Consider the following 141,076-nt stretch of genomic DNA (forward strand, 5'->3'; position numbering starts at 1 on the left):
AGAAGGATGTTCCAGTGTAAGCTGGAAGGTAATCAGAAAGTGATCAGAAATGATGAGGTTAAGAGGAAGGACACTCAGCTGGCTGATCTCTATACCATGGGTTAGAACAAGGTCCAGGGTGTGCTTATGACAGTGAGTGGGTTCATTCACACTTTGGGTGAAACCAACATCATCTAATAAAGCTGCAAAAGCCTTTCCTAGGCAGTCACTGGGGTCATCAACATGAATATTAAAATCCCCTATTATAGTTTGATCAGAATCTAAGACAATAGTCGATAGGAAGTCGGAAAACTCAGTTAAAAATTCTGAATATGGGCCGGGGGGGCGATAAATAATTATGAATAAAACAGCTTTTCCAGTCTTCCTGTTTGGGTGATTTATAGACAATATGATGTTTTCAAATGAATTATAATGTCATGCTGAGGCATGAAACCAGAGTGACCCAAACGCTGAAACCCGGAAGGAGACTCAGACCAAGAGGAAGGTTTAGGAGGTTTAATTTGGCAGAATGTGAGTAGTGGCGTTTTTCCCAGGGTGAGGAGAGTCGGCTGGCTGGAGGAGTCTTGCAGGGCGGGTCCAGAAGCAAAGCATGAGAGACCAGAGGATCGCGATCAGGTGAGAACCAGAGCTGGATTTTCCTGAGGCAGAGCGAGAGGAACAATTAGTGACATGGAGCATGACAAAATTCAGGAGCGTGACTAGGCCAGACTAAGCACCATTGGAGGAACAACGAACTGGCGTTGACTGAAGATCCAAGGGATCCTTATGAAGGCTGAGGCAGTAATGAGGTGAGTGAGTACAGCTGGTCGCATCCAAGGCAGAGAAGGCGGGGGAGGGGGAGAGTAACTGACAGGCCACCATGACATATAAGCATTTTTAACTTTAGGGCTGAGAAGTAAGCTAGACTGTGATATTACTGCCAAACCACCTCCTTTCCCTGAAATCCTGGATTTCTGATAGTTAGCATAAGTGGGGGGGGGGGTTGCTTCATTCAATCTAACATAGTCATCCTGATGGAGCCAAGTTTCTGTTAAGGCTAAAAGACTAAGGTTTTTATCAGTAATTAACTCGTTGACTAAGAGGGACTTGGAGGAAATGGATCAGATGTTTAATAAACCGCATTTAATTACATCATAATTCTGCTTGTGAGAACTGCTGTCTGTCACTGTAAGGTTTCTATGACGCGCTCCTTTCATTTGTCTTTCAGCACATAAGCTAAAGCTAGGACCTGCTTGACTTTCCCTGCATGGGTTTTGCACCGGCACTAACCCTAAGGGAGGCTCAGAGGAGCGTTTTCCACTGCTGCTCTGCGCCCGGGTCTCGTCTCTGGATTGTCAGGTTAACAGACTAAGGCTAGCAGAAATGTTTCTAGAAAGAAGAGCGGCACCGTCCCGGGTGGGATGGACGCCGTCTCTCCGCATGAGACCGGGCTTCCCCCAAAACGCGCTCCACTTATCCACAAAACCAACGCCGTTTTCTGGGCACCATCTAGAAAGCCAGCGGTTAAATGATGAAAAGCGGCTGTACATTTCATCATTGACTAAGTTCGGCAGGGGACCAGAGAAAATTACAATGTCGGACATCGTCTTAGCCAGTTTACACACCGAAGTTACGTTTAACTTAACCACCTCTGACTGTCTCCGTCGGGCATCATTACCGCCTGCGTGAATCACGACTCGACGGAACCTGGACTTATTCTGAGCTAACATCCTAAGGTTCCCCTCGATGTCACCAACTCTGGCCCCCGGATAACACCTGACTGTAGCCGCTGGGAGCTCCACGTTTCTAACTTCAGAAGAGCCTATAACCAGAGTTGAGTGTTCAGCGGGTGTGTCGCCGAGGGGGGAGAACCTATTACTAACGTGGAGTCTCGGGTGCTCTAAGTTTTTGCGTTTAGCACTATGTTTCCTCCCAACCGGTACAAACCCCTGACTGTCTCCCGGCTGTTGGGAAGGCGCTGGGGTGCTAGCTAAGTTAGCCCTGGTAGCGCGGCCCGCGATTCGAGTAACGACCTGGCTAGCCGGCTTAGCTTCCACTGTGCGGAGCCGCGCTTCTAACTGCTCCAGCCTGGCCTCCAAGTCTAACACAAGACTACACTTAACACACCTACCGCTATCTTCACTAAAGGAGGCAGGATCATCACTAAACATATGGCACATGGGGCAGGAGAAAGGGGGAAAGGCGGAAGGAGTGGTGGCCATGCTAGGTTCTAAGCTAAGGCTAGCGGTGTTTAGGTAAAGAGAAGTGGTTTATTTAGCAAAATGAGAAAGTGAACAGCAAGTGGTTTAACAGTAGTGTATTCGCTACCAAAAGGTGCTAGATGTGAATATTAACCCAGATAACCCTTAGAGTAAGCAATAGTAGTCAGGCTAATGCCAAACAAGAGGACAGCAGTCAAAGACGACTAGTACTGGGAAAGGCTCACCCGGAAATGACGTCACAGGAGCACAGGAGCATCAACACCTCTTAAACTGACCTCAGACACCACCTGAGCCGGGGGTGTCTGTATCCCTGTGGGGTGGGTTCTGGTCCTTGCCCCTGAGCGCTGGGCTCCGCCAAATTTCCAACTGTGGCCGAGCCTGGTCGGGCCATGTTTACAACACCCCATGTGGGCCCCCCTTTTCCCCGGGGTGCTACCCTCCTGGGCGGGGGCGGCTGGCCCCTGCCTTGCTCCTTCCTGAACCAACCGTGGGCCTGGTGGGTGGCTGCCTGAAGTGCGGAGCGGGTCTCCCTTGGGGGTCCTGGCTCGTACCTGCGGTTGGGGCAGGGGGGTTCCCGGAACTGTTGGGTGGTGATGGGGTGCCCGTCTGGGGCTGTGGGCACCCTTCTTGGGTGGGGCCCTGCGTTGGGCCCTCCCGGCGCGGCGGGGGGGCTGCTCTCCTGGTTGGGCTGGGGCGGCACTCTCTTTCCCCCCGTGCCTCCCTGCTCTCTGGCTCTGGGGGCCTCGCGGCGGTCCTGCTGGCCCTGGCCTGGGTGGCGGATTTGGTCGCCCGGGGGGCGGTTGTTCTCTGCCTGCTGCCATGTGGCGTTGGGGGGTTCCGGCTGCCGCTGCGGCGGGGGTCTTGGTGTGGGGATGGCTGGGCACTCTCCCTCCTTTTCACATTCCACCATCCATTTTAAAAAAAACATAAACACTCACCTGAGCACAGGTGTTAGCTCACCTTTGCACTAATAGTTTGCATGATTGAATGAAATATTTCACACTCTTCTTCTTTCTCTTTCGGCTTTTCCCATCAGGGGTCGCCACAGCGAATCATCCTTTTCCACCTCACTCTATCATGGACATCTTCTACCCTAACATTAGCCAACTTCATGTCCTCTGTTAAGACATCCATGTATCTCCTCTTTGGCCGTCCTCTTGCCCTCCTGCCAGGCAGCTCCATCTCCAACATCCTTCTACCAATATATCCACTATCCCTCCTCTGAACATGTCCAAACCATCTCAGTCTGGCTTCTCTGACTTTGTCGCTAACACAGGCAACATGAGCCGTCCCTCTGATGTACTCGTTCCTTATCCTGTCTAACCTGGTCACTCCTAAGGAGAACCTCAACATCTTCATCTCCGCTACCTCCATCTCAGCCTCTTGTCTCTGTCTCACTGCTACCGTCTCTAACCCATAGAGCAGAGCTGGTCTCACCACTGTCTTGTACACCTTTCCTTTGAGTCTTGCTGACACTCTTCTGTCACACAACACTCCTGACACTTTCCTCCACCCGCTCCAACCTGCCTGCACTCGCCTCTTCACCTCTTTTCCACACTCCCCATCACACTGAACTGTTGACCCCAAGTACTTAAACTCCTGGACCTTCTTCACCTCAGCCCCCTGTAACCTAACGCTTCTACCTTGATCCCTCTCGTTCAGACACATGTATTCTGTCTTACTACGACTGACCTTCATGCCTCTTCTTTCCAGAGCAAACCTCCACCTCTCTAGCTGTAGAATGAAATATTTCACACTAGTTGGTTTAAAGGCATAAGTATGCGTTTTGTGTACATGTTGACATGTGGACATTTGTGCAGCTAGCAGGTCTGTTGATAACATTTTAGTGTGTGTGTGGACAGGCCCCGTCCTTTCTGTACTACATTTGAACCGTACCGTAATGATAAACATCCAGCAACCTGTTGCTTTATGCTGCTTCATGGTCTTACCCCCCCCCCCCCCCCCTCCTATGATCACTCTCCTATCCCCCCCTCTCTAATATCCCTCTCTCTCTCCTTTCCTTTTCCGTCCAGTCCAACACCAAAGATTTTCAAATATGATTGAAAATAAAGTTTGGCCTCAATTCCAAAAGGGGTTTATTCAGACATACCTTTGGTTTGTCTGAAGATTAATAACCCCTCTTGTTAAAGTAAAATATGTCCAACACAAGAGGCCCTCAGCTCTCATCTGTCTGCCCAGCTGTTGGACAGGACAAGTTTTAAAAAAAAAAAAAAAAAAAAATCTATTAAGTAGGTGTAACTTTGGTGCTGTTGTTAGATCGGCACTGCAAGGGATTGTGGGATACCATTCCGTTTCCCTGTCTGGATGGATTTGGGTTTAAGTGTGGGTTTTTGATAAAATGCGTTTAGTTGTTTAGCTGTTTTATTGTGATCATCATTACTGTGAGGTGTAAATGTTGGTTGCCAAGGGGCGGGGCCTGTTCACACACTCTGTTGTTATAAAGATACCTGTTGGCTCTTAAAATGTTCATATACAATGTCAACATGTAGTCAACACAACTACAGTAACACACAATGTGCGCCTGCTGGCCTCACAATGTGCGCCTGCTTGCCTCACAATGTGCGCCTGCTGGCCTCCACACTGGTCCTTCACCACCGGCTCCACACATTTCCACAACATCTGATGACTGGTCGACTCATGAAGACTACCTGAAGCAGTGAGCTTTGAGGGAGGGGCCATGGTGTGAAGGGATACTGGCTGCAGAAGGAGCAGCAGTTTCAGCCACAAATTCTTTTCTGTTTTTCCAGATATTAACACAGAAGACTTTTGATTGAACAAAGGCTTCTTCCAAACAGACAGTCCAACATGTTGTAACGCTTCTCAGATTATGGGACTAGGCGCAATATTCAGAGTTCGTCTCAGGGAGCCCAAGGTGTGTAAATGAAAACACAAGACAGCGATGAAAGTAAAATGCAATCGATTGTATTAACAGAAAATAAGACATTTAAACAATACAAAAAACAAAAGTAACTTGGATATGGGTCTGAGTCCTATTAAGTTGTTTCCAAAAGTCTATTAGTGATGATGATGTAGTTGAGTTTTGCTGCAGCTGAGGAGTTGTTATTGAAGGTGGAAGTATCAGGATCTCAGATTTGGGTAGCTCGCCATCAAGTTGCAGATCAAAGAATACACAAAAAAAAACCTGACCTAGAAAGGGTCAGAAAAAACAGAAATCAAGACTTGAACAAAAGCAAACCAGTCATTTCACTGTGTGTACTGAAATAGATCAGATTAAGCATCATCATTGTAGAAAACAAAAAACAATATTCTTATCAAAAAGAAACAGCTGTTTCATGTTGAATTCAAATTGTGTGTACTAGGGTTGTGCCGATGTGATGTGTGACTGACATCCCGATGGAGAGACACCATTGTGATGCCACGCCCCCGCCACGCTGCAAGTCGACACCATTAGACGCGGTTACACGTGCAAAATATCTTTATAAGGATTATTGGTCGGATTAGAATCCAACCGTGTAGATGGGCCCAGAAAAACTTTCAGATTATAAAAAACGTTCACACTCTCGGTCGGAGTAAATCATTCGCACATGCGCAGTAGTGTTTTTAAAAACCGGAAGAGAAACGTAGTTCCGCCGAGCGGCTACATACATAGACACGTCAGCTTGGTATTATACAAGATGATCTCCTAAACGTGCTTTTATTAATGTTACGGTTATTATGAAGCGCCTGTTCGCTCATCATTTTAATCCGTGTGGTCACTGCTTTTTCTGTTGAAAAACGGAGCCGGAAGCCAGGATTAGCAGTATGCTAACACGTGCCAACAACATTAGCATGAACATAAATCCATGCGTGAAACGCTGCAATCTGCATCTTGGCTGAACGTAAATATGCGGGAATAACATCAGCCTTTATTTAGTCGGGACACGACTGGAAACACAAATGTTTGAACGGTTTCTAAGGACTGAGCGGCCTTTCTGCTTTGAAGCTTACACACTGCGTTAGCTAGCGCTCCGAGCTCTGCCTCGACACACACTTTTACCGGGAGACTCGCTTCTCCTAAATTCCGGTTGCTCGTTCACGTAGAGCTGCGGGACGGATCACAGTCCTAAGTCTCCCACACGTAACAAAGCATCCTTACTTCCCCTAAAACACAAAACTAAGTCCGTCTGCTCTGCTAGAGACACGGTCACTCGCTCCACCGGTCTAATCAAACGCAGGATCGGACCACTTCTTTTCCATTTTGTTCATTTGATTTTTTTTTAAAGTCACTTCCCTTAGTTTAGACTGGATCATCGCGGATGAGTCATTATTTGGGAAATAAAATAAACAAAGTAATAAAGTAAAATAATGAATAATATTTATATAATAACAAAAGATATCCCCCCCGACGATATCGTCCATCCTGATAGTTGACAGCAAACATCCTCAACTGCCAATTTAGGGGACATCGCCCAACCCTAGTGTGTACACAAGTCAAACAATTCAATGTCAAGGTTCAAGGTAAGTGGATAAAAGTTTTAAATCAAAAATGTACACTGAAGTTACAAATTAACTTTATCCCATTATTAATCAAAGAAGAATTATAAACTAATTAAACATTGAAATTTCAAATGTTGCGCAACATGGATTTTCAATCCATCATCTAATTCAAAGACAGTGGCCATTTTGGCATCATGGAAATAAAAGTAACTAAAACAGTTCAAAGTGTTCAATTAACACCAAAGAAAGCGATTTCAACAAAAATGCTTTGGCTTTAATAAAGCTTTTTCTAATTGTTTTCGGTGTCGCAACCGCAAAGACTCACCGATGAGCAGGTCTCTTTGGGGTTAGAGAAATGGAAGCGTTGAGGTTTCCAAATATGATCGTATCAAGACATGTATCAGGCGTCCTGGTGTGGCCACAGCAACAGCTGAGAGCAGGAAGCAGGAAGTAGCAAGCAGGAAGTGCACCCACTGACCTGGAACTTATATACACATTGACCCTTTCACAATAAGGGCGGGGCCAGGTGTCCCCACTTAGTCTGATGGCTAGGGGTTACACTGTACAGATGATGATTTCATGAATACATTTAGTCAACATTTGTAAGGATCAATACATTTACTGAGTCACTGAGAAAACATAAAGTTGGCGCCTTAGACTGAACACAGACGTCTACATGTAAATGTAAGTAATACATTTTGGTTGTAGCGTGACTTTTCTAAGTTAGAAAACTGATGTTATGTATTTCTGAGCGCTGGCAGCTGTGCGTTAACATAGATGACCAGCGACTATTGATGATGTCATCAAGTGGGAGTAAAATCTTTGAAAATCCTTTTTTTTTAATAACTCTCCGTTTGGAGGGCTTAATGTTGGGGGATTAGCACACCTTTAACACGTCTCCGGTTCACCTGAGTCATTTTTGATGTGGATGTTACCTGCCAGCAGTTGAGCTGATGCCGTCACAGGTGTGACTCAGGTAAACTCCTTTACTGGTCTTTCGAGCATCTCTAGTAGGCTGGTTTATTGGAACAACATGATTCAATGCCAAGTGCTCAACAAAGAAAAGAAGTAAAAAAACAGAAACACAAATTAAAACCAAAACAGTTAAATCCATCCAGCCATCTTCTATTCAATTCAATTTTATTTGGCCATGTGCTTCTGCACCATCTGTCTCCACACAGCCTATCCCAGCTACCTGAAATGTTCATCAGCAGGTCCAAACGGTCCCAAAATCCATTTCTTTAAATATGGTGACGATAAATGCATATTTTCAATTCATAAACTTCCCTAAGTCCTCCACCAACACACCTGTCAATCACTGCTGGGATAAAACACGGGGACTTCAGTGAATCCAGGGTTCCACCACATGAAGGTTCCATGATGGCAAGATTGATCTTTTCTCCTTTTTTATTTCCTTTACTTTGCTTCTGACGTTGAGTAGGAGGTAGGGTCAACTCCACAGCTGCAGGGGGCAGTATAGAGAGCGTGGGTCCTGCCCTAGCAGGTGGGTGGAGGTAGAAAGAAGTCTTAAGTTAGCTGACAGCGTGCAGTCATGGCGAGCTCCTGAAGTCAAGCATTTCAATGCTGGATGACGGTTTGTTTCATTTAATTCTGATATTTGAGGAAACGGTATTCAGCAAGTAAAAGAGCTAAACGGCACAATATTTGCAAAAGTTTCAAATAACAGTATTATCTTAACATAGATTTTGATATCTATTAATCCTGTTCCGTTTACTTTGTGGTTATCAAGCTCTCACCTGTTCTTGGTGGGAAGTAAAAGTCCTCCGATGTCTCCTGAACCTGGTCGAGTTAGGCCGACAATGAATGTTCGCTCACTGTGGAGTTCATTAAAGACAAACTGAGGGTGTTTCTCCGTCTAACCCCGAGAGGCTGAGAAACTTTCAGTTTGCTGCTTCAGCAGTTTATTCACCGCCGGAGAGATCAGCTAACAGCAGCTAATCAATAAGAAGAGGTGATGAAGAGGAGGATACATGAAGGAAGAACTCAGTCCAGTTTGGCCAGACTTCCAGGCTCCAGCAGGACTCCAGAGCTGTGAATACTTCATAACCAGAATGTAAACACAGCTTTCAGATCTAAGGACTGCAGGAGAAATTCCAACCATACCTTTGCATCCAGTCATTCGTGTGGCTGCGCAGCCGCTGCAGGCGTGTCTGCTGTGGGTAACGGTTTAATGTCCGCACAGTTGTTCACCGATCTGACATCAAACCTCAGCTTTTGTTCAGTTGCAGCAGGAGCAGAAGTGAATCACTGAAGGCTACTGGGATGTTCAAGTTGCCTGGCAACAGCTGAGCAGCTGATGTGACCTTCAGGTAGGACAGGTGACCTCTGATGGACAACATCCCCCTCCAGTACATGCAGACCTGCAGGAAGGGTGATCCCTAGTCTTCCTGCTCCGAGGTGGTTTCTGTGAGGAAGAAGTTCTGCTGATGAAGAGCCACAAGATGTGGGAAGATGTGGAGATGTTATTGTTGAATCTGAAAGTGGTTCTGCTATTTGAACCTTAGCCCAGTGCTTCCACACACCTTTCAATCTCTGAGTCATGTCACCAAGGAGATACTTTCTTCTGAATACTTACCAGCTGCAGCTTATAGTGCCACTGATGGGTTCATGAGTGAACTCCAAAGACTTTCAAAAATAGCTGCCAAGTGTTCTCCCTACCATGACAAAGGTGGATAAAGGTGGAAAGATTTCATGTAATCCATGGACACCAGTGAAGATCACAAATCATTGAAGAAAAAAGGTTCAGAGCACTGTCTAGTGGGTCTAGATTAGAGGTAAGATCTTAAGACCGAGCCCGAGTCAGAACCCGACCCGACCTGGCACTAAATGACAATCATTACGTTCGGGTCGGGTCGGGCCGGTCTTCTCTCTCGCTGACTTTTTTAATAAATATATTTTAATGGCTGCAAAGAAGCTCCTTATGCGGGCAGTTGTCAAACAGCCCCCTCTATCCCCCCAGTCACCAGCCCACCGTTGATTGACAGACACTGTGGTCCACCAACTGGCAGAAAGAGGGGGGCGCCGGCCACCCGCAGCTCTGCGCACTTGTCGTGAATGTAATGTAGCCGGTTCCTCCACAAGAGCGAAGACAATAGAAAGTTTCAAGCCCTTTTATTTTTATATTGCCATACAAAAGCAGCGGCACTGCAACCAAAAGATGATGACATACAATAATGTGATATACACAAATATATTTAAAGAAACAGGTGAAACATTAAACACAATAAATATATGAATGTGAAAACAAACACATACCATAAACAGCAACCCCACGACACACCGCAAAACCGGAAACGGCCAAGTGTTACATCCCACACACACACCTGTTCTCCTTATATACTGTATCACGCCCCCGAACCAAATCCCCATTGGTCACAATTATGCCCCCCCAAGAAAAGATCAGTGCCCCACTGATTTGCCATCAGATGGTAACACCGACCTGGGCAAACGAAAAGGGTTAAAGTTTTTTATTGGGCGCCGCTCGAGTGGCAGCCTGTTGCGGCAGCTCCCGGTTACGCTGTAACCTTTTAGCTATTCATCTATTCTTATCTATTCTTTATCTATTTTTCCGAGTGTACGATTGTGTTTTGCACCATGAAGACCAAACTCATAGAGTTTGCTCTGTTCCTTTTTATTTTTTCCACACTTTTCGATCTCACGTCTGGGAACTCCGCTCGTAACCACGGTGACGGTCAATTCAATTCAATTCAATTTTATTTGTATAGCCCAAAATCACAACAACAGTCGTCTCGATGGGCTTCGAAGTGAAACATGAACTCAAAAGGATCACGAATACAAAGAGTTCAATAGAAAAATACTAAAATGAACTAACAAACTGACTAAGCTATACTGGCATCCCTGCCCTTAGACCCCCCTTCGCGGTAAGGAAAAACTCCCAAAATTGTTTACACCAGAGATCAGCTGTTAGCATTCTGCGACACGCCGATGCTACATCGAGAAAGGCCTGATGTTCCTCGAGAGTTAAGACGGAGAAGACGGGGAACACGAGCTGGAGCTCTGTGTCGGGCTAAAAGGAGACGGTACCGACCCACCGTGCCGTCCATCGTCATGGGGGATTGCTCCCTAACAAGATGGATGAGCTAACCGCTCTTACCCGGCATCAGAGGGAATTCCGGCGAGCTAGCATCATGGTGTTTACGGAGACTTGGCTAACAACGCTAACACCGGACTCGGTGGTGACTGTGGACGGATTTCAGCTGATGCGAGCAGACAGGACAAAGGAGAGCGGTAAGAGAAAGGGAGGAGGACTGGCAGTATTTGTGAACAACAGATGGTGTAAATCCACTCACATCACTGTTAAGGAGCAGATCTGCAGCAAGGACATTGAACTGCTAGCCATTAGCATGAGGCCATTCTACCTGCTGAGGGAGTTTTCACATGTCATTGTGATTGCTACGTACATCCCCCCCTCTGCTAATGGCGATGAAGCGTGTGATGTCCTGCACTCTGTGGTGAATAGACTTCTAACCCAGAGTCCTAATGCCCTTCTCCTCATCTCTGGAGATTTCAACCATGCCCCTCCATCATCCACACTACCAACACTCACCCAATACGTCTCATGTCCCACCAGAGACAACAGAACATTGGACTTACTGTATGCCAACTCCAAGGAGGCATACACTTCAACTGCTCTGCACCCCCTGGGAAGATCTGACCACAACCTGGTTCATCTCCTGCCTGTGTACAAACCCTGTGTATGCAGGCAACCAGCTGTCTACCGCACTGTGAGGACATGGACTGATGAGACTGATGAGGCTCTGAAGGACTGTTTTGAAACTACAGTGTGGGAGGAACTGTGTGGTCCACATGGGGAGGACATTGACTGTCTAACAGATTGTATAACGGACTACATCAACTTCTGCGTGGAGAACACCGTACCCACCAGGAAAGTACGCTGCTTCTCCAACAATAAACCATGGATTACTCCTGAGATAAAGGCTCTCCTGAAGGAGAAGAAGAGGGCCTTTAAATCAGGCAACAAAGAGGAGCTGAGGGCTGTTCAGAAGGAGCTGAGACGCAACATCAGACAGGGAAAAACGAGCTACAAGAGGAAGTTGGAGGAGAAGCTGCAGCAAAACAACGTCAGCGGGGTGTGGCGAGGCCTGAGGACTATCACTGGATACAATGAGCCCGGCACTCAGGCTGAGGGGGACCAGACGTGGGTCAACGACCTGAATCTGTTTTTCAATAGATTCGACCAGTTGCCCACCCTGTCTCCATCCCTTCTGCATTCAACGACCCCTACCCCTTTTGTGCCTCATCCTGACACCTCTGACGACTCAGCCCGCAGCCCCCTCCCCTCACCAACCCCCACACTGCCACTCACAAAAGCCCAGGTGAGAAAGCAGCTCAGCAGAACACAGGCTAGGAAAGCGTCGGGCCCAGATGGCATCAGCCCCAGGCTCCTCAGGACGTGTACAGATGAACTATGCAGCGTTATGCTGTACATGTTCAGTCTGAGCCTGAAGCTGGGGAAGGTGCCACAGCTGTGGAAGACATCCTGCGTGGTCCCGGTTCCAAAGACATCCCGGCCGACTGACTTCAAGGACTACAGACCGGTGGCGCTGACCTCTCATCTGATGAAGACGATGGAGAGGCTGGTGCTCACACATCTTCGTCCCATGGTCAGCCAGTCGATGGACCCGCTGCAGTTCGCCTACCAGCCCGGTACCGGAGTTGAGGATGCTGTCATCTTCCTCCTGGACAGAGCTCTGTCACACCTGGACCAGACTGGGAGCTCTGTGAGAGTCATGTTTTTCGACTTCTCCAGCGCTTTCAACACCATTCAACAGCTGCTGCTGAGGGACAAGTTGGTGCACATGGGCGTGGACCAGCATCTGTCTGCATGGATGCTGGACTACCTCTCAAACTGACTGCAGTATGTAAGGTCTCGCCACTGTGAGTCAGATATGATCGTCTGTAACACAGGAGCACCGCAGGGAACAGTTCTGGCTCCGCAGACTTCATGTCCAGCTCAGCATCTGGTCATCTGCAGAAGTTCTCGGATGACTCTGCCGTTGTCGGACTAATCATGGATGACGATGACAGAGAGTATAGAGAACTGATTCAGAACTTTGTGGACTGTTGCCAGTGGAACTACCTCCAGATTAATGCAGGGAAAACCAAGGAGCTGGTGGTAGACTTTCGCAGGCACACTCACTCTACAATAGCACCGGTGAACATCCAAGGAAGGGACATAGAGAGAGTGGATTCATACAAGTACTTGGGTGTTCACCTCAACAATAAACTGGACTGGTCACACAATACAGAAGCACTGTACAAAAAAGGACAGAGCAGACTTTATCTGCAGAGGAGACTGAGGTCTTTTGGAGTGCAGGGATCAAGACTTTTTATGACTCTGTAGTGGCATCAGCCATCTTTTATGGATTGGTCTGCTGGTGTAGCAGCATCTTGGCTGCAGAAAGGAAGCGGCTGGAGAAGCTTGTGAAGAAGGCCAGCTCCGTTCTGGGGCTGCCTTTGGACTCAATGCAGGAGGTGGGAGAGAGGAGGATGGTAGCTAAGCTATCATCCATGATGGAGAACGACGCCCACCCCATGTATGAGTCCGTGTCCTCTCTGTGCAGCTCCTTCAGCGTCAGACTGATACATCCTAAGTGTCTGAAGGAGCGACACCGCAGGTTGTTTCTACCTGCTGCCGTTAGACTGTACAACCTTAACTGCTCCCAGTGAACCACGTTAACCAAAATCATCGGCTCTGTCATATTTCTTTTATCCTGTGCAATAACCGATATATGGTCATCCTGTGCAATTTTTTTTTTGGAAATGTATGTGTATATTGTGTATATATGTGAGTATATTGACTCCATAGTTTGTTTCTTTTATATATTGCTCTCTCTCTGCCCTGTACTGCTGCCGCAAAAAGGAAATTTCTCCATCGTGGGACGAATAAAGGAATATCTTATCTTATCTTATCTTATCTTAGAGTGTAACCCTGCAGTGGAACAAGTCGTCCGGCGAGGCCCAACAGGCCCAGACACTATGAGTGCCAACTGTGTGTCATCTGCTCCCCCTTCAACCCCACATGCTGAGGGAAGCACTGTGGGAACTGGCACACAAGTTGCGGAAGTGTCAAGAGAAGTAGCTGAAGCCTCACCCCCACCCCTACAAGAACCAGGCCCCTGAACCTCAAGACTGGACCCAGTGATAGGCACAAGGACACCAATCACTGAGTCATCAGCCTCCCCATTGGCATCTAACTCACCATCCATCTCTGCCACCGGGGGCACTCTCACAGCCCCACTCTGTACAGTGGGACCACACAGCCGTAGCTCATTACGGTGTACGTTGCGGATTTGCCCAGAGGAGTCAACAGGCGCAACCGAGTACACAGGCGAATCCCCACCCAGACGCTCCAACACTTTATGGGGAACAGGAAGCCACACATCCTGAATTTTATGCCTTCCGGGAAACCGCCTGTTTCTTACGTACACCAGTTAGCCCGGCAGCAGGGATGCATCACCCCCTACATGGCCTGCATAAGCGCGACAAGCTTCGGCCGCTTGGTCCAGATTCTGGCCCGCCTGCTGATAAGCCCAACGCAGTCGCTCCTGATTTTCCACCACCCAAGCATGCTCGTCACCCTCAAAGTTTTCCCTATCCTGACCCAGCCAAATATTGAAAGGCCTAATGGGGGCCCTCCCAAACATCAGGAAATATGGTGAGTAACCTGTGCTATGGTGTTCGGTGGTGTTATACACATACACCAGCTCAGGAAGGTATTCAACCCATCGTCTCTTCTGATGTGGATGCAGTGTTCTCAACAGGTCATGTAGGGTCCTGTTAAAGCGCTCACACTGGCCCGTTTCCCTGAGCATGATAGGGGGTCGTTCGACTTTTCCTGATCCCGTATACTTTACATAAACCCTGCACCACATCTGCTTCGAAACACCTACCCTGGTCAGAGTGTATCCTAGAGGGGACACCATAGGGCTGGATCCAGTGCTTTACCAGGGCCTTAACAACAGTTACTGCACGCTGATCATGGGTTGGTACTGCAACAGTAAACTTGGAGAAGACATCAGTCATGATTAGGACATTCTCACGCCGGTCTGATGAGGGCTCCAACACTGTGAAGTCCATAGCCACAACCTCCAATGGCCTGTAAGCCAGCAAATGTCCTTGAGGTGCAACTACCTGCGGGTGAGGGTTCTTAGAAACAATGCACCGCTCACAAGTCTTGCAAAAAGCCTTCACGTCTCTGTATATCCCAGGCCAGTAAGCCCGACAACGGACCAGCTTGAAGGTTCGCTCTACTCGCTGATGCCCAGCTGCGGTGTGCATCTGATTGAGTATCTCATCCTTCAAAATGGCTGGCAGTATTATCTGCCTGATCTGCCCTTCACGCTGTCCCCAAGACTGCCGATACAGCACCCCATCCACCTCAACAATCCGCTTCCATTGTCTTAACAGCTCTACTGCCCTGGGACATAATTGACGCCTCTCTGTCCGGCTTGGCCCCACACCCCGATCCCAAAACCTCCTAAAGGTAGAGATCAGACCATCACCAGACTGCAATTTCACCAGGGACTTAATGTCCAAAGTGGGAAAACTGGTAGTGGAACTAGTGTTAGGCACACCGACTGAACCTGTATGTACCTCCTGTTGCCCCACATACTGCCGAGAAAGAGCATCGGCACCTGTGTTCTGCCTGCCAGGCCGGTAGGAGATCTGAAAATCAAACCGGGCCAGCTCAGAAACCCATCGTCGCTCCACGGCACTGAGACCCATCTATTTTGTTCAGGTATCCCCGATGTGGAGCAGCAAGAAGTCAAGGATAAACTTAAGACAGGGGAACTGAAAAGGCAAATCATGCACCGCGGCTGCAGAATTTCTCCGCGTAATGAAGCGAGTGCGCATCAAGATCTCTCTTTGTCTGGCCTCTTATTCTGTGTTCCAGTGTTATTCCGTTGTGCAAATGCATTTATCATGTAGGGAGGAACCTATGCACAGCGCTTCCGGCGGAACTCTATGGCACAACAGCGAGCTTGACTACGCACGCGGCTGCAGCGACCACTCTCTGTTCCAAAGAAAATAACTTTAATGATCATAAAAATATGTTGATTATTTTACCTTTAAGAAATCTGGCGTTTTTTTTCTGCCAAAAATACTATGGGATAAATGGAAATTTCGGGTTTGTTTCGGGCTCGGGCCTGCAAATCAAGTTAATTGGTCGGGTTTGGACCGGGTTCGGCTTTAATGCCTGCGGGCCTGCGTCGGGTCGGGCTGGATTTTTTAGGCCCGATCTTACCTCTAGTCTAGATGACCCCACTCCCAATGTTCAAGTGCCTACGATAGCGAAAGGGTTAAACCTTTGACATCCTGGTGAGTCATACTGTCGAGAAGAACAAGACTAACACGGTACCGATATGCACAACGGGACAGGAAAAGTCGGCTTTATTGTTGTGGGAGGCAGCGGAGGGTGAGCGAACGTGTGTTGTTGTGGTGTTTGTGTGTGTTTGAATGTGTGCTAAAACCGGTGTCCCTGACCTTACGCGATGCAAGTGGTTGGTGGTGGTGTGTGTGTGTGTGTGGGGGGGGGGGGGGGGGGGGGTGAGTTGGGGGAAGCACATACACAGCAGGAAAGGTTCAACGTGTCAAAATCACAAACAACTCAGTTTTGCTGCCGCTGCCTAAACACACACTAGCATGCATGTTTTACCGGTTAATGTGCCCACACCCTAAAACCCAGCGCGCTGTTTGTATGTGTCCAAAAATGTAAAATCACCCGTAACTGAGACTGCGCCCTATAACCCAGTCCGCCCTATGGTCCTGAAAATACGGTACTCGAAAACGGTGAACCGTTAAATGATCTTACTATTGGTTACCCACCACTGAGGAAACGTTGCAGAGTAACCAAAGAACAGTACTTCCATGTAAAAGAACCTTTTGGAGAAAGATGGACTCAGTCTCGTCAGGCAGCTTTTGTAACAGCTCCTGTACTAGCATTTGCTAATCCAAAGTTGCCCTATGTATTGCATACTGACACCAGTTCAACAGGGCTGGGGGCAGCCCTCTATCCAGAACAGGAAGGGGAGTTGCGTGTTGCTGTATTTGCTAGCCGTAGGTTGTCAAGACGTAAAGCTCGTTATCCTTGAGTTTCTTGCCCTCAAGTGGGCTGTGACTGAAAGGTTTTGCGACAACCTTTATGGAAGCTTTTTCACTGTGGTTACTGACAGTGACATCCTAACTACTGCAACGTTAAATGCAACAAGCTACCGTTGGTGGTCGGCATTCTCGACTTGGTCTTCTTCTACTGGTCTTCTATTGGCAATGATTCAAAAACGGCATACAACATCACAGAGTCTGTTTTGACTGCTGGTGACCGTGTGCTGGTAAAAAATGTCAAAATCAGACGAAAGTTCAAAATAGCCGACAAATGGGAACCTGTCGTGAATACAGTTGCACACCAAGAGGGAGATTTTCCTGTCTACGCAGTCAAACCGGAAAACAGTGAGGGTCAACTCAGAACACTCCATAGAGATCTCTTGTTGACGTGTGGTTCTCTACCATCCATTCAAGACAAACATCCCAATGTTTCTGTAAAGGTCAGACATCCACACAAACACGTCAAAATCCGGATGCTGTCTTAAGTGAGCCGGAAAGCAATGCAGATGATGATGATCTAGAGTATTTTTATCCCAAACCAGTTCCTCATGTCATCAAATCTGTTGATAAGTAGAATGTTGTGTTGGACCAAATGATCCGACACTTTCATCAAACAAACAGCCTTGTACAGGCAATAAGACAGAGTCACTTCTCCTGAGAAACCAGCAGAACCTGATGAAGAAAGTGCATCTCCAGAAGAGACTGATTTGCCTGAAAGCACAGATGTTCTGCGGAATCTTGTGATAGAATCTTTTCAGATGTGACACAGGAACAACAAGCACAAGACACTGAGGAAAGTGTATTGCTGCTGGAGGTAGATAATAAACCTACAGACTTGGAAAAGACAAGTGATGAGATTGTCTGTAAGTCTGATTCTATCCAGAATGAGGAGACTCTTGGTTAAACTGTGGATGACAGCAACACAAATGAAACGGAAGAACAGTTTTCAGTGAGAAGATCCTCATTCTGAGATCCTTCTCATCCTTTCAGACTCTGGGATGAGTTATTTCTAATTCTAGTGCTTATTAAACACCCGAACCTCAGGTTGTTCAGCCAAATTTTCTTATAGACAGAGACGTGTAAACCGTTTTGGCAGGAGAGTGTAACCCAGGTTACTAGAAGTTGTTAGAGACCACGCCTGGACTATACTGTTGCGTGAGGACGCCATGTGACATCATCACCTGTGGAACTTCCATTATCCTCACAAATTCTTTAGGATGCAATTACCACATGAACAGCAATAGCACGTTCCATTTTCAATGAGCCTCAAGGGAACTGCACCTGTGCCCACCCTCTGTATGGTGTTTCACAGACCTGGACGCCCCACAAACCAGCAGAACCCGTACAGGTCTGTCCCCGTACAACCGTCTTCACTGACCCTTGAAGAAGACTGATCTGATCCACCAACAAGACTTGTTGATGTTGGAGTTTTAGAAAGAACCAGGAGGGTTTGAAGTGATAACACCACAAAAGGTGAAATAAACTTTCTGCAGTTTTATTTGAAGCAGTGAGATGAAGTGAAATAAACGCTTTTTACATCTACTAGCACTCTCGTAAAGAAAAGGACAGCAGTCTCAGAGTTAGCAGATCAAATATTTGCGTCACATTTCTCCTCCTCCTCTTCTTCTTCATCTTCACCGTCGCTGTCCTCCAGCAGGCGGGACTGAAGAGCCAGCCGCTGTGCCACAGCTGTCACCATGGCGGCGCCCTTTCCACTGCCGTCCTCAGAGATCAGGAAAGTTACATCACATTTGGGAGCCAGGAGGCGCACGGCGGCCTGGAGCTCATCGCTGAAGCTGTGGGGGGAGAATTTGGAGGTTTAAGGAAGTGAACCCTCAGCACCTTTATTGGGGGTGGGGGGTGGGGTCACCTCCTCATCTGCACAATCTTCTTTTTGGGAGGAAGACTGACTTTTCTGTTCCTACTGTCATTTTATTATACTGTATTTATCCCACAAGGGGAAATTTGTTCTCCACATTTGACCCCTCCCCTGGGGGGGCGGTGAGCTGCAGCTGAACCGCACTCGGGAGGAAGTAGCGTTAAGGGACTTGCCCAAGGGCCCTCACTGTGTGAAGTTAATTGCTTGTTAACCCTAACCCTGACTAGACTCAGAAATAATCAAGCTCCACCCTTTAAATTGCGCTGTCCATTATTTTGAGCACCGCTGGAGTGGGCGGAGCTAACTCTAGTTGATAGAGTCAGTCCACTTCAGGTTACATGGTGGTCATGGATGGCCCAGCTGACCGGAGCGACTCATCTTTCCTCTGGAAGAAACCATCTCAGATTTTTCAATTCCTCTTAGAGAGACGCAATCTGAGGATTAAATCCTGCCTGGGGTTTAAACTCTGAGCTTTTGGTTAGAGTTTAAACCCCAAAGCAGACCATTTGGAACACAAATCCTCAAATCGGTTCCTTCTCAATGAGACGGTTCAAAGAAAGCCTCTTCATAGACTGGAACCCTCCATCAGTGCGTTCAGGTGTTGACGGGACGGAGACGTCCTTGATGGGAACCGTCCAGCAGAGAACGATGTTTAACTCCACCTAACCAGTGGGACACGTCCTCACAGCATCAAGATTCAGTGGACTCTCCTTACCTGGAGATGTGGCTGCCAGAACACTGGCTGTAACAGAGAATTCTAGAGACCACATCCAGTCAACTGAACCGGTTTGAACTGTTTGAACAGACCTGGACCTTAACAGACCTGGACCGGGACAGACCTGAACCTGAACAAACCTGGACATGAACAAACCTGGACCTGAACAAACCTGGACCAGAACAGACCTGGACCTGAAAAAAACCTGGACCTGAACAAACCTGAACCTGAACAGACCTGGACCTGGACAGACCCTAAGGGACTTCAAGTCTTTTCCTTGAAGACCCCAAACTGTCTCTACATTTCCGCTTCTTCTCTACCTGTGCTTCAATAACGTTGCAGTTTAATATGTACACGTAAATCAGCTTACCAAATTTATATGGTGCAAATTACATACGTGTAAATTCTCTAAAACCCATAGAAAAAGAGCGACAACAACTGCCTATCACTATGTTCTTCTCCTGAACAAACACAGCTGCACCGCGGGCTTCAGAAGAAAACACTGCAGAGCGGAGTGTGAATGTTAAGGACAACTCCAACTTCCCTTCCTCCTTCAATGTGGCTGCAGCGTCGCCGTCATCTACCCCCCCCCCCTCCCCCCCTGTTGGTCTCCCTAACCATCCAGGCGCGGCGCTGGTTCATCTCAAACACGTCTATCTTTGCATTTTCACATGTATTTTCAGTGTGTCTTAGACTAAAGTCAGCTGTCACGCATGTAGGTGTGGGACATTTATTCGGTGCATTTATACGCCGCTGCGCCTAACCGTAACCATAACCATAACCATAACCATAACCCTCCTGCGGGTCCGTGCGGCCCAGAGAAAAGTTCAGCACTGACTGCATGGATTTCGAAAATTACGAGCGGATAAATACATTCTAAGAAGGAAAGTAGGGAACTCCTTAATGTGGTCCGGGGGGGGGGGGTCAGGTTTCCTGCCTTAAATGTTCCCCTGCTTTCAAGCCCGGTCAATGTCACGCCACCAAGAGTCATTTACCCCACTGGTTGGTCAGCTCCACGCACGAAAAAAAAAATGAAAAAGTGTCATTCACAGACTGGCGGGCCGCATTCACATTAAACTTTCACATGAAGGCGGGGGCCGCGAGTTTGAGACCCCTGCCCTAAAGGCTCCGCGTGTCTGCGGCTTTCACGTCTTTTCATGCTACGTCTATGGCGGTAACTCGTTTCCTGATGGCCTTTGGGTCTAACAGCCTCCTTTACGTTTCTGAATGTGTCGACTTCCCGCTCTTACTTTGGATGCTTCCTGTAGACTGTCCCGTCCACCCCCACGGTGGTCTTCAGGTGGTCCAGCCCCCGGTTGATGCGGATGCGGTTGACGATGGTTGCCAGAGCTGCGGCACAGAGCCGAGCGGAGCGCGACGAAACGGTGTCACAAACCAGACGAGCAACACAGGCGTCCACCAGATCCCAGTCCAGGTCCAGCTTGGTCAGAATCTTCTTTGCGTTTTCCAGTCCAGAATCGGGTCTGGACAGCACACAGGGGCAGAAACAACGGGAGCCAATGAGGGACCACGTCAGAGCTCAGCAGAGCTGCACGGAGACCAAAACACTCACTCCTCGATCTCAGAGATGAACCTGGTCTCAAAGCTTCCAGGGGTCAACAGCGCCTCCGAAGGGCAACCTCTGAACAACAGCTTCTCCTCAGTCAGCTTCAGCAGAACCAGACGAACGATTTCCCCCAAATACATGCCGCTGATCATCTTCTCAAACCTGGAGGAACACAGACGTGGAACAGAGTGAATCTCCTTCCAGCATCGCCTCCGCGTCTTTCAGATGATCTGTCCGGTGCGTGTGAACTGTCTGAACTGGTTTCTTGGACCAAATCCGTGTCGTGGATGTTCATGAGGATCAGCATTGAATTCAGAGTCAGAGCATCTCGTCCAGTGGACCTGGATCGTGTTCTACGTTCCAGCAGAAGCACTGAGCAGTTTTTGTTTCTACTCAAACCCCTGACATGATCATCCAGAACCCGTGAGTTCACTTTGGCCCTCCATGCTTCCTGCGGGCGAACTATGTGCCCTGTACAGGTCTGACCATGTCCTACTGCACACAGGTGGGACTGAAGCTTCACTGAACGACCTGGACTAGAAAAACCATTGGGTTTTGTCCGTCAAACATCTCAGGGTAACCCGTCCCGAGTGGAGGAACACGGACAGTTTGTGGGTTTGTGCCGTACGTGTGGACGCCGGGGTTGATGGACGTCTTATCCACCTCCTCATCAAACTCCGTCAGGACGTCTTTGAGGCAGCCGTCGTCCCCGAAGCCCCCCCACTCCGTGTTGATGCACATCCGCCCGTCCTCGCCTTCCACCCGCTTCACGTTCTTCATCTCCTCCATGTAGCAGGCGTTGGTTCCGGTCCCTGCAGACAAACATTCCAGCGTCAGTCTTTATTTTTCATTTCTTTTGGGGGAAATCGTCTCATTTTTTCTAAATTCTCCGTGAGTTCCTGTTCTGATGTCTGCTGTATGTGACCTGTTCCTGTCTGGGATTGGAGAACATCCTGGAGCTCCACAGGGTTCTGGACCCAGAGCTGTGACCTTCATCTGCATCCTCAGAAAACTAGCTTTGGAGGTTTTCCAGCCCTAAACTCCGCCTCCGTCTGGAAGGAAAGTCCAGCTTTGGAGAAGTTTCGACGTTTCTCAAACTTTAACGCTACAAAACTTTCAGTTCTGATCCGTCAGCTGCTCTATGTTTTGTGGGGTTTGGTTCCGTTACCGATGATCATGCCGATCTCACAGCTCTGGTCCCGGTAACCGCAGCTCATCATGGTACCGACTGTATCGTTCACCATGGCAACCGAGCTGATGTCGTAGTCCTGCAGAGACCACAGCACAACTGTCACACGGAGAGACGAGGTTCTGGCACCACGGACCGGCTCAGAACTCACCCCCCTCCTGTGGATGGCCTCTTTCAGTAAGTTGACCACATCCTCCCCCTCTACCCCGGAGCAGTTGAAGCCTTTGGTCCAGCGGATCAGGATGCTCTGCGCACAAAGACTCGACATCAACAGAGACGTGGAGGCTGTGGGAAGACGTTTCTGCCGCTGCAGGACGAGGACGGACCTTATCGATTTCCTTCTGCTCGCAGGGGAAGGAGAAGGTGAACCCGAGAGGGAGGGTCTGACCCCGCAGCTTCTGGGAGTCCAGGAACTCAGCCAGACAGGCAGCGATGTGGTCGAACAGCTGAGTCCACAGATCCACAGGACAAAGAATCAGGGCTTGAACCTGCAGGGACCTGAACTTCTGACAGTTACTGACATCTAAAGGTCAACAGTGCATGTGGAGACAGACGCTGAAAGCAGCAAACTGCTGAGGTTCACTGGTTCTGAGGTTCTGTTCAGAGGAACGGCAGTGTTTTTAGCCGTCACGTGTCTGGCACCTTTTCTCCGGTTCCCAGCATGATGTCCTGCGGAATCGCACAAATCTGACTGTCCATCTTTAGGACTCTCTGCTCCTCCTCCAGCACACGGACGTGAAGAACTCGGAAGTTTGTTCCACCCAGATCCAAAGCCAGGAAGTCTCCTTTCTCTGTGGGAGAAAGAAGCTCAACTGAATCAGAACCTGTTCTGTTTGACCTTACAGACACCCGTTCTACATCAAAGTTCCTCGAAAGCCTTTGTGTCGCAGAGTAGCAGACATTCGTGTTCTCAGGAACATGCTTAACCCTTGTTCTATGTTAGATGACCCCACCCTTCCATTGAGGTGTTCTCCCTACCATGACAAAGGTGGATAAAGGTGGAAAGATTTCATGTAATCCATGGACACCAGTGAAGATCACAAATCATTGAAGAAAAAAGGTTCAGAGCACTGTCTAGTGGGTCTAGATGACCCAACTCCCAATGTTAAAGTGCCTAGGATAGAACAAGGGTTACAGGTCCGGTCCTGGTCTGATCCAGGTCTGGTTTCCTCTGATGGTCCTCCTGGTTCTGCAGGTGTGAACGTTCACCTGAACTTATATTTGGACCTAACAGGAGAACTCTGAGGGTCTCTGTTCTCTTGCAGGTGAACCCTGGTTCAAAGGAAGGAGAACAAAGAGAGGAGGAGCTGTAAGCTCTGTGTGTTTGAAGGAGAACCAAACATCCACATTGTGAATCTGAAGGAGCAGGAACCCTGAAGTAGTTTGGCAATGCATGTGGGGTAATGGAGGAGCAGCGAGGAGCTGCAGGAGCTCCTTCTCTTTTACTGTCCTGATCAGAGCTGGTTTCGGACAATAGCGCCCCCAAACGAACAGCTGCTGGAACTGCAGGATTCTCCTGGAGCCTCACCTGGGGGCAGGTGACCCTTTAGTTGAGGAGTGGATCTGGATCCTCACCTGTGCCATCCGGCGTGGCCCGGACAAACGTGGGCAGCATTTTGACGGAGGCCCGGTGGTGCGAGTGCTTCCCCAGACCTCGGATCATGTCCTTCCTCAGCCGAGCAGAAACGTCCTGAAGCTTCTCCAACGAGAGGCGGAAAGGCTCCAGATGTTTCTGCACCTGCAGGGTGAGAGACAATTCAGAACCAAATGGACCCTGGTTGACCTGGAGGCACAGACGGAACCACCAGGCTGCCAGCATTTTCCTACTGAACCAGTAGGTGGCAGCACTGCATTGTGAGAATTTTTCAAGAAGGAAGAAAAAAATACTGAACGAGATGTAAAAACATCAAAACAGAAACGGTTTGATTCATGTCAGCGTTTTCAAGTGTCCTTATTCTAAACCCGTTCATTTCCTTCTGTGGAGAACCACAAATGACCCAATCTGGTGTTTAGGGGCCTCATTTCTAAAGGTTGCGTACGCACAAAAGAAGGCGTACGCCACTCTCTACGCAATAATTGAGATTTATAAAAAGCAAACTTGAGGGGAAAATGTGCGGTCCTTCACGCAAGCAATATGTTCTGCAATATTGGCATGTTGTGCAATTCATCCTCATAAATAATATAGTTAACAGAACGAAATAATGTACAAAACTGATATTCTCGTTAATGTGTCCGTCTGGAGGAGCAGATATAGGTGCAGACAGACAGATGGATAGATAGAGAGAGATGCATTAATTGTCCACTGGGGAAAGTTGTTTACATAGTAAAACATTTCTTCATAAGCTACAGAATTATGGTATTCATGCATATGCCTTTAGTTTGTTTTATTTTTGATAAAACAATGTATGGCGTATGTCTCAACCATTCAGAAAGCAACAAGAAATTACATTTGCGCTGATCAATTTCCCATTTCCACGTGGATTATTACCGACATCTGTAGCTTGTCAGATGTAATTAAATGGATGGAAATAAAATGCCCCATCACAATGCGTAATGACGCACAATGGCTGATCTTAGAAGATGTGGCAAATGGAAGAATTTGGAGTGAACACATCTTTAGACAGCAAGAAGACTTGCTGGCAAACGAGGACGAATGGCTTAGGAGCCGGTTCCCACTTCCTCCAGCCGTCCTGTTGGACCTCTACGGGCTTTTGGGCCCGGCGTTACAGAGGAGCACTCGGAGGAACCACTCCACTTAAAAGGGATTCCCCAATAATTGCCGCCAGTCTCTCATCAAGAGGGGTCCCCTCCGGTGTCGTCCGGGTGGAGGAAGGGTTCAGGTGAGACCAAAGGAAAGGTGTAGCAGACTGTGGAGAGAGCAGCCAGAGACGGACAGGAGGCAGAGATGGAGATGCTGAGGTTGTCTCTAAAACCAGGATGGATCAGGAATGAGTCCATCAGAGGATCAGATCAGATCTGGAGATCCATGCAGGGAAGCAGAAGGAGACGTTTGAGAGGAGGAACAGTGATGGTGAAAGGATGCTGAGGGGGGAGCTACAGGAAAGAGGAGGAGCAAAGATGTTCATGGATATAGAGAAGGAGGCTGCAGAAGAGAAGGTTAGATGGGGGTGGAGCTTGCTGTGGCGCCCCCTGAAGGAAACAGCTGGAAGACAAGGAAGAAGGTCAATTTGTTTTATTTAGAAATAACTTTGAAATTTACTCTAAAAGCTGCAAAAAAACACAAAATGACAAAGTACAAACAGTAAATAATAAAAATAAAGAGTAATAATATTTTCTCTCTTCACAAACATGCAAACGGTTCTGGAGCAGAAAGATGGTCGTGAAAGTTCTGCTGCAGGTCCAGTGATGAAGGGAACCCCCCCCAGCAGAACAATTAGCCACGTGAGATACCACGCCAGGCTGGGGGGGGGGGGGGGTTATGGTTAAAAGCTGCAGTTGAGGATCAGAAAACGCCACGCATGATGATCAGAATGGAAGACGGTGGTTTTGTTGTTTTTGTCGTGTCAGAAGATCCGAAAAAACAGAATTTGACCTCAAGCTGCACCTAAAACACAAAAGACGTCCTCATTATGAAGCAAAAAGGGATTTACTTTCTGTCTCCGCTTCTGATTCATGAAAACATTCCAGACATGAAAGATGTAATCCCATCATGCAGGAAAACCCCAGCAGATTATAAATGGGATTATTTACATGAACTAGTGAAAAATCTTCTTTCTTCTCCAGTGGGATCATTGACTGTATGATAGAACTGGACTGAGCTGTTGTGACGTCGCCCACAGAAAACGCCTTTCCTCCGGCTCCGGCCAAACCAAATCACCGTTGTTCTGCAATATGGACGTCGCCATGTTGGAGCCAGACGACAGTGATTGGTCCGAGTTGGTCTGAGTCGACGTTTCTACGGTAACTGCTGTCGCCAAGCAGGAGTGAGCGTTTTAATAGTCCACACCCCTTCATTGAAATAATCTGTCAATCAAATGTTTGAAGTGGAGCCAGCGGGCACCAGATGCTTCTATTGAGGCGTCTGATTGGTCAGTTTTGAACTTGAATAACTTGCAATAAAGAAAAAATATCAGAGGATTGTCAGGAAGATGTCAAAAAAAGTATCAGATCCAGAACGGTTCTTCTGACCAACAGAACCACTGAGGAACAGCTGTTTATTTCTCTGTAGACGTCTGTGGGACTTTGGCTTCTTGGAGCAACTTCCTGTTTGGAACGCCAGGGGGGAGGAGTCACAATCAGAGGGTAGGATCCATGATACGTCCTGATGCGGGTCTGACTGGACCTTAAGGTCTGTAGTTGTCTGGGGGGGGGTCTGGTACCAGTCTGACACCGTCGTCCCGTCGTGATGCTTTCAAGTGGAGACGGTTCAGAACCATGAGTCCCAGATCCCAGAACTTCAGCCTGAAGGAGCTCAAAGTTCCAGCTGAGGGCACCAGCAGAGGATTGTGGGTATTTTTCTTGGCAGCTGTGGTTTCTTTCCCCAGCGTCACACATGTCTGTTTCACCACACCTGTCTGACATACCTGAGGCAGGTTGGGACAGTTCTGGGGGCAGGTCCGGGTCTGCCAGGAGCCTTCAGGATGAGGAGACAGTTTGGATGAAGGGTTTGGGATTTGGATCAGGTCTCTGAGTCAGCAGTAGTTTTCCAGCCAGCATGTCTGGGCACGTCTGCCGCCACGGCGTGATGGCTCATGGGGGCGGAGCCACCAGAGCTGAACTTTCTGCTTCCTTTCTCAACATGTATGTTTGGTTTCAATCAAACTCCTGAACAAGTGAAGACTGACGCTGAAAGAGACGCAGACTCCATGTCCATCCAGAGGACCTCCTTCAAACAGCCAGAGCTCCACAGATCTGTCCCTGTGTTCATCTAGATCCTAGGACTGGATTCAGACCGGACACATTTGGTCCACTCAAAGTGAATCAGAGTTTATTTCCCCCGATAATCTGGAACAGTTTCAGTCTGAACACACCCTAAGCGGTTCCTGGTCCCAGACCACCTCCAAAGACGGGTCAGAGACCGGGACCAGGAACCGCTCTCTGACCCGTCTTTGGAGGTGGTCCCGGTTTGTTTCCAATTGGACCGAGCTTCGGTTCCCTCTGAGATTGATCAGTCTGAAAACAATCCATCCCAGGAGTGGAACGACTGGACCGAACCAGCCACCGTAGCTGGGCATTATGGGATGTGAACAGAGTAGAAAGGAAGCAACCAAGACGACGAGTCACAACGTGATCCACATCACTTCTCACTGTTTTCCTGACCATCTACACATCATGAACACGGATCAGCGTTCCTTCTGAGCCGCCGTCTCCTCGGTAACCGGCGTGCAGCACGACTCCACCAAAGTGAAAAGTGTTGGACCTGACGTTGATCCAGAAGCGCTCAGTGAAATATAAAGTTTGAATCTGTGAATTATGCCAACAAGGACTGCAAACGCAGGACTTCCATTATTTCTGGCTGTTATTATTATTATTTCTCCTGACCAATGAGTGAAGAGGCCTTCAGTCACATGGTTTGGTTTACAAGCTTTGGTTTGAAATGGAAAAGTCCGCGTGACGGCGGTCTGAATACAGACCAAACGGGTGGTTCAGGACTTGATCTGGACCTACGGACATTTCCAGTCTCAATACACTCGAAGACTTTGAAAAAACGGAAATAAAATCCAGAAAACGGCACTTCCTGCCTTCAAACTGAACGACAGAATCCTCACAGCAACAGTAAGAGAACGAGAAGTATGATTCATAATGTTGCATTCTGGGAATGAAAGTTGTAGGACGTCCATGTTTCAAATGTTACCGCCTGGATTCATGATGATTCTGCTGCAGCACATGCTGACATGAAGAGCCTCCAGTTTAGGAAAAAGTCAACACGCTTGTGTGGACGATTGTGTTGACATGAAAATGTCAGCCACAGACAAGTTATCTATCAGTACTTTAGTAGAAAACTTGACTGAATTTTATTTTTGTTCGAAGGACAAAAAACTGTTTCTGCTGCTGTTTTTTGGCTTTGATCCCCCCCCCCCCCCCCCCCCCCCTCCCTCCCTCCTTCTGTTTACATCTTGGAGCTAAAATGTTTCATGAAGTCTTTTCAGCTTAAAAACCTGAATCTTCTGCTGCGGCTTTTTGTTCCTCACCAAAGAAGTCTTGAAATCCTCAGAGATCCGGGATCTGGAGGGAGGAAGCGTGTGCACGGTCTCATGGATTTGAAATCTGACGCACAAACATCCTCAAAGGAGGTGCTGCAAACGCGTCCAAAGCTCTGAGTCACACAAGCAGTGCTGGACTTTGATTTGACCTCAAAAGTTCTGGAGAATTCCGGCAGACACCCAGAAACTTGAAGAAGTTCCAGGCTAACGGAAAGACGCAGAGCGACACAGGAAGCAAAAGATCTGAAATATCCAGAACCAGCAGAACCAGAGCAGAGAGTCCGGCTTCCTCAGAGCTGAAGGTTTTCATTAGAACAGTCAGATCTGTGCGTCTGACTGTGACCACGTTCAGGAGCTGAGAAGATCCGATTCCTTCACATCTCCATTCCAGACCGGTCCAGAATCTGCCTTCATCGTCACGTCTGCTCTGCAGTCCTCCTCATCACCTGATCACCTGATCCGGGGGGGTCAGACTCATTTTCACTGAGGGCCACATCAGCATGGTTGTCCTCAAAGGGCCAGATGTAACTTATACATGTAACTAAATGTAATGAAAAATAAATGTAACTACTCCTTAATGTTAAATACCTCATTATTTATTTATTCTAACTTTTTAAAGAGACAATTCCAGTTGCATAGAAAACATCTGTTTGCTTGTTATTCTAGCATAAATCCTTCTACATTAGATTCTGTCAGGTTAGGTTATGTGGACAGAGTTTAAGTCCTGATGTATAGCTGACTAATCCAACATTTAAGTCCAATTCCCCCTAGAGATGAATAAATACACACCAGATTTTATTTTAAGAAATTTAAGACTTTTATCCTCTGGCGGGCCACATACAATGACATGGGGGGCCACATTTGGCCCCCGGGCCTTGAGCTTGACACATGTGGCCTAATCAATTGATCACCTGTCCCCCCTGCTTCTGCAGGAAATATTTTTGAAATCCTGCTCTGCTGGTCTAAACCTGTTTGGACCCGGCCCCGCCCTGGAATTGCCCCTGCCTGTCCTTTCTCTTGCCAGTCTTCACAGAAACCCTGGATCTGGACTGGGTCTGGGATCTGTTCCTCAGACTTCCTCACAAGAGAGTCCCTCCTCTGGCCCTGTTTGCCCCCCCTGGCCTGTTCAGGGGCGCTCAGGTGAACAGGTGATCATGGGAACTGCCCCCGTGTGGAGGATCTGGTCCTGTGCCTGCATGGTCGTCTGTCTGGGCTGTGCTGCATTTTGGGATTCCGCTTTTCCTGACATGACCAACCAGGAAAACCAGATTCAGAGAAACCTGACAGCACATTCCTGAGCGGCTCATCAGGTGAACCCCGCACACCTGAGCTCAGGAACAGGTGCAGCAGCTCTCACCTCTCCAGGTTTGTGATTGGATGTTCCAGTACCTTGCTGAGCATGTCCGGAGGGATGCCGTCCAGGTGCAGGGTCGCCGTGTCGCCGCTCATCTTGACCTTTTGGTGGACGTCTGTTCTGGTGCTTTGACCTGAGGAGTGAAAAGGAGACTTCAGGTTCCTGTTCAGCAGCCTGCCCCTCCCCCACCAGGAGGAGGGAATCAAGGAGCTGCAGAGAACGCAGGTCGAACAGGTTGGAATGAAGAACAGCTACTTTCATTCAGAACCACAACCAGAAACTGGAACCCAGCAGAACCCAACCTCAGCTCAGCAGGCCTCTGGCCTGAACCGCCTCTGTGGTTCTTCAGGATCCATCTCTTTCTTACACTGTCACAGCTGATCCAGGAGGGCTCCAGAACCAAGTCTAGTCTGTTCCGGAGAGAATGGCATCTTCAGCAAAGAAGTCTGGAGCTGTGCAGCTGAAGTCTGGATTCTAGAGATCCAGGAAAAAGTTTCTGAAAATATTAAAGCGGGGGTTGGGGGCTCCAAACAGATCCCAGACACTAGTCTGGACCCGACAGGGCAGAATCTGGGCTTGGCTCACCAGGACTGGAGTCCTGGGATTGGATGGTCTCAGGGTTGCATCAGAGACTAAACTCTCCACGGTTTCATAATCTTTTACCCAATTCTGATGCTGAAAGTCTAAACATCACTTCTGCTTTGTCTCTGTGGCTGCAGAAGGTCACGGGCTGCAGGGAGAAAAGCAGAACCTCCACCGAGATCGGACTCCAACCTTCCTCTGCTTTGGTTGAAATGGTTTCAGAGAAGCACTGATGATGATGATGATGATGATGATGTCACTCATGGAGCCAGAACCCTGTAACCCTTGTTCTATCCTATGACCCCCCCCCCCTTCCATTGACGTGTTCTCTCTACCATGACAAAGGTGGATAAAGGTGGAAAGATTTCATGTAATCCATGGACACCAGTGAAGATCACAAATCATTGAAGAAAAAAGGTTCAGAGCACTGTCTAGTGGGTCTAGATGACCCAACTCCCAACGTTAAAGTGCCTAGGATGGAACAAGGGGTTAAGGTTTTTCAGACAGGAACTCTCACTTCCTCTGCGGTTTTCAGAGAACGTTCCCCGAGGTTTTCAAAAAGTTCCAGTGTGGACCCATGGAGAAGGTTTTGGAGGACATTTGGTTCCAGTTGTTCCTCTGAGCCTCTTTGCCAGAAGAAGCTGTGAAGCGTCTGAAGCAGAGCCGCAGTTCAGCTGAACCAGTCAGACCGGGTTCTGGTTCAGCTCGGCTCATTTTCTCTGGAGCTTCTGCGTCTGAGTGTAAAGGCTGCAATAGGTTCCTCTCTGGTTCCCGAACTGGATGATGATGATGATGGTGGCAGAGTAAAAGTCCTTTCACGTCACACCTCAAGGCGCAACTCCAAACTTTTTTCCTTCAAACTTCTTCCAGGAGACAGAGATCCATTAAGAACTGCTGAGGATGAAGAGGAGCCGCTGCTCCTCTTCATCCTCAGCAGATGACCTGAAACTAGTTTCTGCTTCACAGACTTGCGGAGGAACTCACCTTTGCTCGGGCGCGCACCTTCCCTGATGAATGCGCGCGGCGTGGAGGATCGGGAAGTGTCGACTCCCCGCTGATGTCGCAACGGTAGGCGCGCAGGGAGGCGGGGACGCGCAGCTCTGACGGCGGAACCGCTGGTTGCACATAAGAAGGCTCGAGGAGGAGGAAGAAGAGGATGAAGACGGCGCGGCTCGTGCGTAAATGCGCGTCACCGCAGCCTCCTTAATCTCCATAAACAGTGTCAGATAAGTGAGGAAGGCGTGAGGATCACAGATGAAACTTGGATTATCACAGATTACGGAGACAGTGTTACCCTTGTGTTATTTTAGATGACCCCCCCCCTTCCATTGACGTGTTCTCCCTACCATGACAAAGGTGGATAAAGGTGGAAAGATTTCATGTAATCCATGGACACCAGTGAAGAGCACAAATCATTGAAGAAAAAAGGTTCAGAGCACTGTCTAGTGGGTCTAGATGACCCACCTCCCAATGTTAAAGTGCCTAGGATAGAACAAGGGATAATAATAACAATGATAATAATAATGCATTTTATTTATATGGCGCCTTTCTAGACACCTAAGGTCACCTTACAGATACAAAACAATTAAAAACAATTAAAAGAAAGAAACATTAGTTCAAAAAAAATAAAAACGATAGAATGATAAATTAATTAGGGTGGATATTGTAGCGATCTGGGGTTTAGCCCCGCCTTCAGCCCCTAAGACTCATGGGAAGTGGGGAATCATGGGTGAAAACCATGAGTGAGAGGGCTGGAAGCAGAAGTAAAAATCCATGCTGTTTGGCTGTCTGTGTGTGATCAATTACATGGGCATTGATGCAGAAAAGGTGACTTTGTTTCTCTTCCTGTGTCCTCCTCTCTGAGACTGTCCGGGTCGTGTGGTGGGCGGAGCACAGACAGTTCTTCAGTGAAGCATCTTAAATAGCAATGGGGCCATACTAATGTTCCAGTTGGGTCATTACAATATGCTTGTATGAAAAGGTGGGTTTTCAGATTTTTAGCTAACTGTGGGAGTGAGATCATGTTCCATAGACCTGAAGGAAGGAAGTTCCAGAGCTGGGGGGCAAAGCAGCTGAATGAAAAACTGGAAAAATATTCTGTTTTGGTCTTGGAAAGTAATGTTACTTCCTTGAGTTTCTGCAGATAAACCCAAATCCTCCAGGAGCTCCACCCCCAGCATGAACTGTTCCAGTGGTGTGGGGGGGGGACACAGGTCACAACCTGACCACTGTCTTTATTCGGACTTTCAGTTCAACTTAAAGTGACCGAGTCAGTTCACCAGGTAACCACTAGGGGCGCCATGACAAAGAAACCAGACTGTGGATGAAAACCTACGTGTCCTCACCTGTTAGACTCAAGGAAATGATTGACAGCAGCAGCCACACACGCCAAAGGGGGCGTGGCCTTTAGTGGCAGGGATAACCTGAGGGTGGGAGCCTGAAGTGGGAGGGGCTGTTTTCTTCACCTATCTGGTCTCAGACCGCATCTGAGCAGAAGAAAGCTGATTGGATCCACACCACCACGTTGCCATGGAAACCGCATGTAGACCCAGGTGTGTGGAGCGGGCCTTTGAACCCGCCTTCCTACAGAACACGATGAGTCATGCAGACGTGGGCGACTCGGTTTCAGAGCTCTGCGGGTCAGAACTGGCAAATTCTGTTAGTGGAAGGCAAAAAGTTCTAGCTTTGCTGAACGTTCCCTCATGTCAGTGTTCTAGGTTGCCATGGTAACACCATCATAAAGTTTTTAGCCTGGTTCTGGGCATTTTACTCGGATCTTCTGACACCCCAGATGTCTGGGTCCATCCAAGACGACCAGAGGAACCGTTCTGGATCTGTGCTTGGTGATCCTCTTTTTCTGTAGTTCAAGTTCTAAACGGACCAATCAGACGCCTCAGTAAAAGTAGGTGGAGCCTGCTGGCCCACCACGTTCAACGTTTGACAGCTTTCATGTAGCCCACTTTAAAGTGGTGGGGGCGTGGCCTTCCAACAACCTCACTCCTGATTGGAGAGTGGTTGCTATAGAAAGGTAGCACCAATCACTGCTTAGTAACGACGTCCGGCTCCAACATGGCGGCGTCTGTTGCATGAAAAACTAGCGACTGAAGTGACAGTTTAGCTGGATGGCAAAGAACCGTCCAGTAAATGGATAAAATAGAAAGCTGATCTGGTTCTACTTTTTCTATTGCTGTGGGTTTATTGTGCTTTTACTGAAGCCGCTCCTCTGAGTTTATTCAGTGATTCTGTTGCTAAGACAACAGGAGGATCCAGGGTGACGGACGTCTCTGGAAACAGGGGGCGGGGCCAGCTTCGCCAAAGACGGACGGTTCCGCACCGGGAAAAACGTCACAGAAGCTCCCAATCCACAAATCTGTGCTGCGTTCACTTGCAGTGGGATAATGGAGCTTCAGGTTCAGTCAGAACCCGGATTCCAAGCTCTCAGCCTGAACGTCAGCCTCGACCAGCAGGGGGCGCTCATTCGTTTGTTCTGCTGCGTCGGACCTCGGGTCTGTGTTCTGGATCCTTTGGACCAATCAGCTGCAGTGCAGGACACGGACCTCCCCAAGGGTTGCAGAACCTCCCTGAGAGACCTCCATATGAGGAGAACCCGCTGAAGGGATGGACAGAGGGGCTGATGGGTATTTTTAAACTTCTAAGGTCCTGTGGTAAAACCATCTTCAGATACCGAATCAAATGCATTCAGTCTGTGAAGATCAAAGTCTTTTATTTTATAAGAAAATAAAGAAACCTTCAAATTAAATTTGCTTAAGTTTGTGTTTTAATCAGTTTTGTGCGAAAAGTTTCCTCCAGGATCAGAAACTGAAGACCAGGTCCAGCTGGAGATAAAGACCTCTAAGCAACTGGAGCTGAGGGGAGGGATCTGAAGAAGACGAGGCAGAACATTCAGTTTCTGTTTGACGATGACAGCGGGGTTTGAACCTGTTCTCCATTCAGACCTGAGGATCCAGAGGGAAAGCTACAACTGTCATCTCCTCCTCTGGCTGGGCTTCTTGGCCCGATTCTGCTTCTTGAAGTCGACTAGGCAGTCCGTGACCTCAGAGATGGGAGTCAAGGTTCTGATGGGGGAGTCAGTGACCCGGGAGGCGTCGGGGTCGTCGTTGCGCAGGTCGATGACATCACTGAAAGATGAAAGCAAAGACATGAAGCTTCAAAGCAGGATCAAAGAGCTCCGGGTCTTTCTGACAGTGTCCCCATCTCCAGATGCAGACGGTTCTGAAGAAGTTCTACTGGACTGGAACCTTTGGACTCGGTGAAGATCAAACTTTGAACCTGAAAGTTCTGCACAGAGCTACAGGAAACCGCTTCCTTCCAAACAGAAAAAGCTCTTACTCGGGCTGGACTTTGGACCCGGATGCTTGGAGATCTGTGGAAACACAAAGAGACCGGCTGAGAACATGAGGTCCAGCTACACGGATCCTCATTTCCGCGGCAGAGGCGTGGCGAGGAAACAAACGGCGAGGAGCCCCCCTTCCTCTGACTCCAGACGAAGGAGAACAAGGTCAGAGAGGCTCTGTTGTCGGGACAACGATAAGAACGTCAGACACGGCATAATGACCTCCTCATCAAAACAGACTCCCATCAGGAGGGCGGCGGCGCTTTGGCCCCCGCAGCGCCACTTCATGTATGTCATCATGACACGTCTGTCAGATCAGACGAGCGTCTCTGGATTCAAGATCAAATGCAAACAAAGGGCAGAACCCAGAACCTTTGGACCATCTACCAGTTAGAGAGCTGACGTTCAGCCGCTCCCCGTCATACAGAGACTTCTTCTGAAAACCTTTGGAGGTTCTGTAGATGAGCCGTGGGAAATTCACCATTGGACTTTGGGGAACCAGGTTCTGACGTTCTCCATGTGTTTGCTGAACCGGATCAGCAGCCAGAGCTCTCTTTCCTCTAATTGGTGTAAAATCAGTTTTTCATCTTTTTCATTTTCTGTTCTTCTGACAAAAAATTTTTTGTTTGTCTATGAATAAAACGACCTGCAGCTAACGTGCAGGAACAGGTTCTATGCTGGACGGCAGACCACTCCACCACGCTGTACTGACTGAGAGCGACCACAAGAGGTCACTACAGAGGCAGCAGTTAAACCTCCACCCCGTGGGTCATTTGACAGAACTGTTAGAACTCGCTTTATTTTCCGGATGTCGTCAGTAAAAGTTTGAGGCTGGACTTCCTCCAGCTCAAAGTTTGCTCCTCTGACCACATGGAAGCATCACAGCTTCATGAGCTTCACAGACTCTCTGTCACATCCCTGCTGGCACAGTGAGGACGAAGGAACCTTCAAAATAAAAGCCTCACCTGCGCTCCTGCTCTCGGTGTCCTGCAGCGCCGACAGCAGGTTCCCCTTCTGAGGGTTTGGAGAGGAAGAGTTAAAGATGGAAGCTGCAACCGCAGGAGCAGAAAAGAGCAGAAGACGGGGCGAGGCGGCTCACAGCTGCAAGCTTGGACCTCCGGCGCCGGATGCAGAGCTCCGTGTGGTGGCTGTACTCTCTGAGAGGAATGGCGCTCTGGCAGATGAAGCACTTCTCTAAAATCCTGAGGATCAAAGTGGGTCAGAGGTGTTCTTCTCTAGAACTTACTGGTTCTCCTGACTTTACAGTTCTACAGGGAGGTCCTGTAAAGCAGGGCTGGGGAGCTGCTGGAGGTTTTTCAGAGTCAGAGCAGCTGACTCTGAGGTCCTCCTCTGGAACACCTCTGACCCCTCCAAAGGTCAAAACCTTGGTAAAGCTCACATGACTTCTGCTGACCTGCAGGCGTCTGACGGCTGGCTGCTCTCTGCTGCCTCTGCTCTCCTCGCTCTTTGCCGTCGAGGCTTCGGGGACTCTGTGGAGGAGAATCACAGCTGGAGAAAACAGCAGCATCCGGGTTCTTCAGGGGTTCTGCTCAGGAGGAGGAGCTGCAGCGCTGGCCCAAAAACCCAGCAAGGAGCAGAGACTCAGAACCCTGAGGAATCCTCATCTCCTGCGTTTGACCTTCATCACACGGACCAGCAGCGGTCTGAGTCCATCCAGAACCTCAGAATCTGGAGTCCAGACCGCCTGACAGACTCTGGACTCTGTCAAACACCCCAAGGCGAAGGTGATGAAGGAGAACTTCATCCCCCAGCCAGAAAACAGCCCCCTACCCACCTCCACCATGCCCAGGGTCCAGACCCCACCCACCGAGAGACCAGCATCCCACCTCCACCCAAGGATCCTGAGGCTCTGTCGGCGTCCTGGACCTCCAAACCCTCATCATGCACTAATCTGTCCCGGTTAGTCCTGGGGGGACTTCTGTCCCAGCCATCCTCCGCCGTTACCTTGGAAACCTGAGAGGCTCGTCCCATCATCCGCCACCCCCCCGTTGCAGAATGCAGCGTGCATCTCAATGTCGCCGGCAGGGAAGGACAGCTGACAGATGGGGCAGTCCACCGAGGTGGGGGGGCTGCCGGGGACCACAGCTGCCTCTGAAGTGGGATCTCCTGCTTCTGTCACCTCCACCCCCCCAGGAGATGCAGGACCTCGGTCCACAGTTTGTGCTGAGCCTGAAAACGACAAACATCTCCTTCCAGGGTGGGGGTCTCATCTGCAGTCAACATGGGGGGGTTGTGTCTGGTTACCGTCACTATGATCATCCTGCAGGATCACCTGGACCTCCGGCGGCTCAGGGCATCCAGGAAAAGGCTGCAGGACAAAGGTTTTTGTTTGAAAAGCTTCAACAGTTCTGTGGTTCTACTGTAAATGACCAGAGGAACCAGAGAACTTTAGGTTCTGCTGCAGATGACCTGAGGAACCAGAGAACTTTAGGTTCTGCTGCAGATGACCAGAGGAACCAGAGAACTTTAGGTTCTGCTGCTGATGACCAGAGGAACCAGAGAACTTTAGGTTCTGCAGGTTCTGCTGCAGATGATCAGAGGAACCAGATAACTTTAGGTTCTGCTGCAGATGACCTGAGGAACCAGATAACTTTAGGTTCTGCTGCAGATGACCAGAGGAACCAGAGAACTTTAGGTTCTGCTGCAGATGACCTGAGGAACCAGAGAACTTTAGGTTCTGCTGCAGATGACCAGAGGAACCAGAGAACTTTAGGTTCTGCAGGTTTTGCTGCAGATGACCAGAGGAACCAGAACACTTTAGGTTCTGTAGGTTCTGGTGCAGATGACCAGAGGAACCAGAGAACTTTAGGTTCTGCTGCAGATGACCAGAGGAACCAGAACACTTTAGGTTCTGTAGGTTCTGCTGCAGATGACCAGAGGAACCAGAACACTTTAGGTTCTGTAGGTTCTGCTGCAGATGACCAGAGGAACCAGAGAACTTTAGGTTCTGCTGCAGATGACCAGAAGAACCAGAGAAATTTACGTTCTGCAGGTTCTGCTGCAGATGATCAGAGGAACCAGAGAACTTTAGGTTCTGCAGGTTCTGCTGCAGATGACCAGAGGAACCAGATAACTTTAGGTTCTGCAGGTTCTGCCGCTGATGATCAGAGGAACAAAAGAACTTTAGGTTCTGCTGCAGATGACCAGAGGAACCAGAGAACTTTAGGTTCTGCAGGTTCTGCCGCTGATAACCAGAGGAACCAGAGAACTTTAGGTTCTGTAGGTTCTGCTGCAGATGACCAGAGGAACCAGAGAAATTTAGGTTCTGCAGGTTCTGCTGCAGATGACCAGAAGAACCAGGGAACTTTAGGTTCTGCAGGTTCTGCTGCTGATGACCAGAGGAACCAGAAAACTTTAGGTTCTGCTGCAGATGACCAGAAGAACCAGAGAAATTTACGTTCTGCAGGTTCTGCTGCAGATGATCAGAGGAACCAGAGAACTTTAGGTTCTGCAGGTTCTGCTGCAGATGACCAGAGGAACCAGAACACTTTAGGTTCTGTAGGTTCTGCTGCAGATGACCAGAGGAACCAGAAAACTTTAGGTTCTGCTGCAGATGACCAGAAGAACCAGAGAAATTTACGTTATGCAGGTTCTGCTGCAGATGATCAGAGGAACCAGAGAACTTTAGGTTCTGCAGGTTCTGCTGCAGATGACCAGAGGAACCAGATAACTTTAGGTTCTGCAGGTTCTGCCGCTGATGATCAGAGGAACAAAAGAACTTTAGGTTCTGCTGCAGATGACCAGAGGAACCAGAGAACTTTAGTTTCTGCAGGTTCTGCTGCAGATGATCAGAGGAACCAAAGAACTTTAGGTTCTGCAGGTTCTGCCGCTGATAAACAGAGGAACCAGAGAACTTTAGGTTCTGCAGGTTCTGCTGCAGATGACCAGAGGAACCAGAGAAATTTAGGTTCTGCAGGTTCTGCTGCAGATGACCAGAAGAACCAGGGAACTTTAGGTTCTGCAGGTTCTGCTGCAGATGATCAGAAGAACCAGAGAACTTTAGGTTCTGCAGGTTCTGCTGCAGATGATCAGAGGAACCAGAGAACTTTAGTTTCTGCAAGTTCTGCTGCAGATGATCAGAGGAACCAGAGAACTTTAGGTTCTGCAGGTTCTGCTGCAGATGATCAGAGGAACCAAATAACTTTAAGATCTGCTGCAGATGACCAGAGGAACCAGAGAACTTTAGGTTCTGCAGGTTCTGCCGCTGATAACCAGAGGAACCAGAGAACTTTAGGTTCTGCAGGTTCTGCTGCAGATGACTGAAGGAACCAGAGAAATTTAGGTTCTGCAGGTTCTGCTGCTGATGACCAGAGGAACCAGAAAACTTTAGGTTCTGCTGCAGATGATCAGAAGAACCAGAGAACTTTAGGTTCTGCAGGTACTGCTGAAGATGACCAGAGGAACCAGAGAACTTTAGGTTCCGCTGCAGATGACCAGAAGAACCAGAGAACTTTAGGTTCCGCTGCAGATGACCAGAAGAACCAGAGACCTTTAGGTTCTGCAGGTTCCTCTGCTGATGACCAGAGGAACCAGAAAACTTAAGGTTCTGCTACAGATGACCAGAGGAACCAGAGAACTTTAGGTTCTGCCGCTGATAACCAGAGGAACCAGAGAACTTTAGGTTCTGCAGGTTCTGCTGCAGATGACCAAAGGAACCAGAGAAATTTAGGTTCTGCAGGTTCTGCTGCTGATGACCAGAGGAACCAGAAAACTTTAGGTTCTGCTGCAGATGATCAGAAGAACCAGAGAACTTTAGGTTCTGCAGGTACTGCTGAAGATGACCAGAGGAACCAGAGAACTTTAGGTTCCGCTGCAGATGACCAGAAGAACCAGAGAACTTTAGGTTCCGCTGCAGATGACCAGAAGAACCAGAGACCTTTAGGTTCTGCAGGTTCCTCTGCTGATGACCAGAGGAACCAGAGAACTTTAGGTTCTGCAGGTACTGCTGAAGATGACCAGAGGAACCAGAGAACTTTAGGTTCCGCTGCAGATGACCAGAAGAACCAGAGACCTTTAGGTTCTGCTGCAGATCACCAGAAGAACCAGAGACCTTTAGGTTCTGCATGTTCTGCTGCAGATGATCAGTGGAACACGAGAAATTTACGTTCTGCAGGTTCTGCTGCTGATGACCAGAGGAACCAGAGAACTTTAGGTTCTGCTGCAGATGACCAGAGGAACCAGAGAACTTTAGGTTCTGCTGCAGATCACCAGAAGAACCAGAGACCTTTAGGTTCTGCTGCAGATGATCTGAGGAACCCGAGAATTTACGTTCTGCAGGTTCTGCTGCAGATGACCAGAAGAACCAGAGAACTTTAGGTTCTGCAGGTTCTGCTGCTGATGACCAGATGAAACAGAGAACTTTAGGTTCTGCTGCAGATGACCAGAGGAACCAGAGAACTTTAGGTTCTGCTGCAGATGACCAGAGGAACCAGAGACCTTTAGGTTCTGCAGGTTCTGCTGCAGATGATCAGTGGAACCCGAGAAATTTAAGTTCTGTAGGTTCTGCCGCTGATGACCAGAGGAACCAGAGAACTTTAGTTTCTGCTGCAGATGACCAGAGGAACCAGAGAACTTTAGGTTCTGCAGGTTCTGCTGCAGATGATCAGAGGAACCAGAGAACTTTAGGTTCTGCAGGTTATGCTGCAGATGACCAGAGGAACCAGATAACTTTAGGTTCTGAGGAGATGATCAGAGGAACCGGATATTTAGGTTATGCAGGTTCTGCTGCAGATGACCAGAGGAACCAGAGAACTTTAGTTTCTGCTGCAGATGACCAGAGGAACCAGAGAACTTTAGGTTCTGCTGCACATGATCAGAGGAACCAGAGAACTTTAGGTTCAGCAGGTTATGCTGCAGATGACCAGAGGAACCAGAGAACTTTAGGTTCTGAGCAGATGATCAGAGGAACCGGATATTTAGGTTATGCAGGTTCTGCTGCCGATGACCAGATGAAACAGAGAACTTTAGGTTCTGCTGCAGATGACCAGAGGAACCAGAGAACTTTAGTTTCTGCTGCCGATGACCAGTAGAACCAGAGAACTTTAGGTTCCACAGGTTCTGCTGCAGATGATCAGAGGAACCAGAGAACTTTAGTTTCTGCTGCAGATGACCAGAGGAACCAGAGAACTTTAGGTTCTGCAGATTCTGCTGCAGATGATCAGAGGAACCAGAGAACTTTAGGTCTGCCGCTGATGACCAGAGGAACCAGAAAACTTTAGGTTCTGCAGGTTCTGCTGCAGATGACCAGAGGAACCAGAGAAATTTAGGTTCTGCTGCAGTTGACCAGATGAAACAGAGAACTTTAGGTTCTGCTGCAGATGACCAGAGGAACCAGAGAACTTTAGTTTCTGCTGCAGATGACCAGAGGAACCAGAGAACTTTAGGTTCTGCAGATTCTGCTGCAGATGATCAGAGGAACCAGAGAACTTTAGGTCTGCCGCTGATGACCAGAGGAACCAGAGAACTTTAGGTTCTGCAGGTTCTGCTGCAGATGACCAGAGGAACCAGAGAAATTTAGGTTCTGCAGGTTCTGCTGCAGATGATCAGAAGAACCAGACAACTTTAGGTTCTGCAGGTACTACTGCAGATGACCAGAAGAACCAGAGAACTTTAGGTTCTGCTACAGATGACCAGAAGAACCAGAGACCTTTAGGTTCTGCTGCAGATGCTCTGATGAACCCGAAAAATTTACGTTCTGCAGGTTCTGCTGCTGATGACCAGAGGAACCAGAGAACTTTAGGTTCTGCTGCAGATGACCAGAGGAACCAGAGAACTTTAGGTTCTGCAGGTTCTGCTGCAGATGACCAGAGGAACCAGAGAACTTTAGGTTCTGAGCAGATGATCAGAGGAACCGGATATTTAGGTTATGCAGGTTCTGCTGCTGATAACCAGAGAAACCAGAGAACTTTTGGTTCTGCAGGTTTTGCTGCAGATGACCAGAGGAACCAGAACACTTTAGGTTCTGTAGGTTCTGGTGCAGATGACCAGAGGAACCAGAGAACTTTAGGTTCTGCTGCAGATGACCAGAAGAACCAGAGAACTTTAGGTTCTGCAGGTTCTGCTGCAGATGACCAGAGGAACCAGAACACTTTAGGTTCTGTAGGTTCTGCTGCAGATGACCAGAGGAACCAGAGAACTTTAGGTTCTGCTGCAGATGACCAGAAGAACCAGAGAAATTTACGTTCTGCAGGTTCTGCTGCAGATGATCAGAGGAACCAGAGAACTTTAGGTTCTGCAGGTTCTGCTGCAGATGACCAGAGGAACCAGATAACTTTAGGTTCTGCAGGTTCTGCCGCTGATGATCAGAGGAACAAAAGAACTTTAGGTTCTGCTGCAGATGACCAGAGGAACCAGAGAACTTTAGGTTCTGCAGGTTCTGCCGCTGATAACCAGAGGAACCAGAGAACTTTAGGTTCTGTAGGTTCTGCTGCAGATGACCAGAGGAACCAGAGAAATTTAGGTTCTGCAGGTTCTGCTGCAGATGACCAGAAGAACCAGGGAACTTTAGGTTCTGCAGGTTCTGCTGCTGATGACCAGAGGAACCAGAAAACTTTAGGTTCTGCTGCAGATGACCAGAAGAACCAGAGAAATTTACGTTCTGCAGGTTCTGCTGCAGATGATCAGAGGAACCAGAGAACTTTAGGTTCTGCAGGTTCTGCTGCAGATGACCAGAGGAACCAGAACACTTTAGGTTCTGTAGGTTCTGCTGCAGATGACCAGAGGAACCAGAGAACTTTAGGTTCTGCTGCAGATGACCAGAAGAACCAGAGAAATTTACGTTCTGCAGGTTCTGCTGCAGATGATCAGAGGAACCAGAGAACTTTAGGTTCTGCAGGTTCTGCTGCAGATGACCAGAGGAACCAGATAACTTTAGGTTCTGCAGGTTCTGCCGCTGATGATCAGAGGAACAAAAGAACTTTAGGTTCTGCTGCAGATGACCAGAGGAACCAGAGAACTTTAGTTTCTGCAGGTTCTGCTGCAGATGATCAGAGGAACCAAAGAACTTTAGGTTCTGCAGGTTCTGCCGCTGATAAACAGAGGAACCAGAGAACTTTAGGTTCTGCAGGTTCTGCTGCAGATGACCAGAGGAACCAGAGAAATTTAGGTTCTGCAGGTTCTGCTGCAGATGACCAGAAGAACCAGGGAACTTTAGGTTCTGCAGGTTCTGCTGCTGATGACCAGAGGAACCAGAAAACTTTAGGTTCTGCTGCAGATGATCAGAAAAACCAGATAACTTTAGGTTCTGCAGGTTCTGCTGCATATGATCAGAGGAACCAGAGAACTTTAGTTTCTGCAAGTTCTGCTGCAGATGACCAGAGGAACCAGAGAACTTTAGGTTCTGCAGGTTCTGCCGCTGATAACCAGAGGAACCAGAGAACTTTAGGTTCTGCAGGTTCTGCTGCAGATGACTGAAGGAACCAGAGAAATTTAGGTTCTGCAGGTTCTGCTGCTGATGACCAGAGGAACCAGAAAACTTTAGGTTCTGCTGCAGATGATCAGAAGAACCAGAGAACTTTAGGTTCTGCAGGTACTGCTGAAGATGACCAGAGGAACCAGAGAACTTTAGGTTCCGCTGCAGATGACCAGAAGAACCAGAGAACTTTAGGTTCCGCTGCAGATGACCAGAAGAACCAGAGACCTTTAGGTTCTGCAGGTTCCTCTGCTGATGACCAGAGGAACCAGAAAACTTAAGGTTCTGCTACAGATGACCAGAGGAACCAGAGAACTTTAGGTTCTGCCGCTGATAACCAGAGGAACCAGAGAACTTTAGGTTCTGCAGGTTCTGCTGCAGATGACCAAAGGAACCAGAGAAATTTAGGTTCTGCAGGTTCTGCTGCTGATGACCAGAGGAACCAGAAAACTTTAGGTTCTGCTGCAGATGATCAGAAGAACCAGAGAACTTTAGGTTCTGCAGGTACTGCTGAAGATGACCAGAGGAACCAGAGAACTTTAGGTTCCGCTGCAGATGACCAGAAGAACCAGAGAACTTTAGGTTCCGCTGCAGATGACCAGAAGAACCAGAGACCTTTAGGTTCTGCAGGTTCCTCTGCTGATGACCAGAGGAACCAGAGAACTTTAGGTTCTGCAGGTACTGCTGAAGATGACCAGAGGAACCAGAGAACTTTAGGTTCCGCTGCAGATGACCAGAAGAACCAGAGACCTTTAGGTTCTGCTGCAGATCACCAGAAGAACCAGAGACCTTTAGGTTCTGCATGTTCTGCTGCAGATGATCAGTGGAACACGAGAAATTTACGTTCTGCAGGTTCTGCTGCTGATGACCAGAGGAACCAGAGAACTTTAGGTTCTGCTGCAGATCACCAGAAGAACCAGAGACCTTTAGGTTCTGCTGCAGATGATCTGAGGAACCCGAGAATTTACGTTCTGCAGGTTCTGCTGCAGATGACCAGAAGAACCAGAGAACTTTAGGTTCCACAGGTTCTGCTGCAGATGATCAGAGGAACCAGAGAACTTTAGTTTCTGCTGCAGATGACCAGAGGAACCAGAGAACTTTAGGTTCTGCAGATTCTGCTGCAGATGATCAGAGGAACCAGAGAACTTTAGGTCTGCCGCTGATGACCAGAGGAACCAGAAAACTTTAGGTTCTGCAGGTTCTGCTGCAGATGACCAGAGGAACCAGAGAAATTTAGGTTCTGCTGCAGTTGACCAGATGAAACAGAGAACTTTAGGTTCTGCTGCAGATGACCAGAGGAACCAGAGAACTTTAGTTTCTGCTGCAGATGACCAGAGGAACCAGAGAACTTTAGGTTCTGCAGATTCTGCTGCAGATGATCAGAGGAACCAGAGAACTTTAGGTCTGCCGCTGATGACCAGAGGAACCAGAGAACTTTAGGTTCTGCAGGTTCTGCTGCAGATGACCAGAGGAACCAGAGAAATTTAGGTTCTGCAGGTTCTGCTGCAGATGATCAGAAGAACCAGACAACTTTAGGTTCTGCAGGTACTACTGCAGATGACCAGAAGAACCAGAGAACTTTAGGTTCTGCTACAGATGACCAGAAGAACCAGAGACCTTTAGGTTCTGCTGCAGATGCTCTGATGAACCCGAAAAATTTACGTTCTGCAGGTTCTGCTGCTGATGACCAGAGGAACCAGAGAACTTTAGGTTCTGCTGCAGATGACCAGAGGAACCAGAGAACTTTAGGTTCTGCAGGTTCTGCTGCAGATGACCAGAGGAACCAGAGAACTTTAGGTTCTGAGCAGATGATCAGAGGAACCGGATATTTAGGTTATGCAGGTTCTGCTGCTGATAACCAGAGAAACCAGAGAACTTTTGGTTCTGCAGGTTTTGCTGCAGATGACCAGAGGAACCAGAACACTTTAGGTTCTGTAGGTTCTGGTGCAGATGACCAGAGGAACCAGAGAACTTTAGGTTCTGCTGCAGATGACCAGAAGAACCAGAGAACTTTAGGTTCTGCAGGTTCTGCTGCAGATGACCAGAGGAACCAGAACACTTTAGGTTCTGTAGGTTCTGCTGCAGATGACCAGAGGAACCAGAGAACTTTAGGTTCTGCTGCAGATGACCAGAAGAACCAGAGAAATTTACGTTCTGCAGGTTCTGCTGCAGATGATCAGAGGAACCAGAGAACTTTAGGTTCTGCAGGTTCTGCTGCAGATGACCAGAGGAACCAGATAACTTTAGGTTCTGCAGGTTCTGCCGCTGATGATCAGAGGAACAAAAGAACTTTAGGTTCTGCTGCAGATGACCAGAGGAACCAGAGAACTTTAGGTTCTGCAGGTTCTGCCGCTGATAACCAGAGGAACCAGAGAACTTTAGGTTCTGTAGGTTCTGCTGCAGATGACCAGAGGAACCAGAGAAATTTAGGTTCTGCAGGTTCTGCTGCAGATGACCAGAAGAACCAGGGAACTTTAGGTTCTGCAGGTTCTGCTGCTGATGACCAGAGGAACCAGAAAACTTTAGGTTCTGCTGCAGATGACCAGAAGAACCAGAGAAATTTACGTTCTGCAGGTTCTGCTGCAGATGATCAGAGGAACCAGAGAACTTTAGGTTCTGCAGGTTCTGCTGCAGATGACCAGAGGAACCAGAACACTTTAGGTTCTGTAGGTTCTGCTGCAGATGACCAGAGGAACCAGAGAACTTTAGGTTCTGCTGCAGATGACCAGAAGAACCAGAGAAATTTACGTTCTGCAGGTTCTGCTGCAGATGATCAGAGGAACCAGAGAACTTTAGGTTCTGCAGGTTCTGCTGCAGATGACCAGAGGAACCAGATAACTTTAGGTTCTGCAGGTTCTGCCGCTGATGATCAGAGGAACAAAAGAACTTTAGGTTCTGCTGCAGATGACCAGAGGAACCAGAGAACTTTAGTTTCTGCAGGTTCTGCTGCAGATGATCAGAGGAACCAAAGAACTTTAGGTTCTGCAGGTTCTGCCGCTGATAAACAGAGGAACCAGAGAACTTTAGGTTCTGCAGGTTCTGCTGCAGATGACCAGAGGAACCAGAGAAATTTAGGTTCTGCAGGTTCTGCTGCAGATGACCAGAAGAACCAGGGAACTTTAGGTTCTGCAGGTTCTGCTGCTGATGACCAGAGGAACCAGAAAACTTTAGGTTCTGCTGCAGATGATCAGAAGAACCAGATAACTTTAGGTTCTGCAGGTTCTGCTGCATATGATCAGAGGAACCAGAGAACTTTAGTTTCTGCAAGTTCTGCTGCAGATGACCAGAGGAACCAGAGAACTTTAGGTTCTGCAGGTTCTGCCGCTGATAACCAGAGGAACCAGAGAACTTTAGGTTCTGCAGGTTCTGCTGCAGATGACTGAAGGAACCAGAGAAATTTAGGTTCTGCAGGTTCTGCTGCTGATGACCAGAGGAACCAGAAAACTTTAGGTTCTGCTGCAGATGATCAGAAGAACCAGAGAACTTTAGGTTCTGCAGGTACTGCTGAAGATGACCAGAGGAACCAGAGAACTTTAGGTTCCGCTGCAGATGACCAGAAGAACCAGAGAACTTTAGGTTCCGCTGCAGATGACCAGAAGAACCAGAGACCTTTAGGTTCTGCAGGTTCCTCTGCTGATGACCAGAGGAACCAGAAAACTTAAGGTTCTGCTACAGATGACCAGAGGAACCAGAGAACTTTAGGTTCTGCCGCTGATAACCAGAGGAACCAGAGAACTTTAGGTTCTGCAGGTTCTGCTGCAGATGACCAAAGGAACCAGAGAAATTTAGGTTCTGCAGGTTCTGCTGCTGATGACCAGAGGAACCAGAAAACTTTAGGTTCTGCTGCAGATGATCAGAAGAACCAGAGAACTTTAGGTTCTGCAGGTACTGCTGAAGATGACCAGAGGAACCAGAGAACTTTAGGTTCCGCTGCAGATGACCAGAAGAACCAGAGAACTTTAGGTTCCGCTGCAGATGACCAGAAGAACCAGAGACCTTTAGGTTCTGCAGGTTCCTCTGCTGATGACCAGAGGAACCAGAGAACTTTAGGTTCTGCAGGTACTGCTGAAGATGACCAGAGGAACCAGAGAACTTTAGGTTCCGCTGCAGATGACCAGAAGAACCAGAGACCTTTAGGTTCTGCTGCAGATCACCAGAAGAACCAGAGACCTTTAGGTTCTGCATGTTCTGCTGCAGATGATCAGTGGAACACGAGAAATTTACGTTCTGCAGGTTCTGCTGCTGATGACCAGAGGAACCAGAGAACTTTAGGTTCTGCTGCAGATCACCAGAAGAACCAGAGACCTTTAGGTTCTGCTGCAGATGATCTGAGGAACCCGAGAATTTACGTTCTGCAGGTTCTGCTGCAGATGACCAGAAGAACCAGAGAACTTTAGGTTCTGCAGGTTCTGCTGCTGATGACCAGATGAAACAGAGAACTTTAGGTTCTGCTGCAGATGACCAGAGGAACCAGAGAACTTTAGGTTCTGCTGCAGATGACCAGAGGAACCAGAGACCTTTAGGTTCTGCAGGTTCTGCTGCAGATGATCAGTGGAACCCGAGAAATTTAAGTTCTGTAGGTTCTGCCGCTGATGACCAGAGGAACCAGAGAACTTTAGTTTCTGCTGCAGATGACCAGAGGAACCAGAGAACTTTAGGTTCTGCAGGTTCTGCTGCAGATGATCAGAGGAACCAGAGAACTTTAGGTTCTGCAGGTTATGCTGCAGATGACCAGAGGAACCAGATAACTTTAGGTTCTGAGGAGATGATCAGAGGAACCGGATATTTAGGTTATGCAGGTTCTGCTGCAGATGACCAGAGGAACCAGAGAACTTTAGTTTCTGCTGCAGATGACCAGAGGAACCAGAGAACTTTAGGTTCTGCTGCACATGATCAGAGGAACCAGAGAACTTTAGGTTCAGCAGGTTATGCTGCAGATGACCAGAGGAACCAGAGAACTTTAGGTTCTGAGCAGATGATCAGAGGAACCGGATATTTAGGTTATGCAGGTTCTGCTGCCGATGACCAGATGAAACAGAGAACTTTAGGTTCTGCTGCAGATGACCAGAGGAACCAGAGAACTTTAGTTTCTGCTGCCGATGACCAGTAGAACCAGAGAACTTTAGGTTCCACAGGTTCTGCTGCAGATGATCAGAGGAACCAGAGAACTTTAGTTTCTGCTGCAGATGACCAGAGGAACCAGAGAACTTTAGGTTCTGCAGATTCTGCTGCAGATGATCAGAGGAACCAGAGAACTTTAGGTCTGCCGCTGATGACCAGAGGAACCAGAAAACTTTAGGTTCTGCAGGTTCTGCTGCAGATGACCAGAGGAACCAGAGAAATTTAGGTTCTGCTGCAGATGACCAGAGGAACCAGAGAACTTTAGGTTCTGCAGATTCTGCTGCAGTTGACCAGATGAAACAGAGAACTTTAGGTTCTGCTGCAGATGACCAGAGGAACCAGAGAACTTTAGTTTCTGCTGCAGATGACCAGAGGAACCAGAGAACTTTAGGTTCTGCTGCAGATGATCAGAGGAACCAGAGAACTTTAGGTCTGCCGCTGATGACCAGAGGAACCAGAGAACTTTAGGTTCTGCAGGTTCTGCTGCAGATGACCAGAGGAACCAGAGAAATTTAGGTTCTGCAGGTTCTGCTGCAGATGATCAGAAGAACCAGACAACTTTAGGTTCTGCAGGTACTACTGCAGATGACCAGAAGAACCAGAGAACTTTAGGTTCCGCTGCAGATGACCAGAAGAACCAGAGAACTTTAGGTTCTGCTACAGATGACCAGAAGAACCAGAGACCTTTAGGTTCTGCTGCAGATGCTCTGATGAACCCGAAAAATTTACGTTCTGCAGGTTCTGCTGCTGATGACCAGAGGAACCAGAGAACTTTAGGTTCTGCTGCAGATGACCAGAGGAACCAGAGAACTTTAGGTTCTGCAGGTTCTGCTGCAGATGACCAGAGGAACCAGAGAACTTTAGGTTCTGAGCAGATGATCAGAGGAACCGGATATTTAGGTTATGCAGGTTCTGCTGCTGATAACCAGAGAAACCAGAGAACTTTTGGTTCTGCAGGTTCTGCCGCTGATGACCAGAGGAACCAGAGAACTTTAGGTTCTGCTGCAGATGATCAGAGGAAACAGATAACTTTAGGTTCTGCAGGTTCTGCCGCTGATGATCAGAGGAACCAGATAACTTTAGGTTCTGCAGGTTCTGCTGCAGATGATCAGAGGAACCAGAGAACTTTAGGTTCTGCTGCAGATGACCAGAGGAACCAGAGAACTTTAGATTCTGCTGCAGATGACCAGAAGAACCAGAGAACATTAGGTTCTGCAGGTTCTGCTGCAGATGACCAGAGAATTTTAGGTTCTGCTGCAGATGATCAGAGGAACCGGATATTTAGGTTATGCAGGTTCTGCTGCTGATGACCAGAGGAACCAGAGAACTTTAGGTTCTGCTGCAGATGACCAGAGGAACCAGAGAACTTTAGGTTCTGCAGGTTCTGCTGCAGATGACCAGAGGAACCAGAGAACTTTAGGTTCTGAGCAGATGATCAGAGGAACCGGATATTTAGGTTATGCAGGTTCTGCTGCTGATAACCAGAGGAACCAGAGAACTTTTGGTTCTGCTGCAGATGACCAGAGGAACCAGAGAACTTTAGATTCTGCTGCAGATGACCAGAAGAACCAGAGAACATTAGGTTCTGCAGGTTCTGCTGCAGATGACCAGAGAATTTTAGGTTCTGCTGCAGATGATCAGAGGAACCGGATATTTAGGTTATGCAGGTTCTGCTGCTGATAACCAGAGGAACCAGAGAACTTTTGGTTCTGCAGGTTCTGCCGCTGATGACTAGAGGAACCAGAGAACTTTAGGTTCTGCTGCAGATGATCAGAGGAACCAGAGAACTTTAGGTTCTGCTGCAGATGATCAGAGGAACCAGATAACTTTAGGTTCTGCTGCAGATGACCAGAGGAACCAGACAACTTTAGGTTCTGAGCAGATGATCAGAGGTACCGGATATTTAGGTTATGCAGGTTCTGCTGCAAATGACCAGAAGAACCAGAGATCTTGAGGCTCTGCAAGTTCTGCTAATCAGAGGAACCAGATAACTTTAGGTTCTGCTGCAGATGACCAGAGGAACCAGAGAACTTAAGGTCTGCCGCTGATGACCAGAAGAACCAGAGAACTTTAAGTTCTGCAGGTTCTGCTGCAGATGATCAGAGGAACCAGATAACTTTAGGTTCTGCTGCAGATGATCAGAGGAACCAGAGAACTTTAGGTCCTGCAGGTTCTGGTGCAGATGACAAGAGGAACCAGAGAACTTTAGGTTATGCTGCAAATGACCAGAGGAACCAGAGAAATTTAGGTTCTGCAGGTTCTGCTGCTGATAACCAGAGGAACCAGAGAACTTTTGGTTCTGCAGGATCTGCCGCTGATGACCAGAGGAACCAGAGAACTTTAGGTTCTGCAGGTTCTGCTGCAGATGATCAGAGGAACCAGATAACTTTATGTTCTGCTGCAGATGATCAGAGGAACCAGATAACTTTAGGTTCAGCAGGTTCTGCTGCAGATGACCAGAGGAACCAGATAACTTTAGGTTCTGCAGGTTCTGCCGCTGATGATCAGAGGAACCAGAGAACTTTAGGTTCTGCAGGTTCTGCCGCTGATGACCAGAGGAAACAGAACTTTAGGTTCTGCTGCAGATGACCAGAGGAACCGGAGAACTTTAGGTTCAGCAGGTTCTGCTGCAGATGACCAGAGGAACCAGAGAACTTTTGATTCTGCTGCAGATGACCAGAGGAACCAGAGAACTTTAAGTTCTGCAGGTTCTGGTGCAGATGACCAGAGGAACCAGAGAACTTTAGGTTCAGCAGGTTTTGCTGCAGATGACCAGAGGAACCAGAGAACTTTAGATTCTGCTGCAGATGATCAGAGGAACCAGAGAACTTTAAGTTCTGCTGCAGATGACCAGAGGAACAAGATAACTTTAGGTTCTGCCGCTGATGATCAGAGGAACCAGAGAACTTTAGGTTCTGCCGCTGATGATCAGAGGAACCAGATAACTTTAAGTTCTGCCGCTGATGATCAGAGGAACCAGAGAACTTTACGTTCTGCAGGTTCTGCCGCTGATAACCAGAGGAACCAGAGAACTTTAGGTTCTGCCGCTGATGATCAGAGGAACCAGATAACTTTAAGTTCTGCTGCAGATGATCAGAGGAACCAGAGAACTTTACGTTCTGCAGGTTCTGCCGCTGATAACCAGAGGAACCAGACAACTTTAGGTTCTGCTGCCGATGACCAGAGAACTTTATGTTCTGCTGCAGATGATCAGAAGAACCAGAGAACTTTAGGTTCTGCATGTTCTGCTGCAGATGATCAGTGGAACCCGAGAAATATACGTTCTGCAGGTTCTGCTGCTGATGACCAGAGGAACGAGAGAACTTTAGGTTCTGCAGGTTCTGCTGCAGATGACCAGAGGAACCAGAGAACTTTAAGTTCTGCTGCAGATGACCAGAGGAACCAGAGGACTTTAGGTTCTGCTGCAGATGATCAGTGGAACCCGAGAAATTTACGTACTGCAGGTTCTGCTGCTGATGACCAGAGGAACCAGAGAACTTTAGGTTCTGCAGGTTCTGCTGCAGATGACCAGAGGAACCAGAGAACTTTAGGTTCTGCTGCAGATGATCAGAGGAACCCGAGAAATTTACGTTCTGCAGGTTCTGCTGCAGATGACCAGAGGAACCAGAGAACTTTAGGTTCTGCAGGTTCTGCCGCTGATGACCAGAGGAACCAGAGAACTTTAGGTTCAGCTGCAGATGATCAGAGGAACCAGATAACTTTAGGTTCTGCCGCTGATGATCAGAGGAACCAGAGAACTTTAAGTTCTGCTGCAGATGACCAGAGGAACCAGAGAACTTTAGGTCTGCCGCTGATGACCAGAGGAACCAGAGAACTTTAGGTTCTGCTGCAGATGATCAGAGGAACCAGATAACTTTAGGTTCTGCTGCAGATGATCAGAGGAACCAGATAACTTTAGGTTCTGTAGGTTCTGCTGCAGATGACCAGAAGAACCAGAGCCCTTTAGGTTATGCAGGTTCTGCTGCAGATGATCAGAGGAAACAGAAAACTTTAAGTTCTGCTGCAGATGATCAGAGGAACCAGAGAACTTTAGTTTCTGCTGCAGATGACCAGAGGAACCAGAGAACTTTAGGTTCTGCAGATTCTGCTGCAGATGATCAGAGGAACCAGAGAACTTTAGGTTCTGCAGGTTCTGCTGCAGATGACCAGAGGAACCAGAGAAATTTAGGTTCTGCAGGTTCTGCTGCAGATGATCAGAAGAACCAGACAACTTTAGGTTCTGCAGGTACTACTGCAGATGACCAGAAGAACCAGAGAACTTTAGGTTCCGCTGCAGATGACCAGAAGAACCAGAGAACTTTAGGTTCTGCTACAGATGACCAGAAGAACCAGAGACCTTTAGGTTCTGCTGCAGATGCTCTGATGAACCCGAAAAATTTACGTTCTGCAGGTTCTGCTGCTGATGACCAGAGGAACCAGAGAACTTTAGGTTCTGCTGCAGATGACCAGAGGAACCAGAGAACTTTAGGTTCTGCAGGTTCTGCTGCAGATGACCAGAGGAACCAGAGAACTTTAGGTTCTGAGCAGATGATCAGAGGAACCGGATATTTAGGTTATGCAGGTTCTGCTGCAGATGACCAGAAGAACCAGAGACCTTTAGGTTCTGCTGCAGATGCTCTGATGAACCCGAAAAATTTACGTTCTGCAGGTTCTGCTGCTGATGACCAGAGGAACCAGAGAACTTTTGGTTCTGCTGCAGATGACCAGAGGAACCAGAGAACTTTAGATTCTGCTGCAGATGACCAGAAGAACCAGAGAACATTAGGTTCTGCAGGTTCTGCTGCAGATGACCAGAGAATTTTAGGTTCTGCTGCAGATGATCAGAGGAACCGGATATTTAGGTTATGCAGGTTCTGCTGCTGATAACCAGAGGAACCAGAGAACTTTTGGTTCTGCAGGTTCTGCCGTTGATGACTAGAGGAACCAGAGAACTTTAGGTTCTGCTGCAGATGATCAGAGGAACCAGAGAACTTTAGGTTCTGCTGCAGATGATCAGAGGAACCAGATAACTTTAGGTTCTGCTGCAGATGACCAGAGGAACCAGACAACTTTAGGTTCTGAGCAGATGATCAGAGGTACCGGATATTTAGGTTATGCAGGTTCTGCTGCAAATGACCAGAAGAACCAGAGATCTTTAGGCTCTGCAAGTTCTGCTAATCAGAGGAACCAGATAACTTTAGGTTCTGCTGCAGATGACCAGAGGAACCAGAGAACTTAAGGTCTGCCGCTGATGACCAGAAGAACGAGAGAACTTTAAGTTCTGCAGGTTCTGCTGCAGATGATCAGAGGAACCAGATAACTTTAGGTTCTGCTGCAGATGATCAGAGGAACCAGAGAACTTTAGGTCCTGCAGGTTCTGGTGCAGATGACAAGAGGAACCAGAGAACTTTAGGTTATGCTGCAAATGACCAGAGGAACCAGAGAAATTTAGGTTCTGCAGGTTCTGCTGCTGATAACCAGAGGAACCAGAGAACTTTTGGTTCTGCAGGTTCTGCCGCTGATGACCAGAGGAACCAGAGAACTTTAGGTTCTGCAGGTTCTGCTGCAGATGATCAGAGGAACCAGATAACTTTAGGTTCTGCTGCAGATGATCAGAGGAACCAGATAACTTTAGGTTCAGCAGGTTCTGCTGCAGATGACCAGAGGAACCAGATAACTTTAGGTTCTGCAGGTTCTGCCGCTGATGATCAGAGGAACCAGAGAACTTTAGGTTCTGCAGGTTCTGCCGCTGATGACCAGAGGAAACAGAACTTTAGGTTCTGCTGCAGATGACCAGAGGAACCGGAGAACTTTAGGTTCAGCAGGTTCTGCTGCAGATGACCAGAGGAACCAGAGAACTTTTGATTCTGCTGCAGATGACCAGAGGAACCAGAGAACTTTAAGTTCTGCAGGTTCTGGTGCAGATGACCAGAGGAACCAGAGAACTTTAGGTTCAGCAGGTTTTGCTGCAGATGACCAGAGGAACCAGAGAACTTTAGATTCTGCTGCAGATGATCAGAGGAACCAGAGAACTTTAAGTTCTGCTGCAGATGATCAGAGGAACCAGAGAACTTTAGGTTCAGCAGGTTCTGCCGCTGATGATCAGAGGAACCAGAGAACTTTAAGTTCTGCTGCAGATGACCAGAGGAACAAGATAACTTTAGGTTCTGCCGCTGATGATCAGAGGAACCAGAGAACTTTAGGTTCTGCCGCTGATGATCAGAGGAACCAGATAACTTTAAGTTCTGCTGCAGATGATCAGAGGAACCAGAGAACTTTACGTTCTGCAGGTTCTGCCGCTGATAACCAGAGGAACCAGACAACTTTAGGTTCTGCTGCCGATGACCAGAGAACTTTAGGTTCTGCTGCAGATGATCAGAAGAACCAGAGAACTTTAGGTTCTGCATGTTCTGCTGCAGATGATCAGTGGAACCCGAGAAATATACGTTCTGCAGGTTCTGCTGCTGATGACCAGAGGAACGAGAGAACTTTAGGTTCTGCAGGTTCTGCTGCAGATGACCAGAGGAACCAGAGAACTTTAAGTTCTGCTGCAGATGACCAGAGGAACCAGAGGACTTTAGGTTCTGCTGCAGATGATCAGTGGAACCCGAGAAATTTACGTACTGCAGGTTCTGCTGCTGATGACCAGAGGAACCAGAGAACTTTAGGTTCTGCAGGTTCTGCTGCAGATGACCAGAGGAACCAGAGAACTTTAGGTTCTGCTGCAGATGATCAGAGGAACCCGAGAAATTTACGTTCTGCAGGTTCTGCTGCAGATGACCAGAGGAACCAGAGAACTTTAGGTTCTGCAGGTTCTGCCGCTGATGACCAGAGGAACCAGAGAACTTTAGGTTCAGCTGCAGATGATCAGAGGAACCAGATAACTTTAGGTTCTGCTGCAGATGACCAGAGGAACCAGATAACTTTAAGTTCTGCTGCAGATTACCAGAGGAACCAGAGACCTTTAGGTTCTGAAAGTTCTGCTGATCAGAGGAACCAGATAACCTTAGGTTCTGCAGGTTCTGCTGCCGATGACCAGAGAATTTTAGGTTCTGCAAGTTCTGCTGATCAGAAGAACCAGATAACTTTAGATTCTGCAGGTTCTGCCGCTGATGATCAGAGGAACCAGAGAACTTTAGGTTCTGCAGGTTCTCCTGCAGATGATCAGAGGAACCAGATAACTTTAGGTTCTGCTGCAGATGACCAGAGGAACCAGAGAACTTTAGGTTCTGCAGGTTCTGCTGCAGATGACCAGAGAACTTTAGGTTCTGCAAGTTCTGCTGCAGATGATCAGAGGAACCAGAGAACTTTAAGTTCTGCTGCAGATGACCAGAGGAACCAGAGAACTTTAGGTTCTGCAGGTTCTGCTGCAGATGACCAGAGAACTTTAGGTTCTGCAAGTTCTGCTGCAGATGATCAGAGGAACCAGAGAACTTTAGGTTCTGCAGGTTCTGCCGCTGATGATCAGAGGAACCAGAGAACTTTAGGTTTTGCAGGTTCTACCACTGATGATCAGAGGAACCAGATAACTTTAGGTTCTGCTGCAGATGATCAGAGGAACCAGAGAACTTTAGGTTCTGCAGGTTCTGGTGCAGATGACCAGAGGAACCAGAGAAATTTAGGTTCTGCAGATTCTGCTGCAGATGACCAGAAGAACCAGAGAACTTTAGGTTCTACAGGTTCTGCTGCTGATGATCAGAAGAACCAGAGAACTTTAGGTTCTACAGGTTCTGCTGCTGATGATCAGAAGAACCAGAGAACTTTAGGTTCTACAGGTTCTGCTGCTGATGATCAGAAGAACCAGAGAGCTTTAGGTTCTCAGGTTCTGCCGCTGATGATCAGAGGAACCCGAGAACTTAAGGTTCTGCAAGTTCTGCTGCCGATGACCAGAGGAACCAGAGAACTTTAGGTTCTGCAGGTTCTGCTGCAGATGATCAGAGGAACCCGAGAAATTTACGTTCTGCCACTGATGACCAGAGGAACCGGATATTTAGGTTATGCAAGTTCTGCCGCTGATGATCAGAGGAACCAGAGAACTTTAGGTTCTGTAGGTTCTGCCGCTGATGATCAGAGGAACCAGATAACTTTAGGTTCTGTAGGTTCTGCCGCTGATGATCAGAGGAACCAGAGAACTTTAGGTTCTGTAGGTTTCTGCCGCTGATGATCAGAGGAACCAGAGAACTTTAGGTTCTGCAGGTTCTGCCGCTGATGACCAGAGGAACCAAAGAACTTTAGGTTCTGCAGGTTCTGCTGCAGATGATTAGAGGAACCAGAGAATTTTAGGTTCTGCAGGTTCTGCTGCCGATGACCAGAGAATTTTAGGTTCTGCAAGTTCTGCTGATCAGAAGAACCAGATAACTTTAGGTTCTGCAGGTTCTGTCGCTGATGACCAGAGGAACCAGAGAACTTTAGGTTCTGCAGGTTCTGCTGCAGATCAGAGGAACCAGAGAACTTTAGGTTCTGCAGGGTCTGCTGCCGATGACCAGAGAATTTTAGGTTCTGCAAGTTCTGCTGATCAGAAGAACCAGATAACTTTAGATTCTGCAGGTTCTGCCGCTGATGATCAGAGGAACCAGAGAACTTTAGGTTCTGCAGGTTCTGCTGCAGATGACCAGAAGAACCAGAGAACTTTAGGTTCTGCAGGTTCTGCTGCAGATGATCAGAGGAACCCGAGAAATTTACGTTCTGCCACTGATGAGCAGAGGAACCGGATATTTAGGTTATGCAAGTTCTGCTGCAGATTACCAGAGGAACCAGAGAACTTTTGGTTCTGCAGGTTCTGCTGCCGATGACCAGAGAACTTTAGGTTCTGCAAGTTCTGCTGCAGATTACCAGAGGAACCACAGAACTTTAGGTTCTGCAGGTTCTGCCGCTGAAGACCAGAGGAACCAGAGAATTTTAAGTTCTGCTGCAGATGATCAGAGGAACCAGAGAACTTTAGGTTCTGCAGGTTCTGCCGCTGATGACCAGAGGAACCAGAGAATTTTAGGTTCTGCTGCAGATGATCAGAGGAACCAGAGACCTTTAGGTTCTGCAGGTTCTGCCGCTGATGACCAGAGGAACCAGAGAAATTTAGGTTCTGCAGGTTCTGCTGCAGATGATCAGAGGAACCAGAGAAATTTAGGTTCTGCTGCAGATGACCAGAGGAACCAGAGAACTTTAGGTTCTGCAGGTTCTGCTGCAGATGACCAGAAGAACCAGAGAACTTTAGGTTCTGCAGGTTCTGCTGCAGATGATCAGAGGAACCCGAGAAATTTACGTTCTGCCACTGATGACCAGAGGAACCGGATATTTTGGTTATGCAAGTTCTGCTGCAGATTACCAGAGGAACCAGAGAACTTTAGGTTCTGCAAGTTCTGCTGCAGATGATCAGAGGAACCACAGAACTTTAGGTTCTGCAGGTTCTGCTGCAGATTACCAGAGGAACCAGAGAATTTTAGGTTCTGCTGCAGATGATCAGAGGAACCAGGGAACGTTAGGTTCAACAGGTTCTGCCGCTGATGACCAGAGAACTTTAGGTTCTGCAAGTTCTGCTGCAGATTACCAGAGGAACCAGAGAATTTTAGGTTCTGCTGCAGATTACCAGAGGAACCAGAGAACTTTAGGTTCTGCAGGTTCTGCTGCCGATGACCAGAGAACTTTAGGTTCTGCAAGTTCTGCTGCAGATTACCAGAGGAACCAGAGAATTTTAGGTTCTGCTGCAGATTACCAGAGGAACCAGAGAACTTTAGGTTCTGCAGGTTCTGCTGCCGATGACCAGAGAACTTTAGGTTCTGCAGGTTCTGCCGCTGATGACCAGAGGAACCAGAGAATTTTAGGTTCTGCTGCAGATGATCAGAGGAACCAGAGACCTTTAGGTTCTGCAGGTTCTGCCGCTGATGACCAGAGGAACCAGAGAAATTTAGGTTCTGCAGGTTCTGCTGCAGATGATCAGAGGAACCAGAGAAATTTAGGTTCTGCTGCAGATGACCAGAGGAACCAGAGAACTTTAGGTTCTGCAGGTTCTGCTGCAGATGACCAGAAGAACCAGAGAACTTTAGGTTCTGCAGGTTCTGCTGCAGATGATCAGAGGAACCCGAGAAATTTACGTTCTGCCACTGATGACCAGAGGAACCGGATATTTAGGTTATGCAAGTTCTGCTGCAGATTACCAGAGGAACCAGAGAACTTTAGGTTCTGCAAGTTCTGCTGCAGATGATCAGAGGAACCACAGAACTTTAGGTTCTGCAGGTTCTGCTGCAGATTACCAGAGGAACCAGAGAATTTTAGGTTCTGCTGCAGATGATCAGAGGAACCAGGGAACGTTAGGTTCAACAGGTTCTGCCGCTGATGACCAGAGAACTTTAGGTTCTGCAAGTTCTGCTGCAGATTACCAGAGGAACCAGAGAATTTTAGGTTCTGCTGCAGATTACCAGAGGAACCAGAGAACTTTAGGTTCTGCAGGTTCTGCTGCCGATGACCAGAGAACTTTAGGTTCTGCAGGTTCTGCTGCAGATTACCAGAGGAACCAGAGAATTTTAGGTTCTGCTGCAGATTACCAGAGGAACCAGAGAACTTTAGGTTCTGCAGGTTCTGCTGCCGATGACCAGAGAACTTTAGGTTCTGCAAGTTCTGCTGCAGATTACCAGAGGAACCAGAGAATTTTAGGTTCTGCTGCAGATGATCAGAGGAACCAGGGAACGTTAGGTTCAACAGGTTCTGCCGCTGATGACCAGAGGAACCAGAGAAATTTAGGTTTTGCAGGTTCTGCTGCAGATGATCAGAGGAACCGGTTATTTAGGTTCTGCTGCAGATTACCAGAGGAACCACAGAACTTTATGTTCTGCAGGTTCTGCTGCAGATTACCAGAGGAACCAGAGAATTTTAAGTTCTGCTGCAGATGATCAGAGGAACCCGAGAAATTTACGTTCTGCCACTGATGACCAGAGGAACCGGATATTTAGGTTATGCAAGTTCTGCTGCAGATTACCAGAGGAACCAGAGAACTTTAGGTTCTGCAGGTTCTGCTGCCGATGACCAGAGAACTTTAGGTTCTGCAAGTTCTGCTGCAGATGATCAGAGGAACCACAGAACTTTAGGTTCTGCAGGTTCTGCTGCAGATTACCAGAGGAACCAGAGAATTTTAGGTTCTGCTGCAGATTACCAGAGGAACCAGAGAACTTTAGGTTCTGCAGGTTCTGCTGCCGATGACCAGAGAACTTTAGGTTCTGCAAGTTCTGCTGCAGATTACCAGAGGAACCAGAGAATTTTAGGTTCTGCTGCAGATGATCAGAGGAACCAGGGAACGTTAGGTTCAACAGGTTCTGCCGCTGATGACCAGAGGAACCAGAGAAATTTAGGTTTTGCAGGTTCTGCTGCAGATGATCAGAGGAACCGGTTATTTAGGTTCTGCTGCAGATTACCAGAGGAACCACAGAACTTTATGTTCTGCAGGTTCTGCTGCAGATTACCAGAGGAACCAGAGAATTTTAAGTTCTGCTGCAGATGATCAGAGGAACCCGAGAAATTTACGTTCTGCCACTGATGAGCAGAGGAACCGGATATTTAGGTTATGCAAGTTCTGCTGCAGATTACCAGAGGAACCAGAGAACTTTTGGTTCTGCAGGTTCTGCTGCCGATGACCAGAGAACTTTAGGTTCTGCAAGTTCTGCTGCAGATTACCAGAGGAACCACAGAACTTTAGGTTCTGCAGGTTCTGCCGCTGAAGACCAGAGGAACCAGAGAATTTTAAGTTCTGCTGCAGATGATCAGAGGAACCAGAGAACTTTAGGTTCTGCAGGTTCTGCCGCTGATGACCAGAGGAACCAGAGAATTTTAGGTTCTGCTGCAGATGATCAGAGGAACCAGAGAACTTTAGGTTCTGCAGGTTCTGCCGCTGATGACCAGAGGAACCAGAGAAATTTAGGTTCTGCAGGTTCTGCTGCAGATGATCAGAGGAACCAGAGAAATTTAGGTTCTGCTGCAGATGACCAGAGGAACCAGAGAACTTTAGGTTCTGCAGGTTCTGCTGCAGATGACCAGAAGAACCAGAGAACTTTAGGTTCTGCAGGTTCTGCTGCAGATGACCAGAGAACTTTAGGTTCTGCAAGTTCTGCTGCAGATGATCAGAGGAACCACAGAACTTTAGGTTCTGCAGGTTCTGCTGCAGATTACCAGAGGAACCAGAGAATTTTAGGTTCTGCTGCAGATTACCAGAGGAACCAGAGAACTTTAGGTTCTGCAGGTTCTGCTGCCGATGACCAGAGAACTTTAGGTTCTGCAAGTTCTGCTGCAGATTACCAGAGGAACCAGAGAATTTTAGGTTCTGCTGCAGATGATCAGAGGAACCAGGGAACGTTAGGTTCAACAGGTTCTGCCGCTGATGACCAGAGGAACCAGAGAAATTTAGGTTTTGCAGGTTCTGCTGCAGATGATCAGAGGAACCGGTTATTTAGGTTCTGCTGCAGATTACCAGAGGAACCACAGAACTTTATGTTCTGCAGGTTCTGCTGCAGATTACCAGAGGAACCAGAGAATTTTAAGTTCTGCTGCAGATGATCAGAGGAACCCGAGAAATTTACGTTCTGCCACTGATGAGCAGAGGAACCGGATATTTAGGTTATGCAAGTTCTGCTGCAGATTACCAGAGGAACCAGAGAACTTTTGGTTCTGCAGGTTCTGCTGCCGATGACCAGAGAACTTTAGGTTCTGCAAGTTCTGCTGCAGATTACCAGAGGAACCACAGAACTTTAGGTTCTGCAGGTTCTGCCGCTGAAGACCAGAGGAACCAGAGAATTTTAAGTTCTGCTGCAGATGATCAGAGGAACCAGAGAACTTTAGGTTCTGCAGGTTCTGCCGCTGATGACCAGAGGAACCAGAGAATTTTAGGTTCTGCTGCAGATGATCAGAGGAACCAGAGAACTTTAGGTTCTGCAGGTTCTGCCGCTGATGACCAGAGGAACCAGAGAAATTTAGGTTCTGCAGGTTCTGCTGCAGATGATCAGAGGAACCAGAGAAATTTAGGTTCTGCTGCAGATGACCAGAGGAACCAGAGAACTTTAGGTTCTGCAGGTTCTGCTGCAGATGACCAGAAGAACCAGAGAACTTTAGGTTCTGCAGGTTCTGCTGCAGATGATCAGAGGAACCCGAGAAATTTACGTTCTGCCACTGATGACCAGAGGAACCGGATATTTAGGTTATGCAAGTTCTGCTGCAGATTACCAGAGGAACCAGAGAACTTTAGGTTCTGCAAGTTCTGCTGCAGATGATCAGAGGAACCACAGAACTTTAGGTTCTGCAGGTTCTGCTGCAGATTACCAGAGGAACCAGAGAATTTTAGGTTCTGCTGCAGATGATCAGAGGAACCAGGGAACGTTAGGTTCAACAGGTTCTGCCGCTGATGACCAGAGGAACCAGAGAAATTTAGGTTTTGCAGGTTCTGCTGCAGATGATCAGAGGAACCGGTTATTTAGGTTCTGCTGCAGATTACCAGAGGAACCACAGAACTTTATGTTCTGCAGGTTCTGCTGCAGATTACCAGAGGAACCAGAGAATTTTAAGTTCTGCTGCAGATGATCAGAGGAACCCGAGAAATTTACGTTCTGCCACTGATGACCAGAGGAACCGGATATTTAGGTTATGCAAGTTCTGCTGCAGATTACCAGAGGAACCAGAGAACTTTAGGTTCTGCAGGTTCTGCTGCCGATGACCAGAGAACTTTAGGTTCTGCAAGTTCTGCTGCAGATGATCAGAGGAACCACAGAACTTTAGGTTCTGCAGGTTCTGCTGCAGATTACCAGAGGAACCAGAGAATTTTAGGTTCTGCTGCAGATTACCAGAGGAACCAGAGAACTTTAGGTTCTGCAGGTTCTGCTGCCGATGACCAGAGAACTTTAGGTTCTGCAAGTTCTGCTGCAGATTACCAGAGGAACCAGAGAATTTTAGGTTCTGCTGCAGATGATCAGAGGAACCAGGGAACGTTAGGTTCAACAGGTTCTGCCGCTGATGACCAGAGGAACCAGAGAAATTTAGGTTTTGCAGGTTCTGCTGCAGATGATCAGAGGAACCGGTTATTTAGGTTCTGCTGCAGATTACCAGAGGAACCAGAGAATTTTAAGTTCTGCTGCAGATGATCAGAGGAACCAGAGAAATTTAGGTACTGCTTTCTCAGGTCTGCTTGGAGGTTTTTGATGTTTGGACAGCAACTGAAACAAGCATCGACGTCTGACATTTTGGGCTCACCGGTTCTGTCGGCAGGCTCCGCCCCCCCGCGCCGTCTTCTCCGCTCAGCTGCGTTTCTGCAGCAGAAAACAGGAGGAGGTGAAACGAAGGAGCAGAGGATCACCGGTTGGAGGCTTCTCAGGCTTTAAAAAACATCAGGACAAAGAAACAGAGATGGACCTGGACAAATATCAGCATCCTTCTGCTCTTCCTCCTGGTGCTGCTCCTCTTCCTCCTGGTCTGGATGCTCCTCGGTGGTCCTTCCTCTTCTCAGCATGAGGCCTGGTCTGAAAACAGGAAGCAGGACTGGTGGAGAATAGCATCTTCCCCGTCATCCTGGGTGAAGACTCCCCGTTGGAACCTCCCACGCTGAAAGGGGAGGAGCATACCTCTGAGAAGCACGAAGACGAGGAGATCCCGCCGCTGTTTCAGGTGATGAAGCTTTCTGTGGAGGACAGAAGGGGGATGATGTCTGAACATCGGCTGCTCCTCAGTCACAGGACAGCTGGAGGAGTGTGTGTATAAGTGTGTGTGTGTGTGTGTGTGTGTGTGTGTGTGTGTGTGTGTGTGTGTGTGTGTGTGTGTGTGTGTGTGGGGGGAAATCACACCTCTGGCTCCGGCAGGATTGGCTCCGCCCACTCGGCCTTCCTGGGCAAACGCCTCTGCGCCTGCTTCAGGCTCTTCTCGTAAACCTCCATCTGCGCCTCGATTACCTGCAAACAAAGGTCAAAGGTCATAACTTTCACTTTGTTTGTTCACGTTACTTCAGAACTGAATCTCCTTCCTATGACCTTGGCATTGTCTCCTCTCCTGTGGTGTTACACAGGGTTCTGCTGCAGGCTTGCTCTGTTCGTCTTAGACTAAATGTTTCCACTTATGCAGACGACATCGATTTCTAAGCATCTGTAGAGTCTTGAGGAAAAGTCTACTGAAACTTTGAGCCTCACCTGAAGACAAACCTCTTTCTGACAGCGTTCCTGAAGCACAAACCTCCATCATTCGGCAAACGTTGGACCTTCTCAGTTATTTTAGAACATCTGAGGTCATGATGGAATTCAGTCATCGTAGCTTCATGTTCTCACACCTCTCCCTTCATCTTTCTCTCAGCTGTGACCTCAGCCTTTCTTCTAAAACCTCACATTGTTCCAACCCAATGTTCTGGTGTCTTTGGGTTTTTAGAGGTCACAGTCAAGGTCACATCTCCACAGGTCTGATGTCATGTCCATCAGTTCAGATCAAGAGATGAAGAAAAGCTGCTTCACGATGGTCGTGTTTTCTCAATCAAAGCGTTTGTTCTCTAAACGTTTACCAGACAGAAGAAGAAGGAACTCTAGAAGCAGACCCCCCCCCCCGGTCACCTGGGTGTATGCGTCAGGGTCCAGACCAAGGGGGCAAAAGGGGATACCCCAAAAGTAGTGCACCGTCTGTCCACCAGGGGTCTCTCTGCACGCAGGCCTGAGAACTTCCTCTGTGGAGGTGGCTGGTTCTTTTCTGCAGGCGGGAGCAGATGTAGAAGAGGAGTGTTGGTCTGAGCTGCTGCAAGAGTTACAGAAGAAGAAGAGAAACGGATAAATCCTCGAGGTCTGCACATCAGGAAAAGCAGTTTGGGGAAGCCTGACGCTCTGTGGGTGTCACAGTTACAGGAAGCCTGACGCTCTGTGGGTGTCACAGTGACAGGAAGCCTGACGCTCTGTGGGCGTCACAGTTACGGGAAGCCTGACGCTCTGTGGGCGTCACAGTTACGGGAAGCCTGACGCTCTGTGGGCGTCACAGTTACGGGAAGCCTGACGCTCTGTGGGCGTCACAGTTACGGGAAGCCTGACGCTCTGTGGGCGTCACAGTTACGGGAAGCCTGACGCTCTGTGGGCGTCACAGTTACGGGAAGCCTGACGCTCTGTGGGCGTCACAGTTACGGGAAGCCTGACGCTCTGTGGGCGTCACAGTTACGGGAAGCCTGACGCTCTGTGGGCGTCACAGTTACGGGAAACCTGACGCTCCGTGGGCGTCACAGTTACGGGAAACCTGACGCTCCGTGGGCGTCACAGTTACGGGAAGCCTGACGCTCCGTGGGCGTCACTGTTACGGGAAGCCTGACGCTCCGTGGGCGTCACAGTTACAGGAAGCCTGACGCTCCGTGGGCGTCACAGTTACAGGAAGCCTGACGCTCTGTGGGTGTCACAGGAAGCCTGACGCTCTGTGAGTGTCACAGGAAGCCTGACGCTCTGTGGGTGTCACAGGAAGCCTGACGCTCTGTGGGTGTCACAGGAAGCCTGACGCTCTGTGGGTGTCACAGGAAGCCTGACGCTCTGTGGGTGTCACAGGAAGCCTGACGCTCTGTGGGTGTCACAGGAAGCCTGACGCTCTGTGGGTGTCACAGGAAGCCTGACGCTCTGTGGGTGTCACAGGAAGCCTGACGCTCTGTGGGTGTCACAGGAAGCCTCACGCTCTGTGGGTGTCACAGGAAGCCTGATGCTCTGTGGGTGTCACAGGAAGCCTGACGCTCTGTGGGCGTCACAGTTACGGGAAGCCTCACTCTCCGTGGGTGTCACAGTTACAGGAAGCCTGACGCTCCGGGCGTCACAGTTACAGGAAGCCTGACGCTCTGTGGGCGTCACAGTTACGGGAAGCCTCACGCTCTGTGGGTGTCACAGTTACAGGAAGCCTGACGCTCCGGGCGTCACAGTTACAGGAAGCCTGACGCTCTGTGGGTGTCACAGTTACAGGAAGCCTGACGCTCTGTGGGCGTCACAGTTACGGGAAGCCTCACGCTCTGTGGGTGTCACAGTTACAGGAAGCCTGACGCTCCGGGCGTCACAGTTACGGGAAGCCTCACGCTCTGTGGGCGTCACAGTTACGGGAAGCCTCACGCTCTGTGGGTGTCACAGTTACAGGAAGCCTGACGCTCTGTGGGCGTCACAGTTACGGGAAGCCTGACGCTCTGTGGGCGTCACAGTTACGGGAAGCCTGACGCTCTGTGGGCGTCACAGTTACAGGAAGCCTGACGCTCTGTGGGCGTCACAGTTACGGGAAGCCTGACGCTCTGTGGGCGTCACAGTTACGGGAAGCCTGACGCTCTGTGGGCGTCACAGTTACGGGAAGCCTGACGCTCTGTGGGCGTCACAGTTACGGGAAGCCTGAGGCTCTGTGGGCGTCACAGTTACGGGAAACCTGACGCTCCGTGGGCGTCACAGTTACGGGAAACCTGACGCTCCGTGGGCGTCACAGTTACGGGAAGCCTGACGCTCCGTGGGCGTCACTGTTACGGGAAACCTGACGCTCCGTGGGCGTCACAGTTACGGGAAGCCTGACGCTCCGTGGGCGTCACAGTTACGGGAAGCCTGACGCTCCGTGGGCGTCACAGTTACGGGAAGCCTGACGCTCCGTGGGCGTCACAGTTACAGGAAGCCTGACGCTCTGTGGGCGTCACAGTTACAGGAAGCCTGACGCTCTGTGGGTGTCACAGGAAGCCTGACGCTCTGTGGGTGTCACAGGAAGCCTGACGCTCTGTGGGTGTCACAGGAAGCCTGACGCTCTGTGGGTGTCACAGGAAGCCTGACGCTCTGTGGGTGTCACAGGAAGCCTGACGCTCTGTGGGTGTCACAGGAAGCCTCACGCTCTGTGGGTGTCACAGGAAGCCTGACGCTCTGTGGGTGTCACAGGAAGCCTGACGCTCTGTGGGCGTCACAGTTACGGGAAGCCTCACTCTCCGTGGGTGTCACAGTTACAGGAAGCCTGACGCTCCGGGCGTCACAGTTACAGGAAGCCTGACGCTCTGTGGGCGTCACAGTTACGGGAAGCCTCACGCTCTGTGGGTGTCACAGTTACAGGAAGCCTGACGCTCCGGGCGTCACAGTTACAGGAAGCCTGACGCTCTGTGGGTGTCACAGTTACAGGAAGCCTGACGCTCTGTGGGCGTCACAGTTACGGGAAGCCTCACGCTCTGTGGGTGTCAGTTACAGGAAGCCTGACGCTCCTGGCGTCACAGTTACAGGAAGCCTGATGCTCTGTGGGCGTCACAGTTACGGGAAGCCTCACGCTCTGTGGGTGTCACAGTTACAGGAAGCCTCACGCTCCGGGCGTCACAGTTACAGGAAGCCTGACGCTCTGTGGGCGTCACAGTTACGGGAAGCCTCACGCTCCGTGGGTGTCACAGTTACAGGAAGCCTGACGCTCCGGGCGTCACAGTTACAGGAAGCCTGACGCTCTGGGCGTCACAGTTACGGGAAGCCTCACGCTCTGTGGGTGTCACAGTTACAGGAAGCCTGACGCTCCGGGCGTCACAGTTACAGGAAGCCTGACGCTCTGTGGGCGTCACAGTTACAGGAAGCCTGACGCTCTGTGGGCGTCACAGTTACGGGAAGCCTCACGCTCTGTGGGTGTCACAGTTACAGGAAGCCTGACGCTCTGTGGGCGTCACAGTTACGGGAAGCCTCACGCTCTGTGGGTGTCACAGTTACAGGAAGCCTGACGCTCCGGGCGTCACAGTTACAGGAAGCCTGACGCTCTGGGCGTCACAGTTACAGGAAGCCTGACGCTCTGTGGGCGTCACAGTTACGGGAAGCCTCACGCTCTGTGGGTGTCACAGTTACAGGAAGCCTGACGCTCCGGGCCAGGGCTCCAGACTGCGAGCAATTGGTCGCATTTTGCAACCAAAATTTGAGAGTGTGCGACTGAATTTTACATCCAGTCGCACATGTGCGACCAGTAAATTTGCCTCCCCCACCCTTCGTATTTTTTTATACATTAAACGTGGAAGGGGCACGTCAATGATCAATGAAATAATCAATGAGACGCGAGCGCACACGCACGCAGGCAGACACACACACTCGCGCACATACTCATGAAACGCGAGCACACACTCGCGTGATGCCTGTGTTTGAGGCGGCCACTGCGTGTGAGAAGAATAGGGAAAGCCACTGTGAGTGGCTAAAATGCGTGTAGGGGGAGGGGCCTAGAGCTGACCAACCAATCACAGTGGGGTATATGACTCTTGGGGGCGTGACAATGACAGGGTTTGAAAGCAGGACACCTGACAGCGCCCTCCCCGGACCACATGAAGGAGTTCCTTACTTTCCTTTAGAACGTATCTTTTCGCTCGTAATTTTCTAAATACATGCAGTCCGTGCTGAACTTTTCTCTGGGCCGCACAGACCCGGAGGAAGGTTTAGGTTTTGGTTACGGTTACGGCGGCGCATCAAACGGGTTACGGCAGCTCACCGCTCCCGCGGGAGTCGGGTCAGCTGAGGAGAATAAATGTCCCACACCTACATGCGTGACAGCTAACGGGGCTTGAACTTTAAACACGCTCGAGCAAAAACAACATTAGTTTTAGACTCACTGAAAATACGTGTGGAAAATGCAACGATAGACGTGTTTGAGATGAACCAGCACCTCGCCTGGATCGTTTGGGGGGGGGGGCTGTGAGATGAAAGCGAATCTGCAGCAAGACTGAAGGAGAACAGGAAATGGAGTTGTCCTTAACATTCAGTTTAGTTTTAATATTCTTCTTATATATTTTATGATTATTTAAGGTTTTGTAATGTATGTAGCCTTTTTTAATGAATTGGTATTTTAAATTATTTTAATTAATCCCTCCACTACAAAAACCATCAGGACACATGTCCCATAATGCATTGTTTTGTAGCCTGTAGGGCAGCTTTCAGTCAGTTCAGTTTCCAGCTGTGTCCGGGTAGGTTTGCCCCTTGCTCTCACCCCTTTCTCCTGAAATTTTTGTGATGATTGACAGTTAATGTTGGAGCAAAAACAAAAATATATGTCACACACCATGTGATCTGCGCAGCGTTGTGTTCACCTGGGTGATCTCAAACACGGTTATTGTGCATCTTGGCTGCACCTATTTGGTGTCACCAAGATAAATTTCCATCAGTTTTCTTAACCATTTGTACTGTCATGACAGCGATGCTTTTGTCAGTTTACCTTCTTGTTGCATCTTCAAGAGTGCAGATTAAAATGTGACACTGAATTTGAAACAGCACATTGTAATTTCTGCATCTATTATTAAAGTATTTATTAGTAATACAGTGGAAATTAGTAGATTTGGTTAGAATTTTGATTTACGGTATGCGCCCCTAAATTTTCTAGTTGTGCCCCTAAAATTTTCAGTTAGGGGCCACTGTGCTCCTAGTGAAAAAAGTTAGTCTGGAGCCCTGCGGGCGTCACAGTTACAGGAAGCCTGACGCTCTGTGGGCGTCACAGTTACGGGAAGCCTGACGCTCTGTGGGCGTCACAGTTACGGGAAGCCTGACGCTCTGTGGGCGTCACAGTTACGGGAAGCCTGATGCTCTGTGGGCGTCACAGTTACGGGAAGCCTGACGCTCTGTGGGCGTCACAGTTACGGGAAGCCTCACGCTCCGGGCGTCACAGTTACAGGAAGCCTGATGCTCTGTGGGCGTCACAGTTACGGGAAGCCTGACGCTCTGTGGGCGTCACAGTTACGGGAAGCCTGATGCTCTGTGGGCGTCACAGTTACGGGAAGCCTGACGCTCTGTGGGTGTCACAGTTACAGGAAGCCTCACGCTCCGTGGGTGTCACAGTTACAGGAAGCCTGATGCTCTGTGGGCGTCACAGTTACGGGAAGCCTGACGCTCTGTGGGCGTCACAGTTACGGGAAGCCTGATGCTCTGTGGGCGTCACAGTTACGGGAAGCCTGATGCTCTGTGGGTGTCACAGTTACGGGAAGCCTGACGCTCCGGGCGTCACAGTTACAGGAAGCCTCACGCTCTGTGGGCGTCACAGTTACGGGAAGCCTCACGCTCTGTGGGTGTCACAGTTACAGGAAGCCTCACGCTCCGTGGGTGTCACAGTTACAGGAAGCCTGATGCTCTGTGGGCATCACAGTTACGGGAAGCCTCACGCTCTGTGGGTGTCACAGTTACAGGAAGCCTCACGCTCCGTGGGTGTCACAGTTACAGGAAGCCTGATGCTCTGTGGGCGTCACAGTTACGGGAAGCCTGACGCTCTGTGGGTGTCACAGTTACAGCAAGTCTGACGCTCTGGCTGTCTGGGTTACAGGAAGTCTGACGCTCTGGCTGTCTGAGTTACAGGAAATCTGACTCTCTGTGGGTCTGAGTTACAGGAAGTCTGACGCTCTGTGGGTCTGAGTTACAGGAAGTCTGACTGAGTTACAGGAAATCTGACTCTCTGTGGGTCTGAGTTACAGGAAGTCTGACGCTCTGTGGGTCTGAGTTACAGGAAGTGCTGCGGTTTAACAGCACATTTAAAAGTTTCCTGAAGCTCAGAGAAGCCAGAGATTTTCTGCAGATCATCACAGTTGCATACATTGCTGTGAGATGAACAAGAAATGGCCACAGACTTCATTTCCTGTTTGAACAGTTTGTTTTTTCAACACATTTTCGTCACACTGCCCCACAGCCTGTGCTGCCCCCTGCTGGATCTTGGTTCCACTGCCCATCTCCCCTGGTTAAACACAGACTCTGCCTTCACTGTGATGTACCTGTGGTTGGGTGCAGCGTTGTCCATTGAAGCTGCTGGAGCTTCAGTCCCGTAAAGGCGTCTTTCTTTGGGGAAAACCGGACTTGGAGACCTGAGCAGCTGCGGCGGCGAGACGGAAAGGAGAAGTTGTAACAAGCAGAAGACGCTCAGTCGAGAAGTTTCACAGAAACGCCAGAGGAGCAGGATTGTTTTGTTACCGTGACGTCGTCCTCGTCTGACCAGACCAGCATCATGTTGCTGCCAGGCGGCGTGTAGCTGCACGATGCATTCCTCTGCTCCTCTGCGACTGCAGGAAGCTGGAGGAGGAAACAGGATGAAGCAGAACCCCACAGGCAGCTCTTCCCACCACTGGACTCACCTGTCTGCAGTTCTGGTCGTCCCGCCCTGGGGTCTGCATGTGTGGGGGGCTCCTCTGTTGTGAGGCAGCAGTGCTGAGGATCTCCGAGGGGCTTCGGAGGAACACTGGGCTTCTGCAACTTAAAGGGGGCGTGGGACTTTCCTGAGAGGAGGAGACAAGCTCTGGGCCTGCGGTTGGGCTACCGGGGGTTTTAGGGTTACTCTGGGGAAAGGTGGGGCTTCTGGTCCAGGTGGACTTCTGCGTCCAGCTCCAAGTGTCCTGAGAAGAAGACACAAACCCAGAGTGTCTGCAGCTATCCACCACTTCCTCGCTCAGTCGGTCCACGTGGACTACAGCCCTGCAGCCGGTCAGCGGGAACACCGGCGACTCCTGAGGCTCAGACTCGTCGATCCGGGTGGAGTCAGAGCTCTGGATCCCAAGAAAACAGTTAAAGACAAGAGCTTCAAGAAAACCTGAAGGTGAGCCGCTGGCGTCTCAGACTGACCTGTGGGGAGTCTAGAGGAGCAGGGGGAGGGTTGCAGGAGTCAGCTGAAGCTTCAGAGTCTGTTCTCTCCGCTTGGGACAGATCCAGCATCTCCGGCAGATGACTTCCTGATTTCTTCAACCTTTTTTTCCGGATCTCCTCTGTCTTTTCTTTGAGGTGAAACACAAACTCAGTGGCTTGATCCGGACAGTTTCTGTATGTAGGGCAGCTGAGAACCCACCTGAGAAGGGTTCAGGTGAGCACCCGCTGTCCAGACCTGCCGGACTGCCTCGAAACAGCTTCTCCCCGTTTGGAAACGAGAGCTTCCGTCGAGACAGAAGGTGTGGTGACCCGCTGGAGAAGGCGGTTTGGAACGGCTGGGTTTGGTCAAACATCTGCAGGAAAAGAGTCCGCATCATCCTAAACCTCTTTGTGTCTGTCAAACACGCCAATGAAGATCAAAGAACATGGTCCACATCGGAGGTAGGACCTCCATCCAGCAGGACGGCCTCCAGACCAAAAACTGTTCAAATCCCATCTGTCCTCCACACTGTCTGTGACCCAAAAGACCATCAGCAGCCGCCTCCCTTCTCGGAAGAGAACAGGGGCCTCATTTATAAACGTTGCGTACGCACAAAAGAAGGCGTACGCCACTCTCTACGCAATAGTTGAGATTTATAAAAAGCAAACTTGACGGGAAAATGTGCGGTCCTTCACGCTCTGACCCAGGCGTACGCACAAAAACGGGTGAAATGAGAAACGGCGACACCGTCGGCAGATGGAAGAAACACGTGAAAGTGACAGTGTGTGCCAAATCGTGCCGGCATGTGCTGTGCTACACAATGTGGCACAGCTTAAAAACGTGCCTCTACCCCCTGGCGCTGATTGCTGTGTTGGCCCCGACCCTGAACCCCATCCCCACGCATTTGAGCCATTTGCTGCTGCTGTGCGCCAGCGTTTGGAAGTGATGCGTCGCTTGTAAAGAAAAAGAGGTGTGGAAAATATTATTTATTTAAGAATTCCCTCATCGTGCAGTTTATTTCAGTCAGGGCGATCTTGATTTCGCCCAACTCCTTGGCCACCTCTCTGATTGAACTACTGACTTCCCTCTGCATTTCAAGGACTGCATCGGTGAGGACGCGCCCACTGCTGGAGGGTTGAGAGCCGCGTGCCGTGGAGACGCTGGGGCCAGACGGCTACTCAGCTGCAGCATCGTAACCACTGGCCCCGCTGGAACACCCAGCAACTAAAATAAAATTGTTCTATATTAATAATCTGTAATTGTGTAGCCTGCATACATGTGACTTGACTGCATTCATTTGAATTATTTCTCTTACCTGTGTCACCCTGACCCTGGCGCGTAGGCGTCCCCTCCGTCTCAGTCAGGTGACTGAGGCGGAGGAGGACGCTGATAAGGGGGACTTAATAGGGATTCCCCAATAATAGCGGCCAGTTTCTCATCAAGAGGGGTCAGCTCCGGCCCCCCCCCCCCCACCCCCCCACGTGGCGGACACACTCTGCCGATGCAGCGCTAGACGTTTTTTTGCCTCGACTTTGATGTCCGATCATTTCTTTCATTTCTTTTTTGTTTAACCACGGTCCGAGGTTGTGAGGCTGCAGCATTTACGGCGTCTGCCACCGTTTGCCATCACGTGCCTTTTTGGCATTAGTAATGCCCACACTGTGCCCCAAACAACCCTTTTCTCCTCTTTTCCACCTCGCCAACGATAATTTCTACTTCACATTGAGTGAAGTTACTTTTTTTGATTTCCTCTGTGTTTGCCATGATTTCCCAATCAATGAATATTAATTTGTGGGCGTTTCACGGACTATTTATGGGCAACTATGGGCGTGTCACGAAGCCGCAAAAGCTGCGCTGCATTTAGAATTGGTTGTGATTTATTAAGGGAAAGATGCGTAGGATGTGCGTGCGCACGGTTTTATAAATCCGAATATTTCTGTGCGTACGCACGTCCTATGTTTCATCCGTACGCCACTTCTGACGCAAATCCTACGCAAAGTTTTATAAATGAGGCCCCAGGACTTCCATAAGAACCCGGCTCATCCTGACAATGACACTTTGAACTTTGACCCTTTGGCTGCTGTAAAGCTGCAGGAAAAACTCTTAGATCCATACCTGCACTAACAACCAGAACTCCACAAGCATTTCACCGGAGAACCGGTACCACGGAGTTCTGATCCATTTCTGTGGATGTTATTTCATGTGAAACCTCATGTTATGTACCACAGTTCCAATAAAGATTCACTGGTTCATCCCTGACAGGACTCGGTTTCTGGACCTCTGGAGCTGGTTCTGCACTCACGCTCTGCTGGATGGCCTTCATCATTGCCTCCTCCTCCTCCTGCTGCCGCAGCTCTGTGGCGCTGGCCTCCTGTTCACTCAGACGGAGGGCCAGGTCCATCATCTCCTCCTCTGACATCTCTGAGAGCAGAAGAGATGAAAGCCGGCTTCAGACGGGAACCGGCCAGGATCAAGACCCAACCGTTCTTTCTGAATTTAGTTAAATGTTGCCTTTAACACTTGACAGAAGCAACTGGGCAATCTTCACAGGTTGCAGCTGCTGCTGATTCTGTTCACCTTTGGACTTGGTCTCTCTGCGCCTCTTCGCTCTCATCTTTGGCAGAGCTGCAGACTCGGCCTGAAGGAACACGAAACACTCAATCTGAAAAACCAGCTTAACAAGTTCTCTGCTCTGAAAAAACTTCAAAAAATATATAGATTCCTGAGGGAAACATGGCAGGGGGACCAGTCTGTTGGGGGGGGGGGGGGGGTGGCCTGCCTGTTGGGGGGGAGACAGCCCTGTGAGGGGAACTCGGCTCCAACACGATGACTGTGTTAGACTGAATGAAGCACCCCCCCATACACACACACACTAACTGCTAACTATCAGAAATCCAGGGAAAGGAGGTGGTTTGGCAGTAATGTCACAGTCTAGCTTCTCAGCCCTACAGTTAAACATGTTTATAAGTCCTTTGAAAGCATCAGATTGTCTATAAATCACCTAAACAGGAAGACTCAAAGGCAGACTCTGGCCTGTTCTCTCCTGGGGAGTGGGAGTGCGAGTGCTTCCAGATTCCAGTGGGCTTGTCCATGATCCTGTAACTGACTGTGGACCCCCCCCCCCCTTCTGGCTCATCTCGCGCCCCCAGCCCTTCCCCCAACTCCATCTGGATGAAGCTCGTCTGCTGGACTTTTAATATGTAGTTGTAGATTTAGATAAGTTAAATTTCTCTAAGAGTTCGGGTACATCGCCTGTCCGTCCTGGGGGAGGATCCCTCCTTCATTTGGACACCCCTGAGGTTTCTTCTTTTTTTCCGGAATCCCTTTTTGTAGGAGTTTTTCTTTACGGAGAAGGGGCGGGGGGGTCTAAGGCAGTCCTTCTCAAATAGTGATGCAATGCCATGGGGGGGGGGTTTGACCCTGGGGAACAGGCTTTACGTTTTGCCGCGTAAAGTGTCATTGTACATCCACGGCAGCAGGTGGTGCTGTGGCGCGTTCATTGCCAAAGTCTGTGCAGGAGTCAAACTCCTGGGGAGACATTCTGGACTAAGTGACAGTGATGAACAGAGAAGCAGTGACAGACAGAAGTGAAGAGACAAACGAAAGTCTCCCAAAAGCTAAGACGAGGAAATATGACGAAGCTCATCTAGAGCTTGGATTCTCTGTGACGCCGGTGGGAGACGAGGAAAGACCAGTGTGTGTGTGTGTGTGTGTGTGTGTGTGTGTGTGTGTGTGTGTGTGTGTGTGTGTGTGTGTGTGTGTGTGTGTGTGTGTGTGTGTGTGTGTGTGTGTGTGTGTGTGTGTGTGTGTGTGTGTGTGTGTGTGTGTGTGTAAATGTTGACAGCAGACAGAAGCCAAATAAATGAAGACGTCACCTACAGACATGACATCCTCAACACGCCGACAATCATCCTGCTTTCCCAGCTGGACATTGAGCTGACAGTGGAGCTGTCGTGCTTCAAACATGGCTGTGTGCTCGTTGTAGCCGTCAATCATTACTTCATTGATGCGGTTCAGAAAAAAATCAGAACAATATTTAAATATATCTGTGCCACTGTGTTCATTTAATGTTATTTATTGATTGAATTATTTTTCTCAGGATCAAATGGTACCGTTGGTCAAAATGTTTCTAGTTTCTAGTTTAAATAATCTGATCTTATTTATAGTCACTGTGTGGGGGGCATTTTCTTTTTCCTGGGGGGGCTTTGCACTGGTCTAAGGGAAGGGATGTCGTTCTGTTTCTGCAGGTTCTTGTCTTAATTGTTGGTGCAGGTGAATGTAGCTTCTGAGCTGCTTTCTGAAGTTTTTCCTGTGCAGATGTTCCTACCTGGCCGTCCTGGAGGTCATCCTCCTCTTCTTCATCCATCTGCACAGAGGTTCCTCTGATGAGCTTCCTCCTCACAGACATGCAGCTGTTCTCCTCGCTGCAGGAGGAAGAGGTTCACATCAGGTTCTCCAGTCCTCCTATGGAGGCTTTCTGCAGCTTCATCCCAAACATCCAGACCTGAAGGAGAACTGCTGTCTGCAGAACTTGGACCAGTGGTCCCGACACTCTGGCCTGTTCTAAAACCACATGTTCCTCACTAACTAACTGTCGGAATATCTGGATCCTGCTGAGCCACAACCGCAAACTCTGGGTCCCACAGTTTTTAAACACATGATGTAATGACACTCGTGTTGCGTTAAAGGACCGTCAGCTGTCTGACAATCAAACGTAATGATCAGGAATTCTCAGCTTTCCGTGAAGATCACAGCTTACCTGATGCTCACCTGTGCTCCGGCTGCCGTGACAACTGGCGGCAGAAGAGCAGAAAAGTGGCGAATTCAGAATTAAAAAATGAAAAACGGGTCGTTAGGATAATGCTAGTCCGCACCGCGCATGAGCACGGGCTGGCATGGAAACTAACTAAAGCGAAAAGCTGCGAACATAGTCGGAAGTATCCGAATTCTGACGATACAACATCCAACCAAAGCGACCCGGAAGTGTTCGCCTCGCGGTCTGCGCTGCTGCCAAGAACTTTGCACAAAATTTAGAGAAGTTTTAAAGAATCGCGGTACTTCTCCTCACCGTCGGGCCGCCATGTTTATATCTATGTGTGCGGTCACGTGCTCATGACGTATGACGGGTCCCGCGTGCCGCTCTGTTGAAACAAAGCTCCTGCTTTCCCTCCCCACCGGAAGTCTTGGACGTTGCAGTTCCGGTGGAGACCGCTTGGTGTCAGAAGGGAGCAGGTCTTGATTCCCGCCCGTCTGGAAACCCAAGCTTTACATTATGAAGCTTTTTATGTGTATTGCTTCATTTTCTGCAAACAGACACTTTCATTTATTTATGATAACGCTGAAGGGCTTTTATTTCAATAAAGTAAGCTATTTCCATTTGATCGGATTCAGATTTCTGTGGCCTGAGTCAAAACGCGATTTAACAAAATAAAATCTTTTTTATTAAAAAAAATGCATTAAATATTGATGCTTTTACAATATTTGTAACTTAATCTGCAACTAATGACTCACTTCAAGTTAAAGCAGGTGTCCAGATCAAAGCAGCTTGGTTAACAGTTAACTTTCCTCTCAGATGAATGTTTAGTCTTTGAGAATGACCTGCTTTAATTTCAGCCGCACAATCACTCTTCACTGTCTGCAACCAAAAAAAAAACATTTTTCACATGAAGTGAATGAAGCCAAACCAGATAAGACAATTAATGCCGGAAAGTTATTTATATAGTCAGAAATCTTCCTCTCACGTCCCATTGTTACTTTGCAAACAGGAGCCACTGATCCAAGTTTTATGTGATAACCGTGTTTTGGTTAAAAAGCAACTCACATCATTTCAGCACTGACAAATCATATTTTCAAAAACTGAGGCATCCACAATAAAACAGCAAAGTGCAGTCTTGTCCTCCCCTGTGCAACTGCCAGTCTGCCACCGCCATCAACGCTCTCCTACAAGATCTGAGGACCAGGCCAGGGGCCAGTGACCAGGCAAGGAACCAGGTCAGGAAACAGGTCAGGGACCAGGTCAGAGACCCGGTCAGAGCTGAGGCCAGAGACCAGAGACCAGGTCAGAGACCAGGCCAGGGGCCAGTGACCAGGCAAGGAACCAGGTCAGGAAACAGGTCAGGGACCAGGTCAGAGACCCAGTCAGAGCTGAGGCCAGAGACCAGAGACCAGAGACCAGGTCAGATCTGCAGTCATAGTTTCTAATGAAACTGTGCCGGTTAGATGTGAAACAGAAAGTTCAGCTTAGGGGCAACAATCATTGACATCATTCAACTTGATGGTGAGAGTAAAGTTTTGTCAAACCAAAAACGTCACCTTGGAAAAATAAAACAAGGTGACACGACTACATCCAGCTTTGGGCTTTGGCTCCAGCATCTGTTGCATTTGCAGGACATTTCCATCAAATCCAATAGTTTGATGTGCAAACAGGACACAAAGTTTTTCACCGCTTTAGTTGCAGCAGCTGCATTCAAAACACGTTTTTCAAATCATACACAGAAGTGGCACATTCTGTGGAAAACATTTGTTTATGTGGATTCAATGCACAGAAACGTTACAATCAATCTAATCAGGGAGTGGGAGCAGCAGGAGCAGCAAAACCAAAAAAGGAGCCAGTTCTACAGTTCCTGGCCGTCACGTCTCCAGTATTTGGTTAGTTCGGCTTGGCAGTGAACCGGCCTCGCTAACGCTTGTTCATGCAGACGTTTGGGCTAAATGTGGCTAAAAGAGACGTCAGTTTGTGAAGTGACAGGCTGGTTAGTGCAAATAAGGATTTACTGCCCCACCTAACTAGCTAATTCATTTGTACTTTATGTTTGCATGCTTAGAACCACGAGGAGACAAAGTACTAGGATCAGCTGCAGGAATGCCGGACCGCCGCCATGACCGCCGCCGTGACCGCCGCCATGACCGTCTTCAGGGCTGAAAATGCTGAATGCTTTCATACATGCATAAGGAGAGAGGAAGACGCTTCCATGCAAACGTTAGCGAAATGCAGCTTAGGGTTGTCCTACCAATCAGCACAGAGACCAAAGTCTGTGAAACAGCGATGATCACGAGGTCAAGGCCGCCAGAACCTCTGTGAACTCAGCAGGAATCGGTTTGAGACAACAGCAGAGGGACTAAAGAAGGCGGAGCTTAATTTGGAGATGGGTTTCTAAGCTCTTGATGTGCAGAGAAGCTGCAATGCCGTTTACACAGCCTAAAATACCCCCCAGAGGGCAGGTGGAAGGCAGGTATACAGGGGGGTGTGGCAGATTAGAATGTGTTCAAAGCAAAGGTAAAGGTTTTTATTTACAACCTGCTCATTTTCCACCGCCAGGCCCCGCCTCCGCAGGAGCGCCAAGCTGTTTCACTTAATCCAGTTTGAAACCGAATTAACTGGAACACTTTCAAATGTTTCTTCACATCGATGTCTGGTTTCAGGCAGTAAAGACGCTGCTTATGGCGTCTTCCACAAGGGTCAGAGGTCAAGTCAGGATCAGGGTTTTGTCTGTTCTAACTGGAAGTCTACGGTTCCACGTTCCCCGTCACTGTGGGCCGTGGATGAATCATTGAAGTCAGATTAGATGTTTGATCCGATTTGATCAGTAGGTTTTGTCAAAACGCCATCCAAACATTGCGTCCGGGCCCAGACACGATCGAGTCAAACAGGAAGCAGATGTCTTTAAGGGGAAATAACGTACACGGATGGTCATTCTTCCTGCAGTTTTACAAAGGTCTGACCTGAAACCTCTGAACAGTCCAAAGAACCACAGCGTGACTAATTCTAGACGTTCCTGCGTTCTCTAAAGCGTGTGACGTGTCTTCTGAGCTCCTCAGAGGTACAGGAAGTCGCGGACCAGAGGAGGTTCAGCTGCACTAACCTGAAGCAGCTGAACCTCCTGATCCGGACATTCCTCATGATTGTTCCCGTCTCTATGGAAACCCTTCGGCCCGTTTCCTGCCAGATGCAGTGCTTCAGGTTTGTGCAGAAGTGTCGGAGCTACGTGGACCTCCAGCTCCTCTGGATCATGTCAGGGGTCTTCTGAAGAAAAGGGGAGGAGCTTAAATGTTTCTGTATTGCCCGTCTCTGCTGGGACGGTCCCGCTGTGCTGACAGACCGCTTTGGCAGTGATGGAAGGTCTTCATGCATGTCTCAGGAATGGGTCACATGCCCTCGGGCTCCTGGGCAGCCCGGGTGCAGTTGATGGCGTTGAACCCGGGCAGCGTGACCCGGCCGTGGGTGTAGATGTCGCGGTCGGCGCCCTGGTTCATCCGTTTGACCAGGTTCTTCTCGTACAGCAGCGGGTGGTAGGCTCCCAACGTGCAGGCGGCGTCGTAGAAGTGCTGGTAGTAATGGCAGAGCTCCGTCTTTCTCTTGGAGGGCAGGAACTCGTACACGTGCACCACCTCGCACAGTGACATCATCAGGACTGTGCCTGTGAGGAAACACAACAACAGCTGTTTTTAAACGTCCAAATGAAGCCAGTCTGCAGGACGGCGAGCGGTTAGAGCGCCATAAGAAGTGGAGCTTCCTAGTCTCTGAACCAGAAGAAGACATGGGGTGGAGGAAGCTTCTGCTCCACACAGGAATGTCTTAAAAGTTTAGTCAAAACTCCTCCATCTTCTGAACCGTGTTTGTTCCCTCCTGGAGCCTCTCCCAGCCACTCCTGGGTGAAGGCGGGGGACGTCCTGGACAGGTCTCCAGTCTGTTGCAGGGCCACAACCACACACCCATGCACACTCACAATCACACCTCTGGACAATTTAGAGACACCAATGAACCCATGAAGCATGTTATTGGACGGTGGGAGGAAGAAAAGCCACACATGCACTGGAGAACACGCTAACTCCACGCAGAAAGGGCCCCCATTGGTGTTCTGGTTCAGGTCCCCCAGCCAGGACTTGGTTTTTAGAGCCTTGCACGGACAAACCCCAACTATATTTCTGACCTTTGAACTCCCTACACTCCTGCACGTTCCTTGAGGTCCACTGATAAAAATCTTTTATGTTCCAAAGACTCGTTTTAAAACTGGGGGAGACGTCGCCTTTCAGGCAGTCGCTCTCCGACTTTGAAACGACCCCCCCCCCCCGTCTCTGCACCAGATTGACTCAGTCGAGTGTTTTAAAGCTTTAACTTAAGACATTTTTATTTAGGAGAGCTTGTAGCTGACTTTTACTTGTGTTCACTTCTGCCTGTTTGTTTGTTTCTATGCCTGTGTGTTTATTTGGGTATCGCTACTGATTTGAAATAGTTTTAACTTTGTGAGTTGCTCTCTGAGAAAAGTGCTTTAGAAATAAAGATTTACTTGCCGTAATTTCCGGACTATAAGCTGCTACTTTTTTCCTGCGCTTACAGCCCTGCGGCTTATTCAGTGACGCGGCTAATTTATGGTTTTAATTGGCGGCCGCCATGTACGTACTTTCAGACTCAGTGAATGGTTTGAATTCCTTATTTAACACTACGCACAAGTCATTTGTTTTTCAACACAGCATGGACCTTAGTTCAGGTCTTAGACACTTCAGTCATGGTTCAACAAAACGAAACACGCATGCCCGGCCGCATCCCAGAATCCTTTGGTGCCATTAGACCCAACGTGCACGTGATCGCCGCTACAATATGATGAAGCTTTCAAGTTAAAAGCAATCGTTAAAAGCAGCGTAAAAAAATCCACCATCACCAACGGGTTTGGAAAAGCCGGTCAGCTGCGTGACGGAGAGAACAGCGCATGGAGTGAATTTACCTCTGAGTCATAGTGACTCGGCTGGCTGCACGTAAATATGTGGGAATAACATCAGCCTTTATTTTGTCGGGACACGACTGGAAACACAAATTGACGTGATCGTTTTAACGGTTTCTAAGGACTGAGCGGAATTTTGCATTGAAAAGCTCACAGCGTCCGTGTGAGCTGGAGACATGTTCTGCTGCTGCTCATCACATAGAGCTGTGGGGCCGATGGCAGTCTGAAGGCTCCCACACGTAACAACGCATCCGCCCCTCATCCACAAAACGTTCAGTATTAAGCCCGATTGCTTTGCACAGACACGATTTGCTCCTCCCTGGAGCCGCCCTGGCCAGAGGTGAGAAGATAGGAAGGGGAGCGCGCGGGGCGAGCGCGGAGCGCAGAGGCATCCGCGGAGCAACAGTGTTGGTTGTAAAGGGAAACTTCTGACGCACGCGCCGCGCTGAGGCGCTGGTATCGCGCTGAGGCGCACGCTTTTCAGTCGCCGCTGCTTTATTTTACTGGTGTGTTTTTTTAACCAGCGCTGTTACTCCCATAACGCTGCCGTGACACAAGCGGAAGGAGAGCTTTTCCCGTTCACCCCTCTATGCACTGCTGATACTTCCTTATTCTTAAACACGTACAACAGAATGGCGAGCCGGGCGTTGGCCCCGCCTTTAGCCCCGAAGACTCATGGGAAAAGGGGAACCGCAGATGTAAATTTCCTCATCATAACTGAGGGATGTAATGTTGATTATATGGTTAGTGTTTGTAATTTTATGTATGATACCTAGATTGTCAATAAGTAAAAAAAACTTAAAAAAATGAATTAATAAAAAAACCATAACTGAGGAACTTGTGAACAGAATAGAGGTCCATGCTGTTTGGCAGATGTGGGTATAATCACATGCATGAACCTGAGGCAAAGCTGACTCCTCCCACTGTGTGCTAATGTATCACACTTACTCTGGGAGTCAGGATGTCACTTCTCAGGTTCACCATGTTGCCTACTACATGCAGCTTGTACTCCGACGCGGCTTGTATATATTTAAAAGTAGTTAAATACGTGAAAATGGGTGGGTGCGGCTTGTAATTGGGTGCGCTTTGTAGTCCGGAATTTACGGTACTTACCTGGACCAGGGGCCTTCTTAAGGCAAGAGCCACCCCCCCGTGCCCCAGGCTGCCGGCCCCTGGTGTCCACTCAGTGTTTCGGTTTCTAACACCCTGACTCAGACTGACTTTAGTACGGAACAGGAGAACCCGAAGTGACCGTACCGAGGAACCCAGATGAGGGCGGGTTCTTCTGGATGGACTCGGCCATGTTCTCCTGAACCTGCTGCCAGACCTGCCACTCAAAGCGAGGATGAAGGATGAAGAACGGCTGCTGAGGGTGGAGTCTTCGGTACCGCTGGTACTGGGCGAAGATGGGGTAATCGGTCCGGTTGAGCCACTGCAGGAGCCGAGCAGGAACGACAGAACCGGGAAAGAAAGTCAAACGGCTGCAAATAATTGATATTTCTACCAGAAAACAAGAAGATCTGAAGAACCAAAAAGCTGCTGAGTAGAATCCTGAAAGTTCCAAAAAACAAATGAACTCAATAAAAAATAGAATTACAAATGCTAAACATGAGCTTTGATGAACAACGTAGAACTATGCTACATAGAAGCATTTAGAAAGTCTAGTCTGTGGCAAAAGTGCTGATAGAAATGGAAATGATCCGCTAAAGAAATTATTATCCATCAGAAAAGAAGCTAAAAATGCCAAAACTCAACCAAAAGCTGGAAGCTGGAAATAATCAAATGGCTGAATAAAGCAGAACCTCTAATCTACTGAAGAGCTTTAAAGATGAGAAAATGAGAAAGAAGGAAAATAGTTTGAGGAAAATGTAGGAAAGGTCGGTGGGAAGAAAACAAACCTTTTATGTCAAGAAGCAAAACAGTTTCAGTCTTTCAAAGTTTTCATTGATAACAGAAACAGACAGAAAGTCTGGAAAGACGGAGGTGGAGCTTTAACCGGCCCTGAGGCTGAGAGTTCAGGGCTGTGCAAGGAAACCATGCAAACTCCACACGGAAAAAAAGAGCCGGGTTTGAACCAGGACCTCTCCCTGTGATGCAAGATTGCTGACCACTACACCACAGTAAAGTTCCTCAAACAAATACAAACAAAAATTCAAAGCAAACACATTTAGCATGTCCCAGAGGCCCCGCCCCTTTGATGGGTTCATTTCATAGACTGCATAATAGAACTGGACTGAGCGGTTGTGATGTCATCCAAAGGAAACGATTTTCCTTCCAGGGCCACTGGGCCACAGTCACTGAGGCTGGTGGTAGGAGAGGCTTTTGGCACAGGGGTCATGGTTGCTGATTTCAGGCTGGATGGGATTGCTGCCTGGGCCAGGGAGAGCTTAAAGATCTTTGTGAAGGTGGGGGCCAGCTGGTGGGCGCACGCCCTGAGCACTTTGCCAGGTACTCCATGGGGGCCAGCAGCCTTCTTGGGGTTCACTGCCAGGAGCCCCCGTCTGACGTCGTGCTCCTGTACAGTGAGTGGAGGTGTGCTGGGGTCGGTGGGGGTTGGGGTGGATTCATAGCGAGCAAAGAAGCAGTGTAACTCCTCTGCCCGTGTAGCATCTGGACACATCACAGCCTCTGAAGTTGGTGATGTCCTGGATGCCCCGCCATACTTCTGGTGGATTGTTGCTGGATATGTGGCCCCCCATGCGCGTCCCGGGGTCTGCCTTGGCTGCTTTGATTCCTCTCAGGCAGCACTTTATGATCAGGTGAACCTCGGCCGGCTTCACCTCTAAAGGAAACCACTTTTGGGGTTTTTGACAAAACCTTCAGTCAGGACGTCCAAAGTCTGGACTGTTATGAAGAGTGGCTTAAAGGCGTTGTTCTGAAGTTCGCCACAAGAGGGCGCGGCAGTTTTTTGAGTTAATAAAATCATAATTTGAAAGCAGAGGTGAACAGAGGAGCAAATGGCGAAGTTTCCAGAGCAGTTCAGTTTAATTGGCTCGTGTGTGCGTCCATGAGAGCGGTGAGCCCATTTTTCATGTTTATATTAGGACAAAATATGTTGTTTATTGGTGTGGACATTTTGGGAGCCGGTTTAGCTCGTGCTGGTTTGCGGCACCTTCCGTCCGTGAAACCAGGGTTCAATTCCGGGCTGCTCCCTGTTCCCCTCTCTACCTCTGTGCCGGTCCCAAGCCCGGTTGCTTTGAGAGGGTTGCGTCAGGAAGGGCATCCGGCGTAAAACATTGCCAAGTTTACCATGCGACACGTTCGCTGTGGCGACCCCTGATGGGAAAAGCCGAAAGAGAAACAACAACATTGGTGTGGACATTTTCTGCTAACTTAACAAGTTAAGCTAGTTTTGGTTAGAAGTTTATTGGATGTATTCAGCTCCTACAATTATAAGTTTTCTTGGTATAATATTTTCAGTATTGATGCTATCGAGGTTTGTGGAATGTTATTAAGACTTATTATTATTGAATTTGGTTTATTATAATTGTATTATTTGTTTTCTTCATTCTGTGTTTAGAACCACACACACACACCTAAACCCAAACCAGAAATATACATGTGCTGGACTGTAAAGCCAAACCCAGATTAAAGAAGGAACAGAAAGAAAGTCATCCTCTGGTCTGTCATTGCTTGGGAGAATACACACACTTGACCAGTGTGCTCTCTGCGATCATCCACATCCGAAACCCTTAGTAAAGACTGAAGTCTTCAATACAGGACGCTGCTGTCCAGAACCTTCTCCACGCCTTTGTGGCATTCTGCTGGAAGACGACGCCCTCATGCAGGTGATCAGTAAAGAGGAGTCTATACGCTACCTGTGTGAGGTCCGAAGAGAAGGGGGCGGGGTCCCAGGCCACCAGAACACCTGAGCTGTACAAGGAACTGGACAGGAAGCGGTATTCTTCAGACGCCATCACCTGGAAAACAGTTCAGCTTTATGGGATGTTTTGAAGCAGCTCCCTGCACTACCATGTCTCTTCCTCCAGGGGGAGCCACAGAACCGGCTTCAGAGCAGAGGACCATTGTTGACCCAGTGGGAAATGTTCTACTGACCCAAAACACACGGTTTCATGCAAAGTGACGTCACTCAAAATAAATGCAGGGATGCATTTAGTTTAGAAAAAGGTTCTGGTTTATTTAAAAATAAAAATACAATTAGAGGATCTTTTAATTAAAAAAATTAAAAATTAAAAAAAATCCTGAAGTCCAGCAGAAGAACCATCAGATTCTCCCCATGTTGGACTCAACCTGCTGATCACAGGTCACCCAAAAGCTGAGTCCCTGATTGGCTGGCGTCCCTGCCAAAGTTCAGATTTATAAACTCTGGACGTGCCGCACCCGACGCAAGTTCTGCTGGACGGCTCTGCGGCGCCAATCACATCTGTGTGAACGCAGCTTCAGAAACGTCGATTATTCGTGAGAAAAACGAGTTTGATGAAAATGGCAGCAGAAACCGTGAAAGTGAAACCAAAAGACTTGCGTGAGTCTAGATTAGACTCCGGTTAACGTGTCGAACATAAAAACTCCCCCAGGACCAGAAAACCCGTCAAATCACGAAGCAAAACGTTAGAACTCAAGTCTCTAAAGCAGGGGTGTCAAACTCATTTTGGTTCAGGGGCCACATTCAACCCGTATGATCTCAAGTGGGCCGGATCAGTAGCGTAAAGGCAAAACAAAGCTTTATTCTTGTTTTTTTACTCAATTGGAAAACATGCCTCAACCAAAATGGTAGCCTAATCATTTCTCATTACACATTCATTCACAGAGGCCAATGGATCTTAAATCAAATTAATTTCACTTATATGAACATAAACCAACTAGATGAACCAAATATTGGTTCATTCAATTTTATACAGCCTGAATATATTAAATCTGACACTGAAGCAATCCTGACAATAAATTCAAGAGGGGCTACAGACAAAAATGAAACATCTTCCTAAAATGTAAACGTCCAAACGATGACAAAATGACACTAAATTAAACTTGCAAACATTTGTGAGAATCAGAGTTTGGAGTTAACCTCCTTTCTCTCCTGAAACTTCACCAGACCGTCAATATCAGGATTCAGATCCTGTGCAGAAACACATTTACTGTCATTCAAGTGTGCAATACACAATGATATGTCCATTATTATTATCATTCATTATTATAAGAATCTTTTCCTGGTTTCTGCCTGAGTTTTGTGGCAACACCTGCCTTCTTTCTGACCTTTAATGGGGCGCCATCAGTGACCAAAATTACTTCATGTGACCAGTTCACTTCAACATTGTCCAGCACAGTAACTACAGAGCTGACTATGTCATCAGCTGTTGTTGTGTCCATCAACTCCAGAAACTCCGCTGTGACGTCACTTCATCACCTCTAATAAATATGCACAGCTGTACACATCTGTCATGTTGGTGCTTTCATCAATAGTGACTGAAAATACAATAAATGACTGGATTCCTTCATATGGCTGCCCATGTTTCCTCAGAGATGTTGGATCTGATCGTAATTCTTGACAGACTCGTGTTTAAGGTCGACTGCTTTTTGGGAACAAGACTTCTGCAGCCTTCAGCATTTTTCAATAAGTTCACCATCAGAAAATGGTTTGGATGTTTGCTCCAACTTGTCTGCAATAAGGTAGCTAGCTTTCACTGCTCCATCACTGACGTCACGGCTGCAGTAAATCCAGATGGTTATTTATCGGTCCAGCTAATAGTTGATAAATCTTTTTTTTTTTTAACTGCAAATGGTGAAACTTTTCTTTGTGGAGAGTCTCATAGTGGAGCTGAATGTTATATTCTTTCAGCACTGCAACCTGTTGATGACATACCAAGCATGCAGGTTTGCATTCAGCTCCGTGAACAAATAAAACGTTTTCCATTTTCCTGGAAAGCTCAGGACTTCACTTCAACCTTTTTTTCCTTTTTGACAACATTTTGGTCATTAGGGTGTCACTACTGATCATCCTTCAGTGGTGAGGCTCACAGGGAACCAAACTACTGCCTACCCAGACACAGAGCTGTTAGGTTTCGCTTTTGGCACATGCAGAGTAATGTTGTTTCACCTGTTAAGCTTTTCCTTTGCTCCCCCTAGTGGTGGAATTGTGCATTTCGGTTATTTCTTTAAAAAATCTTAACTCGCCACAGGAATGGACTAGAAACTTGCTTTCTTTTTTAACCATTCTTGTGATTTTTATTTTTCATGTGTGGGCCGGACTAAACCACCTGGCGGGCCGGACACCGCGGGCCATATGTTTGACACCCCTGCTCTAAAGTTTGATTTATTTAGGGTTCTGATCAAACAGAACCGAGAAGGTTGGTTCTGACGTTTTGGCCTGAATCCACGAGCCGCTTTCCTGCTTACCTGCGAGTTGATGAGGCGCATGGTGGTTTTGGAGCCAACGTCCTTCTCAAAGCCGCTGGTGGGGGCGGCGTTGAAGCGCATGACGGCGTCGTGAGAGTCTGCGGCCAAAAAGAAAAGACGGTCAAGCTGGTTCTGCTCAGAACCTAAGGATGGTGGGACCAATCCTGTCAGAGAGTCTAGACCAAATCATGACCCCCCCCACCAAAAACATGATGCGCTGCAGGAAGACGTGAACCCCTTCCATAAGGGTGGAAGCTGGTTCCAGAACCGCAGAACTGAGGTGGATGTGTGGGACTCGTCACCTATCTCTTTGCCCAGTCCCGAGTGGCGCAGCGAGCCGGCCGATGACACGACGGCGCAGCTCTTCAGCGGTCCGAGCTCGGAGGTCAGCTGCTGTGCTGGAAGCTGGGGGGCCCAGGGCAGCATGGAGAACGGGTGCAGGTCTGAGGTCAAGGACAACACCTCCACTTTACGCTTGAGCTGACAGAGGAGCTCCGGACCGCTCAGCTTGAGTCGCCTGGTGCCGCCGGCAGGACCTGAAAGCTTCACTCCATATTTATTCATGGCCTGGAAGAAGAACGATAAAAAGAAAATGAAAAGCGCATTCTTTGCGAGAAAAGATGGTACGTCCCAGTATGTTCTGACCGACACAGGACGCAGCTCAGAACATCAGTAAATATGAGCCTTTGCTTCTGCGTTTCATCTGGATCTCCATCCAGAACTTCTCCTCCTCCTCCACCTCTCATCCTACCTTGGGGGTCATAACCACTGACGACCTTCACCATCAGATCTCTATCTTCCATTGTCAGACTCCTCCACCTCTCTGACACTCTCTTCACCTCCAGAACATTCTTATCAAACTCCTTCTTCAGGATCTCCTCCTCCGTTCCTCCTTCCATCCTTACCACGATCACACATCTTGAAGTTGCTTCGATCAGCTTTGCTCTCTTTCCATCTGGTCTCCTGAACCTACAGGAGATCCACTGTCCTTCTGTCCCTCGTCTCCACTGACTCCACTGAGGTTCTGCTCCAAGTCCTTCACTCCTGATCACATGGTCCTCCTCTCCTCCTTCCACCAATAGTGGAAGAAGGAGAGGAGGCAGTCCAGTTTTCTGTAGGATAACAGCACCGGCGCTGCCTGTTATAGATGATTCTGCTCGGACATCGTGAGTTCTAATGGACCCTCCATTATAAAAAACAGAGCTGCTTTTCCTAGAACAGGTGAGTCAAACAGGTGAGTCACAGGGTTCAGTGTCTGCTAACGTTGTGCCCCTCCAGGACGTTCTCACCTGGTAGTTCTGCACCACCTTCTTCATTCTGCTGCTGAGTCTGCTGCTCGACATCTCATCGTCCCAGACTTCACCCAAAAGCCCGTGGGGTCCAAAGAACTCCGCCTCCCTCGCTTTTCCACTCAACTCCCCCCTCCGCCGACCTGTGAACAGGGTTTGTATTGCTCGGGAGAGGGGGCGGGGCAGAAAACTGGCCAGAAATCCAGAAGACCCTGATGTTCTGGACGTTTGTTTTGGAGCAGACGTTCTGCCTTCATGGGAGCGGTTCAACGAGGATAGGACGGGGATCGGACGGCGAGGATCCCCAGGTACGACACCTGGGAGCTTCTGAGGGTCGATGGGCATGTGTTTGGCTCCGCCCCTTAACACCTGAAAAGAAAAAAGTCCAAGTGAATTCTCCCCAGCATGTCATCTGACAGTAGGATAGATCCTTCTCTGACCTTAGTGACCGAGTGTGCACGAGGCTGAGCGCGGGTTCGAGCTCGCACGCCAAAGATGGCGTCGGTGACGGGCACGCTGTTTTCAGCACAGATGGCATAGAGGAGAGCCATGCAGAGGCAGAAGAAGGCCATGCACATGGCTCCACGGCGAGCTCTGCGCCTCAGACGCCACAGCAGGCTGACTCTGTCCACGGCCGCTCCCGGAATCTGGAGAGGAAGCAAAAATGTTCTGGAAAAAAGCTCTGCATCCATGCATTTGTTACGTCGAGGCTGGATTACTGTAACTCCTTGTTAGCAGCGTGTCCTAAGAGTTCCTTAAGAAGTCTCCAGCTTGTTCAGAACGCAGCAGCTAGATTGTTAGCAGGAACTAGCAGAAGAGATCACATCACTCCTGTGTTAGTTTCACTTCACTGGATCCCAGTTGATTCTAGAATCAAGTTCAAGATCCTCCTGTTAACCTATAAGGCCTTACATGGAATGGCCCCGTCCTATATTAAGGACCTCATAGTCCCTTACCATCCAATGAGAACACTTCACTCACTAAATGCAGGACTGCTTGTGGTTCCTAGAATTAGTAAAAGTACGGTTGGAGGTAGAGCGTTTAGCCACCAAGCCCCTGTCTTATGGAATAAACTCCCAGCTCATGTAAGAGAGGCCGACTCAGTTTCTACATTCAAAGCTAGACTGAAAACATTCCTCTTTGGACAGGATTATTGTCAGACTAGTTAGTATTCAGAGATTATTTAACTTAATGTTAATTTGTTTAAATTAAACTTAATAATAACTATTTGTTTTAAAAGGCTGCTAGAAGTTGAATCTGGGGTAACTATGGTGCACTGGGGTTCTGTCCTCTTTTCTCACCTACTTCTACCCTTCCTCTCCTCTATTCTTGATCATAATTCATCATTTAGTTCTCCATGTCTCTGTTTGGTGCAGTGATTCATGTATTGTCCCTCTTTCCCTTTCCCCTCCTGGGGAGTGGGAGTGCTTCCAGACTCCAGTTGGCTCATCCGTGCTCCAGTTCCTGACCGTTTACCTCGTCTCTGCTCCTGCTCCTACACCTGGCTGTGGTTCCTGTCTCCGGCTCGACTCGCGCCTTTGACTGTCCCCCCAAGCACGGCTGGATGAAGCTCGTCTGCTGGACTTTTATATATGTAGTTGTAGATTTAGATAAGTTAATTCTTCTCTAAGAGTTCTGGTAAATCGCCTGTCCGTCCTGGGGGAGGATCCCTCCTTCATGTGGGCACCCCTGAGGTTTCTTCGTTTTTTCCGGAATCCGGTTTTTTTGGGAGTTTTTCCTTACCGTGAAGGGGGGTCTAAGGGCAGGGATGCCAGTATAGCTTAGTCAGTTTGTTAGTTCATTTTAGTATTTTTCTATTGAACTCTTTGTATTCGTGATCCTTTTGATTTCATGTTTTACTTCGAAGCCCATCGAGACGACTGTTGTTGTGATTTTGGGCTATACAAATAAAATTGAATTGAATTGAATTAAACGGTCATTTGATTTATTCTTTTGTTCTCACTTTTGTCAGAAGATTTAGATCGCAGTTGTCTACGTCTGAACAATGCGGTCGTCTCCATTAGAAAACCGCAGTTCTGCAGCATCAGAGCTCCGAGAACTGCATCCATCTGCAGGTTGAAACCATCTGAACTTCTTTAAACAAACAGAATCGACTTTGCAAAGTCCTCCATGTTGGAGAGAAACCGAGGAACAGGAGAACCTGGTCTTCTAGGATCCAGTGGGCATTTTTCCACCCCCCCGACTCCATCTTTTCTCATCCATGGATGCAAGGGTTCAACGTTCCTCTGTCCTCGCCACAGCGGCGTTTCACCGGATTACAGCCAAACTCCTCCCATGGGATCCGATGGTCACTTACAGGCCGTAGGTGGACTGATCTGGACCGATCCGGATCATGACATCAAAGTCAATATAGTTTTGTTGGGTTTCAGCCGTGAACGGAATCAGCAAGACGGGAACTTCCTGCTGGATGGATTCAGGAATGTCGGAAAACATTCCCACACTAATGTGTTTCTTCCGGGTTATTCCGTTTGAAATAGCTGCCCCCCCTCCCCACAGTGAGGGGGGGGGGGGGTTGATGGAGTCCTTGTTTAGTTTAGAACATTGTTCTTCAGAAAAGAGAAGCTATTTTGAGAGCAAAGGAAGGCGTTGCCACGGCAACTTCTTTCACAGCAGTTTAAAGAGACGATGGGGGGGGGGGGGGGGGGGGTCATCTGGTTCTCATGCGAGCAAAAGCAGCAGAATGGGGGGGACCACAGAAACTCCCTGCAGCTGAAGGTGAGGTGCTGGACACCCCCATATTGTTAACCCCATGAATGTGGGGGGGGCGCAGGTGATACTACACACACAGTCACACACCATCTACACAACTACTTACAAGTAGCTGTGTAACGATTCATTTGAACAAGGATTCGGTTCACTTCCAATAATAACTGCTAATGTTAGGTTGAGGGTGTGAGGGCTGTAAGCTAGCAGGACAGAGTGTAAACAAAGAGCTCTCAGTTAGGGTGGGGTTGCTCTGCACCAACAGTTCCACCCACAACTCTTGAGGTGAATCTCTAATGAACTCCTGCCGCTCTGCAGAAACTACGTCCTAAAAAACGACACGGGTTTTTGGATTTCGCTTTAAAAACAACATCATCGAAACAAAAAGACGACTTGGAACACTTTGAAAATACATCAGAAGATGATCGGAGTGGGACTTATAGCGTCACCATGGCAACATAGTGACGAATGGGTGACGGGGTGTGTGTGGGGGGGCATTACCTTGTAGGCCATGGTGGTGGGGGGAGCAGCAGCTCAGAGAAGCTTCTTCCTAGATTCTGTGGAGGAAACAGACGTTAGCTTAACCACTGATGATGTCATCACGTTACACCTGCTCATGGGGGGGGGGGGGGCAGCAGCAGATTAACACATCCCAATTCTCCACAAGGTCAGTCTTCACCTGAATCTTTGCTCAGAGGAAAAGGTTCCAGAAAACACGTCTGAGCATTTTTGTTTGATGTAAACAGAACCAGCAGAACCAGAGCTCTGAACCTTCTGATCCAGGACTCTTTGGTTTGGATGTTTAGAATCACCTGAAGCTCTGATGTACAGAAACGGAAGACACTCCCCCCTCCCCTCCGGTCACCTGTGCGGGACTCACCTGGCCCTGTGCAGATCCACAGGACTCGCTTGTTCCACGGAACCGGGACGGACTCGGAGAACATCCTCGCTGATGACCCGTGCATGAGCAGCTTCAGTGCGCGCGCGCGGTGGATTTGCGGTTTGGTGTTGCGCCAGATTCTGCCCCCCCCTCCCGGAGGTTTTCTCCGTCGACGCGCGCGCCCAGCGGTGTCTCGGTCCCCGCTAATCCCGCGCAGGCCGAGTCTGGATGGGGGCTGCAGGTTCTCTACCCCCCCGCAACGATCTACATCACACGATGTAGATTGCTGCAAGCGTCAAGCTCGTGCTGCGTTTCCGGCGAGATTTTCACAATAAGAGCTCTGCAGCTTTGTGCTTGTGCCCTGATGCAGACACGTGACCGTCAGGACGTTCAGTCATCAGGGTTTTTATGAATTTATTTCTAACCAACATGCTTTTAACACCTGAAAACACGCACGCGCACCATCTGACACGCTACTGAAGAACAGCAGAGTGAAGCAAAAAGCATTAACTTCAATAGATGGTTCAGCCCCGCTGAACCCAAAGCTCTGCGGGTTCGGGTGGAGATGCAGTGCAGGAATGAAATTCTGACCTTTTATCACCTCATGAGTGTGAAATCTGCGCACAGGCTGCTGTGGTGCAGTGGTCAGTGTCCTCAGGGATCGACCCTGTTCCCGGATGAAGCTTTACTGTGAAGAGCAGGAACCGTGGCGTCTCTCCACATCTGCGGCCTGAATCTTTCCAGCTTCACTAAACGCAGAAGCCAAGAACTTTCCTGCACAAAATGGGGCCGATGGTTTGGCGCTCGCAGCATTTTGCAGACATGATCTGACCTGAACCTCAGCAGGAAGAGGATTTCCCACATGTAGCATTTCAGGAGTTTTTCAACAACATTGCACGTATGTTGCAACCCAGAAAGTTATATAATCAAAGAGAAATATATACAAAAAGCCCATATTTGTTTATGATTTTCCTGAACCAACATATAAAAAGAAATCAAAGAAGATTGAAAAAGCCCTCAAACCTTCTGGCCCATTCGAGACAAAGACACATGACAGGTTTCCCGTGGATAATGTCGTCTGCTTTTGGTGTCAGACACTCGTGTTTAACCTTTCAGACCTTCATGACCTTTAACCTTGATATTAGACCAAAACATCAAGGAAGATCTGACCCAAAGAGCAGATTTGAAGCAAAACTGGTCCTCGGCTGGAACCGGTGAGACGGAAGCCCACGGTTAACTCGATGACGTCATCATGGGGGTCAGTGTGCGTACACAGGTATCAGTGGTCATCTGTCCGCTTGGAGCGAAAGCTGAAAGTGAAATCTCGCCATTACCAAAGCAGTCAGCCCAGCTTCCCCTTTTCCAGGAGGAATAGGTTAAATCTGACATCCCCGACGATTTACGGCGGGACCTCGTGGCGCAACGGTAGCGCGTCTGACTCCAGATCAGAAGGTTGCGTGTTCAAATCACGTCGGGGTCAGAAGTGTAATCATTTTTGTACTTCCTCTTTTTTACATTTTTGTTTGTTTGTGCCGAATAAGGCTAAAAATACAAAATATCATGGCAAAGGAAAGGTGTAGCAGACTGTGGAGAGAGCAGCCAGAGACGGACAGGAGGCAGAGATGGAGATGCTGAGGTTGTCTCTAAAACCAGGATGGATCAGGAATGAGTCCATCAGAGGATCAGATCAGATCTGGAGATCCATGCAGGGAAGCAGAAGGAGACGTTTGAGAGGAGGAACAGTGATGGTGAAAGGATGCTGAGGGGGGAGCTACAGGAAAGAGGAGGACCAAAGAGGAGGTTGACAGTTCCTGCTAACTGGCTCTATTGCATAATGAGCACATTTTGCATCAAGCCTTTTGGGGGAAAATGGTAGAGCAATCAACACAAATAAACTCTTGGTCTTTGTTTGATAGTGTTTAAGCTGTTGATTATCAAAACTTTTATTTCAAGTGAATTATCCCCGTTGCATTTGGGTGTCTGGTTTGCAGGTCGTCTACTGTTGCCTCCCCTTTTTCATGTTTTTTCTCCTTACAGTTCCACACAAGCCCCACCCCTTTCAGGTTGGATTCTTCACCATCGCGTCCTGACCAAAACACTCCAATGAAGTTAGCCTTAAAACTAGAGGCAGAGTGAAGCCTCGTGAAGAGTCATGAAGCACTAAGGTTTGGTATCAACTTTAGTGACGGTGACACCTGGTGGATATCTGAAGCCATGGCAGCCTCTAAAGAGCAGGATCAAACGCGGTTTCAGTCCGTGTGCGATTCAAGTGGTTTTGTGTTGTGTTCTCTTTGTGTTTGAAGGAAAACCTCCAAAGACAACAGTTTGGGTTTGAGGAATTCTATGGTTGCTTTGGAATGAATATTCACGAAAGCTGACAAGTTTTTCAGTCTCTGATCAGTGTCAATGTTTATGTTGATGTTTTTAAGTTTGTTTGTTTAACATAAGCGAAATAAATGTTTCTCACACTCTTTCCTGTCATGTATATGTATTTTATTTTGAAAATACTCTCAGAATCCAGATCTCCATCTCCTCTCAGACCCAGTGCATTCAGATGCTCCTTTTCTTGCTGTTATGGCTCCAAACCACTCAGCCTGTCATCTGGAAATGCATTGAAACTCCGTGAGCCAATGACAAGGAAGCAGGAAGTGAAACAGCGCCGCTCAAAGCTTCCAACCTCATCAGTCACGTGACACCAGTGTTTTGATTCTGGAAGAGTGACAGAAGCTCCAAAGTCTCTGGATCATTCGCCCATAAATGACTGAAACACAGGAGTCCCACTTTATCTTCAGCTAAATGACTTTATTTAGAAAGGAACGCAAGCAGAAGCTCCTCCCACAGCAAAGCTATGCAGGTTCTGGTTTGCTGGTGGTTTCTGTACTGTCATCTGACAGTATGACCAAAAACATTCATGTTTGGCGCTGAAAGCTGCAGAAACTGCAGCAGTGATCGATCTGAGAGGAACAGCTCGCTTTACTTTTTTTGGTCCTGGTTCTGGCTGGAAGAACCGGACTGGGACCTGTGTATGCTGACTTTCTTGCAGGTGTTTGCAGTGCAGCGCTCCAGGATGAGCTCAGGACTGGGCCGGGGGGGGATGACCGGGGTTTCCCTCTTCGTCTCGGTCTCCGATCCATGCAGCTCAGGAATGTTATCTGTCAGCCAGAACCAAACATTAAAAACGGTGGCGTCCACCGGAATCCGTCGTCACACAGGAGCACAGGGTTACCGTGGTTCTTCCTCTCCGTCAGAGGAGACTTCCCCGAGCCTCTGGAGCTCCTGTGAGGCGAGGCCAGGCGGCCGCCTTTCTGCTGCAGGTATCTGCGACTGTTCCTGCGGTAGGCTTCCTGAGAGAGCCGCTGGCGAGACCTGTTATGGATGCTTTTGGCATTTTTGATGGTGGACCTGAAACCAGAACAGGAAGAGTTTGTTTCGTAAACCCAGTTTTCTAAATTCAAAGAGTCAAGAGTCTGAAATCGCTTCAAGGAGAACGCGGTCAATAATGTGGTTCATGGAGAATGGACCCGTTTAGTTTCCTGTGGTCATCCTGAAGGACATCATCCTCATCAGGAACCCTGAAATTTTCCTGCTTTGTCCTCTTAATCCTGCTTCCTTCTAGCTCCTGGCTAGCCTGGTTCCTCCAGGCTTCCTTCAGTCTGAGACCATCGTGGTGCACCGCACCTCACACCCTGTTTTCCTCAGAAGGTTCCCATCCTTCCTCGGAACCTGCTCTGGCACAGTTTGGCTCTAAACCAGTCCAAACCTTTACCAAAGATGGCCAGATTTGGTGAAAATGTGTGAAGGCCAACATTCTTTGAACAACAGGAAAAACTTTACATACATGAACATTTCATTAGAATGAAAAACATCTGAATGTGTTTTTTACCAAAACCATTGTGAATTTCTCCCTTTTTTGGACTGTTCGTTTGCCTCAAGCTTGCATTTTGCCTATTACCACCTTGAAAACAGCCTCTCTGCATGTTAGACACACAGTCGTTTGGTGTTTCACTGGAAAACTGCCAGTTTCCTCGTGTCCTGGAAGCGGTGGACTCACGGTCAACTGTCCCTTTTTCTTTACAGCTAATCTCTGAAAATGAGCTCAGAGTGTCTCAGAAAAGTCGTAAGACAGTTCTGCCACAGGTTTACAGTGGTTTCAAACCCAGTTTAGCCGGGCACAATCAAGAAACCATACTCAGTTTTTAAAAAACTGGGACCTGCACATGACTGATTTTATAAAAGGAGCCTGTGGGCCGGACTTTGGACATGCTTTATGATTGCTGAAGCCTCTTCCTTGTCTTTGATCAAAGTCAGGAAACTCTGGTGTCATGAGTTCACCTGCTGTTGCGTCTTTCACCATTCCAACATTTCCTTTGGTCCTACGCTAAGGTTAGCAGCTCCCAAACAATTGTGCCCCGCCCACTTTGGCGCTACCACTTTAAAGGAATCCATTTCCCCTGTTTATTTATGTTTCAGGTGTTTGGTAGAAAACTTCGAATAGAAAGTAAAAAAAAACTGGTCTTGATTGGTTTCAGAAACAAGAAAGGAATGTGTGTCATGTTGAAGCGTGTCACATGTATGTGGGGCGTTGTTGGTTCAGACCTGCGTGGAGGAGGCCTCTGTCCATGCAGGTTGGTCCTCAGCGTCTGAATTCTCTTGCTGGCTTTGGTCAGGAACATTGATGGAAAATGACCAGTCTCATCCCCTTTCCTGTTCAAAAAGAACTGGACCAGTGTCAGAGAGGGCCGGCTCAGAAGGACTAAGGCAGACCTGGACCAGTTATAGAGGGCCGGCTCAGGCAGACTAAGGCAGAACTGGATCAGTGTCAGAGAGGGCCGGCTCAGGTGGACCAATGTAGAACTGGGCTAGTTCTAGAGAGGGCCAGTTCAGGTGGACCAATGTAGAACTGGGCTAGTTCTAGAGAAGGCCAGCTCAGGCGGACCAAGGCAGAACTGGGCCAGTTCTAGAAGGCCAGCTCAGGCGGACTAAGGCAGAACTGGACCAGTTCTAGAGAGGGTCGGTTCAGGCGGACCAAGGCAGAACTGGATCAGTGTCAGAGAAGGCCGGCTCAGGCGGACCAAGGTAGAACTGGACCAGTTCTAGAGAGGGCCAGCTCAGGTGGACCAATGTAGAACTGGGCTAGTTCTAGAGAAGGCCAGCTCAGGCGGACCAAGGCAGAACTGGGCTAGTTCTAGAGAAGGCTGGCTCAGGCGGACCAAGGCAGAACTGGGCCAGTTCTAGAAGGCCAGCTCAGGCGGACTAAGGCAGAACTGGACCAGTTCTAGAGAGGGTCGGTTCAGGCGGACCAAGGCAGAACTGGATCAGTGTCAGAGAAGGCCGGCTCAGGCAGACCAAGGTAGAACTGGACCAGTTCTAGAGAGGGCCGGCTCAGGCGGACCAAGGCAGACCTGGACCAGTTATAGAGGGCCGGCTCAGGCAGACTAAGGCAGAACTGGATCAGTGTCAGAGAGGGCCAGCTCAGGTGGACCAAGGCAGAACTGGACCAGTTCTAGAGAGGGCCAGCTCAGGCGGACCAATGCAGAACTGAAACAGTTATAGAGGGCCGGCTCAGGCGGACTAAGGCAGAACTGGACCAGTTCTAGAGAGGGCCGGCTCAGGCGGACTAAGGCAGAACTGGATCAGTGTCAGAGAGGGCCGGCTCAGGCGGACCAAGGCAGGACTGGACCAGTTCTAGAGAGGGCTGGCTCAGGCAGACCAAGGCAGAACTGGAGTAGTTCTACAGAGCGCCAGCCCAGGCAGACTAAGGCAGAACTGGATCAGTGTCAGAGAGGGCCGGCTCAGGCAGACCAAGGCAGAACTGGACTAGTTCTAAGGAGCGCCAGCTCAGGCGGACTAAGGCAGAACTGGACCAGTTCTAGAGAGGGCTGGCTCAGGCAGACCAAGGCAGAACTGGACTAGTTCTACAGAGCGCCAGCTCAGGCGGACTAAGGCAGAACTGGATCAGTGTCAGAGAGGGCCAGCTCAGGCGGACCAAGGCAGAACTGGACCAGTTCTAGAGAGGGCCAGCTCAGGCGGACCAATGTAGAACTGGGCTAGTTCTAGAGAAGGCCGGCTCAGGCGGACCAAGGCAGAACTGGATCAGTGTCAGAGAGGGCCAGCTCAGGCGGACCAAGGCAGAACTGGACCAGTTCTAGAGAGGGCCAGCTCAGGTGGACCAATGTAGAACTGGGCTAGTTCTAGAGAAGGCCAGCTCAGGCGGACCAAGGCAGAACTGGGCCAGTTCTAGAAGGCCAGCTCAGGCGGACTAAGGCAGAACTGGACCAGTTCTAGAGAGGGTCGGTTCAGGCGGACCAAGGCAGAACTGGATCAGTGTCAGAGAAGGCCGGCTCAGGCAGACCAAGGTAGAACTGGACCAGTTCTAGAGGGCCGGCTCAGGCGGACCAAGGCAGACCTGGACCAGTTATAGAGGGCCGGCTCAGGCAGACTAAGGCAGAACTGGATCAGTGTCAGAGAGGGCCAGCTCAGGTGGACCAAGGCAGAACTGGACCAGTTCTAGAGAGGGCCAGCTCAGGCGGACCAATGCAGAACTGAAACAGTTATAGAGGGCCGGCTCAGGCGGACTAAGGCAGAACTGGACCAGTTCTAGAGAGGGCCGGCTAAGGCAGACTATGGCAGAACTGGACTAGTTCTAGAGAGCGCCAGCTCAGGCGGACTAAGGCAGAACTGGATCAGTGTCAGAGAGGGCCGGCTCAGGCGGACCAAGGCAGGACTGGACCAGTTCTAGAGAGGGCTGGCTCAGGCAGACCAAGGCAGAACTGGAGTAGTTCTACAGAGCGCCAGCCCAGGCAGACTAAGGCAGAACTGGATCAGTGTCAGAGAGGGCCGGCTCAGGCAGACCAAGGCAGAACTGGACTAGTTCTAAGGAGCGCCAGCTCAGGCGGACTAAGGCAGAACTGGACCAGTTCTAGAGAGGGCTGGCTCAGGCAGACCAAGGCAGAACTGGACTAGTTCTACAGAGCGCCAGCTCAGGCGGACTAAGGCAGAACTGGATCAGTGTCAGAGAGGGCCAGCTCAGGCGGACCAAGGCAGAACTGGACCAGTTCTAGAGAGGGCCAGCTCAGGCGGACCAATGCAGAACTGAAACAGTTATAGAGGGCCGGCTCAGGCGGACTAAGGCAGAACTGGACCAGTTCTAGAGAGGGCCAGCTCAGGCGGACCAATGTAGAACTGGGCTAGTTCTAGAGAAGGCCGGCTCAGGCGGACCAAGGCAGAACTGGGCCAGTTCTAGAAGGCCAGCTCAGGCGGACTAAGGCAGAACTGGACCAGTTCTAGAGAGGGCTGGCTCAGGCAGACCAAGGCAGAACTGGAGTAGTTCTACAGAGCGCCAGCCCAGGCAGACTAAGGCAGAACTGGTTTAGTGTCAGTGAGGGCCGGCGGACCAAGGCTGACATGTGGTCCAGACAAATGTCTTACCTGACCACCCACCATCCATCCAGCAGCTTGTGAATAACCTCCACGGTCTCCCCCAGGTCCAGAGAGATCTCGTCGTCCTGTTCCGCCTTGTAGGCGTTGGTGGTGACGTGAAGCTCTCCTTTAGTGACACAATGATGAGAGCTCAGCTCAGTGTTTCAGCTGGCCTAAGGTACAAAACCCTGTTAGCTTCAATCTCAACAAGGCTGTTCACTATGATGACAACCCCCCCCCCCCCCCCCCCCCCAGCACACACACATGGATGAAAGTATTGCCCCTTTGTCAGCACCACAGTTCAGGTGGGCTGTGCCAAAGCGCACTATGGGAAGAGACTGGTGCAGACCTAACAGCTCAGTGTGAAAGCGGCCTTTTGAGGTTTGTTCTTGCCTTCATAGTCAGGTTCTGCCTCCTCTGCCTCCTCCGGTCCATCCAGCGGCTCCAAGTAAGATGCAGGCACCCATCCCCGTTTGGCCTCGCACTGACAGAACCACCAACCTCAATGCAACAACAGCACAGACAGGAAGGACTGGTGACACCTGGATATACCTGAACATGCATCTTGACTCATTTAAAAGCCATCAGACAGAACCTCATTGCTTGTTGTTTCAAGTGTGATCAACTCCAAACAGACCAGAGGAGGCTGAAGGTTAGAACATTTCTGATTCTCAGGGTCATTTCTTAAGGAGACACGTCTCCTGGAATGAAGATCCTGGTTGTGATGGATCAGTTCTGGGTGGAGGTTCTGACTATGATGAAGGGACGATTGGAAAAACAACTCCTTCCTTGATCTCTGCAGCCTGTTTCCGTTGTTGGTGGTCTTGGTTGGATGGTAGAGGACTCACCATTCGAATTTTTCTCCAAGATCTCCACGAGGTCGCCGTCGTGCAGGTTGAGCTCGTGTTTAGATGTTTTTTCAAAGTCTGCAATCACTCTGTAGGTGTCCAGGATGATGGGCCCAGAGATCTCTGTAAGAAACAACTCATTGGTCAGAGTGCAGGGGACAATGAGCGGGAACTGACTTGGTGCATGGAGGAGTTCCCACCAGCAGCAGTGCCCTGGGCCGGTTCTTTAGACACCACAAAGGTCTGGTTTCTCTTGGTTCTGCAGAGAGAAGGGTCAGGTCCAACAGAAATTCTGGACTTACAAAAATAAGGATATTTTTGTGTGCTTGTGAAACGCACATGTTTGGCGCCGGTGGGTTTTCATCCTCAGGGCGAACCTTGAAAAAGTTGGAGAGTTCTTTGCAGCGGGAGATGTGGGGCGGCAGGCTGACCAGCAGGTGGCAGTAATCCACCAAGGTCGTCTTTCTGTTTTCTCTGGATTTCTGGCTCTCCAGCCATCGTGGAGCTGAGGACACAAAGACAAGAGCATCTCCTTTCCTGGGAAAAGGGCTTCATTCGGCCAAGTCCCTCTAAATATGTACATTTGACCAAGTCTTGTGTGCTCTGAAGACTTTGGTTCAGCCATGAAGGGGCAAACGCCGACCACGCCTTCAGCTGCCTGCATTAGTTCGGACACAGAGGCTCTAAAGGGCTGCACAAATCTGAAACAGCTCTCAAACTCAATTCCATGTTACATTGAGGACAGCTGTGGTCCAGAGGTAGAGCGGTCAACCTGTAACTGAAAGGTTGCAGGCTTGATTCCCACCTTGCCCTTCCTTTGGCAATTCACTGAACCCCACATAACTCGTGGTGGTTACAGGCAGATGCCAGTGCAGGACAGCAGTGAGTGAATGTGGCTGCAAAGCTCTTTGGGTCTTCATGAAGGCGGGAAAGCGTTAGAAGTGCCGTTTCCAGATGATGAGAGAAACTGTGAGGAAACCTTCAGTCAGGGCTGCTGTTGCAGCAAACCTGAGGTCTTTGCTTCTCCTTTTCCCGACAGCACCACAGGTTTTGTAACGAACATTTCTCAAAAAACAGTTCTGTTTTCATCAGGAGAGAGACCAATGAGCGATCTGCTTCTTTCCTCATACCTGGCTGTTGGCCGTCACACCTGGAAACGCTCGATAAATCGACTTTCTGAAAGCCCCTAATCACGTTTAGATACTCCATCCTGTTCATCAACTGTGCGGCTCCTCTACGGATCCTTGTTTCACCTAAAGAACCACGAGTTTGTAGTGCTTTCTGATCAAAGGACAGCAGATGTGGAAGTTCCAGTTAAACTGTTGAAACTCCTGATGTCCTCAGTGTGACGATGAGGCATCTGTTCCTAAAACCCCCTTCATCTTTCTGAAAATAACCGGCGTGTTATTGTCTGAAAAAATCCACATTTCCCACACTGCCACTGATCCGGTTAAAGGGATGGAAGGAGTGAGTCTGTGTGACCACACCTTCTTCAGAATGTCACATGTGGACCATTGTGTCCCTCAGAACCGGACTCTGTCCTTGTGCTAAACCCATAAACCGTCTCCACACGCTTCATCTGTTCTGGCTGAAGCCCCGCTTCAAAAGCTAAAGCTTTAGTTTGTGAGTGACACAAGAAAGGAGGCGTCCTCGTGCACGACCCCCCCCCCCCCCCCCTTTAACTACACAGCACAGCTGAACATTGAGGAAAAGAATGTGGTTTTACCTGGGAGTTTAGGGATGATTCTGTCCTTCGCCTCGATCTGACCAGCCTCGATGGGAAACATGTCCTTCAGGGATTTCTGGGACCAAACCGCGACAGACCGTGAAGATCAGGCACTTATGATGTCATGGTCTGTGAAGACGAGTGCAGGAGCTCACATGGAAAGTGTGGATTTCAGGATAGCTCCTGTAGATGAGCTTCTCCGACTGGTCGCTCCACTTCACCATCAGCATGTACACCTGAAGCCAACATGACAAGCACCGTCAGCGCCAGAGGATCCCAGTCCTGCTGAGCACAACCCGCAGACTTACAAAGTGCTGAGTCGGGAAGAAGCGTTTCTCGATGCCCAGCAGCTCAACGTGCCGGACGTAGACGTCCTCCATGGCGAGCAGCAGGTGGATGCAGGAGGATGGAGGCTTGTGAGCTGTGAGGCCGGCAGGCTGTCAGAGGAAGAGAAAACAGGAAGGAAGCGTGATGCTTTCACTGACGGTTAGACATTCTATGTTTATGAAAGGACACATTTGGATCTGTCCAAGCCCCTTCAGACTCGTCCCTTTCCTCCTCAGAGGCCAAAAGAGAGAATAAAACAGTGGAAATGGAAAAGGCCCCAAATGTGTGAAAACTGAAAACTTTGAGAGTTACAGAATCCGAAAGGCTGGATTTCAATTGTGTTTATGCAGCTGAGGTTTCCATGACAACCATCACAGTTTTCCAGCCTCAGTTGGATTAATGTTCTTGGTTTTTATATCTGTTCACCAAAGGATCATTTTCAGATATGCTCATAAGCCACGCCCACATTGCTCAGAGGCATAGCTGTCTTGACATTAAAGGGAAATTGTTCTTTTTAAAAACTGTAAAATCTTTATACGTGTAATGGTCGTGCATTTATCCGGGTAAAACACGCTTCTTGATCTTTTTACAAAACAGACCAGACGGATGCTTCAGGACTCGATCAGGACCAACAGACCTCAGAGTTATTGTGAAGCATTTGGCCTGAAATGTTGAAGTGTTTGACCAAAAACTTCTAAATCAGTAAACGTAACTGCACCAAAACAGAGAGGAAATTTGTCAAATGTAAACCAGATTTTCTAAATATGTTCACACCTCACTGACTAATGTGTGGCAGCGACTGAACAGCAGTTCCTTCTACTAAGACTGAAACTTTTGTAAAGGAGATGATCAACAGTTTGACCTCCAAAGCAGTAAAACATGAAGCACATCTGGGAGTTTCCCCTCAAGTCCTCATCTGAGCAGAAAAAGGAGAAGGGCTGCTTCTTTCACTCCTGCAGCTGCAATCGTTTATTCCAAAACAGGAACCAGCGAAGACCCACATGATGAAACTTCCTCCCATGTGTGCTGTACATTTGCATGTTTGTGTTGATCAGAGTGAATATGTTCTACCGGAAACAACTGACAGGTTTCAGTCTTCATGTGTGGATGGTAAATGGCGTATACTTATATAGCGCCTTTCTACCTACAAAGTGCTTTTACAGTCACACACACATTCACACACTGGTGGCCGCGCCGCTGCCAAACACAGGCGCCCGCCTACCCCCAGAGGCAAGGTGGGGTTCAGTGTCTTGCCCAAGGACACTTCGACTCATGGGCGTGCAAGGCAGGAATTGAACCTGCAGTCTTACGATCATGGGTCGACCGCCCTACCGCTGCACCACGGCTGCCCGGATGAGTTGTGTTGTGCAGGAGTTTCTGCACAGCAGTAGATGGACGACTGCATGTTGGATTCTTCATGCCAGGGTTTTCGTTTTAGATCTTTGGGGGTTAATTTATGATCATTTTCATCACAGGCCAGTCGTATGTAGTTGTAACACGGAGACAACCAAATTGCAGCTTGTGTAGCGCTGTCCAAGGTGACAGTCGCTTGGTTGAGTTCGAACCACGGTGATATAATAATAGTTTTACTTCTATGCTGTCTTCGCTTAAGCCAAATAACAGTCATGATGTGTTGCTCATTTCAGTTTCAACCATGTTTATCAAAAGTCATATTTAAATTAAATAAAATATTGAACACAAAATGGATCCAAATGTTCAACCATACTTAGGTATTTACTTTATTAAAAGGCAGAAGGATTGAAACAGGTATAGAAGTTCTTTAAAAGTGTCAAATAAATTGAGAAACTATTAAAAATTTTGGGAAATTTTATCAAAACTTAACTATTAAATGTGTAAGAAAACCATTTTCACAAAATAGATTTCAAACTAAATGAAATATTTTCTCATTGAAGGTGAACAGCAGGATCATAATCAGTCTGATCATGAAAAAGTCTGCAGGCAAACCTTTGCTCAGGTTTAGCTGAGAGTGTCATGTAGTCAAAGACGTGGCAGACCCAGATGCTGAAACCCAGAAGTATTCAGAGCCCCTAGTTCTTGGATTTTTACCTGGGGGGGGGGTACAGAGTAATACGAAGAGCTTGGAAGAAGATCCTGCGTAGTGTGTAGTAGTGTAGTAGTGTGTAGCGATCGTCTCACTGAGGACAGCGGAGCTTGAGGGGAGAGACGCGAGGACACGTCGGGGCGTAGAACCAGAAGAGACAAGGCGTGGGGCTGAGGAAAGGGTAACCAACTTGAGGCGAGGTGTGGACGCCGAGGACGGCGGAACCAGCTTGGAATGAGAAGTGGAGCTCTGGATGAGGGGGAACCAGCTTGACCCGTGGAAATGAACCTGAAGGTAAGTACAAGGCGAGATGGGAAGGATGCAAACAGGAATCATAAACTTGACTGAAAGGCCAGACTTAGGCACCGGAGTGAGTTTAACGAACTGGCGTTGGATTCTGGTGAGCCGCTCCCTTATGAAGGTCTGGCAGATGATGAGGTGATGATGGTCAGCTGGTTCCAATCAGCAGAGCAGGAGCTGTGAGGGGGGATGTGATCTGACAGAGGCACCGTGACTGTACCCCCCCTCAACGACCGCCTCCAGGCGGTCCGGGACGGCAATCCGGGTGGGCCCGGAAGAAGTCATCCAGGAGGGAACGGTCCAGAATCATAGAGCGGGAGATCCACGAGCGCTCCTCCGGACCGTAACCCTCCCAGTCCACCAAATACTGAAAACCGCGGCCCCGGCGGCGAATGTCCAAAGTCCGACTGACTGTGAAGGCAGGGGCGCCGGGTGGGTGGTGGGGAAGTGGACGGTGGGCAAAGGGGACTCTCCTGGAAGGGTTTAATTTGTGAAATATGGAAAGAGGGGTGTACCTTGAGTGCCGCAGTCTGACGCAGGAGGGGTTGATAATCCTCTCGATGACGTAAGGGCCAATATAACTGGGAGCCAGTTTGCGGGAGGTAGCTTGAAGGGGAATGTTCCGTGACGACAGCCAGACTTTTTGACCCGATTGGTTATCAGGACCAGCCCTTCTGCGACAGTTGGCCAAGCGGCAGTTTTTCTCCCGGGTGCGTAAGAGAGCAGCCTTGGCTTGGTGCCGGAAGCGTTGGTTGCACTGCAGATGGTGTTGGACAGAGGGAACCGCTAGATCAAGCTCGTGAGAGGGGAACAGAGGAGGTGAGTAGCCGAGTGAAGCTTCGAATGGGGACATACCTGTGGCGGAGGAGGGATGATTATTGTGCGCGTACTCTGTCTATACAAGAAACTTAGACCAATTGGCCGGATTTTGAGCGGCAAGACAGCGGTGAGCGGCTTCTAGCTCTTGATTAGCGCGCTCTGCTTGTCTATTAGATTGTGGGTGATAACCTGAGGTAAGAATGACTGTGGTGCCCAGGGCAGAGCAGAAGGCCCTCCAGACCTGGGACACGAATTGTGGTCCCCGGTCGGATACAATGTCCTTGAAAAGCGATCGATAATGGTAAGAATAACCGTATTACCTAAAGACGGGGGTAATCCAGTAAAGAAGTCTATGGCCAGGTGGGACCAAGGGCGTTTGGCGATAGGTAGAGGGCCGGGGGCGCATTGGAAGATTTAGATCTGGCGCAGATGGTACATGCAGCAACAAACTCCCTAACATCCCGCTCCATGGTCGGCCAGAAAAACCTATGCTATTACCCATTAGATTGAGCGTTCTTTGGGTCCCTCCGTGGCAGGCAATACGGGAGGAGTGACCCCAAGTGAGAACGTCCGAACGAAGTGAAGTAGGAACATATAATAGATTAGCTGGGGGAAGAGGATGATCAGGTTCTTCGTGCTGGGCCTGTAGGACGCGCGTCTCTATATCCCAAGTAATGTTTCCTATGACGTAGATGGACGGCCTCTTGGGGGAAGACACGTGAAAGGGCATCAGGTTTAACGTTCCAACTACCAGGACTATAGGTGATGGTGAATGCAAACCGGCGTACATGGTTGGTGTGTTGTTCTAAGTTAGGAGAATAGACGAGTATGTCGTCACAAATACGAATCTATTAAGAAAATCCCGGAGAACATCATTAACGAGGTGCTGAAACACTGCTGGGGCGTTAGTGAGCCCAAAAGGCATCACTGGGTATTCGGAGTGCCCTAGAGGGGTGTTGAAGGCAGTTTTTCATTCATCTCCCTCGTGCATGCGAACAAGATGGTACGCGATCCGGAGATCTAACTTGGAAAATACACGCGCTACCTGAACAGAATCTAAGGCGGAACTGATAAGGGGCAGAGAACATTTATTTTTAACAGTGATCTGGTTGAGATCCCGGTAGTCAATACAGGGTCATAAGGTTTTATCTTTCTTCTGGACGAAGAAAAAACCAGCACTGACAGGAGATGAGGATGGGCGGATGTGACCTGAAGAAAGGGATTCGTGAATATATTTCTCCATCGCGAGTTTTTCAGGGCCGGACAGATTGAAAAGACGGCCCTTAGGGAGCGTGGCTCCGCTTAATAGCTCGATGGAGCAGTCATAGGGCCTGTGAGGGGGTAAAGCACCCGCCTTTATTTTACTGAACACCGACTTGAGGTCATGATGATAGGAGGGTACCTTGGTGAGGTCGATCTCTTCCGAAACCGGATCAGGGCTGGGGGGCACGGAGGGAATGGCGGAGCGGAGACAGTTAACCATACAGTGGGTGCTCCAATTGGTGATCTGATAGTTAGCCCAGTCGAATTGTGGATTGTGATTACGTAACCAGGGGAACCCTAAGATAACAGGAGACTGGAGAGTTTGGGTGATGTAAAATTGCAAGTATTCATGATGGTTACCAGAGGTGATGAGTTGGACCGGCTTGGTGCAATGAGTGATGCGAGTGAGCAGTTGTCTGCCTAACCCAGCCGCTTTGACCGGATGGTCCAGAGGTTCGACGGGGAGGCTGAGCTTGGAAACCAAATGAGAGTCAATAAAACTTTGTTCTGCTCCAGAATCAATGAGAGCCTGACATTCATGAGTCTGGGACTGGTGGCATAGCTTGACAGGAACGTAGAGGAAATTATTTTCCTGAGTAACAGATGGAGGACCCTCCCGCGGCCTGTCTTCTAGCGGGGGGCTCTTGAGTTTAAACGCAAAGAACACTGATGAACGTGATGGCCAGATTGACCACAATAAAAGCAGGTACCTTCCTCCTTACGTCGACGACATTCCTCCGGGGTGAGCTTGGAGTGGCCGATCTGCATCGGTTCCTCAGAGGTTCGATTGATGTTTTAACGGAAGCCAGGAGGAGATGGTCCTGACCTGGTGATTTGAGGACGTGAGCGCTCCATCTGTCGTTCCCGGAGCCGTATGTCAGACCAAAAGGCGGCGGTGACGAGCTCTTCGAATGTCTTAGCTTCGGGCTGTGAACATAAGTGTTCTTTGATATTTTCATTTAAAGACTGATAGAACACGCCTTTGAGGGCGACGTCTGGCCAGCCAGCCTCCACCGCTAGGATGCGGAAATCAATTAAATGTTCACTTACAGCACAGCTGCGTTGTCTTAGTCCCAAAGGCGACAGGTAGCCTCCTCAGCTTTGCGGGGTAGGTCGAAGACCAGACGAAACTCCCCGATGAAACGTTCAAAAGGCACTTAGAAAATAGGGTTAGCAGATAAGTAAGCTTGGGCCCATTGGAGAGCTTTACCTCGGAGGGAGTTAACGACAAGAGTAATCTTGCTGTGGTCAGCGTGGTAATACCACAGGGCCTGCTGAAAGATTAATTGGCATTCTAAAAGAAAACATCCGCACTATTCAACGTCACCTTGAAATGGTTCGGGTTGTAGGCGGAAGTTTTCTTGAGTCCAGTTGGCGGTGGATTGATTAGAACCCCCAGCAGGGGGAGATGATGAGCTAAATGTAGTCGTGGCCGATTGCTGACCTGTTAGCTCAACTAAGACTTGAGAAATGCCGTCCAAACGGCGGAACAAATCCTGCTGGGCTGACGCCATCTGGCTGAGGGTTTCGGCTTGATGACCGAGCGCTAATCCTTGCTGCGTGACGGCGAAACAGAGTCCTTCCGGGTCAGCTGGGTCTGGGTGTTGGCCAGTTCGTTCTGTCATGACGTCAAAGACGTGGCAGACCCAGATGCTGAAACCCGGAAGTACTCAGAGCCCATAGTTCTTTGAAAAGATTTATTTTTACCCGGGGGGCGGGGGGGTACAGAGTAATACAAAGAGCTTGGAAGAAAATCTTTCGTAGTATGTAACTATCGTCTTGGAGGTTGAAGGTGATGAGTTCTGCGTGGGCCACTGAGGATAGCGGAGCTTGAGGGGAGAGACGCGAGGACGCGTCGGGGAGTAGAACCAGAAGAGTGTGTGTTTTACCAGCAGTCGGATCCAACCGGCCTAGAAGGTTAATCCTAAACTAACAAGGATGAAGAACTCAAGAAAACTGCGGCGGTTCATCGGAAAATATAGAAGTGGATGCCCACCCCCCAGGGACACGGACACCCCCGGCTCAGGTGTAATGTAAACCGGCCCCCCCCTGGGGCGGAGAGAGCACCGCCTTCCTTGCAAAATGTGTGTGGATGTCTGTATGTTTGTGAGGGTGTGTGTGTGCATGTGTGTGTGTTTGTGTTGGAATGTATATTTTGAGGGGGGAGGGGTGTGTGTACTAAGGGGGGTGCAGTTAAAATTGGCGGGTAGATCACTGAGGGGACATCACTGTGAGTAATCGGGAGATGTCCCCTCACCCTCCCCACCAAGGGGCCCTAAATGTCTAAGGTGCGGTTAAAATTGGCGGGTAGGGTGCCAGGAGGACATCTGCTGCTTGCTGGCAGTGATGTCCAAGCACCCCCCATACCAAGGGCCCTACATGTCTAAGGTGCAAATAAAACCGAAAGAGGGGGTTCCACTCCATACAGCAACCATGGGAGGGGGGACCACTGCCAAGTAGCCCCCTGCGGCGGCTGCATTCCTGAGTGGGAATCTGTTCTTCAGCCTGCCCCTGCTGTCTGCATGGCCTTTGCTTGTCAAAGCCAATATTTTCTTTACAACTCAAATTTACATATTTATCTAACTAAATGTAATATTACTCCAATTCAATTAAAGTTTTCTATCTTAATTTATTGTACTTCTTGAACTCTCATGTGTCTAAGTTTAATGTATTAGATATTCACATTTTTATGGTAATAAAATGAAAAAAAAAAAACAATATAGATTCACAACATGAAATAATCTACCATAACTCTGACTTTGACATCACACAGACTAACACTAGTGGTGCTAAATATCCTCATCTTCCTCTTCCTCCCTCTCACTCATGGTGGAGAAAGAATTAAACATAACTGGACAAATAACTAGACAAAACACAGTAAAACAGCTAAACAACTAAACACATTTGGTCAAAAACCCACACTTAAACCCAAATCCGTCCAGACAGGCAAAGGAAATGATATCCCACAATTCCTTGCGGTGCCGATCTAACAGCAGCACCAAAGTCACACCTACTTAATTTAATTAATTTGAATGAAAGGAAAATAAATGTATTTTTAAACGGACTTAACAAAAAAATGATTTATCTTAACTGAAGCAAATAATTAAGTTAGATCAAAGTAAAAAAGTTTCTCTTTCCAACATCCATATGTGGTCTTATCACCCTCTCATGGTGGAAAAAGTATTATCTGAGCTTCTTCATCCACTAAATCATCTTCAAATGGACACGCCATGCTGCTTCACCTCTCTGTAAACAAACTAAGCTTCAACTAAACCTGCTCCAGACCAGGTTATGTTCAGAGCATGAGTTGCTTTGGCAACTTGACCTACCCTGAAACATACCTCCATCTTTGGAACAGAAAGCTGAGGTTATCAACTTCCTTAGCCTCAAACTTACCGTGGGAGCTAGCAGAACCTGCTTTCTGGAATACAGTACGCCCTGAAAATCCCCCAAGAAGGTGAGAGGAGGAGAAAAGCAAAATAATCCTGATAAAACCGCTGCTGCTGAGCCGACTTTGAGCTGCAGTCCACCATTATCACAGCAGTTCCTGGAAAAATTAACGATAAAGCCGGATTATAATATTGTCCAAATTAAGAATTTGAAGAAGGCACTTGATTTTTGCCATCAGGAAGTAATGGACTTAAAAAATAAATAAATGAGACCCTGAAAAGCAACAGAAAGAGCTGGTGAAGAAGGTTGGACTGATGGAAACCCAAATGAATGATGCAGACTGAGTGAATCTACGTCCGTCTGGTGTCCCTGAAAAAAAATCCAGAGGATGTCGATTCAAGGGTCCAAGAAATTGTTAGAGATGTTCCCAACCAGATATTCTGCAGTGGTGGTCTCCGCGGTCGACGATGCACACAGACATTTGGGAGAGGCTACGTCTCTCGGTTGACTTGGGAACATCTAGGTATTGGGGGCATGGATGTACTAACTTAAGTAATTTACTGAGAGGGAAGGCAATATCTGGAACACATATTTGTCACAATGGGAGGAATTAAGTTCTTATAACGTTATTATAAAGTCAAAAAGTCACCCACAAAACTTTTATAAGCTGGCCAGGAAACCAATTTTTCTCCAACATCTTTTTTTTTGGAATGACAGTAATGTGCAATACAAGAATAAGTCACCTTTTCCCCCAGATGGAATGAAAATGACATGTGTCTGATAAGGCAACTTTTCAACTCTCATGGACATCTGTCGTATGAAAACTTTCTTTCAAAATTCGGTATTCCTGTTCCAACCAGAATGTGCAGCAGTGATTTCATTCCAGCCAGTCTACAAGAACTGTTTAAACATCAATCAGTTAAGAACCCAGACCCTCTTTTGGCTGATGTGGACATTTGTGTTGATTCAAGCAAATAAGAAATCTTTTACATACCCCAACCTTACCTGCTGGGTGTCACAAACAGGAAGACGGCTGGATCCAAAAGCAGCAGATTTATTGGCTAAAAGTCCACAAAGCTGAATCAGGGTCAGGCAGGCAGGAGACGAAAACGGGGCCCGCCGGGGGCCGCATACAACACTTGGTATGTAAGGCCAACAAAGTTGCACAAACAATACTTGCCAGTGAGCTTGACTTAATACAGAGATTAACCCTTGTTCTATCCTAGGCACTTTAACGTTGGGAGTTGGGTCATCTAGACCCACTAGACAGTGTTTCTTCAATGATTTGTGATCTTCACTGGTGTCCATGGATTACATGAAATCTTTCCACCTTTATCCACCTTTGTCATGGTAGGGGGAACACCTCAATGGAAGGGGGGGGGGGTGTCATCTAAGATAGCACAAGGGGTAAGTATGCTGTGGTTGATGAATGAATGAGAGTCAGGTGTGCAGCATCCAGGAAATGTTTGCTGGGGTTGCTGGGAGATGAAGTGTGGCTAGAACTCTGGAGACTGCTTCAGCCAGGGGGACAGAGCTTTGACCTCTGACACTCACATTTGTGGACATGAATTGGACTCCTGCTTGGACTATTGGTAATAAATACTGATTGAATAACAAAATAAAAGATATGTCCTTTAAAGTAATCCATTGAATATGTGCTGCCGAAAGCCTTTGATTTGCTGTTGACATGGGGGTCAGTACATCCTGTGGGACTCCAGAGGAAACAGTTTCTCATCTGTTTGTGGGGTGCAGACATACAAATATATTTTGGATGGAAACTGGTAAGTATGTTGTTAATATAACATGATGATGATGCCTGGCATGAGCTTTTATGTTGCCTCATTGGATATCTGTCTGTGCCCCATACACCACACCCTGGACAGTCTCAGAGAGGGAGATATAAGCAGAGAAGCAAAGTCTCCTTTTGAACATCAAAGCACGTTTAATAAAACTCACTCATGGTTTTCCCCCATGATTCCCCACTTCCCATGAGTCATGGGGGCTGAAGGCGGGGCTAACCCCCAGGTCGCTGCAGTATATATATATATATATATATATATATATATATATATAAAAAAAAAAAATATATATATATATATATATATATATATATATATATATATATATATATATATATATATATATATATATGTACACACTTTTTTTGGGTTTTTACATAAGAGAGACAGTCAGCCTTAAAAGCTGAAATTTTAATAAAAAATGTATAGCTGCAGGACTAATAAGGAGTAATGTATTATTACAAAGTATTAAAAAAAATAGTTACTAAACATTTAGAAGTTTTAGACGTATTTGACACATGTATTCAATTATTTAGAAAAGCCCAACAATAAGTCAATATAATAAATAACAATAAATAATAAATAATACGTTAATAATTACTATTTTATTATTAATAATAATAAATCAATAGTAAGTTAATGAATAATAATAATTAATAATAATAATAACAAATAAATAATAATAAATAATAGGTCAACAAAAAGTCCAAAAGTCAACAATAGATTTACCCTAAAAAACCACGATGAATGAATGGGAGTGATCAATTTGTGTAACACAGATGGTTTGGTGTCGGGTTTCAAGCGAACAGTCTGCCCTCTTTTCAAAATGTGTTTCCACAAAATGTTTTGAACATAGCCAGACAGTATTGCTAGCTGGTACCACAGTGACCCATCTGGGTTAGCTCTTTTATTGGTAAGGCCCACTGTTTCCTTAACCCTTGTGCTATCTTAGATGACCCCCCCCCCCCTTCCATTGAGGTGTTCTCCCTACCATGACAAAGGTGGATAAAGGTGGAAAGATTTCATGTCATCCATGGACACCAGTGAAGATCACAAATCATTGAAGAAAAAAGGTTCAGAGCACTGTCTAGTGGGTCTAGATGACCCAACTCCCAATGGTAAAGTGCCTAGGATGGAACAAGGGTTACGTCTGAATCCATTGGAAACCTGCAAGAAAAGTTCAGTCACTGAGTCAGAAATGTATCAATCTATTTTACTATAATAGCCTAGGCCTAGTATACTGTATATAGGTTTAACACAATAAAGTTTACATTTATGTCAACAGCAAATTATGCGTACATCATGCCTACATGTTGATAATAGCCCTGCAGCATCATGCATGTCAACATGTGTACTATTAATGAAACCCTTGCAGCGTTAAAAGAAATAAATTATAGTCCTTACCTGTCCAATGTTATGCCTTCCTCCTTCCTTCCCATCGATCCAAGATGGCGCCGTGAACGGACGCCTGTTGCCATAGCTCCTGTAATCGTAATCTAGTCTATAATCATCGTTTTCTTTCCTTTTTGCACTTTTTTTGTTTGTCCATTATTTCTGTTTCCTGTCATTTTTTTCCCTTTTGTGCTTTTTTTTCTCTCGCTTTGATTTTCTCACATCTGAGGGAATAACACTGGAAAGCATGGCCATTGTTTACACGCATGACCAGCTGCTGGCTCTGAGGGAGACTAGCCTGCTTCATGGAGCTCGGCATGAAATTCCGAAGGAGATACATACGGAGGAGACTTCGGGGTCGCAGAGCCGGGACTCACGTTAAGATGAACAGAAGGAGATTTAAGCCTGTTGTGCCTGCAGTCATTAAGGGGAATGTGCGCTCACTGGCCAACAAGACCGAGGAGCTAACGACGCTAATGAACACCAGGACGGAGTATCGGGAATGCAGCCTACTGAGCTTCACTGAGACGTGGCTGCCCTCCCACATCCCACGACTGTGAGAGCGGACAGAGATGCAGCCGGCTGCGGGAAGAAGAGGGGAGGCGGGATTGCTCTCTACGTGAGTGAGAACTGACGCTCCAGAACTGACCGGAACCGGAAATCCTTCATACCCAACACAACAACACTGCAAAATAACTCACAGTGTAGCAGATGACTTTTGCAAATTGTTACCTGTTTGTAAATAGTCTATCAATTATACCGCCTTATTTGTTCACATTCATGTTACATTTTTGTTTATTATATTTTCTCTACTATTTTTTTTATTGCTATGGTAACGGACAAATTTCCCACATGTGGGATCAATAAAGTATTTCTGATTCTAAAGGACGCTCATATTTAATTAAACAAATATCGTCTTGACAGCTTTTTAAAAGTATCGCGATCCATCCAACTGACCGGTACCAGAAATCCTTCATACCCAACACTATAACCTTGTACAACAACTCACAATGCAAAAGATAACCTTTGCACATTTTTTTTCTCTTCTTCTCTATTTTGCACATCTCTTTACCTGCACTGTTTTGTATATAGCTTTTTAAATTATACCAAATTTTCCTTGTTCTTGTTTTTTATTTTTATTTTATATTATTCTTAGTCTTTTTTCCCCCTGTCAGTTGTTATGGTAACGAACAAATTTCCCAAGTGTGGGATCAATAAAGCATTTCTGATTCTGATTCCTGGACTCATTTCTCTGATTTTGGCAGTTGAAACCCGCACAATGAACTAGCATTATACAAAAAATGTGTTCACATTCATGCACTGCAGCAACAACTTGACCTCACCAAGATGGCGGTGCTCCCCTCCCATGAGGAACCACGTGATGTCTCCTCTAGCGATAGAACTCATTGGTCACAACATCCTGACAACAAACACAACGTGGAAACAGCGCCCCCAAATCTTGCTAGTGGTGAAAAAGTGTATTACACCCGTACTGCCATAGAGAATGAACGGCAAAGTTAACAGAGTTAAGCTTTGGCGTGAAAGGTCTCCGGTTCGAAATCGGGCGGAAACACATTTTGAAGCGACATTAAAGGCTTCTCATTAGGAAACGGCTCAGACTTTGCATGAAGTTACAATATACTTCTTTGGTTTTAGTGTTAAACCCCTCTCGCCTCAGCCACAGGGTGGCGCTGTCCGACCTTTTCCTGGAGACAAAATTCAACTAAGAAATCAGTCTAACCCTTATTCTATCCTAGACACTTTCCCATTGGGAGTTGGGTCATCTAGACCCACTAGACAGTGCGCTGAACCTTTTTTCTTCAATGATTTGTGATCTTCACTGGTGTCCATGGATTACATGAAATCTTTCCACCTTTATCCACCTTTGTCATGGTAGGGGGAACACCTCAATGGAAGGGGGGGGGGGGGTCATAGGATAGAACAAGGGCTATTGGTAAAAACGCCTCTGTCAGAATAACATTTTACACTGTTTTGGTTTTACTGGTAAACATATTTAATACTTTAGAAAATTAAAGGAACATTTTAGAAACATTTAGTCTTCCAATGAAACTGTTAAAAATCAGTAATGTATTTTGTTTCTCCTACCCGTCAACCCCTGAGAGCTTCCTCTTTATTTTCCTTGTTTCTTGGTCCATGATCGAACACAGGATGGAGCCAAATCCACTGTGAAGCTCACATTCAGCAGAGCAGAGACAGAAACCTCCATCATTTCATGAACACGTTAATCACCTAAACGGAAATGACTCTTAGGGTTTTTTAATCACACCAGTTTTCCTGCAGACTTTCCTTTTCCATGAGCTGATCCTCGTCTGGGCTCTTTTCTTCTTGAATCTATGTGGGAATTGAACTGCTTTTCTGTTTTCCATGCTGCTTCCTTCGCCGTGCAGCAGAATTTCTCACAATCTAGACACTAGAGGGCTTTTATGGAGCTGCAGTTCAGCCTCTTCTCCACTGGCATCCTCTTCTGATCTGGTTTCAGAGCCTTCTCACTGCAGTTTTTACACAAAATCTGGAAAACTGGTCGTTTTCAAGGACATCGTTTCTGCAGAGCATCAAGACTTCATCAGAAATTCACCTCTGAGTTGTGGGCGGGAGAGATGTGGAGTAAGCCTGAGCTGATTTCCCATCATGCCTTTGTTTGTCTCCCCCTCCAGCTCCTCTGGGGGACCCCGAGGCGTTCCCAGGCCAACCGAGAGACGTAGTCTCTCCAGCGCGTCCTGGGTCTACCCTGGGGCCTCTGCCCACCGGGACACGCCCAGAACACCTCCCCAGGGAGGCGTCCAGCATCCTGTCCAGACGCCTGACTGGATGTGGAGGAGCGGCGGCTCTACTCCCAGCTCTTTGTGGGTGACCAAGCTCCTCCCCCCTCGCCACCCCGTGGTTAGAGCTCATCTCAGCTGCCTGTGTTCAGACTGCTCAGACTTATGGACCTTTGGTGAGTATTGGAACTAAGATGAATCCTGAAGTTTCTGCCAGAGGTTCAGGTCTTCAGACCTTCACCACTAGCAGTGAACGCCGTGAAAGTTGAGGAATGAGGTTCCCCTGTGACCTCTGACCCAGAAGGCCTTGGTATGACGTTAACATAACCTAAAGATCTGCATCCATTTCTAAGGGAAGACAGGCGTGCAGCAGCTTCACCGCTGCTGAAGACACACAGGAACAGACAAAAACACAAACAACACAAAAAGTTTCCTCCTCCTATGGATGTGAGAGATCCTGGAAGTTCTGCTGCGTCTGGACCCGTTCCCGCCTCCCTCCTTTCGCCTGTCCGCTCTCCTCTGTTGGTTTTTGCCAGAAGCAACCGTCTGAAGTAACAGGCAGTCATAATCTGTGCAGACGGGAGCCGGAGCGTCCGCCCGTCCACAGGTTAGCTGACGGCCAATCAGTAAATCCGAAGTGACTGTCAGGAGGAGAAGGAGGCGCTGCATTTCATAGTCCTGGGGGGGCTAACTCACTTTGTATAGAGACTCGCTGAAAGCAGAATTCTGTGCAGCATCTGCTTCAAACCAACTACAGAATGTACATTTGCTGTGGATCAGCGGACCGTCTGTTTCATCGTTTCCCAGTCAGGCTTTCACTGCTCCATGGATTTATTCAAATGTTTCTTTTTGTCCCATTTTGGTTCAAAAACCAAGTTTGCAGAAGAAAACATTTACTTTACATTATTTAATGGATGAGAAGTTTTTCTAAAATACAGTACATTACAAATATTTATGAGACAAACTGTCAGGATCTGGCGGGATTTCTGACAGACCCAAACGCTGGAACCCAGAAGGACACTTGGAGACGTGAGGAGAGTTAAGAGAGTTTAATTCACAGAGGGTGAGTATAGTGCAGGATTCTTGATGTGGCGTGGCGGCTGACTGGAGGTTTGTGGCAGGACGGCCCTGAATGCGTGGCTTCGGCTGAATCCAAGGAGGGGAGCGAGAGCGGAGGATTGCGACCCGAGGTTCACTCGTGGTGAGGATGATTCCTGAGAGCGGAGCAGAGAGGAACAGTTAGCGAGGCTGGAACTTAGACAAGGCACAAAACATGAGCTGGCCAGACATAAGCACCGTGGAAGGAACAACGGACTGGCGTCGATCTCCTTAAGGAGGCGGGGATGAAGATGAGGTGAGTGATGAGGTAGGCAATTGACAGAGGCGGCATGTCACAAACTGATTTTAGGAATCATCAAACAGGACAAACTGGCATGTTGGGAACAGACTGTCCGACCAAAAGGGGTCACTAACTTTAACGTGTCAAAGGCTTCACAACCCTGAACCGTTTCAACACAACTGATTCATTTTGATTCAGTGGTTCAGAAAGCTGCAGTGTCTCCATCACTACTTTCACGTCGGTCTTTTTCTTTTTGCTTTCTCATCACAACAAAAAAACAACAATTCCCTGAGATACATTTGACCATAAGTCCACATCCAATAAGGTGTACAGTCATTTTATTCAAGTTAAAACAAAAATTGCATTGAGGCAATATGAGACAAGTAGTTCAGTTAAACAGATACTTATACAACCATGAATAAAGGTACATATTATGGATTGTGACTGTAAAGCGCTTTGGGCCTCTGAAAGTAGATAGAAAGCGCTAGATAAGTATACGACCCCAAATAAAGTTTAACAGTGTGCCATCTACGTTCAAAGACATCAGTGTTTAGTTGTAAAGACCTGATAAAACCAGGAAGAACGTTACAAACAACAGGAGGAGACAGATGATGAGGAGGAACTGAGAACGTTTACCCCCACGGTGGGTAATTACTGCACTGAGGACAGCTGTGGGGAACTGAGACAGGAGGAACCACAAGAAAATCACAAGAACCCAGAACTGGAACTGGACACACAACACGAACGCCCTGTACAAGAAGGGCCAAAGTCGTCTCCACCTGCTCAGATGACTGAGGTCCTTTGGGGTGTGCAGGACACTGCTAAGAACTTTTTATGACTCTGTGGTGGCTTCAGCCATCCTTTATGCAGTGGTCTGCTGGAGCAGCGGAAGCTCAGAGAGAGACAGGAAGAGACTGAACAAGCTGGTCAGACGGGCCGGCTCTGTCCTGGACTGCTCCCTGAACTCCATCGAGGAGGTGGGTGAGAAGAGGATGTTAGCCAAGCTGACATCGATCATGGACAACCCCTCTCACCCACTGTACCAGACTGTTTCAGACCTCAGCAGCTCCTTCAGTGGCAGACTGCTGCACCCACCATGCAAGAAGGAACGCTATCGTAGGTCCTTCATCCCAGCTCTATCAGGCTGTTCAACACCAGCCTAAGTAAATAGTTTTATAGTTTTCCTTTTTTATTTTCCACTGTACCAAAACTTTATATACAGATGACTCTATATTCCTGCACATCTCTTTCCCTGTTTATTTATCTGAACACTCTTATTTTTGTATATATTCTTTCAAAATGTATATTTGATAACTCGTCATTACTGTCTGTACATGCTTGTGCGAAACTCCATGCTACTGTGACAAGGACATTTCCAATTCGTGGGATTAATAAATCTAAATCTAAATCTAAATCTAACTGACAAACCAGAGGCCACCATCCTTACAAATGAGCCTGGAATACTTTGGAAATACATTTGTCAGAACATGAACTTATTTCAGAAAATCAGGAACCAAAACCAAGAAACAAAACATAGAAATATTTCTTTAGACGAGTTCTGCTTTAAAAATGTCTGTTAGCTGTCCTGGTCTGTTTGTTCCTTGTCCTTTTGTGAGGAGAACAGCACCATTGCTAAATGTTTTCCTGCGGGAAACAGGAAAAAGCCGCACATTTTCCTCATGTTTTATCCTCCTTTTATTTGTCAGATGCTGGCTTCATTACGGAGTTCACTCCTCAGAAATGATCCCGTCTGTGACGTCTACTCCAGAAACCGCAGAAGGCGTGTGTCAGCGGAACGGCCGGAGGGGAACCGCGGTGGTTCACAGCAGAGATGCTGACATCAGCACAAACGTTTGCTTCAGGAGAGCTTTGGCGCCTGTACGGCCCCCGCAGTACTATGGGCGGTCCAACAGAACCAGCCTGATTGTTCTGCTTCACCTGCCGAGAACCTCACTTACACCTGTGACAGGTGACGTTTGAAGATGGCAGGAAGCGTGGAAACGGATGAAACCTCCTTCTGGCTGCAGGTTTCCAGAGGAGCACAGCTGTCAGAGGAGGAGGGATGAAGCTGACAGCTCTGAAGATCAGATCCTTCTTTCCTCCTTCAGGAGCTCAGCTGCTGCTTTTCTAGCTTCATTAAAAGTGATGAATGGAGGTTCATGCGGGAAAACATCACGCTGTGGCTGATTAATGCTCCTGCCTCCAGTCATGCAGCCGCTTCCACAAGATAATTAAGGACACGTTTAGTCAAGAACGCCGATGAAAGTCTTTACACGGTCGTTTTAAACGCAGTTAAAGCGACATTTAAGATCGTGCGTTAACCTCTAACTGTGTCACACAAAACCACCAACTCCTGGTTGGTGATGGGGTGCCCGTGTGGGGCTGTGGGCGCCCTTCTCCGGTGGGGCCCTGCGTTGGGCCCTCCAGGCGCAGCGGGGGGGGGGCTGCTCTCCTGGTTGGGTTTTCCCCCCGTGCCTCCCTGCTCTCTGGCTCTGGGGGCCTCGCGACAGTCCTGCTGGTCCTGGCCTGGGTGGCGGTCTTGGTCGCCCGGGGGGCGGTTGTGCCCTGCCTGCTGCCGTGTGGCGTTGGGGGGTTCAGCTGCCGCTGCTGCTGCGGTGGGGGTCTTGGTGTGGGGATGGCTGGGCGCTCCTCCTCCTTCTTTTCACATTCCATCATCCATTTTAGAAGAACATAAACACTCACCTGAGCACAGGTGTTAGCTCACCTTTGCACCAATAGTTTGCGTGATAGAATGAATGAAATATCTCACACTAGTTGGTTTAAAGGCATAAGTATGCGTGTGTGAACACTATCTGTTTTGTGAACATGTTGACATTTTTGCAGCTAGCAGGTGTGTTGATAACATTTGAGTGTGTGTGTGGACAGGCCCTGCCCCTTCTAGATTTGTATTACATCTGAACCTCACTGTAATGATAAACATCCAGAAACCATCCCTCTCTCTAACGTCCCTCTCTCTTCTTCCCTTCTTTCCTTTTCCGTCCGGTCCAACACAAAATATTTTCAAATATTACTAAAATTAATAAAGTTTGGCCTCAATTCCAAAAGGGGTTTATTCAGACATACCTCTGGTTTATCTGTAGATTAATAACCCCTCTTGTTAAAGTAAAATATGTTCAACACAAGAGGCCCTCAGCTCTCATCTGTCTGCCCAGCTGATGGACAGGACAAGTTAAAGGAAACAAACAAAAAAAACTACAATGGAGCACAGCTGAACTGCAGTGACGCTGGCTGCCCCTGGGGGGCGCTGGGGGTATTCAGGGAACCACAAAGAGTCCAAACAGGAGGAAGATGGAGTAACTCTGCACGTCTGCACGGATGGGAACATTCTCAACCAAAAGAAGAGGAGAACCAGTGGAGGACCAGAGGAGGACCAGAGGAGAACCAGTGTGGAACCACAGGAGAACCAGTGTGGAACCACAGGAGAACCAGTGGAGGACAAGAGGAGAACCAGTGGAGGACCACAGGAGAACCAGTGGAGGACCAGAGGAGAACCAGTGTGGAACCACAGGAGAACCAGTGGAGGACCAGAGGAGAACCAGTGTGGAACCACAGAAGAACCAGTGTGGAACCACAGGAGAACCAGTGTGGAACCAGAGGAGAACCAGTGTGGAACCACAGGAGAACCAGTGTGGAACCAGAGGAGAACCAGTGGAGGACCAGAGGAGAACAAGTGGAGGACCAGTGGAGGACCAGAGGAGAACCAGTGTGGAACCACAGGAGAACCAGTGGAGGACCAGAGGAGAACCAGTGTGGAACCACAGGAGAACCAGTGGAGGACCAGAGGAGAACCATTGTGGAACCACAGGAGAACCAGTGTGGAACCAGAGGAGAACCAGTGGAGGACCAGAGGAGAACCAGTGTGGAACCACAGGAAAACCAGTGTGGAACCACAGGAGAACCAGTGGAGGACCAGAGGAGAACCAGTGTGGAACCACAGGAGAACCAGTGGAGGACCAGAGGAGAACCAGTGTGGAACCACAGAAGAACCAGTGTGGAACCACAGGAGAACCAGTGTGGAACCAGAGGAGAACCAGTGTGGAACCACAGGAGAACCAGTGTGGAACCAGAGGAGAACCAGTGGAGGACCAGAGGAGAACAAGTGGAGGACCAGTGGAGGACCAGAGGAGAACCAGTGTGGAACCACAGGAGAACCAGTGTGGAACCACAGGAGAACCAGTGGAGGACCAGAGGAGAACCAGTGGAGGACCACAGGAGAACCAGTGGAGGACCACAGGAGAACCAGTGTGGAACCACAGGAGAACCAGTGTGGAACCACAGGAGAACCAGTGGAGGACCAGAGGAGAACCAGTGGAGGACCACAGGAGAACCAGTGTGGAACCAGAGGAGAACCAGTGTGGAACCACAGGAGAACCAGTGTGGAACCATAGGAGAACCAGTGGAGGACAAGAGGAGGACCAGAGGAGAACCAGTGTGGAACCACAGGAAAACCAGTGTGGAACCACAGGAGAACCAGTGGAGGACCAGAGGAGAACCAGTGTGGAACCACAGGAGAACCAGTGGAGGACCAGAGGAGAACCAGTGTGGAACCACAGGAGAACCAGTGGAGGACCAGAGGAGAACCATTGTGGAACCACAGGAGAACCAGTGTGGAACCAGAAGAGAACCAGTGGAGGACCACAGGAGAACCAGTGTGGAACCAGAGGAGAACCAGTGTGGAACCACAGGAGAACCAGTGGAGGACCAGTGGAGGACCAGAGGAGAACCAGTGTGGAACCACAGGAGAACCAGTGTGGAACCACAGGAGAACCAGTGGAGGACCACAGGAGAACCAGTGTGGAACCAGAGGAGAACCAGTGTGGAACCACAGAAGAACCAGTGGAGGACCACAGGAGAACCAGTGTGGAACCACAAGAGAACCAGTGGAGGACCAGAGGAGAACCAGTGTGGAACCACAGGAGAACCAGTGTGGAACCACAGGAGAACCAGTGGAGGACCACAGGAGAACCAGTGTGGAACCACAGGAGAACCAGTGGAGGACCACAGGAGAACCAGTGTGGAACCACAGGAGAACCAGTGGAGGACCAGAGGAGAACCAGTGTGGAACCACAGGAGAACCAGTGTGGAACCAGAGGAGAACCAGTGGAGGACCACAGGAGAACCAGTGTGGAACCAGAGGAGAACCAGTGTGGAACCACAGGAGAACCAGTGGAGGACCAGTGGAGGACCAGAGGAGAACCAGTGTGGAACCACAGGAGAACCAGTGTGGAACCGCAGGAGAACCAGTGGAGGACCACAGGAGAACCAGTGTGGAACCAGAGGACAACCAGAGGAGAACCAGTGTGGAACCACAGGAGAACCAGTGTGGAACCACAGGAGAACCAATGAGGCCGTTTCTCAATGAGAAAGAACGTCGTCTGCTGGACAGGAAAAGGAAAACCACTGCAGAGTCTTCGGCAGCAGAAGGTTTGTCCCTCTGAGCCTCGGATGATTCAGAACCGATCCTTAAACCTTCTAGCAGTCTGAGCAGAGGTGCTACAGAGAGTTCTCTGAGTCCATCAGGACCTCCAGAACCTTCAGAACCAGCTCACGTCCCCTCGCCAGGTTTGTTAGACCCAGGCGGGTCTCCATGCTTGATGTTCTGGTGCTTTGTGTCCATTCTCCTCAGAAACCTGAAACGTCGATGATATTTGAAGACTTTTCAGCAGTTTTCCAGTTTTAGTCTCTGATGACTGTGACTGTCTGCTCTAACGAGCTCATAATGAAACCCGTAAATCAACTGAGGAAGCATTTGGATAAGCAGTTTAACACCCCGTCCTCATTAAAAGGAGGCCCCACCCACCCACCCAGCCCCTGTGGATGGACCTTTATTAGACTTTAATATTAGGCTCACAGGAGCTGCAGTGATGGAGGCTTTTAGGGATTACTTCAGCTTGAATATGAGCGTTTGGACCTGCTGGACTTCCAGGGAACCGATGGGCTAACACTTCTGTGACCAGGATCACTCACTAAATCAGGGGTCGGGAACCTATGGCTCGCGAGCCATATATGGCTCTTTTGATGGTCACATGTGGCTCGCAGACAAATCTTTAATTATACTTTTTTTTTATCATTAGACCAGTCCTTCTCGGGCGCGATGCGATGCCAGAGGCGCGCAGTAGTAGCGGTGCTTAGAGAGAGAAATCTGCGCCAGCGCTATAAGTTTACAATTATCTATAATTTCACAGAGTTCGTACCAACTGGAAACCTGTGAATTGCCGTGCCTAAAAGTTCGCGCTCCCGTCTCTGAGAAAGAGCGCGCAGATGCGGGGACGGGATGTGTGAGGGAGAAAGCAGAGGGAGGGGGGTGAGGGGTTGTGGGGACAGGCAGCAGATGAACCGCGCAGGGATTGTAAAAACGTAAAACCCGCTGCCTGTCACTCACTGCAGCGTGTGAGTGTGTGTTTGGCTCCGCGTCTGCATGTGAGCAGTCTTTGTCACATCTACAGAGCATTCAGACCAACCTAAGATCACGTTTAAAGTCTCAACGCCTGCATGAAGCAGAAACTCACCACGTATCAACCAGACTAGACAATCAGCAAAACTACCACGAGAAATACTCATCATTTATTAGCAATAGCATAACAATGTTATTAAAAATAATCCACAGACTTATTGTACTTTAAAAATGTTGAAATTACATCAAATGCACACATTCATTTGTATATTTAGTTTTAAACATATTGTCGCGGACTGAGTTTAACTTGGCTGTCGGGCCGCGTTAAAAGTTCTGGGGTTCATTGAAGGCATCAAGCAGAGATCTGATTGGCTCTCAGTTCTGTCGCTGAGCCTGTTGTTAGGTAGTTTGGACCAATGGGGTTCAGCTATGGGCCGAATAAGGGAAATGGGAGGGCTGGAGCGGGAGCAGGTGAATATAAAGTTGGGAGAAGCGCTCTCTCTCGTCTCGTGTCGACAGGAGAGATTCAGGAGTTGCTGAATTAATTTTACGGCGTTTGTTGCGGTCTGCAGTAACCAGAATAAAGAACCTTAAATGAGGTTAAGTCTCCATGCCTCAGTGTGGGAAAGAGACACTACATTATTGTATGGCTCTTTCGAAATTACATTTAAAAATATGTGGCGTTTATGGCTCTCTTGGCCAAAAAGGTTCCCGACCCCTGCACTAAATGAAGGTTGATGAGCAGTTTGAGGCGTCTTTTAAAAGTTGGAGCCTCTTTCCAGGAGTGTTTAAGGTCTGTAAAGTTTTAGAGAGGGTGACCTCACAGCCTTCACAGATGGAGAGGAGTTTGTTAACCCAGACCTAGACCACAGTCTGCTCTGCAGACTAGAACGTCTGCTTAGGTCTTTGGGTTTTCAGCCCAAAGCACAGCAGTCTGAGGAACTTTCTGAGGAACCAGAGTCCAGAGTGAAAGACTGGACCAATCCAGGACAGCCTCAGAGTCTGAACGCTGTTAAAGAATGTGATTGTCTCTACAATCTGCTGTGCAGGAGAAAACCCAGCTGATCTCCGGTCCTAGAGTCTGGTGGTTTGTCCACCGCGCCAAAGCGGTTCGGCGATCCACGCCAGGGCCAGCAGATCAAGGTTCAGAGGACTGGCAGAATCTGGATCTGCAGCAATGTTTCAGTTTTCTGAAGCTGTGATGTCAGAAACGTAGCTCTGTGCTGCCAAGGTTTTAAAACGAATCGTAACGTCTGATTGGCTCCCATGGACGGTCCCACATGGCCTTTGAACAATAGAAGCAGCCGGACTCAGCAATGAACTTTACAGTCGACGTTCATTAATTCATGAAGCTGCATTAAAAACCGCCACCATGACTCCGAGTCAGCGCTCCTGTTTCTGTGTAACAGCTAAATATTTTATCATCAGGCGGCGTTCCAGCAGCGCCGTAAATTTTTCAACACGATTCATGACGTGATCTATCAACCAGAACTGTTTCCAATAGATCAGCCGGCCACATCTGACAGGCCCACAGACACAATTACACAACTGTGTGTTCATTTATGAATCATTTATGTTTGGCGCACAAAGATGGTAAAAGCAAAGGCACACAGACACATACGTGCACACAAACACACCAAAAAACACACACACATGCACACAAACGAGGACCAGGACACACTTGTACAACTACACACACAACACAGATACATATGTCCATGCATGTGTGCACACACACACGGAAACATGGACAAACAAACTCCCTTCCAGGTCACAGACATTTGTGTACTAGAGTGTAAGGCAGTGATGAATCCGCTGATGTTGTCGTCGCAGAGCTCAGAAAAGAAAAGGTGGGACTTGAAGAATGAGCTTCTCTAACTCTACAACTACATGTTTGAATAGTCCAACAGATGAGCTTCATCCAGATGGAGTTGGGGGGACGGCTGGGGGCGCCAGACGAGCCAGGAACAGGAGCACGGATGAGCCAACTGGAATGTGGGACCCCCCCCCCCCCCCCCCCCCGAGGGGAGTGGGAGAGAGGGAGAGTACATGAATCACTGCACCAAACAGAGGCATGGAGAACTAAATGATGAAGAATGATCAAGAATGGAGAAGAGAAGGAGAATAGAAGTACATGAGGAAAGAGGACAGAACCCCAGAGCACCAAAAAACCAACACTGCTCAACAGGCCCTGACGTGGAATCCCAAGGGGAAAGTAAATGAGGAAGACCATGGTTTTTCAGCATCACTCTTAGAAAGTCGATTTCCGATCAGGTGAAAAAAGGCAGTTCTACACGCCTGAGATATGTGAGCCTTAAATGATAAGTCCTGGTCAAATAAAACCCCAAGGTTTCTAACTGTGGAATTGGGGGCTATACTTATGCCATCCAGGGAGACTATCTGAGCAGACAGAGCACTGTGTCACATATGCTGCCTCACTGAAACATTTCAGGCGGGTTTAGGTTCCAGGACTAAAATTTGGATAATGTCAGACCCTCAGGAGATCAGGAGAGGTTGGTCGGTGTATGGTGGCGATCTGAGTTCAGCAGGAAGGAGGTTCTTTATAAACCACAGTCCTCAGCGGCGGGAGCACAGGTTTGACTGGAGACAGAAGGGAGCTGGATTTGTGGTGGTACTGGTTCTGAGGGCGGGTTTGACCGTCCAGCACAGCGCAGACATGATGGATGGACTTCCTAATTCAATTCAATTCAATTTTATTTGTATAGCCCAAAATCACAACAACAGTCGTCTCGATGGGCTTCGAAGTAAAACATGAAATCAAAAGGATCACGAATACAAAGAGTTCAATAGGAAAATACTAAAATGAACTAACAAACTGACTAAGCTATACTGGCATCCCTGCCCTTAGACCCCCCTTCACGGTAAGGAAAAACTCCCAAAAAAACCAGATTCCGGAAAAAACGAAGAAACCTCAGGGGTGCCCACATGAAGGAGGGATCCTCCCCCAGTACGGACAGGCGATTTACCAGAACTCTTAGAGAAGAATTAACTTATCTAAATCTACAACTACATATATAAAAGTCCAGCAGACGAGCTTCATCCAGCCGTGGTTGTGGGGACAGTCAAAGGCGCGAGTCGAGCCGGAGACAGGAACCAAAGCCAGGTGTAGGAGCAGGAGCAGAGACGAGGTAAACGGTCAGGCACAGAGCAGAGACGAGCCAGAGATGAGCCAGAGGCAGGATCCACAGCCAGGTGTAGGAGCAGGAGCAAAGGCGAGGTAAACGGTCAGGAACAGGAGCACGGATGAGCCAACTGGAGTCTGGAAGCACTCCCACTCCCCAATAATGTGACCCATGAACTGGTTCTGCTGAAGCCTGATCCAGATGAGGACCTTTTTCCAAGGTTGTTGGTTGCTGTTGGCTTGGTAACCATGAACCAAGAACCATTGGGTCGCCGTCACACCAGAGTCCCGGCTCGCCGCCAAAGTGTTTGGTAACTGGACCCAGGAAGTTCCAGTTATGATGGTTTCTGTTCCAACACTCTCCCACCTGAAGGCGACCGTCCAGGTGAATCCCCCCTCCAGTTAGGGTTCCTCACTCTGATGGAGTTGGAGAGGGGGGGCGGGGCGCAGGGGCAGCGGTCTGCAACTCCAGACACACAAGTACAACCAGAAGAATGTGGGGGGGTTCTTAGAGATCAGATTCTGACAGCAGCCTAATTTGCATAATGATCTTTACAACTGAGTAAAATATTAGATTTTTATTAAAATCCAAAAAGTCATGGATCATAAAATCAGCAACATTCTATGAAGAACGACCACGTTTTGGTGGTGGTGGTGGTGGTGGGGGGGTGTCGTCGTTTCATCAGTTTGTTTTTTTCCCGCTCTGCAGAAACTCTGAACTTCCTCAAACCCCAAACGTCGGAGTCTGACTGTAATGAAGTGTCCAAGTTCAGCTCAAAGCTGCTCCACGACTTCAGCTGCTTCATTAGAGCCGGAACCGCAGACTGTGGGAGGGGGGCGGGGGGGGCACTGCAATAATGAGGTCAAGCCGGAGAGCTCGCCAAAAATGTCTGTATCATCACCACTTATTAAAGTCTGCTGCAGGGGAAACAAGCTCTGCGATCTATGAGGGAGGAGGGGGGGGGCATAAGGAGGAAGGTAAGTGGACAGAAGTGGCTGGAATTTTCTGCCCCCTTCCCCTAATGAAACCAAAGGCAGAAAGGAGGGGGACATCTGGGAGACGGAAACCAAAATAACTTTGAAAAAAATTGTAGCAGAATCTTGAAATTTCTGTTTGTTTCAGAGATGTCCCTGGTTGCCCCCCCCGAGAAGCCCCCCAAGAGGAGAAACCCTTGTCTGCAGGGGGGGTTCATGATGAGGAGCCAGCTGTGGATTCAGCCTCTCAGATCTGTTCACCTGTAAAAGAACATTTGCTCATTTTCTTGGAGAAGTTCTGCTTCACGGCGCCTCAGAACGCCGTTTGGTTTTGTGTATGTGTGTCTTTGTGTGTGTCTGTGTGTTAGTGTGGATGTAGGTGTGTCTGTGTGTCTTTGTGTTTGTGTGTATCTTGTTCTGCTGATCGTTTTCTTCCTGAACAAGCTAGCATAGCGACCTGCTGGGGCCTCATTAACCCTCATTAGTTCTCTCAGAGATGAATGTGGTGATGTCATGACTGTGGAGCACACTCAGTCTGCACAGTGTAATAGTTGAGGAAGAGGAGGACGAAGGCAGGAGGACGAACAGATGGAAGTGTTGAACAGGCTGACAGGAGGAAGGAGCTGAGCCAGAGCTCCTCAGAAGGAAATCTGCTCTCACAGCTCGTTTGCTGCTCACATCCTGATGTGAGGCAATACATTTTGACAGGAAGCAGTTGAAGTCCGACTTCCCACAATTCCCCCTGTTTTTAACAATTTCAAGTTGGGCTTTTATAGTTTTATGCAAAATCATGTACAGATGTAGTCGGGCCCTCCTCCATAAATTAGGCTCCGAAACTCAACTTCTCTTAATGACAATGTTTCAACACGGTCGTCTCCATGTTTCATACATGTAACTGTAGAACATGACGACGTAGAGTTCAACTAAACCAAACAGACTCAACTAAACTGGTCATCCCTGCACTTAGACCGTCCTTCACGGTAAGAAAAAAACAATTTCCAGGGGAAAAAACGAAGAAACCTCAGGGGTGCCCACATGAAGGAGGGATCCTCCCCCAGGACGGACAGGCGATTTACCAGAACTCTTAGAGAAGAATTAACTTTTCTAACTCTACAACTACATATATAAAGTCCAGCAGACGAGCTTCATCCAAATGGAGTTGGGGGGACGGCGGGGGGCGCCAGACGAGCCAGAGGGGGGGTCCACAGCCAAGTGCAGGACCACGGACTGGAACCTGGAACGATCTATACACATCGTTTTGCAGTTCATTCTATGCTAAACATCTGTAAGGAAACATGAAGAAGCAACTTGTGTCACACGTTGTCATGAGTTTATAAATCTTGGCTCCACAGTCAACCTGAGAAGTCAGTTAATCCATTTCTGAAACAGTATTAAAGTAAATGTCTCAAATCTGTATTGACATAAATCCAGTCCCCGCCTCCTGATCACCGTTTTCTTATACACGCTGACCTGTTTTTTTCAGACTCCTGGCTGATTAAAACTTTCTAAATTCTGATACGAGCTTTTCCCTGTAAAGCTGCCCCCCCCCAGTTATTGACAAAAATCCAGTTTGGATTTCTGCTCGTTTGAATATGAATGGTTTTCAGAGCAATTGCAGATGAATGGCTGTGTGTGAACTTTACATCTAGCTGAGACGATGGCGAGCTGAGACGATGGCGAGCTGAGACGATGGCGAGCTGACACGATGGCGAGCTGACACGATGGCGAGCTGAGACAATGGCGAGCTGAGACGATGGCGAGCTGAGACGATGGCGAGCTGAGACGATGGCGAGCTGAGACGATGGCGAGCTGAGACGATGGCGAGCTGAGACGATGGCGAGCTGAGACGATGGCGAGCTGACACGATGGCGAGCTGAGACAATGGCGAGCTGAGACGATGGCGAGCTGAGACGATGGCGAGCTGAGACGATGGCGAGCTGACACGATGGCGAGCTGACACGATGGCGAGCTGAGACGATGGCGAGCTGAGACGATGGCGAGCTGACACGATGGCGAGCTGACACGATGGCGAGCTGAGACGATGGCGAGCTGACACGATGGCGAGCTGACACGATGGCGAGCTGAGACGATGGCGAGCTGAGACGATGGCGAGCTGAGACGATGGCGAGCTGACACGATGGCGAGCTGACACGATGGCGAGCTGAGACGATGGCGAGCTGAGACGATGGCGAGCTGACACGATGGCGAGCTGAGGCGATGGCGAGCTGACACGATGGCGAGCTGAGACGATGGCGAGCTGACACGATGGCGAGCTGAGACGATGGCGAGCTGAGACGATGGCGAGCTGACACGATGGAGAGCTGAGACGATGGCGAGCTGAGGTGATGGCGAGCTGACACGATGGCGATCTGAGACGATGGCGAGCTGAGACGATGGCGAGCTGAGGCGATGGCGAGCTGACACGATGGCGAGCTGAGACGATGGCGAAATTACACGATGGCGAGCTGACACGATGGCGAGCTGAGACGATGGCGAGCTGAGACGATGGCGAGCTGAGACGATGGCGAGCTGAGGCGATGGCGAGCTGAGGCGATGGCGAGCTGACACGATGGCGAGCAGACACGATGGCGAGCTGACACGATGGCGAGCTGAGACGATGGCGAGCTTAGACGATGGCGAGCTGAGACGATGGCGAGCTGAGGCGATGGCGAGCTGAGACGATGGCGAGCTGAGGCGATGGCGAGCTGACACGATGGCGAGCTTAGACGATGGCGAGCTTAGACGATGGCGAGCTGACGCGATGGCGAGCTGACGCGATGGCGAGCTTAGACGATGGCGAGCTGACACGATGGCGAGCTGACACGATGGCGAGCTGACGCGATGGCGAGCTGAGGCGATGGCGAGCTGACACGATGGCGAGCTGACACGATAGCGAACTGACACGATGGCGAGCTGATACGATGGCGAGCTGACACGATGGCGAGCTGACACGATGGCGAGCTGAGACAATGGCGCGCTGAGACGATGGCGAGCTGACACGATGGCGAGCTTAGACGATGGCGAGTTTAGACGTTGGCGAGCTGAGGCGATGGCGAGCTGAGACGATGGCGAGCTGAGACGATGGCGAGCTGAGACGATGGCGAACTGACACGATGGCGAGCTGAGACAATGGCGAGCTGAGACGATGGCGAGCTTAGACGATGGCGAGCGGAGACAATGGCGAGCTGAGACGATGGCGAGCTGAGACGATGGCGAGCTGAGACGATGGCGAGCTTAGACGATGGCGAGCTGACACGATGTCGAGCTGACACGATGGTGAGCTGACACGATGGCGAGCTGATACGATGGCGAGCTGATACGATGGCGAGCTGATACGATGGCGAGCTGAGACGATTGCGAGCTGAGACGATGGCGAGCTTAGACGATGGCGAGCTGATATGATGGCGAGCTGAGACGATTGCGAGCTGAGACGATGGCGAGCTGAGACGATGGCGAGCTGACACGATGGCGAGCTGAGACGATGGCGAGCTGACACGATGGCGAGCTGAGACGATGGAGAGCTGACACGATGGCGAGCTGAGACGATGCCGAGCTGAGACGATGGCGAGCTGAGACGATGGCGAGCTGAGACGATGGCGAGCTTAGACGATGGCGAGCTGAGACGATGGCGAGCTGACACGATGGCGAGCTGAGACGATAGCGAGCTGAGGCGATGGCGAGCTGAGACGATGGCGAGCTGACGCGATGGCGAGCTGACACGATGGCGAGCTGAGACGATGGCGAGCTGAGACGATGGCGAGCTGACACGATGGCGAGCTGAGGCGATGGCGAGCTGACACGATGGCGAGCTGAGACGATGGCGAGCTGACACGATGGCGAGCTGAGACGATGGCGAGCTGAGACGATGGCGAGCTGACACGATGGAGAGCTGAGACGATGGCGAGCTGAGGTGATGGCGAGCTGACACGATGGCGATCTGAGACGATGGCGAGCTGAGACGATGGCGAGCTGAGGCGATGGCGAGCTGACACGATGGCGAGCTGAGACGATGGCGAAATTACACGATGGCGAGCTGACACGATGGCGAGCTGAGACGATGGCGAGCTGAGACGATGGCGAGCTGAGACGATGGCGAGCTGAGGCGATGGCGAGCTGAGGCGATGGCGAGCTGACACGATGGCGAGCAGACACGATGGCGAGCTGACACGATGGCGAGCTGAGACGATGGCGAGCTTAGACGATGGCGAGCTGAGACGATGGCGAGCTGAGGCGATGGCGAGCTGAGACGATGGCGAGCTGAGGCGATGGCGAGCTGACACGATGGCGAGCTTAGACGATGGCGAGCTTAGACGATGGCGAGCTGACGCGATGGCGAGCTGACGCGATGGCGAGCTTAGACGATGGCGAGCTGACACGATGGCGAGCTGACACGATGGCGAGCTGACGCGATGGCGAGCTGAGGCGATGGCGAGCTGACACGATGGCGAGCTGACACGATAGCGAACTGACACGATGGCGAGCTGATACGATGGCGAGCTGACACGATGGCGAGCTGACACGATGGCGAGCTGAGACAATGGCGCGCTGAGACGATGGCGAGCTGACACGATGGCGAGCTTAGACGATGGCGAGTTTAGACGTTGGCGAGCTGAGGCGATGGCGAGCTGAGACGATGGCGAGCTGAGACGATGGCGAGCTGAGACGATGGCGAACTGACACGATGGCGAGCTGAGACAATGGCGAGCTGAGACGATGGCGAGCTTAGACGATGGCGAGCGGAGACAATGGCGAGCTGAGACGATGGCGAGCTGAGACGATGGCGAGCTGAGACGATGGCGAGCTTAGACGATGGCGAGCTGACACGATGTCGAGCTGACACGATGGTGAGCTGACACGATGGCGAGCTGATACGATGGCGAGCTGATACGATGGCGAGCTGATACGATGGCGAGCTGAGACGATTGCGAGCTGAGACGATGGCGAGCTGACACGATGGCGAGCTGATATGATGGCGAGCTGAGACGATTGCGAGCTGAGACGATGGCGAGCTGAGACGATGGCGAGCTGACACGATGGCGAGCTGAGACGATGGCGAGCTGACACGATGGCGAGCTGAGACGATGGAGAGCTGACACGATGGCGAGCTGAGACGATGCCGAGCTGAGACGATGGCGAGCTGAGACGATGGCGAGCTGAGACGATGGCGAGCTTAGACGATGGCGAGCTGAGACGATGGCGAGCTGACACGATGGCGAGCTGAGACGATAGCGAGCTGAGGCGATGGCGAGCTGAGACGATGGCGAGCTGACGCGATGGCGAGCTGACACGATGGCGAGCTGAGACGATGGAGAGCTGAGACGATGGCGAGCTGAGACGATGGCGAGCTTAGACGATGGCGAGCTGAGACGATGGCGAGCTGACACGATGGCGAGCTGAGACGATAGCGAGCTGAGGCGATGGCGAGCTGAGACGATGGCGAGCTGAGACGATGGCGAGCTGACACGATGGCGAGCTGAGACGATGGCGAGCTGAGGCGATGGCGAGCTGACACGATGGCGAGCTGAGACGATGGCGAGCTGAGACGATGGCGAGCTTAGACGATGGCGAGCTGAGACGATGGCGAGCTGACACGATGGCGAGCTGAGACGATGGCGAGCTGAGGCGATGGCGAGCTGAGACGATGGCGAGCTGAGACGATGGCGAGCTGACACGATGGCGAGCTGAGACGATGGCGAGCTGAGGTGATGGCGAGCTGACACGATGGCGAGCTGAGACGATGGCGAGCTGACACGATGGCGAGCTGAAACGATGGCGAGCTGAGACGATGGCGAGCTGAGACGATGGCGAGCTGACACGATGGCGAGCTGAGACGATGGCGAGCTGACACGATGGCGAGCTGAGACGATGGCGAGCTGACACGATGGCGAGCTGACACGATTGCGAGCTGAGACGATGGGGAGCTGACACGATGGCGAGCTGAGACGATGGCGAGCTGAGACGATGGCGAGCTTAGACGATGGCGAGCTGACACGAGGGCGAGCTGAGACGATAGCGAGCTGAGGCGATGGCGAGCTGAGACGATGGCGAGCTGAGACGATGGCGAGCTGACACGATGGCGAGCTGAGACGATGGCGAGCTGACACGATGGCGAGCTTAGACGATGGCGAGCTGAGACGATGGCGAGCTGAGACGATGGCGAGCTGAGACGATGGCGAGCTGAGACGATGGCGAGCTGAGACGATGGCGAGCTGACACGATGGCGAGCTGACACGATGGCGAGCTGAGACGATCGCGAGCTTAGACGATAGCGAGCTGAGGCGATGGCGAGCTGAGACGATGGCGAGCTGAGACGATGGCGAGCTGACACGATGGCGAGCTGACACGATGGCGAGCTGAGACGATGGGGAGCTGACACGATGGCGAGCTGACACGATGGCGAGCTGAGACGATGGCGAGCTGACACGATGGCGAGCTTAGACGATGGCGAGCTGAGACGATGGCGAGCTGAGACGATAGCGAGCTGAGGCGATGGCGAGCTGACACGATGGCGAGCTGACACGATGGCGAGCTGAGACGATGGGGAGCTGACACGATGGCGAGCTGACACGATGGCGAGCTGACACGATGGCGAGCTGAGACGATGGCGAGCTGAGACGATGGGGAGCTGACACGATGGCGAGCTGACACGATGGCGAGCTGACACGATGGCGAGCTGAGACGATGGCGAGCTTAGACGATGGCGAGCTGACACGATGGCGAGCAGACACGATGGCGAGCTGACACGATGGCGAGCTGAGACGATGGCGAGCTTAGACGATGGCGAGCTGAGACGATGGCGAGCTGAGGCGATGGCGAGCTGACACGATGGCGAGCTGAGACGATGGCGAGCTGACACGATGGCGAGCTTAGACGATGGCGAGCTTAGACGATGGCGAGCTGACGCGATGGCGAGCTGACGCGATGGCGAGCTTAGACGATGGCGAGCTGACACGATGGCGAGCTGACACGATGGCGAGCTGACGCGATGGCGAGCTGAGGCGATGGCGAGCTGACACGATGGCGAGCTGACACGATAGCGAACTGACACGATGGCGAGCTGATACGATGGCGAGCTGACACGATGGCGAGCTGACACGATGGCGAGCTGAGACAATGGCGCGCTGAGACGATGGCGAGCTGACACGATGGCGAGCTTAGACGATGGCGAGTTTAGACGTTGGCGAGCTGAGGCGATGGCGAGCTGAGACGATGGCGAGCTGAGACGATGGCGAGCTGAGACGATGGCGAACTGACACGATGGCGAGCTGAGACAATGGCGAGCTGAGACGATGGCGAGCTTAGACGATGGCGAGCGGAGACAATGGCGAGCTGAGACGATGGCGAGCTGAGACGATGGCGAGCTGAGACGATGGCGAGCTTAGACGATGGCGAGCTGACACGATGTCGAGCTGACACGATGGTGAGCTGACACGATGGCGAGCTGATACGATGGCGAGCTGATACGATGGCGAGCTGATACGATGGCGAGCTGAGACGATTGCGAGCTGAGACGATGGCGAGCTTAGACGATGGCGAGCTGATATGATGGCGAGCTGAGACGATTGCGAGCTGAGACGATGGCGAGCTGAGACGATGGCGAGCTGACACGATGGCGAGCTGAAACGATGGCGAGCTGACACGATGGCGAGCTGATACGATGGCGAGCTGAGACGATTGCGAGCTGAGACGATGGCGAGCTGAGACGATGGCGAGCTGACACGATGGCGAGCTGATACGATGGCGAGCTGAGACGATTGCGAGCTGAGACGATGGCGAGCTGAGACGATGGCGAGCTGACACGATGGCGAGCTGAAACGATGGCGAGTTTAGACGATGGCGAGCTGAAACGATGGCGAGCTTAGACGATGGCGAGCTGACACGATGGCGAGCTGAGACGATGGCGAGCTTAGACGATGGCGAGCTGACACGATGGCGAGCTGACACGATGGCGAGCTGAGACGATGGCGAGCTTAGACGATGGCGAGCTGACACGATGGCGAGCTTAGACGATGGCGAGCTGACACGATGGCGAGCTGACACGATGGCGAGCTGAGACGATGGCGAGCTTAGACGATGGCGAGCTGACACGATGGCGAGCTTAGACGATGGCGAGCTGACACGATGGCGAGCTGACACGATGGCGAGCTGAGACGATGGCGAGCTTAGACGATGGCGAGCTGAGACGATGGCGAGCTGACACGATGGCGAGCTGAGACGATGGCGAGCTGAGACGATGTGGCGCCTTGACCACTCTTCTGCCCACCCAAACATTCACAAAATGGCAACAGGGCAGGACACAGTTATGTTTAAAGCTTTGCTGGGTCACCTCACTTATAAATGTGAGTTAAATCCCCCCCCCCCCTGATTATTTGGCTGATTATTTTACACAACAGAACTTATTGTAAATGTATGGCGACTCCAACCGCTGGTAGGGGTTGATGGACGTCTGGAAGGGAAGCAGAAATCGTTTTTGATTCAAACTAAGTGACACTGATGCATGACTGGAGGCGTTTTGGCGAGAGGATCTTCTGATGAGATCAATCCTAACGCTTGAATTTTACCGTTTGAAGTAAAGAAAGACTGACCATCAAACATCTTTGTGTCAGCTGACCTCATTTGAACTGAAGCGTCTTCAGAGAAAAGGCTTCTGGACAGCAGATGAAGCGGAAAGCGGCCGTTCGGTTTTGGATGCGGGTACGCCGCCATCTGCCGTGTCAGCTGCACGTCATTTGCTGCAGATGTCCGGTTGAACCGTGAGGTTGTTAGTGACTCTGTTTCTGACTGACAGCCAGAGAACAGAGGAACTAAACCCAGAAGCTTCACTGCAGCACATTGGTGGGTTAAAAACATTTTATAGGACATGATTTATTTATCTGTGTGCAAAGGTTTACATCATTTTTTGATTGGATTTGAATTGAAATGGTTTATTTCAAGCAATCAAATAGGAATAATACAAAAAAACTATACAATCATTAGTTATACATTCGTACAATAACTAATCAAACTTTGGATAATTAGACATATTAATAAGTATTGCTTGAAAAGGAGTGGAATATCAATAAAGCACACGACAAAGATGAATTACTTAAATTATTTTGTAAAAAATAACTTTTAGAAATCAACATGGCAATGAAGTATCCAAATATATGAAGATTATGTTACTTATCAAAGTAATTGATATGATTACAAAACAATACTATATCAGTAAAATAGACACAACACTGTTTCAGGAATTTTCATAGCAAAATTTGATCAAGTATCAAAAGTTAAAAATATGAATCAATTTATTAATTTTTTTGGAGCAAGTGAAGTAATATCATTAAAAGTCAATCAATTCAACCATTTTCAATCATTGATTAATCATTTGTTTATTTAATTTTTTCATTTTTTTTAATGAAAAAGTAATGCGGTGAAGTAAAATAAGAAGATAAGAAGGGTCCATATTTTGTCGAATGACCAAGGTTGGCATTTCTTCTTCTGCTGATTAACAGCCGTTCTTCTTTTAACAGTTTATAGTTCTCTTCGCTGTTATGTCTGCAGACATTAGATTCAGGTCCATATCCTTCTTCAGCTGATATCAGCGGCGCCTAAGAGTTGAGGTCAACTTGTCTGCAGGTCAGATCAAGTCACTTCAGACTGATGGAGAAAGTGTTGTATCTAGGTGTAATATTTCTTGAAATTATTTGGCTCTTTGATTTATTACTGCATGTTGTTTCAGACGACCGTGATCAAACACTTCTCAAAGTCCTTCATGGTGTTAACAACCAGAACCTTGGCCCGGCCCGGTGGACCGAGTGGTTTGACGTAAATCCTGCAGCCTTTAACCCAAGTGTTCTCAATCTGCTTACGCTTCCTGAGTAGCCTGGCATGTTTAGCGATTTCAGCATTCCTTCTGGTCAGATGGTCGTTCAGATAAACAGCAGAACCTTTGAGATTTTTCTTTTGATTCATCAGAGCTAGTTTGTGTTTTTGATTCACAAACCTGATGAGGATCGCTGGTTTATCCGTCTCCTTTCCCCTGGGGAGCAGGTGGCAGGTCTCGATGGTATTGAGATCCAGGGAAATCCCTTTACACGTGAGAAATGATCCCACTTGGTGTTCCAGAGTCTCCCCACCGCTCTCCGTTTGAGAGGGACTGCTAGCTATGCTAGCGCTATTAGCTTTAGCAATGCTAACTCCAGCTGCATGTAGCTTTGCCCGAGGTTTGATCGGTACTCCAGTGAGAATGACATTATTCATCCTTACTTGTTGTTCGCCATCGTCCACTCTTTTCTCCAGAATGTCGACCCGGTTTTCTCGTTGCTCGTTTTGAGCTCGGAATCTTCGGAAGTCTTCCATTAGATCCAAGATCGGAGTTAGCTTGCATTCACTTGATCCATAATGAGCTTGGAGATCATCAAGAGACTTTTTAAGGTCTTCGTAGTCAGTGTTTTTCTTGGGGGCCATGGTCAGCTCTCTTTTTTGGAGAAAATCAACTTTTTAAGTCATTTGAAGAAGAAGAAGAAGAAGTTGTATAGCCGCAGCGAGCCACACGCGTCCACGCTGCAACCCGGAACCCGAAACCCCCCCCCCCCCCCCCCCCCAAAAAAAAACCCATCATTACTTGGCCTTTAGCTGCACAGCTACCAAATTCCCTCCTTCCTGACCTCCGTAACATAAACTCTTTACAGACTTTCAAATCAAAACCCATCTTTTTAATTCTGCCTTCTCATTTTGATTCACTTTTGATTTGCTGTAAATTTCTATTTATGGTGCTTTTAATGAATTTTTTGACCTTTGTTTTGTACAGTGTCCTTGGGTTCCTTGAAAGGCGTCTTTAAAATAAAACCACCTATGATTTCGCCTTTTCTCTACTTCCCAACTATAACATTCAGCCTTTGAACATAGAAACGATCCTTCCTGGGGAGATACTTCACTGAGTTCCACCCCAACATGGTGGGTTGAGTCAAATGTCTGGTTGGGCTGAGACTGTCCATTTAACCCTCCTGGTCCAGATGGGGTCAAATCCATCTGACCCAATCTCAACAGCAGGAGACTCCGGTTTCATCCATTTCCTGCTTTTTATTTATTTATTTATTAACTTACCGTCAATAATATCTGGACTGACTTCACATCCATCTTTTGCTTTACAAACATAATTTGTCTGTCAGGAAGTGGCGGGAGAGCAGGTTTGGTGGCAGAGACTTTACCACTTAGTAAATAAACTGAAACATGTAGAAGCCCACGGAGAAGCTGATAAAGAAGATAATCTGATAATTGTCACAAGAACCGGCAGACGGCTGGATCCAATAACAATTAGCTGTTAGTAGCTGCTAGAAGTTGAAGCTGGGGTAACTATGGTGCTCTGGGGTTCTATCCTCTTTTCTCATCTACTTCTACCCTTCCTCTCTTCTCTATTTTTAATCATCATTCATCATTTAGTTCTCCATGCCTCTGTTTGGTGCAGTGATTCATGTATTGTCCCTCTTTTCCCTCCTGGGGAGTGGGAGTGCTTCCAGACTCCTGTTGGCTCATCCGTGCTCCAGTTCCTGACCGTTTACCTCGTCTCTGCTCCTGCTCCTACACCTGGCTGTGGTTCCTGTCTCCGGCTCGACTCGCGCCCCTGACTGTCCCCCCCACCACGGCTGGATGAAGCTCGTCTGCTGGACTTTATATATGTAGTTGTAGATTTAGATAAGTTAATTCTTCTCTATGAGTTCTGGTAAATCGTCTGTCCGTCCTGGGGGAGGATCCTCCTTCATGTGGACACCCCTGAGGTTTCTTTGTTTTTTCCAGAATCCATTTTTGTAGGAGTTTTTCCTCACAGAGAAAGGGGGGTCTAAGGGCAGGGATGTCCAGTTTAGTTTAGTCTGTTTGTTAGTTCATTTTAGTATTTTCCTATTGAACTCTTTGTATTCGTGATCCTTTTGAGTTCATGTTTTACTTCGAAGCCCATCGAGACGACTGTTGTGAATTTGGGCTATACAAATAAATTTGAATTGAATTGAATCCAAACGCAGCAGCTTTATTAGCTCAGCTACAAGTCCACAAAGCTAAATCAGAGTCAGGCAGGCAGGAGTCAAATAACTCCTCATCAGAGGGGAGATGGCAAACACTCAGTAGACAGAGGTCAGTAGACAGAGGTCAGTAGACAGAGGTCAGTAGACAGAGGTCAGTAGACAGAGGTCAGTAGACAGAGGTCCAAAAAGCCCACTCTGTAAGGCGAGCAGAGTAGCACAAACATACTTTGCACTGAACTTAACTCAGTGCAGGGCTTAAGTATGCTGTGGTTGATGAATGAATGAGAGTCAGGTGTACAGCATCCAGGAAGTGAGCACTGGGGCTGCTGGGAGATGAAGTGTGGCTAGAACTCTGGGGACAGTTCCCACCGATGACCAGAGGGGGAGACAGAGCTCTGACTTCTGACAACAAGGCAGAACTGAAAACCAGATACATATGAACTGAGGATCATCAACAAAAGTCAAGACTGCTGTAGATGATCGGTAACCTACTGCTGAATCTTCACAACCACCTCCCGAACTAGGAAGTGTTTCTGACTCCAACATCGTTCTTACTGATTTCCACGCATTGATCCAGAGAAGTAGGTCCTTAGGATAGTCTCCAAAGATACAAGACTGGCTTCCTCAGAGGCTCACTGTCTCCAGCAGGTTGAGGCCGTGGTTTTGGACTGGTCCAAAGAGTTCTGATGTATCTGATGATGTGTTTCCAGCGGCGTTCACTCCAGGCGTTTGATGAGGTGGAGGACCAGCTGCAGGTTTCCCCTGATGTTTTTATTTCTGCTTTCTCTCCCGCTTCCCTTCACAGATAGGTGTTACCAGCTCTGACAGCATGAATGTACAGTCTATTCTATTTACCAAGGCTGTGTCCCACCAAGGTGGGGTAGCCTAGACAGGGCACACAATTTTAACTCCCTCCTTCTCTTTCCCAAAACCCTCCACCTAAGGTGTGTGAGTGTGTGTGTGTGTGTGTATGTGTGTGTGTGTGTGACTGGTCTAAGGCCTGGTCTAAGCCACACCACACTGCACCAGGGTCAGCTGCACAGTCCAGTGTGGGCACCTCCACAGCAGGGCCTCAGCCAAGGCTGGTTTCCCCTTGCCGCTTCATCCCAAGACCAGACCTCTACCACACCCATCCATTCATTCATACACAAACTCTCTCCACCCATCCCTGTCCTGAGCAGCCTCTCTCTCCTGCACCACAGTCATCCCTCTTGCAGTCAACGCTCTCCTTACACCCTCTGTCCATCCCATTCGCGGTCTTCCTCTCATTCTCACTCCACTCACATCAGATTCATACACCTTTTTCACCAATCGCTCCCTTCCCATTCTTTCAACATGTCCAAACCATCCCAGTGCCTTTTGCTCTGCTCTGTAAGTCAACTCTGGCATCACACCAGTTCTCTCTCGGATAACTTCATTTC

At 48.9% G+C, this 141,076-nt stretch overlaps 4 protein-coding genes, 1 long non-coding RNA gene and 1 other non-coding gene across 16 annotated transcripts; 2 read left to right on the forward strand and 4 right to left on the reverse strand.

The window, feature by feature from the left end:
* Positions 1 to 18,305: 18,305 nt before the first annotated feature.
* Positions 18,306 to 31,494, reverse strand: LOC101165960 (hexokinase-2). 4 transcript variants are annotated; one of them, XM_078930923.1, is made up of 11 exons: positions 31,261 to 31,494; positions 29,698 to 29,827; positions 23,752 to 23,914; positions 22,819 to 22,967; positions 22,503 to 22,622; positions 22,328 to 22,423; positions 22,156 to 22,255; positions 21,616 to 21,799; positions 20,994 to 21,149; positions 20,671 to 20,904; positions 18,306 to 18,622 (listed from the first exon to the last, which is right to left on the reverse strand). In XM_078930923.1, exons 1-11 carry the CDS (start codon positions 31,488 to 31,490, stop codon positions 18,415 to 18,417), a joined length of 1,770 nt encoding a protein of 589 aa, XP_078787049.1. In that variant the 5' UTR covers positions 31,491 to 31,494; the 3' UTR covers positions 18,306 to 18,414. The 4 variants fall into 4 exon arrangements, with proteins under 4 accessions (XP_078787049.1, XP_004086662.2, XP_020557491.1 ...); XM_004086614.5 differs by having other exon boundaries at positions 29,730 to 29,827; positions 31,261 to 31,393; XM_020701832.3 differs by lacking the exon at positions 31,261 to 31,494 and adding an exon at positions 30,062 to 30,534 and having other exon boundaries at positions 29,730 to 29,827.
* Positions 31,495 to 33,983: 2,489 nt separating this feature from the next.
* uimc1 (ubiquitin interaction motif containing 1) lies at positions 33,984 to 75,813 on the reverse strand. Of its 5 annotated transcripts, none has more exons than XM_078930921.1 (22): positions 75,468 to 75,813; positions 75,025 to 75,121; positions 73,275 to 73,335; positions 73,000 to 73,118; positions 70,917 to 71,070; positions 70,697 to 70,845; positions 70,213 to 70,620; positions 70,052 to 70,150; positions 69,856 to 69,953; positions 63,740 to 63,872; positions 62,990 to 63,094; positions 62,771 to 62,826; positions 62,562 to 62,668; positions 62,403 to 62,458; positions 36,896 to 36,959; positions 36,596 to 36,820; positions 36,045 to 36,120; positions 35,730 to 35,832; positions 35,596 to 35,644; positions 34,627 to 34,660; positions 34,233 to 34,415; positions 33,984 to 34,156 (listed from the first exon to the last, which is right to left on the reverse strand). In XM_078930921.1, the coding sequence occupies exons 2-21, from the start codon at positions 75,103 to 75,105 to the stop codon at positions 34,262 to 34,264; spliced, it is 2,331 nt and encodes a 776-aa protein (XP_078787047.1). In that variant the 5' UTR covers positions 75,106 to 75,121; positions 75,468 to 75,813; the 3' UTR covers positions 33,984 to 34,156; positions 34,233 to 34,261. The 5 variants fall into 5 exon arrangements, with proteins under 5 accessions (XP_078787047.1, XP_023818685.1, XP_023818687.1 ...); XM_023962917.2 differs by having other exon boundaries at positions 63,740 to 63,917; XM_023962919.2 differs by having other exon boundaries at positions 75,457 to 75,813.
* A 79-nt stretch (positions 75,814 to 75,892) lies between these two features.
* On the forward strand, positions 75,893 to 77,316 carry LOC144983731 (uncharacterized). Its single transcript, XR_013647509.1, has 2 exons — positions 75,893 to 76,755; positions 76,873 to 77,316. It is a non-coding gene; the product is annotated as an uncharacterized LOC144983731 (long non-coding RNA).
* st6gal1 (ST6 beta-galactosamide alpha-2,6-sialyltranferase 1) lies at positions 77,203 to 92,038 on the reverse strand. Of its 2 annotated transcripts, XM_011473262.4 has the most exons (9): positions 91,661 to 92,038; positions 91,282 to 91,337; positions 88,497 to 88,703; positions 88,057 to 88,425; positions 87,070 to 87,334; positions 86,768 to 86,865; positions 84,235 to 84,336; positions 81,674 to 81,848; positions 77,203 to 79,114 (listed from the first exon to the last, which is right to left on the reverse strand). In XM_011473262.4, exons 2-9 carry the CDS (start codon positions 91,291 to 91,293, stop codon positions 78,843 to 78,845), a joined length of 1,500 nt encoding a protein of 499 aa, XP_011471564.1. In that variant the 5' UTR covers positions 91,294 to 91,337; positions 91,661 to 92,038; the 3' UTR covers positions 77,203 to 78,842. The 2 variants fall into 2 exon arrangements, with proteins under 2 accessions (XP_011471564.1, NP_001098241.1); NM_001104771.1 differs by lacking the exons at positions 91,282 to 91,337; positions 91,661 to 92,038 and having other exon boundaries at positions 78,843 to 79,114; positions 88,497 to 88,748.
* Positions 92,039 to 93,068: 1,030 nt separating this feature from the next.
* On the forward strand, positions 93,069 to 93,140 carry trnaw-cca (transfer RNA tryptophan (anticodon CCA)). The gene has a single exon. It is a non-coding gene; the product is annotated as a tRNA-Trp (tRNA).
* A 1,301-nt stretch (positions 93,141 to 94,441) lies between these two features.
* Positions 94,442 to 113,628, reverse strand: ncf1 (neutrophil cytosolic factor 1). 3 transcript variants are annotated; one of them, XM_078930924.1, is made up of 12 exons: positions 113,018 to 113,628; positions 101,962 to 102,090; positions 101,809 to 101,889; positions 101,654 to 101,729; positions 100,267 to 100,432; positions 100,128 to 100,186; positions 99,928 to 100,050; positions 99,473 to 99,580; positions 99,089 to 99,206; positions 96,257 to 96,364; positions 94,887 to 95,062; positions 94,442 to 94,812 (listed from the first exon to the last, which is right to left on the reverse strand). In XM_078930924.1, the coding sequence occupies exons 2-12, from the start codon at positions 102,031 to 102,033 to the stop codon at positions 94,634 to 94,636; spliced, it is 1,266 nt and encodes a 421-aa protein (XP_078787050.1). In that variant the 5' UTR covers positions 102,034 to 102,090; positions 113,018 to 113,628; the 3' UTR covers positions 94,442 to 94,633. The 3 variants fall into 3 exon arrangements, with proteins under 3 accessions (XP_078787050.1, XP_004086660.1, XP_078787051.1); XM_004086612.5 differs by lacking the exon at positions 113,018 to 113,628 and adding an exon at positions 104,138 to 104,724; XM_078930925.1 differs by lacking the exon at positions 113,018 to 113,628 and adding an exon at positions 104,048 to 104,323.
* Between the last annotated feature and the right edge of the window lie 27,448 nt (positions 113,629 to 141,076).

Source organism: Oryzias latipes, chromosome 14 (assembly GCF_053564925.1).
Source record: "Oryzias latipes strain Hd-rR chromosome 14, Olatipes_Hd-rR_3.1".
NCBI lineage: Eukaryota > Metazoa > Chordata > Actinopteri > Beloniformes > Adrianichthyidae > Oryzias > Oryzias latipes.

Excerpts from the sequence above, each read along its gene's own strand:
- ncf1 (XM_078930924.1), bottom strand. The coding sequence starts at position 102,033 with ATGGAGGACGTCTACGTCCGGCACGTTGAGCTGCTGGGCATCGAGAAA. Across the intron at positions 96,365-99,088 it reads GATGGATGGTGGGTGGTCAG|GAAAGGGGATGAGACTGGTC; the intron begins GTAAGACATTTG and ends CTTTTTGAACAG. Across the intron at positions 95,063-96,256 it reads CAGAGGCCTCCTCCACGCAG|GTCCACCATCAAAAATGCCA; the intron begins GTCTGAACCAAC and ends TTCTGGTTTCAG.
- uimc1 (XM_023962917.2), bottom strand. The coding sequence starts at position 75,105 with ATGTCTGTGAGGAGGAAGCTCATCAGAGGAACCTCTGTGCAGATGGAT. Across the intron at positions 73,336-75,024 it reads ATGACCTCCAGGACGGCCAG|GCCGAGTCTGCAGCTCTGCC; the intron begins GTAGGAACATCT and ends GTGTTCCTTCAG. Across the intron at positions 35,645-35,729 it reads GGAGGTCCAAGCTTGCAGCT|AAGGGGAACCTGCTGTCGGC; the intron begins GTGAGCCGCCTC and ends CCAAACCCTCAG.
- LOC101165960 (XM_078930923.1), bottom strand. The coding sequence starts at position 31,490 with ATGGAGATTAAGGAGGCTGCGGTGACGCGCATTTACGCACGAGCCGCG. Across the intron at positions 23,915-29,697 it reads CCAATCACAAACCTGGAGAG|GTGCAGAAACATCTGGAGCC; the intron begins GTGAGAGCTGCT and ends CTCACCCTGCAG. Across the intron at positions 22,623-22,818 it reads TGCTGGGAACCGGAGAAAAG|CTGTTCGACCACATCGCTGC; the intron begins GTGCCAGACACG and ends CTGTGGACTCAG.
- st6gal1 (NM_001104771.1), bottom strand. The coding sequence starts at position 88,748 with ATGGATGCAGAGCTTTTTTCCAGAACATTTTTGCTTCCTCTCCAGATT. Across the intron at positions 88,426-88,496 it reads GTGCACACTCGGTCACTAAG|GTGTTAAGGGGCGGAGCCAA; the intron begins GTCAGAGAAGGA and ends TTTTCTTTTCAG. Across the intron at positions 84,337-86,767 it reads TGCGCCTCATCAACTCGCAG|GTGATGGCGTCTGAAGAATA; the intron begins GTAAGCAGGAAA and ends ACTGTTTTCCAG.